This window comes from Acomys russatus, chromosome 23, assembly GCF_903995435.1.
Source record: "Acomys russatus chromosome 23, mAcoRus1.1, whole genome shotgun sequence".
Lineage (NCBI taxonomy): Eukaryota > Metazoa > Chordata > Mammalia > Rodentia > Muridae > Acomys > Acomys russatus.
The window spans coordinates 31,363,227-31,478,356 of NC_067159.1; the positions used below are offsets into that span (position 1 = coordinate 31,363,227).

The 115,130-nt window shown below is 44.0% G+C and overlaps 2 protein-coding genes across 2 annotated transcripts in view; both read right to left on the minus strand.

Moving 5' to 3' along the window:
- Positions 1–1,994: 1,994 nt before the first annotated feature.
- On the minus strand, positions 1,995–77,076 carry Egf (epidermal growth factor). The gene is made up of 24 exons (XM_051165573.1): positions 76,486–77,076; positions 61,967–62,166; positions 59,976–60,157; positions 59,377–59,604; positions 58,134–58,336; positions 46,296–46,421; positions 44,876–44,998; positions 42,622–42,744; positions 41,048–41,173; positions 40,570–40,706; positions 38,681–38,829; positions 35,143–35,247; positions 33,554–33,777; positions 29,567–29,734; positions 28,568–28,717; positions 26,039–26,158; positions 21,321–21,437; positions 20,312–20,437; positions 15,820–15,942; positions 14,510–14,654; positions 9,774–9,941; positions 6,906–7,023; positions 4,719–4,824; positions 1,995–2,664 (listed from the first exon to the last, which is right to left on the minus strand). Exons 1-24 carry the CDS (start codon positions 76,607–76,609, stop codon positions 2,390–2,392), a joined length of 3,666 nt encoding a protein of 1,221 aa, XP_051021530.1. The 5' UTR covers positions 76,610–77,076; the 3' UTR covers positions 1,995–2,389.
- Positions 77,077–100,965: 23,889 nt separating this feature from the next.
- Lrit3 (leucine rich repeat, Ig-like and transmembrane domains 3) overlaps positions 100,966–115,130 on the minus strand; it is a 25,644-nt gene continuing 11,479 nt past the window's right edge. The window contains exons 3-4 of the mRNA XM_051165575.1: positions 103,591–103,896; positions 100,966–102,158 (exon numbers count right to left, since the gene is read on the minus strand). Coding sequence (XP_051021532.1) covers positions 101,002–102,158; positions 103,591–103,896 — 1,463 coding nt within the window. The 3' untranslated portion in view covers positions 100,966–101,001. The remainder of the gene's footprint in view (positions 102,159–103,590; positions 103,897–115,130) is intronic.

The following is a 115,130-nucleotide window of genomic DNA, read 5'->3' on the forward strand; positions in this document are numbered from 1 at the left end:
CGAGTGGGGAGTCACCTGGCACCTGCACACTTCTCAGTGACCAGCGGTGGGCAGAAGCACCCAGGATGACAGCTTCCCCACTTGATCCTGGGTGTGATACTATTGGGAGTGGAAAGCCTGGTGCTTTCCTGGTTGCCAGCATAGGTCCTCCAGCTGTAGAAACCTGTGAGTGTCCCAACAGGAAGATTACCCTGCTTCAGGCAGGTCTGGACTAAATAGCTTAGAACTGTAGAGGAAGACAGCACAGCATAAAGTCTTGCTAAAATGACAGGAGAGTTTTGTGTGTGTGTGTGTGTGTGTGTGTGTGTGTGTGTGTGTGTGTATGTGAAGGATTCTTATTTATTACAGTTAGTGTTGCTATCACATTTTCAAATGACCATACAATGATCATATATATCGCATGAAAGGGCACTTTAGAACCAGTCAGTGGGGAAAACTAAACCCGCATGGATTCAACAGAACAGAGCATGTTAAGCCTTTGCTAGGTGTTGCAGAGGGCGCATTGTTCCTTTCACGTGTAGTAGGTGACAGAGGAGGTTCCCTGCCATGTACTGTGTACATCCACATAGTGAGAGTCAGGGGATTAAACGTAGTCTCAAAGGAGACAAATCAAATATCTTAGAGGAAAATGCATCTTAAATATGTATTTTCAACCAAATGAGCACCTGTCTCCTGGAGACACGGAGATGAAAGAAGGGAAGGCCGACCTCCAGGGTAACGTACTGACTGAAAGAACACACAGCATGCCTGTGCTTCAGTCTGACCACAGGCTGCTGGTGCGGCCTGGATAAACATCACAACGGCCCTGACTTCTAAGGTTTGCTCATCAGTGCAAAGCTCAAAGGAAGTGGAGACTTTCTGATTCAAACATAGTGATGTATTTTGGGGGAGACTGTGGTCTCATAGTCCATTGGCCAGCCTGGGGAGGACAAAATGAAACATCTGGGCAGGTTATGTCTACTGTTTTTCTGGGGTCAGTTCGCTAATCAAAATAAAAGATGGGTCTTGGGAACATCCAGGCTCTCCATCGTCAACTGAGACAAAACTGAATTCAGAAGGAAAAAAGAAAAATCTAAATTGGCCAGATGAAAGTATCATACTAAGCTCCACAGACCTGAAGGCATCCCATCCCTCAGAATGTCTACTCAGATGTCTACATCATGTCCACTTTGGAACCGTGGGTGTTTGTGCCTTTTTATTCTGATTATATAACCCAAATCCAAAGAGTTGAGAAGAAATGAGTGGTAAAGATAAGCAAGTCAGTGTCTGGTCTGAGTAGCCGGACGTTATGTGCACCCTGTATCCTCTGTGTTACCAGCACCATGGCTGCAAGGAAGATGCTCCATTAAAATCAGAGTTAGTTCAATTTTCTTTACAGTAACAAGTTTGGGAATCACGTTGGTTCAGCTCAAACTATAACAACTTCATAAAATTACGATAAAATGCTGATGCTTTAGGGTGATTTTATTTAAATAATTAGAATAAATTCATGTAAATAAATCAAGCAATTTGTTTACAATATTATATCTTAAAATAAAAAAATTCCATGCAAACACCAGAATTTACCATTTTTACTGTGAAACACTGCAAGACGGAAAAGACAGTAATGATCAAGAAACACTGATATCTCTTAGGAAATATTTTTTAAATTAAATATATATATATATTTTTTTTTTCTGGTTTTTCGAGACAGGGTTTCTCTGTGTAGCCTTGGCCATCCTGGACTCACTTTGTAGACCAGGCTGGCCTCGAACTCACAGTGATCCGCCTGCCTCTGCCTCCCGAGTGCTGGGATTAAAGGTGTGCGCCACCACGTCCGGCTTTAAATTAAATATTTTCATTCAAAGATTTTTATAGTATAAAAAATAAATGACCCAATTCTGAGTAAATAAGATTCTAAGAAAATACAATTATTTTCACTCATTTGTCACAATTCAGAAGGCAAAACTACGAACATGGGCCACACGGATCGTGAGCTAAATGGCTGGAGTGCATCTTAGCAATAGTTACAATGTTCCAACCATTTCATGAGATGGAGCTAAGGCTTCTGTGTAGACCATATAATTTAATTTGCAATTGACAAGATAACATGTGATCACCTGCTTTAACCCATTTCTTCTGAGGCAACAAGAAAAAGAACCAGTCTATCGAAGAAGGCACAGCTTAGAACATGTGGATGTCTTGACTTTGGTTTCTACTGATTTCCTTCAGTTCTCTTTTGAAAGTCTTTAATGGGACTGCTTGAAGAAGAAGCAAAAATTACAGCTTTGTAGCTATGCAGCTATCCTCAGGGCACTGAGCACTGACTAGCCATAGAGATTGGAGGGCCAAATCTGCACTACACTATTTTTTAAAAGTAAATATCCCGTCCATCAGCCTGGTTGTTCTTTCACCTTCTGTCTACGTCCAGTTTCGACTGAACTGGCTGCGTTTGGTGTGGTAGATCTGGGGCCCTTTGTTGACACGATCCATTAGCTGACTGGAGAGAGCGCAGCCTCTCAGCCCCCGCAGCTAGGGGCCATTCCCTGTAGGAGGGTAAGTGGGAGTAGTTTCCCTCCACTTCCTGGGGTCCTCTGTCACCTGATGGTGGCATCCAGCAGCTTTGCCCTGTGCCCACTCCGTAGATGTGGGGCTTATGTGTCCATGAAGTCAAATGCACTGACCCTATTCAGAGAAGATGGGGAGAGGACAAGAGAGAAGGATGAAAGGGGGAGGTGGAGGGAGAGGACGAGAGGGATAGATGTTGAGGGGGAGATGGAGGCAGAAGAGGAACAGGAGGAGATGAGAGAGGGGAGGTGAGTTTGTTGTTCACAATGTCTACAGAAAGAGGTCCTTGTAATAGCCAAGGACAGTGACTTAAAACACAAGAAACAAAGGAGCCCATTCCTAATCTGTCTGGTTCCAGTTTTTCAAACTGGCACAGTCTCAGTTGGTTGTGATGCTTCAAAGAGCTGAGAGTGCTTCTCCGTACACCACATCAGGACCATAAATGCCTTGGCTCAAAGTTTAGATCTGAAACACATTTCCTTCCTCCCAGCATGGCACTCTCTACATAGCCCTTGCCTGTTGGTGCTGGCTGAGGACAATGAAGATGTCTCTGTGGTCAGCTACTACTACGACTCCCTCCTAACCATCCTCTGTGAGGCAGAAACATGATGGGAGCTTGGACCACTCACAAGGGAAACAGTCAGTGACTCAAAGAAGATGGACCAACACGTTCATCGTAGAGTGCACAAAAATGGAAATGTTCTAACGCAGCTATTCTCAACCTTCCTAACACTGTGACACTTTCATACAGTTCCTCATGCTGTGGTGACCCCTAACCATAAAAGTATTTTCATTGCTACTTCATAACTGTAATTTTGCTACTGTTATGAATCATAATGTAAATATGTTTTCCAATGGTCTTAGGTGTGCTCGACCTCCAAAGGGGTTGAGACCCACAGTTGAGAACCACTATTCTAATCCATCCTGGAGTACATCCTTTTTTTTTTTCTTTCTTTCTTTTTTTCTTTTTTGGTATAATCATATTTCTGTCAAGTCTTTGAGCTTTGGATTAAGTTGCAAAATCATAGCATATGTTCCTTCCAAGCAGATTTGCTCTGACAGGAACGATGTGCTTTAGCAGCTCAAGGAGAAGAGGTAACTGTACGACATCCTTTTACTGTCTAATAGTGCGGGGCACATGACCTAGACAACTATTGAAAATACTGAGTTTTAAAAGCATAGGGCAACAGTTACCATTCATAAAACATTCATTACAGTTTTTATCCAATTCCATAATGTGCCTTAACATACTGGTTTTGCTCAAATTAAGCAATAAAATTTTTTGTCTGAACGCAGTATTTTAGCTTTCAGAGAGGAACATGTTCAAAGTGAAAATTTAGAGTGAGTTTTCCCACAATAAGACCCCCATGTTTTCTCTGTTAGAAATTGGAAGAGGAGGTGTGATGATATGTGTGCCGGGAACATCAGAAAATGTAAGTGGCACTGGCACTTAGCTGGCTTCTGCCATTAGCAAGGGAACTGTTTTTGTTGGCTCAAAGATTCCCTTTGCCTTCCCGAAGGCTTATGACACAAAAGCATGTTTAGCGCCGCCCTCTGGGTTGTAAAAAGGACAACGATATCTGAGACCCAAACCCAAGAGACATATCAGAATACATGTGCTGGCAAAAGGATTGTATCAAAGGGTATGTGGCTCCGTTGCTACCAGATTAAGTTCTAAGAGAGCTTGAGAATTTGGCTCGATTTTATGGTTCCCTTAGTGGCCTGGCTGGACTTCTCAGCCAAGAGTCTGGCTGAGGACTAGCCCAATAAGACCAACGTACCCTGAAACCCCCAGGACACTGCCCAGAACACCCCCACCAGTACATAGCACCTGGTTTTGGAGAGGTATTTCCACCTCCAGGGGAGCCACATTTACAGCAAGTGGTAAGGGCCAATCCCAGGGGTGGCCTGCTGTCCTATGCAGCTCCCTGGAAGGAGCTGAGTGTTGTGGGCTCACCCAGAGTGATCTAGCAGACTGCAGCGTGCCTGGGGATGGAGTAGACAGGTCTTCGCTTAAGAAGGAAATGTAGTCATGTGTGTTTCTCTAAGCTCCGTGGCATGCCAGGACCACCCAGTGCTCACTCTGCGTAGAGAATGCTAACGGTCTTTTTGTGACCCGATGACACTTCTTATTGGAAAACCCTTGAGACAGAGGTAGAATGACTACTCACCAGGCTGCAGGGAGGAAGGTAGGGCAGCATCCACCGCTGGGCCGTTCGTGCCAACCGCAGGCAGATTCCCATTCTTGGGGTCTTGGTGTTCCTCTAGGACCACAAACTGCAGAGAAGAAAAGGGTTCAGGGGGTACCGAGGTAATTCACGAGCCACCTAGATAAGCATTTACCTGTCGCAGATCACACGCTTTCAATGGAAAGTGAAAGCGGGAAGAAAGGCTATGTCAACTTGTCTTCCGCCATTGGGAGAGTCTGTCTTTTAAAATTCCTTTGTATTACTTTGCTATGTGCATAGTTGTTTTGACTACATGTGTGTCTGTGGATTATGTGCATGCCTGATGCCCATGGGGACTAGAAGAGAGCACCAGATCCCCTGGAACTGGAGTTACAGAGCTGGGCCACCATATGAGTGCTGGAAATCAAATCCTGACCCTCTGGAAGAGTAGTCAGTGATCTTAACTGGTGAGTCATCTCTCCAGCCCGAGAGATTTCAGTTTTAACTGGAAACCTTATTAATTAATTCCTACAAGGGCACAAAACTGTCTTTCCTAGAGAATCTGTTCCGACTCTGGAATCTTGGGTTAAGGATCTTGGATCGCTGGGGGCTACTGTTTTGCTACATGTACAACAAGCACCCACAGACTCACAGGTACTGTCCATCAGGCAGACAAATAGTGTCATGTGTATGCATGTATGGGCTACCACTCTGTGTGTGTGTATGTGTGTACACACATATATATGGTCTACCCCTGGGTGTATGTGTAAAGTTATATATAATCCATTTAAGCACACTATCAAGTCCTTAGTGTCTAAGGTCACTAGTGAGCATGAATAACTACTGGCATAACTACTGTTTTGCAGGGATCTGGCAGCCGTTTCCTCAGGGTTGAGCAGCTTAGGAGCCACAGTGTTAAAAGGGAGGCCCAGATAACCACAACATTTCTCTTTACTCAACAATCATTTTTGTCATTGTTTGCATTGTCCAAACTGACTGCACACTTGCAATGCAGGCTGAGCAGAGCTGACTGGCTTGCACTCAGGCCAGACAGGTTAGACATTAAAAAAAAAAACAAACAAACAGAAAAAGGAAGAATAGAAGTACGCCACGCTCTGGGATACAGAACGCAGGCTGCTGAAGCCCTTCCTCGTCAATAAGTAACCAGGTGGAGGACTGCCCCACGGTTTGGTCTGACCGGTTCAGAACGGAGCCCTCCACAGGAAGGACCCAGAACTCAGAGTAAAAGGGCAGAGAAAAAAAAAAAAATCCCTGCACCTTATCTTTCTCATCAAGAGAAGTGTAGGGAGAGTTAGTGAGTGGAGCCAATTAGGAAATGAGGACATAAATGCTGGTGACGAACGGTGACTCAGGAGCTGTGCTTTTCTCTCTATTTCCCACAGCACTAGTTTCCCTTAGTCGCCTCCTCATTAATATTTTCTCTGTGGCGACATATTGCAGAATCAATACAGTGGCCTGGTGTAAGGGCACAGCCTCATTATTTCTGGCTCCAGTCAAGATGTGCACTGCAAATGTTCCAACCATGGGCCTCTCTGCCAGAAGCACACAGGCTCCGGGACCCTGGCTGCAACGGAAGGCAGCTGATGGGAACAGATTTGTTTCTGCTGCCTCTCCTCTGAGTTTGGGGACTCAGCTCTCCCCAGCTCCCTCTGACGTGTGCATCAGCAGTTGGTGTGGACGGCAGTTATGACAGCTGGCAGGACACAGCTCAGCAGCCACGGCTTCTGAATGCAGCTCGGAGCCAACAAGCTGCTTGCCATCACAGCATGGACTTTTTATCTTTTTTTTTTTAATTTAAAAGAGACACACATGCAGAAACCATTTCTCCTCATCTATGATTTAAATGAGATTAATTAAACTTGCGGTCTAAATCACTACAGCCCATCAAGTACAGGGCAGGTGATTTAGGAGTCCACAAAGGCACAAAGGCATGGGGCCATAGTGGACTCCTAAGTCACATGCTTATGTCACTCATGAAGATCTTCAGACAGCTGTAGGGAAGAGAATGTGAGGTCCAGAAGTTAAATCACTTGTGGAAGATTGGCTGGACGCTAAGGCTAAAAGATAAGTTAAGAGCAGCTAGCAGCTGGAACATCATGAAGAAAGAGGAAAACGAGCAGTGTTTCATATCCAGCCAATTCTCGGCTTCATGAACACTGATAACATTACCCATGGTTGGGGACAAGAAGACATCCCAGCCTCACTGTTCTCAGGCCCGTTATTGGTCCTCTTTCTGCCTGACTCTTCATAGGGGTTCTTTGGGTTTTTCAACAGCTGCTTCTGAGTCCTGAGATAAAGACAAAAAAACACCCAAGACAATCTCAAAACAAATAAAACATTCATCCTCTTCAGCAATAGCCCGGAGCAACTATTTTGTCAAATTATATCTACAGATTGTGCATATGTCATCATCACACAGCTGAACACCTGAGTCCTGTGCCTGAAAACCTGTGTGCAGCTCTAGGGGGGGCAGTACTGTTAAACAGATAGCTATGGAGACAGATGTTCTCAGAGACCCATACAACTCTGGATGCACAGCAATCACAAGAAAGAGTTCTAACCAACATTTTTGTCAAGAAATTGTTCTTATCATTGTGTGTGTGTGTGTACCTGCATGGCAGTGTGCCCTTGTGTGGAGGTCAGAGATAGACCTTGTACTTCTTTCTTAATTGCTGTACATCTTATTTTTTGAAACAGGGTCTCCAGAAAGCCCAAAGTTTGCTAATTCAGCTAGACTGGCTGGTCATGAAGGCCCTGGGATCCTCCTGTTTCTATCTCCCCAGTGCTGTGGTTACAGGGGTACAGCTGTGCCTGCTTTGTTTTGTTTTGTTTTATTTTACATAGTCGTTGATGACTCAACTTGGGTCCTCAGGCTAGTATGGCAAACACTTTCCTGACTGAGCCATTTCCTGGGCCTGCTCATCATTTTTGTTATTAGGAATATGGCAGCCTGAGGCTGAGAAGCACCATAAACCAGCCATTAGCTTTCAGTCCACACACTCCGCTGCTCAGTCAGGCTTACTGATGCATACACAAAGTCACAGCACTTGGGAGGCTGAGGCAAGAGAATCACGTGTTTAAGGCTAGTCTGGGCTACATAGCAACACTATGTCTTAAAAAAAAAAAATCCAGCCGGGTGTGGTGGCGCATGCCTTTAATCCCAGCACTCGGGAGGCAGAGGCAGGTGGATCGCTGTGAGTTCGAGGCCAGCCTGGTCTACAAAGGGAGTCCAGGATGGCCAAGGCTACACAGAGAAACCCTGTCTCGAAAAACCAAAAAAAAAAAAAAAAAAAAAAAAAAAAAAATCCAGACTTTTGTAGACTATTAATTCACATGTGCTAATACATGAAACAAACAGAAATAATTATATTATGCATTAACTTAAATTTTTCTTTTCTTTCTTTCTTTCCTTTCCTTTCTTCTGTCTCCTCTCTCTCTCTCTCTCTCTCTCTCTCTCTCTCTCTCTCTCTCTCTCTCTCTCGTCTCACTATGTAGCTCTAGCTATCCGGGAACTTACTCTGTAGATCGGCCTCAAACTCACAAAGATCTACCTGTCTTTGCCTCCTGAGTGCTAAGATTAAAGGTGTGCACCATTATGCCTGGGGAAGCTTTTGGGTTTCTTTTGTTTTTGTTTTTTTAAATACCTATCTTTTGTTTGACATTCTTTCCAGGGGGATAAACCAGTGATGACTCAACATTCTTTCTATAAGCATACACACATACACACATACACACACACACACACACACACACACACACACACACACACGGAATATATATATATACATACATATTACATACATAATCCAATAATAGGCTAAAAGGAGCAGTTATACTTATGGGCCATCAAATTAAAAGTTGAAGTCTCTCAGGAGGCAATGGGAACAGGTTTCAAGTGAAGATTACTGCCCATATAAAGCCATAATAACTTCAGGTGGTGTTTATTATACCCAATACACCAGGCCAATGGCACACTCTTCACTCAGACTAACTCTCACAAGAACTCTTGAAAGAAATACTATGTCCTCATACCCTAGTAAAGAAAATTACTGCACACAAAAGAGGGGGCGTCCTGAGGCTATCTAGGTACTCAACGTGCATCTGAACATGCACACTGATCCCAGAGCCCACCCTATTTCAGGCTACAGTATGCTAGACCATAGGAGAGCACCTTAGCTGGCTATGCTGAATTTTCCAGGATAGGAAACAGTTGCAACCTGAGTGCTTGCTCAGCTTTGGTGGATGTGGTTGGCTGTTTATCTTCTACAAGTCACCAGGACGCTGACAGCTGGCAGGTAGGTGGCCCACAGCCACAAAGTAAGGCACCCAAGCTGGATGGTTTTGTAAAGCCCCTCCCACCTAAATCTTGGGATCCGCTGATTTCTTTTCTTAACAGCACAGACCATTATAATACTTCCTATGCTGCCTCAACTGATGTCCATGAGGTGTCATTGTTTTACAGGAGATGAACAGGAGCAGTGAGATGCCTGCTCCTGACTCTAAGGTGGTATTTTAAATGAAAGGCATGCTACTGTTTTACAGTTTGAAACTATTAACCTTAAATTATTGAAAACAAAATCCAGTGACCCGAGTTCCCTTCCAAGTTAGGGAAGCTAATGAATTCCTCAACAAAAAGTAGTTTTGTGGGTAATTATCAGCAGGAAGCCATGTAAAACTATAATTATGCTGGCTGATGTGGGCATACGATGCTAAAAGAAGAGACTGGGCTGCAATGATGCATTGTGAGAAATAAGCACATCTGCTGTGAGGCTGTGGCTGATGTGCAAAGTCCTGGATTCGATCCTCACCATCACAAAATGAAGGACCACAAATCTTATGCATGTACAATGACCGGGAAGAAAAAGGAGAAAGAAGCATTGATGTTTTAGAGCAGTAAAGTCCAGGTTTTTTTTTTTTTTTTTTTTTAAGGTTTTTTTATTTCCTTTTATTTCACTTAAGTTCCTCCCATGGAAGTAGGCATTCCCTGGGGAGAGCTGAGAAAAAGGGTGTCAAGCCTCACGGAAAAGAAAGGATTACCTGTAGTAGTGAGCCCCCCAGATCCCCAAGAGGAGCAGCAGGACCAGCGCCACCACACAGACAGCCACCACAGTAATGTCGCGTTCCTGCCCATGGCCAGCATGGCGCAGCTCCCACCATCGCAAGTCTCGGTGCTGACATCGCTCCCCGACATAGCCAACAACACAGCTGTTGATGACACACAAACAGAAGTCAACCAGAGCCCCCTGGCACCTGATATTTACAAATTCAATATGCATTGTCTCTAACCTTTCACCTCTCAGACTCAGCGCTGTGAGCTGGTGATGTCATCTGAAAGTGCTACGCTTCACAGATCAACACACACACTTCTTTTCTCTGCCTGTCCTCAGGGTGATGGGGGTGGGGGTGGGGAGCTGGGGGAGGCACACATGTGGTAATTTGCATACTGTTTTTATAAGGCATCACAGAACGACAACTACAGATAAACTCTCAGTCCTAAGGAGACACCCTTTTTAAAACCAACACAAAGCCATTCTGCCCCAACAGCCAAAAGAGATCTGGAAACAAATGTCTGGCCAGACTGCAGTGCTCAAAAGTCAAAGGAAAGAACTAGAAGGCAGAGACTCTTGCTGAACACCAGGCTGTAATAGAGTGTACTCAGGCGCTGGACAGGAAAGAGAACCTAGTCTATGGAGAGTCCGTTTGTTCTTTGTAAAACTCGCCACCAGCCCAAAGGAAAATGTAAAAACAAAAGAAACAAAACAAAAGTGACACAAGAGCTGGGTAGCTATTTTGAGAGGAAGGGGCCATCTGCCTAAAGGCTCCTTACTGGCCAGCAAAACTGTAGCTATAATCATCAGAGACCAGGTTGTGTGCTCTAAAATAAGCGAGGCAATGCTGCCACCTACTGGAAATGCTTGTTTCTAGAAACCAGCACTCAGAGAAACTGCATTTTCTTCACACAGGAGTTTAAAAACAAAAACAAAAAACCTATTAAACTTCCCTTCTGTTATTCCTGGATCTAGCATCAACCCATCCATGTTGACACTCTATTCTAAGAGGACTGGAGGGAAGAATGCACAGAAAAAACACCAGCAGCCCTGGTGGGACGGCACGGCATGGAAAAACACTGGTGAAAGTTCCAGAAGATCTGAAGTCTCTTCCCAAATTCTACCTGTATCCCACCCTAAGAAACTCAGTTTCTGAGGAGGGACGAAAAGGAACAATAATTAATAATCGCCTATGACTGACACCATACTGCACAGCTTTTACTCGCTATTTTTTAACTCATTTTTTTACAGGCAAAGAAACAGACTCAGCATTAAATAATTTGCATGAGATCACACAGCTAACTACAGGCAGGTCTGACTCACATGGTTCTCAGATGTCAAAACCTACACTGTCTACTACTCTATGTTGCTTTCAACAGGGCTTTCCATTCGAATCACCTCTGAAAGACGAGTCTTCGAGAACTCACCATGTAAGAGATGGTGGGGCTGAAGGGGAGGCATAAAGGTTACTCGGGTTTCCTGGGGTCTATTTTAATCGCAGCTAATTTTGGTTACAGTTATTTATTGGCAATTCCTAACAGCCATGTTTTTGTTTCGTTTGTCTTGTTTTTTAACTGTTGGATGCTCAAGGGCACTACTTGCAAATCAAAGCGATCTGGCTTCTTGCATCGGTCAAATGGCCATTGGTGCTACATAGCCAAACAGGCTGTAACCCAGAGCTGCCAAAGCCCAGCACAGACAGTGATTTACAAGAGGGTGGGGCACAGCCATGAGTCTTTTGGGTTATCTGAATTATTAATTAGTTTGGCTGAACCAAACAAGGGTTTCCCTGGCCAAATATGTTTGAGTTTCCATGGCCAAACAATATGAAACCATTCTAGACCAAGTTAGGGTAAAGCAGCCATTAAAATGAGTTGAAGTCATGACACTATGAGGAATAGCAGAGTCAGGAGCATTCTCCAACCCAACCTGTCCTCAAGAAACCACACAGCCCTGCCGTAGTGGGTGCTGCTTTGAAAAAGGTGTGTCAGGAGGATGCTTGGCCAAAGGTAAACTGGAAAGAATTAAGACCTCTTTTGAGCTCTAGAGTTGGAACATCACATGAGTCCAGGCCAGTGCAGTTATAGGGAACCAGTGGGTGTGGATGCCTCAGGTCTTGCTCCCTGCATCATGCTCCTGGGCTGTGCAGCTGGACCAGTGGGTATGGCTGCTTCAGGCCTCACTCCCTGCATCATGCTCCTGGGCTGTGCATCTGGACCAGTGGGTATGGATGCTTCATGCCCTACTCCCTGCATCGTGCTCCTGGGCTCTGCATCTGGACCAGTGGGTGTGGATGCTTCAGGCCTTGTTCCCTGCATCATGTTCCTGGGCTTTTCATCTTGCTCCATGCCAGGAAGAGCCCTAAGAAGCTGCTCTGCAGAAGGAGAGTGAGGTGTCCCTGATAAAGCTGCACTGACAGGTACTCCCTGGGGTGGTTACTGCAGAATCAATAAGATGTAAGGGGAGTTGGCAAGACAAACAGAGGGGAGCACCAAAAACTTGTTAAGCCACATTTTTATTAAATCAACTCAAAATAAAGCTATCCTCCAATGACTGTGAACACTGGTGATTTTAAACATCGCTTTTGGTTAAAGGTCCTTCAATGTGAGCGACATCTTCAATTTTGAACTATTTATTTAAGACAGGGTCCCCTGTGACCAAGGCTGGCCTTGAATTAACTATGAGGCCAAGAATGACCTAGAACTCCAGATTTTCTTACCTATCACTGCCTCCCAAGTGATGAGATTAGACGTGTGCTCCTATGCCTCTGCCCAGCTCCGGCTTAACTGTCAGTTTGTAGTAACTTGTGTTTAAAGCATAACCAAAGAAAGATGATAAGGCATGTTGATGAATCGGTAGAATCATCAGATTAAAAGGAAAACTGTGCTACTGCAATGCACAATAGCCTTTTAGTATCCTTCATATTGCAGCACTGACCTGGGGACCTAAAGCTAGTGACAATCAATGGGACATTCAGTTTTGTAATGTGGTGGTTGGTAGAAGATGACAAAGTGTGTAGATAAAAACAATTTGATTGCTAACATTAACTATTAATTAAAAGTTAACTATTGTAAGTTAAAAGCATCTTGAGTTAGAAAATCACAGTGGGTAAATATGAACTCGAACACAGAGGTCTACTAGAATTGACTAATATTTCTAAACATTTCCACAATTTTTGTCAGGCTGACATGATTTTTTAATGTAAGATTGTATACTTGGTCAAAGGATATAGTAGCTTCTTTCTTCCTCTAATAATTTAGACTCTTTTCATTATTATGAACAAAAATCACCAAATTGTTTAAGCCCATAACATCTGCCCTGGGCAGTCACAGGTCCAGCCATGGGAGACCTATGGATCTTTGCACATCTATCCATCCCTTTACATTGCTTTGACCATATGAAATTAGTTAAAAGTAGAATACAGTACTGAGTTAAATACTGCTTACTTGGGTTTGTGTGTGCATGGACATATGTGTGTAGACATGCATGCAAATGCACATGGAGACCACAAGTTGGCATCAGGTATCTTCCTCCCTTGTTCTCCACCTCTTAAAAACTTTATTTATTTATTTGTGTGTATACATGTATGAGTGTACAGATGCCACAGTGCATGTGTGCAGGTCAGAGGACAGCTTGCATGAGTGTGTCCTCTCCTCTGCTTCCACCATGTGGGTCTCAGGGACTGAACTCAGGTCCTGAACTTGGTGGGGAGGGTATCTATCCAAGAAGCCTACTGGCCAGACCTTCCATTTTATAGTTAGTGACACAGTCTGCCACTGAACCTGGAGCTCACTGATCTGGCAAGCACAGGGATCTTCCAGTCTCCACCTCTCCAGGGCTGGGGTAACAGCTTTCATTGTCCCACTTGGCGTTTTATATAGGAGCTAGAGATCCGAACGCACGATCTCTCCCTTTGATGTAAGCGCTTTACTGACTCGTGCTAACCCCCCAGCCCGATATGTAGACTTTATACACAGGAAAGGTGCTCTGGGTGAGTTCCATGGGAGTATCTCAGAGTTCTAGGCCTGCAGAATCTTTCCAGGTCAAAATCTTCCCTGCCATATTGCTCAGGGGAGCTAGAAGGGAGCAAACAGCAGCTTCATCCCTCAACCGATGTTGCCAAGACAACAATGAAAAAATGGACCATTAGGAAGAAAAGCAAATTTTGGGGCTGGGGGAAGGAGTTTTAAACATCAGAGAAAAAGTCCAGTGTGAATATTGGTGCAAATTTTGTGTTTTTTTTTGTTTTGTTTTGTTTATAAATCTAGAATCTGACTGAAACTAAGTTGGTTTTAGTAAATTTCCCACAGATCTGCCTTCTTCATGTTGACTTAGGAACTGAGCTTCTAGATTATGTTCATCAAATTATTTAAGTAAAAATAAAATTATCACTTCCTATAGAAAAATCTTTGAGAAAGGCAGTGGTGGCTTATGACCTTAATCCCAGCAGGAGGCAGAAGCAGGCAGATCTCGGTGAGTTTGAGGACAGCCTGGTCTACAGAGCAAGTTCTAGGACAGCCAAGGCTACACAGAGAAATCCTGTCTCAAAAGCAAACACAAAAAGAAGAAAGAAGGAAGAAGAAGAAGAGGAGGAAGAGGAAGAAGAGGAGGAAGAGGAGGAGGAGAAAAGTCTCCTCTGTATCTTATCTGTATTAATTTTACAAGCTTCCTAAAAGGCATGGACCACAGTGTCATCTTGGGCCATCAGAAAGACACATGGCTTACTTGCATGCGTAGCTGTCCACTGCTTCAACATACATGCACACACCACCATGGAGGCAGTATCCATCATGTGACGCTGGGCATCCTGGGTAGCTGTTTCTGACCAAATGGTGGCCATCTTCCCCAAGGATAGAGGGTGAGGTAGAGCCTGGAATAGTCAAAGACATTGCTTTTGTTTTCAGTTTCTGTGAACAACCTGTGATGTGGCCTCTTGACGACAGTGGAGGCATCAGGACTGTAAGTCTCTCCCTCCTGACCGAGCCTGTATCAGCCACCAGGAGCTAACCCCTTCTTTCTCTGGGGCTATCAGATATAAAGCATACTGGAGGCCAAGAGAGAGTAGACGATCTGAAATCTGAGGTGAACAACTGAGGTGTTTGTGTGGCTCATAAGCTACCTAGCAACACAGAGCTCACTGTCCCCCAAATCTAGAGAATCACGAACATTTGTCCCACAAAATGCTTTCTTTGAAGACTGACTTAACTTTTAGGGGGACCCCCCCTCAGGCATGAGACTGTCGCAGTTGATGGGAAGAAAGTGTTAGCACAAAGGAGGCCAGCCAAAGCGCAAAGCCGTCTCGGTTTTGAATAGTTCCCTATTCCTCAAAGGGAAGGCGCTGGGGCTTGCAGCTGACTAAGAGAAGTTTTTCCAGCTGCCCTTCAGACTCATGGTAATCCCTCTGCCTCAGTCTCCCACCTGCTGGGGTTGCAGGCATCAGCCAGGACACCCATCTTCAATACCTTTTAAGCAGAGAAAATTATCTGAGGGGAAAAAAAAAACCACACACAAAACCAACCAATTCACAATAAACCCAATTCACTATAAAACCCAGAGATAAAGCAAGGAAGAACTTCCCTGAAGATATTTTCTGTCTGCAGGGCTGAGAAGACAAGAGCCCCTATCCTGGCTGCCAGGGCCAATATGGTGGATGAAGCAAAAGTCAGTACTTGTGACTGACTGTTTTAAAAGAAACAAAAGCTGGTTGGGTTGCTAATTCACCTCAAGACATGCTAACTTTAAAAAAAAAAAAAATGCGATTTAAAAATCGCTGAAGGTAAGCTGGAAATGGTGATGCACACCATTAATTCCAGCAGCCAGGAGGCAGATGCAGGCTGATTTTTTAATTCAAGGCCAGACTGGTCTACAGAACAATTTCCAGGACAGCCAGGGCTACACTGAGAAACCCTGTCTCAAAGAATCAACAACAACAAAAGTCCTTGAAAGTGACTCCTCTCCCATCATTGCCCCACGCACGCTACAGAACCTGTTCTGGGCAATATGGTGGGGCTGGTCTGGACCACCCATCCACTCACCAGGGCAAGCCAGTCCAGGTGCAGAAGGGCGGCCTGCGCAGGTGCAGTTGTAGCCTCCCTCCGTGTTGGTGCAGGTGGCATTCTCGCCGCAGTTGTGCGCCCCCTGCTGGCACTCATCAATATCTGTCCCAGGAGTAAGTGAGAAGAGCAAGGGGGTGCAGAGAAGGGAACAGGGTTATGGATCCAGGTTACAGAACAGGTGTCTAGAAAGGTTTCTCCACCTGTGTGGTGCTGCCTGTTCAGGGCCCTATGCATGTTAGGGGATACTGTCATAAATGCTAGAAATAAAGATCACTGTGTCCATGGCTGCACACCTACTCAGGGATCCTAGGCTCCTGACAGGATTTCCCTCTGCTTGGAAGGAAAGACTTCAGGATGTCTCCAGGTCAGAGATCAGTAAAGCAACTCCAGCAAACAGCATTTCATATCCTAAAACTCAGACCTCACTTTTGCAACTAGATGGTCACCCTTTGACTTAAATGCCACATCAAGTTAGGCATGGTGACACACGCCTTTAATCCCAGCACTAGGAAGGCAGACAGACCTCTGTGAGTTCAAGGCCAGTCCAGTGTACAGAGTGAGTTCCAGGAGAGCCAGGGCTACGCAGAGAAAAACCTTGCTTCAACCCCCCCCCCCGACACACACACACACACACACACACGAAGGCATATCAAATACAACACTTTCCTAAACATTAAGTATGAACCATATACATAAATAAGTCTTACTTTGGCCCTGCTGCCAGCCTGTGTTCTTCTAAGAGGTTACTGCCCTAATGGTTAGGTCCTCTCATTATCTGCACTAAGTTACCTTAGGCAGAGCTGCCTCACTATAGCCCAGCATCTCTTATCTCCTCCGGGCCACTCCCAAACACCAGAGCGTCACCTGCTCCCTAGACTTGTCCTGTGAGTGTCTGGGGCTCTGTAAATGGATCTCATCTTCTAGTCTATACAGTGTTGTCAGCTCAAAGTACAAGCATGACTTAGTATGTAAGCTAAGATGTAAATATCTAAAACACTGATGGCATAGTAAAATGTTAATATTTTGGCTATATTAGAGCACATGAGATGTACTATTAAATTAATATCAGCTGTTTCCTTTTAATTTTCATAAAATAGCAGCTAGAAAGCTTAAGAGGGCTGATGTAGGAAAGCAAAACAGCAGTAGCCGCCCCGAGACCCCATCTTCCATATCCATAACACAATCCATCTGCTAACAGTAGGGGCTGGAATTCCTCTCTACACAGTCAGACCTTGACAACCTACCTCCCAGCAGAGTGATCTGAGCTGGGCTTGGTAAGGAGCTAACTAAGGTTACAGAGAACAGAAGGAGGGTGCCCTGCTGGAACTGTCTTTAGCAGATGAAGGAGCACTAGGGTTTCTGCCACACCACAGCGGAGACTGTGAGGATGTAATGAGGAAGTGGCTTCCAGAAGCCAGAAGTGGCTCGCTCACCAGACCACGCCAGCACTTGCACGTAGGGCTGAAGGCCTGGAGCTGTGGGAGAGCAAGTTTCTGAGACAGGAGCCACCCTGCCTGTGTACTGCGCTGCTCCGCGGCTCGCACACAACCTGTACTTAGCACCATTCCCCACTCCCCGGGTACATGATTTGCTCACAGCTGGAAACTCCCTGTCCTTTCACACTGCTGCTTAATTGATATTTATTCCTTCTCCACAGTCCCTCCCAGATGACACTTCCTTCAGGGAGGCTTGCCTAAGACCTCAAGCGGATTCTCCTCCCACCCCTCAGCTTCATTGTGTCTCTACTTCTCTTTTGCCGGGCGCCTGTCTCTGTCTCTTGTCAAAGCTGCATTTTGTTTAGACTGTGGTCTATTAGCAAACAAGAACCGCCTGCCTCATCTTTTTTTTTTGGGGTTTTCGAGACAGGGTTTCTCTGTGTAGCCTTGGCCATCCTGGACTCACTTTGTAGACCAGGCTGGCCTCGAACTCACAGAGATCTGCCTGCCTCTGCCTCCCGAGTGCTGGGATTAAAGGCGTGCACCACCACGCCCGGCTCCCGCCTGCCTCATCTTGACATTCCTCACTTCCTAGGGCCTTTGCGCCTCATGGAGACTAAGGGAATTGAACCGCTATCCTGAATGGATCAAAGTAATGTCTGGTCTTTGTGTTCTATGGTTCTCAATTCTTTCTTTTTCTGGAAGCTCTGAGGTTGAGCTTTTGGCCTCACATATGTATGCTACACAAGCACTCTGCCTCTGAGCCACACCTCCAAGCCTGGACACAAACAAAGGAAGCCAGAATTCCTGCTGGAACCTCAAGTTAGACATCCTCTCATGGTTTCGGTCGTGAGCCTCCCCTTTAACAGCTGAACCATCACTCCACTCTGGGTGGTGGTGGTAGTGCATGCCTTTTAGCCCAGCACTCAGAAGGCAGAGGCAGACAGATCTCTGTGAGTTCCAGGCCAGCCTGATCTACAGAGTGATTCCAGGACAGTCAAGGCTACACAAAGAAACCCTGTCTGGAAACAAACAAATAAACAAACAAACAAGAAAAAAAAAAGGAAAAGAAAAAGAAACCCTTGCTCAACTTAAGAGACTTCACTCAATCTAAAGCAAAACAAACAAACAAGCAAAAAAACAAAAAACCCAACAATGTACTGTTGAAACAATTACTTTAATTTTGTGTGTGTGTGTGTGTGTGTGTGTGTGTGTGTATGTGTACTTGTGGAGGTCAAAGGACAACTTACAGAAGTTGCTTCTTTTCTACCTTAACATGGGTCATAGGGATTGAACTCAGGCCACCGGGCTTGGCAGCAAGCATTTTTACCCATCAATCTCTTACAAGCCCAACAACACTTTTCTATAAAATGTATGTGCCGGGCATAGCTTAATGGCAATCACCTCCTGTGCTGGCTTATTTTATGTCAACTTTACACAGGCTAGAGTCATCTGAGAGGAGAGAACCATGATTGGCAACAAAACAAAACAAAACCACCAATCCATAGCTCTGGCTGTAGGCAAGCTTGGAGAGCATTTTCTTAACTGGTGATGGATGTGGGAGACCAGCCCACTGTGGGTGGTGTCAAGTGTGGGCTGGTGGTGCTGAGTTCTAAAGGAAAGCAGGCTGAGCCAGGATGAGAGCAAGGCAGTAAGCTGGACCCTTGCACAGCCTCCACATCAGCTCCTGCCTCCAGGTTCCTGCCCTGACTTCCTCAGTGATGGACTCATCTGCAACTGTAAACTGCAATAAAGCTTTTCCTCCTCAAGTTGCTTTGGTTAAGGTGTTTCATCACAGCACTAGTAACCCGAATTAAGCCACCTATCCTCAAATATGCACTTGCATATTCACATGCGTGCGCGCACACGCGCGGGCGCACACACACACACACACACACGCTCAGAGAAAGACATATACTGAGGTACAAGGGTAGAAACCACTATGGTCCTGAAGACCTCATGGAACCGGGCAGGGTAGGGCTGTGATATCCTCTGGCATATTTGATACTAGGAGGCGGGGTAGAAAGAGTGTAAGTCTCTGAGAAAACATACCTTCTTCTCCCTTCAAAAGAAATGAAATATGAAGCCTGTTGGCTCAAAATATCTGTGAGCCTGCTTAATTAGTGCAGTGACATTTTCCTGACCAACTGCCAAATATGCGCTTACAAGTGTGTTTTCAGATGTCTCTGGCCTACACAGACCTAAATCTGATGAAGTCTGGCTTAAGCCAACCAGATCCGCAAACAGATAGTCATGGCCTTCCCATGTGAGGAAAAACACCGTCGTTTTGAGTTTATTGGGGGCATCTGCCCTTCACTGTTTGTTTTCAGAAGGAAAAGAAAAGCACAGGAGAGGAGCTGGGAAAGCAGCTACATGCTGCACTAGGTGAGGGTGGCCCAGGGCAGGCCTCCACTTGTGCAGTGATACTGGGCCCCCGGGCACCTGGGGCAGCAGAAAACATCCCCAGAGTGCACTCCCAGCCCACGGCCCCACCCAGCCCTTGGTGCAGGAGGACGGTTATGAGAAGGCTTTCAATGACTCTGTGCTCGCTGCGAAATGTCAGTGCTGGGAGTTCTCACCCTCCAATCTGTCAAGCACCCGGCGCCTGCCTCAGAGCCACCCATCGGTTTCTTTATGCACACAATGATCCCCAACACGTTCGCAGCAGCTCTGCAGCTCACCAAAGTCTGGTTGCAGTGACAAAGTGATAAAGAAGTGCTGGCTACATGTCCGCGGGTAGCATCCAACACTGAACATGGATGGGCTTCCACTCCCCAAGCCCCAGAGAATGAACTAAAATGGCCAAGAGGTAGAATTACCTCAGCCCCTTAGCTTGTGCAACTACGGCCGAGAGATGGTTTCCTAAGACCTAAAGTGCATCTGTCTGCACAGATCACACAACTTTTTTATTCTTGACATGTGTTTCACTATGATTACATCCTGCCTTCTCTCGGCCCACAGCCGCCACAACTGATGACTTTTCTTTACCTAGCCCCCTCCTCCTCCCTTGTCCACCGGCACCTGTGCTCTCTCACCAAGACAGTAGATCCCATCTCCTTCGTAGCCTTCTGAGCACCTGCAGACATAGCCACCTTCAGTGTTGACGCACTTGGATGAGGTGGGAGGACAGGTTGAGCTGCCCAGTTCACATTCATCTACATCTGTGGGGGAAAAAAAAAGCATGGACGCATGAAACGTTTCTTAACCTGTGGGTCTCGACCCACACAGGGTCACACATCAGGTATCCTGTATAGTTATATTACGGTTCATAACAGTAGCAAGATTACAGTTAATGAAGTCGCAGCAGAATAACTGTATGGTTGGGGGTCAGCACAACATGAGGAGCTGTGCTGAAGGGGTACAGCATTAGGAAGGTTGAGAACCATTGGTTTAGGCAATCCTGGAAATAAATAACAGGAACAGGAAGGCAGACTAAGCCTTTGTGTAGCCAATCACTCAGCTGCTAAGAGGTATGTTAACCCTACATGGTGGGTTTGAAGTTCATTTCTCAATTAATTTTTATGAGGTTCCCACCTGTCCAAACAGCCAAGTACGTGTAAGTAAACAACTTTCTGCCGGGTTTTCAGAGCACAAGGATGCCATTTTCCAGGTAATCATTAACTTACAGTTGGAAGCTATCAATATAAAATAGAAATCTATCTGTCATAACCTAAATGTTCCACTGAAACATATATACTAGGCTTCTCGAAGGAAAACGTTCTATTTTTGTGACGCTGTAAGTTTGACTTGAGCTCAAATTCATGTTTCTCTTAGTGTCAACTTCTTTTTTGCATAACTTTAATCCAATACTGGTATAAGATGAGGTATGCCATATGGAAATATGCTTAGGTATCTCATTTCCTATGCATACAATTCTATTTTTTCTTTTTTCTTATTTTTTAATTCTATTTTTTCTAACATCAAATATTTTACTTAAATCTACGGATTACTTAAATCCTTGCGAAGGTTTTTAGCCAGTAAAGGTAAAAAGAACGCTCGTGGTTCAGCATCGCTCAAATTTGTGTATTTGGCCTTCACTCTTACCAGAACACAGGTTTTCATCCCCAGAAAATCCTCTCAAACACTGACACACAGCGGTCTCTCCCTCTGAGACACAGCGAGCGTGGCTGCCACACCCCTCGGGGCCACAGTCATCTTGATCTAGAAACAGTGAAAACCACATGCAGTTATTTCCAATCTTCTGAGGAGAAAAGTGGACCTCGTTGTGCTGGACAGAACACCCCAGCACCTCCTTCCTGAAGTCTGTGTGTGGGCTAGCCACCAAACAAAAAGAACTGGTTACATCTGTCCACCGTGTATGCTTTACTGGACGTAGAAGACTCAACGCGCTGCTCGCACGTGCTGCATAGCCTTCAGCTGCATTTCTCTCTCTCTCTCTCTCTCTCTCTCTCTCTCTCTCTCTCTCTCTCTCTCTCTCTCTCTCTCTCTCTCTCTGTGTGTGTGTGTGTGTGTGCTTGCGAGTGTTGCTTTGCTTTGCCTTGCTGATTGTGGTTTTATTCTGCTCTGGCTTTCTGACAAGGTCTTGGTAAGTACCAACTAACACGAGAGCCTCCAGCCTCCTGCTCTCACATGCTGAGGTAAACCTTGATCTTAAAGAACCATTTTCTGTCCAGAGAGCTCTGTGTGGGCTTGTTTACGAGTATTTTAAAACATCCGCGCATGTGAACTCCTCGTAGTGATTTTAAAATAGATTCCAATCTCAAAATGATTTTACTCAAAAGTTCCCAGCCATTGTGACGTTCTTCTACTTCTCGTGAAGCACACAGACTTGTACATAGCAAGCAGAGCTGTTTACGACAAAGAGATTGACTCACCGAGAGATTTATTATCAATTAACTAACATCATGCTTCATATCTAAGAGGATATATGTCACGGCGTGTGCTTATTATCAAGATTTATGCGCTGACTTGTAAGCCTCCTGGCATTTCTGCACAGTCACGAACCATACAAGTCGAACGCTGTAAAGGGATCATTGCATTTCATACTCCATTGACATGCACACGCCCGGGGGGACAGAGCTGCATGTCAACCCACAGACGAGCAAGTTTTTCTTTGTTTCTTGCTTTTCTGCCTTAACTACTTGCGCACATAACCATTCTCCACATGCCACCCACCACCTCCCTTTCTGGGTTGGAGTACCAGACATCCCACAGCAGTCTATACCCTATATGCTTTAACTCTATTTGGTTACCGGTCAGTTTGTCCGCAGTATACGGGAGAGCTGGACGGAGCCTTCAGAGCTTGTTTGTAAATAAGAGATTATACGTTCTAAGCTGGGTTCCAATCCCACATGGTTTTGTTTTGTTGACTTTTCAAGGCAGGGTTTCACTGTGTAGCCCTGACTGTACTGGAACTCACTCGGTAGACCAGGCTGGCCTCGAACTCACAGAGATTCACCTGCCTCTGCCTCTGTGGATGCTGGGATTAAAGGCATGCACCACCACTGCCTGGTGGTAATTGTGATTTTATGATTCATATGCTTAGCTATTTAACCAAGATTTCCTGGGTGAACTGCCTTTCATGCTTGCTTAGTCACCCTCTGTCACTCACAACTCAGGATGGGTACATTCCAGTATTTAGCTCCCAAATCACAGGTTGCTCAGACTAGGGGTGGACGGTACCCCACTCACAGCAAGTGCTGGAAACCGCCACACAATTATCCTATATTAGAATATGAATCGGGCCCTTACCTCTCTCCTCCCTCTACCTGTTCTACCCTCTTACTTTTTCTCTCTCTTCTTCTCTCTCTCTCTGGAGCACCCCTCCCCCCCTTTCCTTCCCCTCCCCCTCCCGCCCATGCTCATTTAATAAACTCCTCTACAACATTAAAAAAAAAACAAAAACTTGAGTCAGCTTTGCATGATGGAAAGCAACAACTACACAGCAGGAGGCACGGGCTACCATCAGGGTTCACCCTGTGGACACGGGAGCAATGCTCACCTTCTCTATATTATGAGCAGGGATTTCTGATAGGGATGCTGCTTTCCCTGAGTGGTGTTGGAATCCAAAGAAAAAGGAACTGTTTAAAAAGTCCTCTGCAGCCGGGCATGGTGGTGTACGCCTTTAATCCCAGCACTCGGGGAGGCAGAGGCAGGTGGATCTCTGTGAGTTTGAGTCCAGCCTCGTCTACAAAGTGAGTCCAGGACAGCCAAGGCTACACAGAGAAACTCTGTCTCAAAACAACAATAAAAAAAATCTCTGCATATTAAAATTTACTACACATATCTAAATAAAGATGATAAGCAAGGGTATACTCAGGGCTGCAGACTTGGCGAAGAGCCCCTGCTGTTCTTTCAGAGGACCACAGTTCAATTCCCAGCACCCACATGACTGCACATCAACATCTGTAACTCCAGACTCAGGAGATCTGACAGTACCAGGCACCCATGTGGTACATAGACATATATGCATGCAAAGCACTCATACACATAAAATAATTATAAAGAATGGCATATTGGTATCTCAATAATTAGGGTTGAGGGTGTAGCCCAGTGGGCCTGACACGGGCTCAGCCTTGGGATTGAGTACCAGCACTTATAAAACAAAGCTTCAAATACCAGAAGAAACTCTGGGAACTAAACTGTAAAAATAAAATTCACTCAGAAGTAGCTAATGTGTACCCAGGTCCTAATGAGTGATAAAAAAAAAAAAAAAATACAGCAATGCAGGATGCAAAGAAAGATTCCGCTGCCTTGCACGGTCTTCGAAGGCCAAGTGAATACAAAGCCAATCACAGACTAGTCCATAAGTCCACACAAATCTTTGGTTGCATCATCACTCCTTGGCCCTGAACAGCCATCCGTGCACTTCTTGTCATGTGTGTTCATCTGGCAACCTCTCTTAAGTGTGGTAGAATATGCTCTGGGCCTGTATAGATCCCCAGTGAGTCTGAGAAGGGGTCTCTAGCTGCTGATTGATAATGGTTTATTTGATTAGACTACTTGTTCTCACAGTTAGCCACGGCAATGTAGGTTAAGGCTGTTTTTAGCATGCTCTGGTATCCCCAGCACTTAGTACAGTGTATGACCAAAAATCAGCCAGATAAATCTATTTTCAATATGACAAGATTTTCTGGGACTTTTTACTTTACCAGGAACTGGTTATATGGTCATACTTTCTTTTTTAAAAGTTCAAATATTTATTTTTGTATGTTTATATATTCGTGTGTGTGCATGTGTAGGTATGTGGAAGCCAGAAGTCAAGGTTGGCCTTCTTCCACAACCATTTCCTACCTGATTACTCTTTCACCAGATGTCTCTCGCTGTACATGAGCTCGCTAATTCAAACTGGCTAGCTAGCAAGCCCCAGGGAGCTTCCTGTATCCATATCCCCGACACTTGGATTACAAGTGCAAGCTACCATGCCTTTTTTACTCTGTGTAACAGCCCTGGCTGTCCTGGAACTTGCTTTGCAGACCAGGCTAGCCTTGAACTCATACTGTGGAGAAGGTGAGTGCTGAGATTAAAGGCGTGTGCCACGGGTTCTGGGGATACCAACTCAGGTCCTTATGTCTGTGTAGCGAGTACTTTACCAACTGAGTCATCTCTCCAGTCCTAAAATGATCACAATTTTCAAACTCCTTAGTCATATCACTAAGAATACTCTCAGTCTAAGTTTTTACATCTATAAAATAATGGGATACAACATGAATCAAAACATGGTAAGTGTGAAAAGTGCATACAGACATTAATGATCATCATTACTAAAAATATGAACTTCTTTATATCATCAAAACGCACACTGGTGGCTCATGAGGTCCTAAGCCCCGAGCATTAGTCTTCAGACCACAGAAGTCAGAGAAAGACTTCCACAATTGTCCTCTCACCGAGTTTTCAAACATTTATAAAGCCACAGACATGTTAATATAAAATGTTACTCGGCGGGGGAGGGGGGCTGAGGAGATAGCTCGGTGGATAAAGTGAGGACCCTCAGCATTCAGGTAAATGGCAGGTGGATGTGGGGGCCTCCCTTCAACCCAAGAACTTGGAAAACAGAGATGGGATACTCTGGCGCAAGCTGTGGGTTCACGTGAGAAATCCTGTCTTAGTATACAAAATGGACATATAAAATATATAATATATACATTATACATACAATATATGAAGTGTGCGTGCGTGCGTGCGTGCGTGCGTGCGTGCGTGCGTGCGTTAGTTAAATGTTTCAAAGTGAGCCACACTAGGTGAAGGGCAGTGAGCTGGGGGAGCACGGTGTGTTTGAAGGGTAGTTAGCTCGGGGAACAGGATGGGTTTACAGTAGTTCTAGGACTCATCTGAAAACTACCTGCCTTATGAATCAACACAGGTCATAATAGACTCAACTTCCCTAAAGTTGTTACATATTGAACAAATCACTTGGCATTCTGCTGATAAATGGACAACACAGACAAAGATTTGTAACACTTTCTGTTTATGGAGTTTCCGCAGTAACTAAAGAAACCAACTAATATCATTCATCAATCACTATCAACTTTTCACAAGTACCCACCATTGTAGGTGTGGATGGGGAAACACATAGATCTCTTCTGTCCTAATTGTCACCTCCAGTTATACTTCAAAGGGTTCAGCCTAGAGGCTCTCAGCATGCACAGCTCATGTCTAATCCAACAGAGCCACACACACTTTTCAGAGAGGAGGACCCGTGTCCGAGGTTGGGCCACAGCACATTTAGGCAATGTTATAGCAGGGAGAGTACAGAGCTTCCTACGGGAAGAACAGATGCTGTTAGGACTCGCAGTCCATACCTGACACCATGATCTCAGCCACTAGTGCGTGCTGGGGCTCTGCACTGTTATCTTCTGGTACTTCAGCCTTAGTGGAGTTGTCCAGCGATGTGATCTCTTTCCTTACATCAGTGTTGTCACCTGTGGGGACAAAATACTCAATTAGGTAAGCCTTTCTACTGTAAGGAAAGTTTGACTTCATTTATGTTGCTGGTTATTCGTTGGCTATGAGTTCAGACTCGTTTCGGTAAGAAGACTGAGGGAAATGGGCAGGGCTTGGTGGAGCCAATTGGTGAGGAAAAGGGGGCTCATTTAGATCAAGAACAATGCTCCAGTTGGGCGTGGTGGCGCAGGCCTTTAATCCCAGCACTTGAGAGGCAGAGGCAGGCGGATCGCTGTGAGTTCGAGGCCAGCCTGGTCTACAAAGCAAGTCCAAGACAGCCAAGGCTACACAGAGAAACTCTGTCTTGAAAAACAAAAACAAAACAAAACAAACAAAAAAACAAAACAATGCTCCCTCTGAATATAACCAGCTCACAGTCACAGACCACAGTAACAAGCAGTTGTGGGGGCCACCCCTCCCCAACTTGCCTTTTATCCTTGCTCCTTCCTTTGTTCTGCTTTTGTATTTCTAATAGCCTGGTTTAACTGTATTTTTGAAGTTGATGTGCATAAAAAGCTATATAGTAGCACCTAGCTCACAGCTCCTAGGGTGGAGGGCGTTGATTCCCAAAGGTAGCACACCGCTCAGCTGTGCGGCACAGACCCCACAGCACCAGGGCTACTTGCCTCACAATCGAAAGCTAGTGTTTGCCTTGTCTCACCATGTTCACATAAATACTGATGCACAAGGCGGTGGTAGGAAAGATTGTGGTGCCATAGCGCAAGCAAAGGGAATGACACCAACGTTCATCAGAAGCTGTACCCTCCACTCCCCACTCTGTGCCCTCACAGTAAATACAAAGATGCACGTTACAGAGAGCCCATGATGATGCGGGAAGCACTGCTAATGTTTAGACTCGTTCGTTGGCTGTTAGCTCTGGAATGTTGTTGAAGTTATAATGGCTGCCTAGAGGAGACAGACGTGTGTGAGTGATTTTTGAGTTGTGAGATGAAATGCCCCTTCCTCCGGCCAGCTGGATTCACCTGAAACAATGATGGACAGGCGAACTGTGCCATTTAGACCTGGGTAATTGGCAAGGCTTTCCTCAACAATGACTGACGTGAGCCCGCCACTTCCAAGAGCGGCAGCTGGCAGCATTTGTTCCTCATTGTGGGTGAGCTCTGAGAAAGCAGTGCCTGGATGGTCTAACAGTCACCAAAGAGCAATATCCCCTCAGAGGCTGTCAAACAGCACTGCCTTTGGTGGGCCATGAAATGACACACACACACACACATACACACACACACACACACACCAAGTCTGTGCCTCTTAGAGGCCATGTGTGCTTCACAACACACAAGTGACATGAAGCTCTGGCTGCTATCTCTTCTGCTAGGCTTAAAGACAGAAACGTAAAGCAATGCTCTCTTCTCATTGTACATTTTCTGCTTTGGAATATATATATATATATATATATAATAAAATATATTATGTTGATCATATTAAATTTGTTATTAATATCATTTGAACTAAAATTAAATTTTTTCAATAACCTAAAAACTGATAAATATAATCCACATATACAAAAAAAAAAAAAAACCCTCTGGGAATCTTATAAGTCTCTTAAGAGCATAAAGGAGTTCTGAGGCTAAGAAGTATTAAACTAATATCCTAAGGCAACAAATTAATCGGGAGAAATATGTCTGAAAACCCAATATCCAACTCCATTCCATTGGACAGAGCAATCCATTCACTGTTATGAAGCTGTCACTTAGCTTATATTTATAACATGCCTACTAAATAATTATGCACTTTTCTAAAAAAAAAAAGGCTTAACAAAATATAAATTATCTTTGGCACATTTTTGGTAGGAAAACACCATAAGATGGCTCCAGGTATGCCTAGTCCGGGCATGCACGGGAGACAGAAAGGTCATACATCAGGCAAGGCTCCCTTCCAGTCTTTCTCAACTATAGCTCGTAAAGAAATGGAACGTGGGCCTTTTCAGCATGCGTTTCCTACATTTGTTGGCTACAGTCAAGTTATTTCAATAAAGAACTCAAGTTTTCCTAGTAGGACCTACACTGTGGGAAGGAGGTTGCCTTTCATGACCCCTAACATTAAAAACATAATATTTCTAAACCAAATGTCTTTAAACGTTGTCATGCTGTGGCACAAGGTAAACATTTATTTCTAAACCCTGGAACACCCCCATTACAAATGGGGGAGAGTGTAAAGTTTAATGCTTTAAGAATTATGTGTCAATTAAATTTAGTCTATAATGAGAAACTAAAAACTTCACTGGGGGAAGGGTGCAGACACCCAGACACGCGTCCCTGAAGGCACAGGAACATTTAATCCTACAAAACACTGCAATCGTCAAGCACGGATGCCCCATTCTATGGGGCCCGGGGGAGATAATTCAGGGGCACCGCCTGCTATGTTACCAGGCAGAATCTGATGATCCTTCTGAGCAAGACACATTTTCCCATTCTGGGCTTTCACGAAACCTTCATGACACAAACACTGAGCAGTCCCGAAGCTCGCTCGGCAGATATGGTGACAGCCTCCGTTCTTGTGTAAGCAGGGTTCTGCACCTAGTAGGGAACGCAGAAGGTGCAGGCGGGTCAGGAGATGCCAAGGATGGTGCGGATGCAAATCCAAGGCGTCTCTGGGTGACAATTCAGCCGTTCTAAACGGAAGGAGCTCTCTCAAAGGAGTTCCTACAAGGAGGCCATGATTCTAAGACAGCTCAGAACGCTCTTAGTTTCTGCCTGTTTGCTGAGCGTGGCCAGTAGTTCAGGATGTAAGGCTCCTTAGTCAGTGTGACTCCTGTTTCCAGCTAAACTCATAGAGATCTCCAGGACGAGGAGCTGCGGGAGGAAGCTGCAGGACTCTTCCTTGGCTTGCTCCTGGCTGCCGCTCACTACCTGGCATATGGGGGTCGTGAGCCTCCATGGGAGACCAAGTGTGGTTAGACGTTCCACTGCAAAAAAACCCTAGGTTTCCTGAGTCAGTAACTGCTAACATATCAAATAATTCCTTCTGGTGCTAAGAATTCCAAAACGGGACCCCTCTCCCCTCCCCTTCCCTTCCTCTTTCCCGCTATCAAAAGAGTCTAAACTGCTTAGCCTTATGTTCTACAACCCAGGAGCCTTTGAAATGCCCCAAGTAAGTACAAGGGAGCAAGAGGAGGAGTGTGGCTGGTGAGATAAAGCCCAGATTATTAAAATCACCATATTAGGGAAAATGCAAATTACCAAACTACCAAGTTTGTCTGGGTTTTGATTCAAACAATATCCAAATCTTGGATGGTCTTTAACATTTATGCAGACAGGTGAAAAAAAAATCACAAAATCCCCTCTGCCCCCCTACCACCTGCTACCATTGGTTAGCACAGCCGCAGTCTCCAGTGCAGGAGGGCCGGTGGGGCGTCTCCAGTGTACCTGGTTTTGCCAATGGATGGACCACAACCAGTGACGAGGGCTTCAGCATGCTGCCTTGGAGACGTACCCTATTTTGACCAGTCCTCTTGTTCACCCTTATTACCGATGGGATAGCCCAATCAGAGACCCACACGTGATCCTCAAACACGGCTATGGCAAATGGGTGACCTGGAAGCAATTAAAAGGTCATTCGATATAGACAGGGTTTTTTTTTTTTTTTTTTTCACAAGGACAAGGCTTAGAACATTACACCACAGGTGGTTGGGGTGGCTGTTGACCTACGTGGGTCTTAAGAGCACCGGGAAGGATGCTAAGGTGAGAGTGTTCTGTGCTCATCTGCCACAGACTGAGATTCTTGGTCTGGCTTCCTTGTCATTTTAACAGCTGTCATAAGCAGTAGCATGAACGCACAGGTAATTACAAGGACCCCCCCCCATCCCCCTTTACTTAAGAGACTGAACAAGTGTTTTTTGAAATCCCCATCTCTATCCCTGTATTCCTGAGTAAGCCTTTCCTGCCTGCTCTCTCTTCTTACACAGTTGTCCAGGGACTGTGCTTGGGCAGCATCGGTCTCTTCATATTCACCCTCCGCACCAAGCTCGGCCTACCAGCCTCGCACCTCCTTACTAACCCTCCTCCTTTACCTTATCCCTTTAGCCTGACTCTTTCCTGCCATGCAGAAGGGGGTTTTCTGAACACATGTTATTTGCCCTATATAGTGGGCTGCCTTCTGAGTCCTCTTGAACCAAAAACACCTCTGCAGGCCTCCGGAGCTGCCACGGGCAGGGATTCAAGTCAGGAAACCGCCACACTGTCTCAAGTGGTTAGGTACCAGAGTGAAGGACACACGCTTTTGGAAGCTGGCACTACGGCCCCTGTCGCCCCCGTATGGTGGAAAACTCAAATGACTTATCATGGCCTCAGCAAGTCTCCTCCACTTTACCACGGCTGGCCAGAGTGTTTAACAATCCTGTCTGCCTCTAGTCTTCTGTCCCAACCTCAAACTATAAACGCATCCTGGAAATTCCTTTTACCTGTCTATTGCTCTTCTTGTTGTGGCTAGAAAACATACAACACAGAATTTACTACCTTTGCTTCTATGTACAATTCAGCAGCGCAGAATACACTTACACACTGCTGGGCAACTCATCTCTAGAATTTCTGCATTTTTGAAAATCTGAACCTCTATGACAACCTCCCCCTATCCCTGAGAAATACTATTCCACCCTGTGCTTGCACGAGGCTGCCCACTCTGGATAACCCGGGCAAGTACGAGTGTCCAGCATCTGTCCTTTTAGTAACTTAACATAATGTCCTCAGGGTTTGTTCATTTGAAGAATATGTTAGAATTAACTAAGTAGGATGTTCCTACAAACACGTTAGACACAATCTTCCTTTAAGGCAAAAAGCCACAATAAATTGTACTTTAATTAAAGATAAATTCATCCAATCTTTTTGTTAAAAATCCCAGACTGTTGGATTTGAGAGATGGTTCAGTGGTTAAGGGGCAAGAATGCTCTTCCAGAGGACTCAAGTTAGAGTCCCAGTGCCAGCATGGTGTCTCACACCTGTCTGTCATTCAAATTCTAGGGGATACAATGCCCTCTTCTGGCCCTCCACGGCACCAGACATACATGCAGGCAAAACAGCCATATACATATAAGAAAAAAAAAAATCCTGAGCTGTCAATTGTGAAAACACCACATGTATTACAGTATGGTGCTCTAGAGGAAGAAGGATGAAACAATTAGATACGTGGAACATGCCTATCATCTCAGCACTCCAGAGGTGAAGGCAGAAGGATCGTAAGTTCAAGGTCATTCTTTGCTATATAGAAAGTTAAAATCTAGCCTAGGATACATGAGACCCTGTCTTAAAAATAAATAAAATAAAATATAATGGTTTTTTTGGATCCAGATGGGATGTTTTCTTCCAGTTGGGACTGTTCATATATCTAACTACCTCTTGTAATGAAGATATGATTTCGTTTACTTGGGCAGCATTTAAAAAATAAAATGTAACTCCTCCACTAGACCCCACGCCTTACAGAAATTGCTTTAGCTGCTATCACATCTCCACTTACTGTGAGAAATCAATGAGTATCTGCTGAGTGGAGATACATAAGGTCCGACTATGTATGCAAACTTATCATTGACCATGAAGAATATACTTATTTGAAAGAATCTTAGAAATATGTCCAATTTAAGTATTTTTCTTGCTCTAATTTATGTTATATTATCTAAAAAGTTATTGTCTCTAGACTAAGAGAATTGGCAAGATAACTAATTTATTAGCTCCTCCCTAAATGAGACTGATTTTTGATCTTCCCAACCAGAGTCTAAATCCCTAAAACACTCCCACACTCTCAGGGTCTCACACTCTCTCATACTAACCTGCTATGAGACCCTCTCCAGTTTTATTCATAATAAGTTTTTTTTTATTCTTTATAAAGTATTCTGCCCACATGTGTGCCTGCCCACCACAAGAAGGCACCAGATCTCATTGCAGGTGGTTGTGAGCCACCATGTGGTTGCTGGGAATTGAACTCAGGACCTCTGAAAGAGCAGATGGTGCTCTTAACCTCTGAGCCATCTTTCCAGACCCTCATAATAAGTTTTAATAGCCTAATCTTCTATTTAACTTTTTAATACCAATACGGTCTGGGGCTCCGTGGACTGAGGTCTGCATCACCACCGCAGCTTGCTCATCATTTCCTTCTCTCAGACTTCAGTCTGACCACAGCACTAGAATCTACGTGCTTACCCTGAAATGCCGACCTTGTCACATAATCTCTTGCTCAAGGACATTTACTGTTTCCTTAGTAAATTCAAAATTAGGCACAGCCACTTTATCTTGGCAGTTCTACTTACCGCATGGCCGAATTCATAAGGGTCCTTGTAGACTCCCTGAGTCCAAAGGAGCCTCCCACGTCATTTGTATTTTTCTTTTATAGGCTACATTGTGTGTGTTACTCACTCTGTGTGTGTGTGTGTATCATTCACTCTTCATGTGTGTTACTCTGTGTGTGTTATTCTCTCTTGCATGTGTGTTACTCACTGTGTATTACTAACTCTGCATGTGTGTGTGTTAGTTACTCTACATGCGTTATTCACTGTGTGTGTGTGTGTGTGTGTGTGTGTGTGTGTGTGTGTGCATCTATCTGTGTATGGATATGTGAGGGTACCTGCGGAGGCCAGAGAAGGATTTCAAAACCCTTGGAGCTAGAGTTACAGGTCAGTCTGTGGTCCTCAAGAATAGCAAGTGCTCTTGACCACTGCACCTTCTCTGCAGCCCCAGGCTCAGTGTTTTGAGGATATTTACACAGCGCATGCTCTCACATGAAGAATCTGAACATGCACCAGGAGAGGAAACTTCCCTGACTAGCCTTTGCCCTTGGTATTAGCTGACATTCATTAGTGCCTGAACATGATATTATCACATTATGGAATGACAGATTAAAAACCAGAAGAAATAAAGCTTCTATTCTTAAATAAGTTTGCAAAAAAATTAAAAATTTTACTTTTATTTGGGGAAATCTTGGGAAAAGGTTATTTATGATACTACTTTTTACTCAATATCCGAGTACTCAGCCAATCTTTCTATTTTATAATTCTTGGAGAGATATCTCTCTCTCTCTAGTCTGGTTAAGTGTGTACAGATGTGTAAGCACACTCTGGATTTAGTACTCATCAACACTCTATCAAGATGAGGAAGTCGGAGGCCAGCGACATGGCCCAGCTGTTACGGGCAAGCCCTGCTCTTGCAGAGCATCTATCTATGTTTGATTTCCAGAACCCACATCTACAGGTTCCCAATCACCTGTGACTCCAGCTCCAGGGGACCTGACGCCCTCTTCTGGCCTTTGTGGTTACCTGCACTCATATGCACACATTCTAAAACACATACCTATGTGCACATAATTTTAAAAAAATAATAGTATGACTAAAATAAAGATTAAAAAATAAATCATCCACCCCAAAGTCTCACCTACATCGTTCTGGACAAGTCTTCGGCGTTTGGAACCATCCAGATTGGCCATTTCAATCACAGACAGCTTGGTGTCACACCAATACAAAGTGTCGGTTAAATAGTCAATCGCAATGCCGCTGGGCTCCAATAGATTAGAGTTGGCTACCAGCGCCCGGCCGGAACCTTGAAGGGAAGAGCTTTCAATCCGTGGATATATCCCTACGTCCGTCCACAACAGTTTCCTTCAATCAAGAAAACTCACAGGTCAGATTTGCATGAAGAAAACTCTTGCATTCTTTCAACACTGAGATACAGATAGAAATCACTGTAGGGTGTAGAGCGTGGTACACTAAGAAATACACAAGGGGAAAATGCAGCACAGAATGTTAAACAATCAAAAGCAAAAACAAAGAAAATCCTTGATTACCAGATCTGTATAAAGCATCTTGGGCAGAAAATGATGTCAGATCATTAGATGGAAAAAGGAACTGAATTTTTAAAGGTATAGAACGTTACTAATCAAATGTGTGCTTGAATGAATGCTGTTAAATTGGCAGCAAAATGGAATCAATTTGGTAGCTCATTCTTATATTATGTATATTACTAAATTACAATAGAAGAAATAGTGTGGTTACCTGCTTCCTGGATTTACGCAAGGTACTGTGCCTACTAAGATCATTTTAACTTCTATGAACCAGACATATTTTCTTAATATACCAATATGGCTTACTATCTAGTTGGCTTGTTTAGAAATGGGTTCTCATTGCTTTAACCATTTAGTTGGCTCCAGGAATTTTCAGTTACTACTCAAACATTGTCCAGAGACCACTATAAAATTTCCACCAAAAATAAAACAGGATTGTGTTTCTCTTTGCTGTCTAACAACTCCGAATAAATGCTTTATTTTCCTTAATTCTCTACCTTCAAAGCAAAACGTGATGCCAACTCACAGTTAGTAGCATAGACTCGACCAAGCTTTCATCACTTCTATTTCTGCATATCTCCTCGTGGTGACCTCTACCATTTGAAGTCACCTCAAGGCTTTTCTAAATAAAGCTGATAAGTCAACACTCCTAATTTCACTTTCTGCTCAAAAAACAACACTGTAGATTTTAAAATAATTTTTTTGTAAATAAAAGATTTAAATTAAAAAAAAAGATTAAATTGTTTTTATGTATATGAGCATTTTGCTTGCCTGTAACGTTTCATGTCTAGTACCTGTAGAGTCAAGAGAGGTTATCAGATCTCCTGGAACTAGAGTTACAGATGGTTGTGAGCTGCCATGTGGGTGCTGGGAACCAAACCCAGGTTCTCTGGAAGAGCAGTCAGTGCTCTTAACCTCTGAGCCATTTCTCTAGTTCCAACATCATAAGATTTTTAAGGAAAGTAGATTCAGGGGCTTAAGACTACTTGGTTAATGAGAACCAAGAGATGAGGAAGGGATGCAAGCTGTCAGTCATACTGCCTCTGAAGATCTGAACAAAATTCACGATGTTCTTGGCTTCTGACTGCACCGGCCACCTGAAGCCTTAGCACAAATTCTGGTCCTGAGCATCTCAGACATGAACAGCTGCATAAGCTCAGCTAAAGTTTTCATAAACATCTACCTGGCCTCCGGATGCACAGCTATTCCTCGTGGCTTCGAGATGCCCTCTTTGATGATTACTTGAAAGTGCTTCCCATTCAACTCACTTCCTCCAATGAGAGACTTCCTAAAAGGAATATGTAAGGAGGGAGCGGTTATGTCTTCGTTTTCAAATAAAACTCTCCCTTTTCTCATCTGGTACATAAACATTATCTTCCTCCCTCCCTCCCCCCACCATACACACACACACATACACACACACTCACACATACACACATGATCATTACATTAGTATGAACAAGGCCCCTACACACAAAAAATTATGTTGATTTAAAATAGAAATTAAAAGGCAGTGGTGGTGCATGCCTATAATCCCAGCACTTGGGAGGCAGAGGCAGGCAGATCCATGAGTTTGCGGCCAGCCTGGTCTACAGAGTGAGTTCCAGGGCAGCCAGCGAGACACAGAGAAACCATATCTTGAAAACCTAAAAACCAAACAAACAAAACAAAAACCAGTTAACTAACACCACATATTGACCCCAGGCACGGGACAGAGTAAAGGGGGACTGCCGGCAACCTGGCAGAAATAAGGCCAAAGTGCAAATGTTCAGTCTTTTCCTTTTCATAGCCATCCAACTCCTGTTGGAAGCCACAGGCTGGGGGCAGGGGACGGGGGCAGAGCAGTGGGTCACAGATCATGGAGAAGAAGGCACAAGGCAACATAGGATAGCGGGGCGGGGGTGGGGTGGGGGGCGGCGGTTACATGGGCTCTCCAGTTTTCTTCCACGCTGCTTTAGGGCAGATGGAGTGGAGCGGTAAGCCCATGTCCAGCACTTCACTTCCCATGGTTCCACATTCTACTCCTCCCTGGTGAGAGGGAATGGATGCTGAACTGTGTGGCCAGGGGTAATAAAACCACCTTCTCTGATCTCAACTGTTACATCACTAATACATTTCAACTGCTTGGAGCAGGAGACATGCAATGAGAATTGAGCTCCCCATGGTACTGTTCAGTTCAGGTCGGAAGCAAGGCCAGACCCCAGGGCTGGTGATGAGAAAGCAAAGACTGAGGGACCACTTACAATGTTGGGGTGCTCCACAGAGAGTCCCCTAAAGAACAAGCACACATGAATCTTTATCTTTATGGTTCAACTAACTTTAGGAGTCAGGAGTCCCTAATATTAATTAATAACTGCACAGACGTATCAATGCACCCTGCTCATATATGAGTGTCTTTTTCTCAACCAATACAGCCACCACCTTCCCTCCTTGGTTTTTCATTGGCTTAGAGTTGCCATGCAATCTAATGCCTAGGATTAAAGTCTCTGTTATTTAAATCAAATTTCTAGCTAATATCAAGGCTTTTAAACTACAAACCTCTCATTTCCAGACAAATGAAAGGTTTTGTTTAGGCAGCTGCCTTTAGAAGGGGAGAGGACTTAAGACGTCACTGGGCTGGGGAGTCTGAGGTCTGGCTCTGCAGGCTCCAGCTGTGCCCATCTCCTTCCTGAAGGCACTGCCTGGGCAGTAGGCACTAATCACACACTGGGCAAATTAGAGGTGCCTCCTGACTGGGAAGGGGGGGGAATGAGGAGAGAGCCACCTCAGAGGAGCAGCGAGCTGTTGGCATCTGTGATCCTGATAAACGTTTACGCTTCTGAAAACAACCACATACTAGCTCTGTCATTACCCCCACCTGACACGGAGACTATCCTTTTAAGTCGAGTCCACACGGAGAAGGCTGTTATTACAACGGGTATCATTGTTTTGGCAGGAGTTGATTTAAATCTGTTGCAGGACTCTGGGTCCCACCCATTCTAACGCTGAGTGAAGGAGACAGGGCCTCTCTCTGAATGTTCTGCAGGACCAAGCCTTGAACCCAAGCCTTCACAGGCTAAAGCGCATGCTTGGGGCCCAAGCAGCACCCCAAGCTCCTTTTTGTGATGACGCAGGGAGCAGCTTCAGGGAATGGCTGACCTTGATTTCACAGCCTAACCCTGGGAAAGCTGTTTTAGCACTTTGCTCATAAATTCTCTTAATCTTTACATTGGAGATCTGAAAGGATACCTGTTAGGGATTTAGTAGTACCCTGGATGGAATGCTCTTGGCGCAGTATCTAGTATACTGTGATTATTTAATAGACAGATGCACAAACCATAAAAAAAGGAAGGCAAAGGCTACACAAGTAAATGAGTAAAAAGCCACGCTCAGCCTGGACACAGGCTCACTGCGAAGAGCCTGTTGGCTTCCTATGGCCAGGGATCTTCTGTACACAGAATGGCTGAGCCTGAGCACATGAGCCTGGTCCCTGAGACTCTGCTCTCTGAGTTGGAACTACCATTCTCCCAGATGTGAAACCTCAATTAATTTTCTTTTCCTTTCACATGGCTGCATGGGCCCCAGACACTCAGAATGGCCACCGTTCACTCTGTGCTTTTCAGCTACTTGGAAGAAATAGTCTAGAGCACAAGACATGGTATCTCTCCTATCATCTGGTGCACGCTTCTCTCCCAGAAGCGAGGAAGTGGGCTCTCTTGAGCACCATGAAGGAGGCAGCCCCCTTGCTCATCTGTCTTCATCCTAACCAGCCCTGTTCATTCTCAGGCTAACACAGCCCACAGCCCACAAGGACAGAGGGGGCCCAGAAGACAGGAACACCCGGACTTTGCTTCTCTTCTTTCCCACAAAGCAAATAAGCCTACCTTACCCTACCTCAGAAAATGTCTCCCACTCTTCCTTCATGCCTGTTCAACAGAAGCCAGCACAGGAATTTTAGTGCAAGACTCGTCACCCAGCTGCTGTGTAAACAACCCAGAAGAACCTCAGACTCTCTGAGCCTTAAGTTCTCCACCCATAAAATGAAGGGCTTGGGCCAGCTGATCTTCGGCAGTCTGGACCTTTCTTTCACTTGGCAACTGTTTACGCATGGCCTGACTCTCCCATGACCTCTAGTTACACCAAGCATTTGTACTCATTTTTTTTTTTTTTTTTGGTTTGTTTTGTTTTTTTTTGTTTATCAAGACAGGGTCTCTCTGTGTAGCCTTGGCTGTCCTGGGCTCCATTTGTAGACCAGGTTGGCCATGAACTCACAGCGATTCACCTGCCTCTGCCTTCCGAGTGCTGGGATTAAAGGCGTGCGCCACCACGCCTGGCTTGTACTCATTTTTTTTTAATGGGAAAATATGCCAGTTCTTCTCAGCTAAACTCAGAACTGACCACGACAGATTCCATGCCCTTCTCTACTGCGTCTTCTGGAAGACACCTAGGAGAGAGTCTTATGCACAGCAAATGTTTCCTGGCGGTGCTCAGTCAGCTCTCAGGCTGGGCTGATGACAATGGTCTGAACGGCAAAAGCACATGCCACGTTCTTAGTCCTTGAAATCCTACCATCACTGTGGTCCCTGTTCCATGCTTGGTGGAAGGGAAGGATGAGGAGGATGGACAGCCACGGAGCCTTCTCTCAAGCTCACCAAGTAGCCAATGTAGAGGATAAAACCAGCAGCATCACCCACTTCCTCCCCTCCATGTCCTGCGACATAAAACTAAAGCAAGAAGCATACCCACTGTCTGTCCAGTAGACTCTCCGGCTTATCCAGTCCACAGCAAGACCTTCTGGTGTGTCTACACCTTCCTTGATAATTCTTTCCCGCTGGGAGCCGTCCATGTTAGCCCTCTCTATCCACTTCAGGGCCGTGTGTGCAAAATATATCTGCAAAAGGGAAGTAGGCATCTCTGACTTTATTTCTAGTATTAATGTAGAATATATATGAAGGGTTAACAGGTCTTCAGGTCAGGCAATGTCATTATTACTGGAGACAGACAGACATCTCTACGATAAGTCTCGATTCTGCTACTCCCAAACATGTGTAACCTCCAGCCACTTAGTCTCTGTGATGATTTGAATAAGAATGGCTGCCACAGGCTCATAGATTTGAATGCTTGGTCCCTAAGGAGTGGCACTATTAGGAGGTGTGGCCTTGTTGGGGTAGGTGTGACCTTGTTGGAGGAAGTGTGTCACTGGGGGGTGGGCTTGGAGATTTCAGGTCTGTTCTCTCTCTCTCTTCCTGCCGATCCAGATGTAGAACTCTCAGCTATCTCTCCAGCACCATGTCTGCCTGATGCTGTCATGCTTTCTGCCATGGTCACAAATGACTAAACCTCTAAGGCAGGCCCAGTGAAATGCCTTCCTTCATAACAGTTGCTATGGTCATGGTGTATAAAACTGAAATATTCACAGCAATAGAAACACTCTGTCTCATTCCCTCTCTCTCTGTCTCTGTCTCTTGGTCTCATTGTCTCTCTGTGTCTCTGTCTCTGTCTCTCTCTTTCTCTCTTTCACACATACACACACACATACACACTTAACTCCTATACTGTTAATTTAGTTTTCTTCGATGACTGGTCAGTGACATAGCATTTGCAGTGATTTGCAGATGAATGAGGGGCACAAGCTGATCTGTATCTAATCAGTTCAGCCCCCAGCACTCTACTTAAGGTTAATTCAGAAAACACGGATGCTCTGTCAGTTTCACCACTTGCTTGCTTACCTGCCTCAGTTCAGTCATGGCGCCTCAATTTCGCAGACTACAGAAATGAGGCCATTAGATCAGGCCATTAGATGCTGCAGTTCCTTTCATCTCGAGGCCTTCATCTTGCCAAGCTCTGCAGCTGCCAAGTGCTTCATAGGACTATGCATGCTACGGGGCCGACTATGCTGCTTCCAAAGGCATGTAACCAACCATAAGCAGCCTAATCTCTCATACAGATCACCTGGGATCTTGTTAAAATGCAGGTTCTTGTTCAGTAGTTGGGGGTGGAGCCTAGAATTTGCAGTTCTAAGAAGCTCCAGATGGGCCAAAGACCACAGCTTGAGTAGTAACAAAGTAAGAACGCTAAGCAGAGAGCGTCAAACAGCCACCTGACTTAAAGTTTGTTCTCTCAACTAAATACTGTAATGTGTTAGGCTGCCATTTTCACATAAGCCATAGAGCTTGTTTCCTGTGTTTTATACTTAAGTCGTCCCTAGGTCTCCTCTCCCAGTGACATACATTTAATGCCAATTACTAACTCACATTTCTCAGGCCCCAACCCCAACCCGCCCTCTTCTCATACTAACGGATAATCAGAAAAACCTACGTCTGGGACAAATTCTGTGGGCGAAGTACCATGCTGGTCTCCCACCTGCACCTCCAGAGAGGAAACCGAAATGAGGTTGCTGCACAATCTGCCCAGTAAGATGGCTAAAAGGGAGCAGGGTATGGCTGTCATAGCTCAAGCATCCTTAACGTCCCTCAAATGCATATATTTAACCTGTTCTGCGTCCAATCATTGTGAGTGTGGCAGAGCATTTTCAAGTAGCCCAGGTCATCAGTGAAGCTAAAATCCTCCAGTCATGTAACAGCAATTTCATATTCTGTTCAAAAACAAAACAAAACAAAACAAAGTGTACCTTGCTTTCCACAGGGTCATAATCCAGGGCGAAAACCATCCCCATCTGCCGGCTGAGCAGAGTTCCATAGTCTGTTCCATCGAAATGCATGTGTCGGATGTCCCGAGAATTGGCAAACAGTAGAAATGGCTGTGGTCCTGTTAACAAAAATTTCAAACATGGCTGAATTCAACGTGCCTAAAACCCCACGGCACTTGTGCCTCTTGCTTCTCACTGCACTGTCTTCTTTGATTCCTGCAATACTAGTGTGCTCAGCTTCCCACCAGCGTGACAAAGACAGGCGGGAAGACTTCCTTCCTCTTCTTGGGAAGCACCACCACATATGTCACCCCTGGTCCTTATTCATAGAAAGGACGACATTAAATAACCCAAACCACAGGAATCAAAAGCAAATTAAGTTTTCATACTTCTAACGTGACACTATTTTTTATATAATCTGTTTTTCAAGGAAAGACTTTCAAACAACCAAGGCACTAACCTGAAGCTGCACAGCTTTTCTGGTCCAATTGTAGGTCATACCCAGGAAAGCAGCCACATTCCCAGGATACTGGGCTGAGAGGAAGGCAGATCTGGCTGCATCCACCATTATCAGGTGATGAACAACCTACAAAAACCAGCCACTGGGTAATGATGTCATATCACACAAAATAGAATGATTTTTCATGAAAGAACTCTGAGGAAGCAACTGTATTTCCTTTTAGACCCTGATGGCATAAGGTTAGTGTGTAATTCAAATAGTTGATTTCTGCACCCCCCCCCCATATCTGGTTGGAAGCCTTACTGCAAGAATTTCCTGTCTAAATGTTGTATGAACGCTGCTCCCCAATTGTCCCCTGATATGTCAATAAAGCAGCTTACAGCCAATAAATGATCAGGGGAGAGAATAGGGCTGGACTTCCTGCCCTCCTCCAGTGGAGGAGGAGTTAGAAGAGGAAGTAAGGGATTCAGCCAAGGGAATCAGCAAGGGAATTCAGCTAGGGGATTCAACCACAGGCTGAGGTGCAGGAGGGATGAAGAAGACTCAGCTGGAGCAAAGAAAGAACTAAAAAGCAAGTAACTTGGGGATTTTGGCAAAGATGGAGTCAGAATAACATAGAGGGTTAAGAACAAACTTAAACTGCTCAAGATTGTGTCGTAAAACCTTATAAATAAATATAAAGGCGTCTCCGATATTTGTGTGATTGCTGGGTTAAAAGACAAACCAAGAGAAACAGAGTTATATAAAAATAACTATAACAAGATCCATCTTCTTAGTCCTTCCTTTGGCTGCCATCAGGGTTATTTTCAGAGTTTAGAGGGAAATGTCACAGTATCTACTTCCCCATAACCCAGCATGTTGGTGTTAACCTTCACATTCCACTGCCCTCATTTTTGTTACACCACTGAGTTCAGAAACACACACACCGGAGCTGTGTGGACAAAGACATGCATTTTGATTATGTTCTAACTGTTCTTGCTGAGTAATACAATTTTTAAATCTCATACATTTTTGGCCTCTTGGCTTTTGCCTTTTTATTTGTTTGTTTGTTTGTTTGTTTGTTTGTTTGTTTTTCAACGACCTTAAACTCACTTTATTTTCAATTCTAGATTTGGGCAAACCTAAGTTCCACCAAATATATGTTTTCATTTTTTGCATATTTTTCTAAACAATTAAAAACTACTTAAAACTCTTCTGCTAATCTTGAGTTCCATCCAGATTTCTGTATGTTTAAGCCTCTAGGGAGAGAAAAGCACAGGGTTATTTATTAGTTTCCTACAACATACTGGGCACTCTGCGTCCCTCTGGCGGCACTAAGATCATATGAGCTGCTTACACCACACTGCTAGGACCTGGTAATGCTAGTCTGGGACTAACAATGTCAAAGAACACTCTAGAAATCACTCCACTCTGATGTTTTAAAAACCTCTCAAATTTACATATTAATCTGTTGCACATGTGTCTTTTGGTATGTGATAATTGGAAAATCTCATCTGTTTATACAATAAGGTTATATTTTTAGTGTCTCTTAGAAGAGTCATATTGTCAAGTCAACAAAAGGCAAATAAACTCACCACTGCACGTTTTCCCATCTGTCTTAAGCACTGAACCTTCAGGGCAGATACACAGGGGACCATCTGATGTCAGAACACAGCCATGGCTGCATTCTGACCCGTTGCTTGGACAGGAAACAAGTTCTAATCAAGGAAGAACAAAGTAAGTTTAATGTTAAGTTGGGTTGTGAAATTCTGTTACACTCCCTTGCTACTCTGAAAAGAGGAAGTTGAATTAAACAAAAATCTAACGTTTATGAGATGCCACAGAATTGAAAAATCTCAAAACAAGGAACAAAATATCAATCGTTTAAAAAGTAAAGATCTAGGAATAATTGCATAGTGATTTAGGCAAACTTAAACCCTACTCTGTACCTTGCATGAAAAATTAATTCCATAAAATTCAAATACAAATTTATAATGTGTTTTTTAGAAATTCTTGAAGTTTGAGAATTAAGTAAAACTGTATTGTTACTGTTGGCATATGATGGGGCCTATAGTCAGCCCATTTACACCCAATCTTTTAGGATATTTATTTACTAATAGGTTGGAAGCAAGTCTCATATGTGCAATGATGGTAGGTAATTTCCAAACAGTTCGTTATTTATCACCCATCCATTTCCATGAGTCTGGCTTCATAAACCCAGATGATATACAGACAGATATTCTCCATCACCTGTGAAACAGGACTGCATGATTTCAGACATGCGTTTGTACACTGGTCATGCTAACAGAGTCAATTAAAAACCAGGACGAGAAATCTGAAATCCTAAATTGGCACTGGGGATATCCATAGGAATTCACAAGGTTTTTTGGTTTTCTCTTTTTCATACGTACACTCTAACATTGATGCCACTAAACCTAGAAATGACTAATTCACTAGCAAACTATGTCCTCTAAATACAAATTTCCACTTAATTTGTCCTACTTTGTAAGATTCATGTCTTGGGAAAGCAAATTGTAAATGAGAGAAAGTTCTCAGGTAGGCATGGTGGTGCGTCTGTAACTCCAGCACTCTGGGAGGCAGAGGAAGGTGGATCTTTGTGAGTTCAAAGCCAGCCTGGTCTACAAAGAGAGTCCAGGACAGCGAGGGCTATTACATAGAGATACCCTGTCTTGAGAAACCAAGCAAAAAGCCTTTTAATGACAGGGCTAGAATATTACTTCAAAACTCTGTGTCTTGGCGGAAGTACAAATTTACTTATGATGTATTCTGGCCAAGAAATGTCAATGTTGAATCTATTCCAGTCTATAGATATAATTACAAGTTTGCAGACCATTGCAGGGACATTTCAAAAGCATAATTAACAAAATCCACAAAATAAGAAGCCTTGGAGTAAATAAAAATAGTAACAAAGAATAATAAGAATCTGAAAGAGATGGATACATCAAGTTAATACATGTTATTCAAACAAATAACTTATGTAGGGGACTTTAAAAAGATAATTTAAACCTAGCCAGTTGTGGTGGTGCATGCCTTTAATCTCAGCACTCAGAAGGCAGAGGCAAGTGGATTGCTGTGAGTTTGAGGCCAGCCTGGACTACAAAGCGAGTCCAGGACATCCAAGGCTACACAGAGAAACTCTGTCCTGAAAAATCCCAAAAAATTAAATAAAAAGATAATTTAAACTTACACCCTCTACAGCACAAACTTATGTGCACTTGAAGGTTTTATTTTTATTAGTTTTTATAGTGTCACATAATAGAAGATAAAAGAAAAAATTGATGCTATTAAAATTATTCTCTCTTTAATCCCAGTACTTGGGAGGCAGAGGCAGGTGGATCGCCGTGACTTCAAGGCCAGCCTGGTCTACAAAGGGAGTCCAGGACAGTCAAGGCTATACAGAGAAACCTGTCTCAAAAAAAACAACAAAAAAAGTTATTGTCAAATTTTAAGAATATAAACGTAGTATTGTGATTATATCTAAACATTAGATAATATACCTTAAAATATAATATGTATGTTTGTTTATTACTATAGTTTTATTTCTCTTACCCTGATGGCTTTATTTCCTTTTTTCCAAAGGCCTTCTGGGTAGGCCAGGCTGGCCTTGAACTTGTGATTCTCCCACCTCAGCCTTCAGAGTGCTGGGGTTACAAGTCTGTACCACAACATCCAGCTTCAGCTAGCCATGTTTTATAAAAGCAAACTGAGACAAAACACCCAGGCGCTCTTGATGCGCACTGCCAACCGAAGACCACCCACTCAGATCACAGCCAGCTTAGGGCCGTCACGGAAAACAAAATAATACAATGACGGCTTGCTACAGCTTACCGTGACATCGCTTCCCATCAGGAAGCAGAACAAATCCAGTAGGGCATGTGCAGTAATAGGACCCAGGGGTGTTTTCACACCCAAGAGTACAGCCATGATTCTGAGAGGCACACTCGTTGACATCTGCACAATGAGAACAGCAACCCACAGTCAGACAGTTATCCCTGAAAATAAACTGCGATACCCCTAATTAGCACAAGGAAGGCCATCTCACACTTGCTTCTGCTGTAACTCACCACGGGCAAGGGTGACGGAAATCAGCTCAGCGCTCACGAAGTCACTCATATTGTGCCACAGTTACTTAGCCCTGTCTCAAATGTCGAGACTGCCATTTACCCTTTAATAAAAGTTGATACGAGACCACCTGCAGAGCTAGGAACTCCTTTTTGTGACTCTGAGGGTTGAACCAAGTGGTCTTGCATCTTAAGCAAGCACTCTGTTACCAAGCTGCATATCTACTTCCCTCATCTTTGTTTGGAGAAAGGATGGCTCCCCCTCCACAGCTGGCTTGAACTCACTAGGAAGCCCAGGGGTAGCCTTGAACTTGAATCCTCTCATAGCCTCCCATGAAGCTGGGATTGGAAATTTTTAGCAAGTTTAGGATATTTCCTGTTGTACTTTTGTTTTTTTCTGTGTACACAACTGCATATTCTTAAAAAAAAAAAAAAAGTAATTTCTCTAGGGATTACTATCTATATTGGACCAGGAATGTCCAAGCAGGAGGAAGCCTAGATAAGGACCCAGCTGGATTCAGTTTCCCAAGGTTCTTTCTAGCTACTGTGTGGGCACACACACATATATATATATATTTATATATATATATATTTTTTTTAAGAAAGGAAATTGCTCATCCTGATAATTTGCACAAAGTCAAGGAAATAAAAAAAGATTTATTTTCTGCCTGCATTCAGGAAACTCTGGCTTAAAGCCGAAGAGGTGGTCCAGAGGTTAAGAGCACTCGCTGCTCTTACAGAGGACCTGGGTTTGGTTCCCAGTACCTACATGTGGTTCACATCGTTAATCCCAGTTCCAGAGGGTCCCACGCCCTCCCTCTTCTAGCCTCCACATGACCAGGCATGCCCTTGGGGCATGCACTTTGTACATGCAGGCTCTCATAAACACAAAATTAAAATGATAAATCTTTTAAAAGAAAATCCTGGCCTTTTATCAGCCCCCCCCCCCCAGTAACTTCCTAGTGGGCGGCGTCTAGCAACAGAAGTATATAAAAAGACCTGAGAGTGTAATAGAAATTAAAATATAAGAAACAGTTCTCTCCTGGGGAAAGAAGAAAGGGAGGGAGGGAAACGACTGAAGTTTGTTTCCCTTGGAGGCCGTGGGCAACGTCTGCCTCTCACGAAAACGACCCACAAACAGCCAGCCAGGCGCACTCCATCTGCGGCGAGCTTTCACCTGTCATTACCTTCGCAGTACTTCCGGTCTCGGCTTAATGCATAGCCCTCAGCGCATGCGCACGCGTGGGACTTGGGGCCTCGCTCACACAGGCTGTAACGGCACTGTCTTCTCTTCTGTTCGCAAAGTTCCGAGTCTAAAACGGAAGATGGTTTATTTCAGAGTTAGTGAAGATGCGGTTTTTTGTTTTTCTGTTTTGTTTGTTTGTTTTTTGTTTTTTTGACAGAAGGCCTTGCTGGAACTCCTACTGATTTCAAGGGGGGGTGGGGGATGGGAGAAAGAGAGCTAAACTCCCCGTGACGTCACAGCGGCGCCGCCTCCTGCGCAGCTCCGCTCCAATCAGCGCGCAAACAGGCTCCCCCTCCCACTCACCGCCAGTGCCCAAGCCTCTTTATTCGCCTAATCACAAGGCTCCTGCCAGGACTCTGGGTCAAGGCAGGGCGTCCTAATTAGCAGGAGCTGGCCTTTCTTAGTTTGCAAATGAGCATAACTTACCAGCGCTTTCCTTTTATTTGGCATTTATATATGGAAACCATACATACTATGCCTTTAAGAATTTAAAATGCCTTCTTGACTGAAATATGCTTCAGGTCTGATACTAGGTTATTTAAAGAAGCGAGTTTCATACTTAATATATACCACTGACATATGCCTTACTCCTGATATTCCGTTTTACTTCTGCTAGCATCCCGTGTGTTATGAAATATCCCAGGGGAAACTATAAAGTATGCTCAGTGAAACGGATGCTTGGGGGGGGGGGGGGGATTGGCTAGAGTTGGGTTAATCATGGTATAACTGAGTGATAGCGTTACATTTGTGGTTATTAAACGTAAACTGAGGCTAAATGCACTGTGACGAGTAAGTGGATTAACATAAGTTCTTTTACTTTTTAGACCCAAATGTCAAGAATTAATGACGACAACATGTATCCTTTTTCAAAAAGGTAACAAGAACTCTGCCCATTTTGCTCCTCTCCTCCATTTTACCAATTTTAATTGTTGGTATTTTGTACAGTGCTTTAGAAATACAGAAGAAAGCTTGAGGGTAAGCGCAAAATTTCAGAATGCCAGAAATACGGAGACCTGGGAAGGGTCAAGAAAGACGATTGGAGATGGGAGCGGGGGCACGAGCCTTTAACCCCAGCTCCCTGGAGGCAGAGGCAGAGGCAAGAACAAGTCTAGTGAGACCCTATCTTAAAAGATGAGAGAGAGAGAGAGAGAGAGAGAGAGAGAGAGAGAGAGAGAGAGAGAGAGAGAGAGAGCGCACAAGCGAGAAAGAAAAAAAAAGTCAAAACAGGGTCAAAAGATAAATTTTGAATGAACTTAGTTAAATGACTTCTTTGGCTTTTATTTGCAATCCATAAATCGAGCTATATTTCATCTAAATATGGGGAGGTGCTGTGCTGCCAGCAGTGGAGCAGCTGACCTGAGTAGGAAAGAGGAAATGGCATCATGCAAAGATCAGATCGGTTGGCTTCCATTACTTGCCTTGTCAGGGCTAAGACAGAACAGCATTTTCCTGCTTGGGAAACCAAACTGCATGGTGACTTGCTAGCATCGCTCTCCTGATTGCTCAGGTCACATAACCAATCGGTGATGTGAGACATGTCTGTGGTTCTGTCTGTCCAGGACCTGCTTGCAGGACCTCAGTCAGCGTAACCCGGTGACCTGCCATGCGTTTTTATTCAACATCAGTGAGAAACATAGACTAGGGGACCCCCAGGAGTGAGAAACATAGACTAGGGGACCCCCAGGAGTGAGAAATATAGACTAGGGGACCCCCAGGAGTGAGAAACATAGACTAGGGGACCCCCAGGAGCCTACATAGTACAGACGCTAGAGCGATCCTGATGCCAGGGCATTCAAAATACACTTTTAATAAGTCTAGCCTAGGCTACTGCATGTTAGTTGCAGGTAACTACTTTTAGCTAATCTATCTTATTAAAAACTATTTGAATTACTTTTTTCAAAGGTCTTGGCAGAGTTAAATGCACATTCTTGACAGCTTACAAGTTCAACACTGTCTACTGGGTATGCTGAGTTCCATCGGATAGTCTTTTGGGGATTAATTCTAAAATCTTGTTTGCTTTCTGTAGTTTTATGTCAGTCATGCACTTACAGCGTTCGTATTTCTGTGCTTCCCTTATGCTACCAAAGATGTAAGCAAAATCAGGGCCTGGGGACGTAGTTCAGTTGGTGATGTTCCTGCCTAACTTTCAGGAGGCCCTGTGTTCAGCTCCATCACAGCACCGTGCACACGGCGTGGAGCTGTGTTCACCTGTCATTGCTGCACTCAGAAGGTGGAGGCAAGGAGAGCTGTTGAAGGTCACCTTCAGCTATGTAGCAAGTTCAAAGCCAGTCTGCTCTACAAGTCCTTGTCAAAAAGAAATGGATGGGAGAGAGGAGGACAAGGAAGAGGAGAAGAGAATTAACTGTTAACATTGAGAATAAAAACATTAAAAATAAAATACCTCAAATAATAAAAGTGAACAAATAAAACTAGAACTGTATAGTTATTGGAAACAAGATCATCAAAAAATCAAAGCGTAAAGCATGTTTAAGTTTTCTAACTTTCCAAGTGAACATTACAACACCAATCCAGAAGAGTCCAAGTTAGGCTTTTAATGACACCAAAATGCCACCACTTCCCTAAGATAGAAAAAAGGAGGTTACACTTCCTATAAATACCCCTTACAAATGACTTCCCACGCTCAGCATGCTAGACAATTATAATGAAAACCAAGTCCTGTTTCTGTTGTTTACAACAAATCACTTCATCTCTTTGACCTTCGCTTCCTAATCCATGAAATAGAAGATACTCCTTGACACCTCGCTCTCCTTTTATTAAAAACAAACAAACAAACTTTTTGCAGTGCTAAGGATCAGACTCGGGGCTTTGTACAGCCTAGGTAAGAGCTCTACCACTGAACTACATTGGCAGGTCATATTTCCTCCTTCCCAAACAAGCTCTTGCTCTGTAGTCCACCTGGACCTCAGATGTTCCATCCTCATACTCCGTCTCCTGAATGCTGGGGTCATTGGTATGAACCACGGCACCCAGCTTCCCTTTTAGAGAAACTTGTATGATTCTAAACAGAATTGTTTATAGTAATTCCTCTAAATTTGCATCTTCAAGACCTCAAACCTGATACCTGGTAATAGAAAACCCAAACTGATTGACCTAGAACACATTCGCTGTGAGGCTCGGGGAGGTATGCTGGGTTTTATTCTTATTGTCTATCTTACTTTTTGTTTCTATTTCATTTTTCATCTGGACTGCCATCACCCTCATTATAGCTATGTGTCTTAGTTCCATGTTTTTAATTGATGAGTGGCTGGGAGTAAGTCATATACTCCACTGATGTTTATTGTCTCACTAGAACCTAGAGCAGTGTCTTTCACGGTACCCCTGTTCGGTTTGCCCTCTAAATCCCAGTCAACTTTACAGACAGACCTGAGACCCTGCTAGCTCGACACTGCCCCCTGCTGGTGGCTTCAAATGATATTCATTCTATAAGCCACACCTCAATGCTGAACACAGGTGGAAAATGGTCGCTGTTTTGTGCCTGTGCTGATTGCATGACCTGAGTTCAGCCGCTAAACACTTGAAAGGTCATCTTAGGAAGTTGCCCAACACAGGATTGTGAGTTATATTTTTGTTTAATCTGCTTAATCTGCCTTTCTTTGGCTTCAAAATCGGCCAAAGCTAACACTCAGAATGCCGTCCTCAGATAACACCCTTCGCAGACCCCGGCAGAGGACTTAGGCTGCCCTCTGAGATCAATTAAAGCTCCCAATGACGGAGTTTGATGCTCACAGCCCGCTGTGCTCATGGTCACCACTAACTGAGTACACAGGCCATCATAAGCCGTCCCCCAGCTCTGTAAGTCACAGTTGTCCCCGGCCCAGTTCTCAAGCAGTGCAGGAGGATCCCCTAGCCTGCTGCCTCCCACAACCTTCATGCTTTTTTCTATCTTAAGTTCTGTGTAACATTCGCCCTGTCAACAAGGCTTTTCTAGTCTTTTTCATTCAGGCATTCATCCTAATGATTATGTTTGTTTGTTTGGTTGGTTGGTTTTGGAGACAGGGTTTCTCTTGTGTAGCCTTGGCTGTTCTGAAACTCATTCTGTGGCCAGGTGGACTCGGCTGGGCTCAAACTCACAGAGATCCGCCTGCCTCTGCCTCCTGAGTGCTGGGATTAAAGGCGTGAGCCACCACCACCCAACCCCTAATGACTCTCATAACTAAATATTTGGCACTCCTTAAATATTTAGCACATATCAACAAAAATTAAACTACCATTTTATCAAGTACATTATGGCACTTAATTTTCAGAACAAACCCTTGGAATATTTACAGCAAATTTCACTTTCCGTTTTACAGATTAAGAATTGGAATGTTGTCAAGGATCAAGTAAGCACAGAACTATGATGCAACTTTAGGCCTTCTAAATGCAGACTGCACTTTTTATCATGTATATATGGAGAGCGTGTGTGTACATACATATTTAAAATGCAACAGTGTGTTTAAGTCTCTGTAAAACCTATTATTACATTTTGATTCACTTGTTCATATCCTTTCTTACTGGTGAGTTCTCATAAACGATCACCTGAACCTCCTCAGAGATTTCCCAAAGTATCTACTATAGGTTGGGGGAGGGAGGGTCTCTGTGAATAGACACACAAAGAAAAAAGTACAAGAATTGCCATTTTGAGCTACTGGAATTTTTTTTTCTTTTTTTTTTTAATCGCTGAACAGGATTTGGCTGCTTGCTATTTTTATTCTTCAGGATTCCTGTAAGAATCGGAACATGAAGCAACCAACGGCTTTGAAGAGGTTGAAAACAAGTGCTTTGGGGCTAGGCTGTAGCGAGTGTTTCCCTGGCATGCACTAGCCCCTGTGTTCATTCCCAGTACTGGGGGGGGGGGCAGGAATAGCATTATATTCTTATTTTATGCCCATTTCTGAAAAGCCTGGCCACCCCATAGAATGGAGGTGGGAAATACCAGGTGTGCAGGACTCTACTCTTGCTGTCACTACTTTCACTTTACCTGTGTCCCCAGTGACACAGTCGCCGGATGCCACTAATGGTCACTGTACACTCAGCCTTAGCCTTGCTTTCCAGACCTCTAGCATCAGCACCATTTCAGCGAGAGGAATGTAGAATTCATCTTTCCATGTGGGCAAGCCTCACATGAGCTCCTCTGGGGAAAGACATTGCAGAGTGAGTACCAAGAGGCTAATAACAACCAATAGAATTGTGCCAACCACTCAAGAAAAACATGAGTTTATAAAAGCTGTGTTGGGTGATAATAGGAAATTAACTCTTTATTCTGAAACCATGTATGTCAAGGGAAAGGATCAAGCTTTGACTTTGCATTTTCTATAATAGCTCCTTGGAGCAATAATATATTTGACATGCAAAGATTCCTCTCTGCATAAGAGTGGCTTCACTTTGAACTCTAAATTTAAAAAAAAAAAAATGGCACTAATGAAATAGGCACTAATCAGTAGCTTCTAAAGCCATTGGGCAAAGGACTGATGGGGAAATTTTACAGATGATAGACCAATCTGACTTCTGACCTGCTGGTTAGCCAAAAACAGAGTGGGAACTGGCCCCTGTATGTCCATAGATTGGTACAATAGGAGGTGGGCAGCGCCACCTACAGTCTTATTCGTAAAGTATTGTGGGGGAAAAAAAAGTTGATTCTCACCAGGCTTCTGGGGCTAAAGTGCCAATGCTGGGAACAACAAGGAGAAGCAACTTGTTAAATGACACCATAGAGACAAGATATGGAAAATTCAGAAAGTGCACAGCTCTCCGGGACAAGTGAACTGATTTCTTGAACAAACACACGACAAAAAAAAAAAAAAAAAAAAAAAAGCCACAGGTTAAAGAATAAACAGAGGCCCCACCGTCAGGCATGTGGGAACCAGCAGGTATGAGCCCTCACAGCAGACAAGGAGACATGAAACGACAAGGAACAGTTTCAAGTATTTAAAAGGCATTTCAAACAGCAAGCATCTGGTGGCAGAGAAACCTGTACCATGAAGCCAGCTTTGCTCACACCTCCCGCTGGCATGGATCTCTGACACTCGCTAAGACAGGGCAGTGTCTGTGAATGATAGAGCAGCAGTTCATATTTTAGTAAAAATTTCTACAGAAAGTAGCTTAAGAAAATTTGGTGGTATTTCTCACATGAAACGTACATGAAAAATCTTTTGTGGATATGCTTTTGAAACTCACTTTTAATCTCAAAACTGGATTCTATGTCTAAGGAAAACAGAAGAAAGCAAAATATGAACAAAAATAATAAAACCAGACCTTTTGCAAGATGCACCTGTGAGCAGTCAAAGCATAAAACCTTCAGGAGTTCAGTGTGCAGCCCTAGCACCAATAGTATGTACGCAGAAGTGCCCAGACTGCGTTGTGCAATAGCACAAGATCAGGGCAGCAGGAGAGCTTAACTGGGCCAATGCAAATGGGAGTTACAGTCTTCGTTTGGAGTCAGCTAGAGGGAAGGACCTCAGCAAGGGGGTGAAGGTATGAGAAGGATTTTCTGGGCTTAAGAAGAGGCCTTAACCCCATGATCTCTTTAACCAACAGAAGGGATGGATAGATGATGATATGGCAGATAACCGGTTTCTCCAAAACAGTTCACAGAAATGTACACTATGAAATGAACACTAGAGTGAACCTCCAGCATGGGGCAGGGAAGCACAGAGTCAGTCGGCCCAAGTTCAAATCCCAAGCCCCACCACAGTGGATATCACTGCGATGTGTCTGAACTTGAGGTTTTCAGTCTATGAAACAGTACTCAGATCACACCCTCATCCATAAAGTTCTCCTGGAGTCAGATGACCCAGTCTAGGCAAACTCAGGGCTGCTGCTCTGGCATGGAGGCGATGCTCTCACACGCTGCCTATCTTGAAAACCGGCTCCTTTTAATATAGGGGAGAGCATGCCAATGGTGGTGACGTAGGGGTATTCACATTTGTTTTTCCAACAAATCCTCTTGGCTTTGGAGTACAATGGAGGCCTGTATTCCCTGTCTCAGGTGCTAAGGAAGTTTAGAGAGATTGACAACGACAGCTGGGCTTGCTGGGTGCCATGTGATTGGAGACATTCTCCAAGACTGCATTCTCTGGAAATATATTCTCAGATCTCTGGGGTGCAACTAATAAGTTGGCCAGGAAAGGTGTTCTGGAAGGCAACAGTGTAGGAGCTGTTTCTCAGAGGATAAGAGGGCCAAGGAAGAGAAGGGGAGGGGAAGGGAGGGGAGGAGAGGAAGGAGGGGGGAGGAGAGGGCAGGGGAGAGAAAGGAATAGAAGAGAAGAGGAGGGGAGAGGAGGGATGAAGAGGGGAGAGGAGGATGGGGAGGGGAGGGATAAGGATAGGGACGGGAGGGGGGATGGGGACGGGAGGGGGATGGGGACGGGAGGGAGGATGGGGAGGGGAGAGGAGGGATAGGGAGGGGAGAGGAGGGATGAAGAGGGGAGAGGAGGATGGGGAGGGGAGGGATAAGGATAGGGACGGGAGGGGGATGGGGAGGGGAGAGGAGGGATAGGGAGGGGAGAGGAGGGATGAAGAGGGGAGAGGAGGATGGGGAGGGGAGGGATAAGGATAGGGATGGGAGGGGTGATGGGGAGGGGAGAGGAGGAATGAGGAGTGAAGAGGAGGGGTGAAGAGGGGAGAGGAGGGATGAAGAGGGGAGAGGAGGGATGAAGAGGGAGAGGAGGGGTGAAGAAGGGGAGGAGGGATGAGGAGGGAAGAGAAGGGATGGGGAGGGGAGAGGAGAGATAAAGAGGGAGACGGAGGATGGGGAGGGGAAAGAAGGGATGGGGAGGGGAGAGAAGGTATAGGGAGGGGAAAGGAGGGTTCCTGAGTATACTGACTAGCCTGGCAGAAAGGAAGCCCTCCTCAGGAAGAATGTCAAATCTTTGAGGCTGGCCAGGACAGAGAATGGAATTCATCATGGTAGAAAATGAAGTACAGACCCTTGTGAGATACAGAGTGGGGAAATGAACAGAGGGGCCAGTGAGGAGACTGTGCATTCATTTCTGGGAGTTGTCAAAGGTTTTACCTGAAGTGGGACAATGTTGGGTGGACAATGTCACTAGTGGAGTTGTTGGTCCCTGCAGCCTAGAAAATGGAGGTAGAATATCTACCTTCATGGGGGGCGAGCAGTAGGGAAGGTGAGCTGTGGGAGGGGCCACAAGAAGTTTTGCTTATAGGTTCAGGATTGTTAGAATCTGGAGGTTGGGGCATCAAACAGGGAGGAAGGGGCAACTTGTGGGTTTCCAGTCTGGAAGACAGGTAGGTACTGATGCCTTTCACTGAGATGGGGAGACTGGAGAGGCTGGAGATAGGGAGGTGGTGGTCAAAGTTCACAGGTCAGTTATTTCCTTTGGAGCAAAGGCATTCAGGTAGGATGTGAAGGCAGAAGTGATGGCCTTGGTGAAGATGTTGTACAACCAAAGGCATCTGCTGCCCGCGTGGCAGAATCCTGACCTTGCAGAATGCACGGAGCAAGTGAGGAAAGAGCCCAGAAACTCTCCAGCCAGGTCAACAGAAGCTGCAGCTTTCCTCCCTCCCACCCAGGTGAGAAGGCAGCAGCAGGAAGCTCCTATAACTAAAGTCCGCCTGTCTTAGCTTAGGGACAAAAAATGCACATGGACCAGCACATAAATTCTTCTTGAAGAACTTTATGGCTTTGCTTCTGAGTGCATCTCTGCCTGGGTCAGGCAGAGTCTTTAAAGGGTTGCTCCCTTTGGGATATTAGCTGTAAGTCTCAAGTGTTTTGAATCAGTCTGCCCTACAACTTTCCCCTGCAAAACATCTTTGCAACTAAACAATTGTCTAGAGCCCAAAATTAGGTCTGTACTAGAAAGAATAGTTAAGCCATGGGCTAGTACACAAGAATTAAGTGGGAAAATGCCACAGGCTAAATGGTCCTTAGAGAGTAGCAGTGCATCTAACCATGTGACGTCCCACTCGAGAAAATTAGCCAGCTTAAACAACTTGTTGACCCTAGCATCTCAGAGTTATCTGACCTTGGAAGGACCTCTCCAGAGCACACATACAAATAGCCTGTTTGAGTCCACAGAACTACACTCTTATAGTGCATCCTTGATAAGCAATGGCTTGGCCATTTTACAAGAATAAATAGGTTCACGGGTGCTCTTGTTTGCATCATGTACTTGAGTTTCATACAACAATTATGGCAGCGAGGATACAGGATTTTCCCCAAGTATCTCATTGAAGTAGCTTTACAGCTGCCTCCTAAACCAGATGGCACTGACTGCCTCCCAGAAGAATTCTAATTATAGGCATACCTGAAGAAGGAATACAGCAGTCTCTAGAGAAGTGTGTTGAAAAGTATCTGGCACATCGAGGGCCTGATAAAAATTATATGGTTATTTGTCTCCTAGGAAAGACAGCGACATAGTTCATATGTTTCATCTAACATAAAAAAAAATCAGAGAGGGCATTGCCTCCCCCATCCCCTCCCCGACCCCAAGTCCCAGGTGAAGTATCCCTGTTCTCTAATGCATTGAAAACAATGCAAACCAAATTAATGATGGCCAATGTAGCAATGCTCTTGAAATCCAAAGATGCCTTGGACATGGACTATGTATGAAGAGCATACCGAGGCCAATGACTGGAGCCAATTCGCAGTGCCAGATACGCCGCAGACACCAGGTTTTTCTGGTTCTGCACTGGCCTTGGCTTCCCAACCAAGTTCTCTTTGTTATCATGTGGTTTGAGGCTGCGCTTCAGTAAACCCTAGATTTTTCCTCTGAAATTCATGCTTTCAATGATCTTACGTAAATTCTTATCCAAGGAGCTGGCCAAGGCTGAGGGATTCTGGAGACAGAGTAGGGCTTACGGTGGAAAGAACAGGATCTGAAATATTGATCAGGAGTCATAGCCCCTCCCCCCCTCCCCAATCCATATCTCATAAGCTAAGAACTGAGGAAAGGCCTGTAGTCACTAACTAGCTCCCTAGCCACAGAAAAGTCATGCCACGTCTTCAACTTATGAATTATGAAATACATGCAGTTATTCCATCTGCCCTGCCCCACAACACTGCTTGATGGACCACTACAAAAACATATATGAAAGCATGCTGGGAACTGCAAGGCTCCATGTAAAATATGGAAGAAGGAGGTTGTCTAACAAACAAGGCGAGTCGTCCCTCCCCCCCCCCCCCGCCTTGTGGCAATAAATATAAGGAAGAAAACTTGTACTTGAGTCTGAGATGCCAGTGTACCATCTTTTATGTGGCAGATTCCACAATCTCACACACACACACACACACACACACACACACACACTCACACTTTGAAAAATGAAACCCCAGCAACTAGACACTGAAATGTTCAGGTAGAGACCACATTTAGAAGTAGAAATCTGAGTCTATCTCGATTTAGTCAATTATTCACTCATTTGGCTAGCCGTATTTAAAATGTATGATTATATGTCGCATTTACAGTGGTCAAAAATACAGAAGTTCCTGCACGTCGCACAGAAACAAGTGGGAAGGAAAGTGGAAAAGAAAAGCAAGCTACCACATAGCTACATGTTATAATAAACGCAATGGAGGGTGAGGTGGAGGGCAAGCAGGAGGCGGAGGAGCACTAACTCGGATGGCAATCTGAATACATGTACTCCACCTTCAGAACAGGCAGAGAGAGGCTGACTAAACCCTAAACGCAAGAGCACTACAGGCAGTCTGAGGACCTGAAGGGCAGCTTCCCTCAGCCCTCAGGTAGGCAGAGGACACTGAAGCACGTGAGTTAAACAGCAGAGCCCGAGCCAGGGTGAGCTTCTATCTGCATGCCAGGGGAGTGGTGAATCAGGTTTGTCATTTAAAGGGAAGAAGGGCAAACAGTTCAGTTAGTGACCACTGACGTGGATCGGGCAGGATAGGCTGTTGATGAATACGGTGTAGGTAACAGCACTGAACATTGGAGATGCACCAAGGAGGTAGAATGGAAGGACTTCGGTGGGAAAAATTGATATTACCAGATTATGCACCCCAAAATATTGAGACACTCAAGCTGAAAGCTATTAAGCCTCTTCAGGGCCAGGCAAGCTCTCAGTGCTCTCTCTACCAAAGTCAGCTTCACCCTCCTGGCATGGAGACAGTCCCAGAGGGCTGGCTGGATATTACCAGTTCCAACCAGCCTTCCTCTGCCATTGATTTTCCTATCTACAGAGGCCGTTAGTAGGGACTCAAAGAACTTCTCCTGTCATGTCGACTTCTTTAAAAATGTACTATTCTTCCTTGAAGATGTTCTCTAAATGGCCATGTGCTCAGATAGATCTTTTCTGAGCAGCCAGTCAAAAAGCACCACACACCTCGCCATTGCTCTTGTTGTGCCTTTCGTTGAACTCAATTCGTGGTATAATTATATATTAACTTGCTTTAAAAAAAAAAATCCTGTCTCCCATCTGTTACTAAATAACGTGCTAGTACTTCAAGTCAAAGCATTTTATTTTGCGTTTTTAACCACCGTGTATACAATGGTTATTCATAAGTAAGCAAATCGTAGCCAGTAAATGTTAGCCAAATAAACGACAATTGACTAAATCTACTGACTTCCCAGGTTTAATTTCCTTAGGGACGCTGTATGTCTCCCTCATATAGATGAAGACAAATGCTAATAAATGCGCTTTCCTCTTTTAAATCTGCCTTTTGCTACAGGGTTATGTTTTAACTAAGAACCGATGAGGGTTGAATAAAAACATCACCTTCCTACACACCGTAAATCCTGTGTCCAGCTTGAGCAGTAGATAAATGGTCCCTTTGTGCCAGGCCCTTCTGAGGTAACGAGGGACTCACCAGAAGCCTGAGCACCGCCCGCGGTCCGGGGCTGTAGGCGTGGGTGCGCGACTTTCAGGTCTCCGGGCACCATGAAAGATGAATTGAAGTTGAGTCTCAGCATGTCCTTCCCGGTGTGTTTGTTGGCTATCCAAATTGCCTTCTTTGTCAACACTGAATAGAAGATACGGTCACCAAAAAGGGCCATTGCAAACAAACGGTGCCTGAAAACAACCAGGAAAAGGGAGAGGGAGGAGGAGAGGCTTAAATGGCGGAGCATGTATTTACTTGAGTTTTTAAAAAGCCGAACCCCCCCACCTGAAATTTTTTTCTTGTTCGAATTTTCGTCACTTAATCTTCATTTCTCACTTGGGTTTAGAAAAACAGATTAGGTTTAAATTTCGGCTTACGTCATCATACTCAGAACTAATAGGATGCACTTTTTAGTTCCACCCCCCCTTCTCGCTCTTCTGTCACGCTGTCCACTGTCCGTGTGAAGAAAGTGGAGTAGGGGGTGGGTAAGGTGCTGGCTTTGACAGCTTCACTCCAGGATAAGTGTTGCTCCTTCCACAAGCTGGCTCTGTATCGAGTCTCACGAGAGACAACACTTCACAAAACAAATTGCAAAATGGCGGAGAAGTATGGCCAACAGGTAGGAGCTTATCATAGGCTGCACACGTCGCTAATTATTATTCACATATATTTAGTTAATCTTCATAATGACACCAAGAAAAACAGGTACTGTTACCAAATGTACACTAAAGAAAGTTGAGAACAAGAAACAGTAAGTGACCCGCTCAGAGTCACTCGCCTGTAAGTAATTGGTGACTCTGTGTGTAAGCTAATGTACCCCGTTAATTGACAAAAGTAAAACTAACTTAGCGCAGCAGCTTCAAAAGGCGGCAACTGCAGATCTTCCCAACAGACAGGACATGTCTGTCCCCTGTGGAGAGCGGGGACTGACTCTGACATGAACTCTGGTGCCCCATATTTGACCACCTCCCCTTGGTGGGGAAGACCTGATGGCACTCAAAGAAAGAATAAGCAGGCTACCAAGATGAGACTTGATAGCCTATGACCACATGGTGGGGGAGGAGGTTCCCCTCGATCTTAGACCTAGGGGAGGGGAATGGGGTAAAAGCGGGAGGGAGGAACGGGAGGATACAAGTGATGAGATAACAATTGAGTTGTAATCTGAATAAATCAATACAATTTTTTAAAAAGGTGGCAACTGTTTTTGCTGTGTTTCAAAAGCAAAACCTACTGTATTTGATGTCTGGTAAGATGGATGGAACCGTCATCATAGTCACAGGAATAGACGTAAGCCTGTCTTCCCTCTTCACTGTCCTGAACCCAAAAGAGCCGCTTGTCAAGGACATCCAGGGTCAGTATCGATACCCGCTCTTGCGTCTCCAGCAGTGTTTTCACATTCACGCCGCTGAGATCTGCTCTGTAAAGGTGGCCGGCCACCTCTGAAGACCAAAATATCAACCTGGGGGTGAGCACATCACACACAGCCATAACTGAATGAACAGTCACTGAAGTGGCAGCCCTCAGAGCTCCCCCGTCTGGTGCCTGCCCAGGAGGAGTCCGCCTGTTTTGAATGAGAATTCCAATATGTGTATATATTTCCTATTGGAAGCACCATGTGATTTCAAGAGGGAAAGAAAACTAAGCTTTTACAGGAGAGCATTGGGCAGGGAGGCGTGTCTACAGAAAATGGCACCTGTGCACGGTCAAGGACGACTGGCATCTCACTAAAGAAGAAGTCCTTCTGCCTTTCAAGCAATACAATTTAGGAATCTAGGGGAGGTTTGAAGCTCATTTCAATTTCCTTTCAGACAAAACAAAGCAGGGTTTTACCTCTCTATTGGATCCACTGCTATATTTGCCGGATGTTTCAGGGAACTCAGAAGAACGCGGGAATTGTTCCCTTTCATATTTGTTACGGTGATGACTCCCTCCTGTTGATCTGCCCAGAGAATCTCTTCATCGACCCAGTTTATGGCCATCCCAGAAACATTCTTCCTTACACTGCACACTGTCTGCAAAACCAAATTCCACTATTATAAATATTTACAATTCACGCTGACATTACTTCTTTATTGCACATAGGAAGTCTGTCACTTAGTGTTTGCCTCTTTAGTGCATTTTCTGCATCTTTTAAATGATGAACTAGTCTCAGAGTGAGTTTGTTTTGATTCAGCAACAGAATGTCTCTCCCTGTGGATAGCTTCCTTGCCACAGTCTCTAGAAGCAGTTTTGTTATGGAACCTCATTTTCTTTTTGCCTCATCCTTCTACCGTCAAGCCCCTTCCTTCTTGCGGATCTCAATGATACCAGAGAAGCAGGGGTCTTTTTATATGTCTTGGGCTGTCCCTTGCATTTTCTCCAAAGAACCAACCAACAGAATCTGTGTCCTTTGAGTCTAGCCTGGGCAAGTCAACTAGTCCTCTCGGGGATTGGGTATTTACCACACAGGTTCCTGTGGTGCCATAACCCTCCCATTGTGGTTCTAACTCCCTGCAGGGCAAGGCTGAGCTTAGGGCTGGGTAAAGAGCGCCTAGTCTCCTATAAACGGGGCGGAGCATTCAGCCAAACCCTTAAACTGCTGCATTCTCACATTAGCGCTCCGGTTTAAATGGCTTTCACGTTCAGTGTGTGCTGTTGTCTGTATTGTTTTAAGCACAGGAGCCAGAACAGTGGTAAGCTTTAGGCACCAGGCCATTTCCTAAGGACTTGACAGAAACCCACAACTGCTTATCCTCTTTTCCTCGTTTGGTGACAGGGGAGCCTCCAAATTCTCAGATCTCCATGCTGTTAGGGCAGATGGCTGGAGAACACGGAACAGCCAGACCTGTTAAAGTGACGCTAGCCAGTATTAGAGAAGCACTAAGACAGATTTGCACCTAACTGAAGCTCTCAGGAATATTTGGAAGGAGAGAGGTTTGGTTAGAAAGAAAAAAAAAAAAAAAAAAAAAAAAAAAAAAAAAAAAAGCAAAACCCAAACAATGAGCACGTTGTGTTGGGATAAGTGCTTGAGGGTCTGTTAATCGCCTGCTCGCTGTAATCGTCTCCTGCACACATTCCTCCTGGGACTCACTGCTGGGTTCTCCCAGTTGAAGAGAGAAGATTAAGGGTCTTTTGTATGGACTAGAAATACAACACTTTTTATCTGTCCTTGGCTTCACACTGCACACACCCCCCTCCACCCCAAGTACAAATACTCTGAGAATGCAAAGGCATTTTTTTTTCCTCCCAAAATGTCAGGTAATTTTTTTACCCTAAAAATGCGTAGAGATGAAAACAGACTTTCTTGACCTCAGACCCATTGACACTTGAAGTTAGACAGGGCCTCACTCTAGCGGGGCTGTCCCACACAGTGCAGCATGCTGATCAGCATCCTTGCCCTGGCCCCACCACACGCCTGTAGCGTCTTCACCCTCCCGTCTCAGTTACATGTGGCAACCAAAAAAGGATGCCCATCAAATATTCACCGAGGGACAAAACTGTCTGAGGTGCAAAAATGCAAACAATGCCTTCAAGGTAACCAACTTAACAAAATGAGATGTTTTCAAAACTACATTTAAGAACTACATGTTCTTTTGGAGGCTCGCAAATATGAGTTTGTGAGCTTTAGTCACTAGTCTAGCACCACTGATACAGATTAAACGCCTCCATTTAACACATGCACATTTGAACTGCAATGCATTTTCATTTATCTCCCCATCTAGAGACTGTTTAGCTTCTGAGATCAGGCCCGTAAATTATCTGTACATTTAAAATTCAGTTTGTCGCACTTGTCAGCTTTTGTATAAATTCCTCACATACCACGGGTGATAATGGTTCTTTACCTCTTGCCTTGACCCGTTAAGGAAAACTCTTTGCAAAAGTTGTCTCTCTAAATCCACCCAATAGAGTCTCTCCTCCTTGTAATGAAAATCCATGACTATGGAGGTGCCAGCATCCACCACCAACTGCTGCTGATTTGTTCCTTCTGGGTCAATCCGAGAGATACTCTTTCCATATGAGAAAATTAGGAAGGGTGCAGGCCCTGAGTGGGGAGAAAGAAACCAATTTATTGATTTTCAGTGATATTTAATCTGATCCACATACAATCCTTCCCATGATGATTAAAAATGCAGAATTAACTTAAATTTCTAGTCTTGTATTTTAAATAAAAGCTATTCTGTACAGAATACAGGACTCCTGTCAATTTCTACAAACCATGGCCTTTATGACTGGATTATAAGAAATGTGCATTGTCAACTATGAAAAAAATGAATTTTTTACAGAGAAATATATGTTCTACTAATGTACATGTAATACACATTAAAAAGAAACAAGGTAAGGTTTTCTATCATAGAAAGAAAGTCTGTACGAATGTTGGATTTAGCTGTATAGACTGGGAATAAAATGACTGCATTAATTACTTTGTGCTGTTATGACCAAAATGCCTGATAGGTTGGCTTTGGACCACTGTTTCAGAGTGCTTGAACCCACTGTGGTAGGGAAGGAAGGCTAAGACATCTCAGCTCACTGCAGCAAGAGTGTGGAGAAGGATGTTCACATCATAGTGGACCAGAGAGCAGAAACTGTGACAAGAACAAGAAGCTGACTCTACCCCTGGTTCCCTACTGTGGCCAGCCAGGCCATACCTCCTAAACGTTCAGCAGCTCCTCCAAACACCACAGCCCTTGAGGACCAAGCACTCAAAGCCTATGGGAAACCTTTCAGAGTCAAACAATTACAAATGCTCCTTGTGGAAATAGACTCTTCTTTCCACCTTTGCCTTGTGGCTGGAGCTATCAAGTAATGACACAGAATATGGCAGAGGTCAGAGGGGCGTCTTAAGTCACAAGTGGAAAATGTCATGCCTGATCACATAGGTAAACTAAACATGTTGAATAAAGTCATCCTTAGGTTATGTGTATAAGTGAGGTCTGCCTGCAGACTCCGATGCTATTCTCAATACAGCTCATTATGCATACGCAAATATTTCAAAATCCAAACCCAAAAGAATCCAAAACGTTTCTGCCGCGCTCACCACCCTCCTCCCCCTCAGCCAGGCACATCTGAGTATCAAACCAATCTAAATGTTACAACTCACACTCAAAGACTATTCTCTATCTGGAACGAATTTCAGCGGGCACCTTGAAGTTTCATTTACTAAACCTTAGCGGAAGACCTCCCTGGTCCCAGCAACGGCTTGCTCTGAGCTCTAAGCCCACACCTGGTGCCCTTTCCTATTTAGATACCGCCACCTTCTACTCTGACTTGCCACATCTCAGTATCTGAATGGGAGCCCATCCCTTCTTCAGTGAATTGGGGAGAGTCTCATTTCCTGGAAGGAGGCTGCATTCCTTAGTCTCTCATGACCAGAAGGGAATAGGATGCTACCGCCCTGTATTTAGAAAATGGTGGAACTGGCCGGGCATGGTGGCGCACGCCTTTAATCCCAGCACTCGGGAGGCAGAAGCAGGCGGATTGCTGTGAGTTTGAGGCCAGCCTGGTCTACAAAGGGAGTTCAGGACAGCCAAGGCTACACAGAGAAATCCTGTCTTGAAAAACCAAAAAAAAAAAAAAAAAAAAAGAAACAAAGAAAAGAAAATGAGGTGAGGGAAAGCTCAGAGGACAAGGGTCTAGCTACCTTTCTTGTTGTCCTTATCTTATTCTCTTTGAATAAAATAAGCCTTTATCCTGTAATGGAATTTAGTAAATGACTTATGGTCCTAAAGATTAAACATGATGGCTCAGCAGGCTCTAACTCTGGGTCAGGGTCTAAATCTGGAAAGCATTAACTACATTTCAGTGGATAAACACTAATAGAGGAGATGCAGGAGGAAGGAAGAGGTATCAGGCCAGGGGAAACTTTAATAGATGCCATGACCAATGCCTCTTCCCCTATCTCTGTGTCAACACCAGCCCACGGGACAGCAGGGAAGGGTTCATGCTTGGTTACCACCTAAGCTGTAAAGGCCCCGAGACACCATCAAAGACATGGAAAGGGCACAGACTGAGAGACAAGTGGCTTTGTATAATGGTGAGGTTTAGGTGGTCGTTTTTCATTGGGTTACGAAATACCTCTGAGGTAAGTGACGGCATACTTCTTGCTGAGTGTGTGAGCCCACTTCCTGAGACAGTTAGGTCAGCTGTCTCCAACAGTCCATGGGTTAGATGCTCGACTGACAATCCGTTCTTAGGAGGCAGACAAAGCAGAGAGTAGGGCCTGCTTGGCAGAAGTGGTTCACTAAGGGTACACTATGGTGCCCTGGCCTCTTCCACTACTGCCATGTGTGCTTCCTGTCAGCAGAGGTGTGGAGAACAGCCTCTGTTATATGCTCCTGCTGCCGTGACGTCCTGTCTCACAGTGGATCCTAAAACACACAGCCAAGCAAGCACAGACCGAGAACTCTGAGCCTCTGGCCCAAATAAAATCCTTTCTACTGAACAGGAAGGCGTTCTGGACACAGCAACACAAAACCTCACTGGCATACCTGTCTTCTCGTGCTGGCTGGCAAGGCTGTCTGAAGATCTCACAGACTTTCTCCTGCCCATGGGATTATTAGAGTGATGAAAATGAAGCCACACAGGAGTACGTGTCAGGATCTTTCTACCATGCATTCCCGGCAGCCCAGGCTTTGCTACGTAGGCTTGTGCCACTGTTTCAATGGGAAGGCAAGGACTAGAATGTGGGCATGACTTGTTTCATAGAGGAAAGACAGGCTAAGCTTAGAGCTACTAACTTGTGGACCACAAACGGATATAGAATCATTGACAAGGATCTTCTCCTGTATGTGTGGCAAGCCTTTTCTAGAAATAACACTTTCATCTGACCGACTTTTAGTGCATTGATGTATTGATGTGATCGAAGCGACGTTGTGTTTATTTATGTTACTACATGGATAGTTTATGTGTCAGAAAGAGGGGGCATGACATTCTAACCATTTTACTATTCATCACCCCAGATTATAGTCCAATTCTTTGTAACATAGTAGGCACTCAAAAAATTCTTTGAGTTATCTATTTATTTGTTTGTTTATCTATCTACTTAATCAAGAAATAGTGGTTGGAGAAATAGCTCGGTGGTTAAGAGTACTGGGTACTGTCCCAGAGGTTCAGTTCTAAGCACCCACATGCCAGCTTACAGTTGTCTGTAATTCTAGTTTTGGGGCTGGGGATACAGTGCCCTCTTCTGGCCTCTGTGGACACAGCATGCATGTGATGCACAGACATACATGTAGGCAACACACACACGCACCACTCACACATAAAATAAAATACATTTTAAAATAAAAAATAATTGTATTTTATTAATTTGCCTGGAGTTTTACCAACAGAGACTAATAAATTCATATAAGCATGTTCATCCCATGGCAGTTATTTAAATGATAACACAATAATAGCAAATATTCACATTATGGTCTTATTTATTCTTTTATGATACCCTGAACTAGACACATAAGATATTGTGCAGTTAGTTTTTGTCAACTTGAGACCAACTAGAGTCACCTGGAAAGAGAGAACCTCAATTGAGGTTTTGCTTCTATCAGTTTGACCTTTGGGCTTGACTGTGGGGAATTTTCTTAATTGATATTCAATATGGGAGGGCTTACTCTACTGTAGGCAGTGCTACCCCAGGCAGGTGGAACTTCATTATATAAGAAAGATACCTGAAAGCTGGGCTTTGTAGTGTTTGTAGTGGCAAACACCTTTAACCCTAGTACTCAGGAGGCAGAGACAGGCAGATCTTTGTTTGTTCCAGGACAGTCTGGTTTATAAAGCAAGTTCCAAGACTGCCAGAGCTGTTACACAGAAAAACTCTGCCTTGAAAACAAAAAGAAGAAGAAAGGAGGAGGAAGAGGAGGAGGAAGAAGAGGAGGAGAAAGGAAGAAAGAAGAAAGTGGGAGGGAGGGAAAGAGAGAGAGGGAGAGAGAGAGAGAGAGAGAGAGAGAGAGAGAGAGAGAGAGAGAGAGAGAGGTCTAAGCAAGCCACGAGGAGCAAGCCAGTAAGCAGCCCTCCTCTATGGTCTCTGCTTCAGTTCCTGCCTCCAGGTTCCTGCTCTGACTTCCTGCCTCAGCTTCCCTCAGTGATGAACTATGATGTGGAAATTATAAGCCAAATAAACCCTTCCCTCCCCCAAGTTACTTTTGGTCATAGTGTTTGTCACAATAGAAACCAACCAGAGCAGAAATTAATTAACAAATCAAAAAGCAAAGGAAAATCTCACAAATATAACTCATAAAACACAAATTATTGCATTAATGTATATAATATTTTGAAACACAAAAAAATGTTAAAAACACTACATTGAAATTTGGATAGCTAATATTTTATCATCTTATTTTTCCCATCAAAATGACAATCCAGAGATTATTGTGTCTTAGAACCAGCCAGGCCTGGTGACACAAGCCTGTAAACCCAGCTACTCTGCCCAAAGCAGGGGGATCACAGGATCAAGGCCTGTCTGGGCTACATAGTGAGTTAGGACCAGCCTGAGAACTTAGTGAGACCTTTTGTTCAGAATAAAAAGTGAAAAAGAAGCCTGGGCTCTATCGCTGGGAGGGTGCTTGCCTCATGTGCAAAGCCCTGGGTTCAATTCCCAATACCAAGGAGAAACATTCACCTGGGAGACTCTTCACCTCTAGATAGTGCCTAACCTTCTCCAATGTCTGTTCAACCCAGTCTCCTCCCTCCCTCCTTTCACCCTCTCCCTCCCCCTGTCCCATCCCCTCCTGCCACCTGTCACCTGTCACCATCACGGGTAAGGGCACCACTGTCCTCATTACTTGTGTGGTTGACTTTAATTCCATTTCCCTGAAGACTGTGTTTGCGTCCTTGCACCATCAGCCCTGTTTTATGTAAACGAGTGCTGCGGTTGGGTGTTTGTAGACCTGGGATGTAATATGACTTTCTGAAGTACAGTGAAACTATTTGGAGATCAGAATTAGCGCAAATGTCAGTTTCCTCCACTCTAGAGACACTGCAGTCATTTGTGGTTTTGCACACCTGTCAAGGGGGATGGAAACACCAGAGCATGAGACAACGTGTGAATGTGTATTTCAGCACAGGGTGCACTTTGGAAAAACAAAAGCTTCCCCACATCAAAGTGTACTGGACTAATTTTTGGTGCAATAAGAAGGAAGTGCATAAAAGCATCAAACTGCTTCTCTAAAGAGCAAGTCCAAGGACCACAACCAACGAGAACCCCTGATTTCTTAGCCTTCGGGGTGATAGAGTAACTTCCAGGACCAGAGAGGAGTCCAAGAAGCATGGAGCAAATGGAAGATTTCTATTAGTGACTACAAAGAACAGAGGCCCCATAGTATGGGAGAGAGACAAAAGGCAAACTAGGATCGAAGTGGGCAACAGACCAAACATCTCCATCCTCTCTGTCTGTGGGATTGACGCATGAGTAAGTGAGAGAAGGCCTCGACAGTTTTCTGCTCACCTTGGACGCTTTAGAACCTTACTGGAGCAAGGAGCTACCTAAACTACCTCGCTAGATTAACAAGAAAAGTAACTGATGCTGCCCCCCGCCGCCCCCCCCCCATCACCACCAAGGAGTTCCTGGGACAAAGATGGTGAACTAACTTCTGGACTTTCAGGATTCAGCCACAACATGAAAAGAGAACTCGCCTCTGAATTGTGGGTGACAGTAAGAAAGCCTGCCACCACCCGGGGCTGTACCACCTGGCAACCTCCTAAACCCTTGCAGCAGTCGCTCATGACCACTTGAAGGGGAGCATAGCTTGGCTTGTATGAAGTGCAGCGCTCTCTCTCTCTCTCTCTCTCTCTCTCTCTCCTCCTCTCTCTCTCTCTCTCTCTCTCTCTCTCTCTCTCTCTCTCTCTCTCTCCCTCCTCCTCCTCTCTCTCTTCTCTCTGTCCTCCCTCGCTCTCTCTCTCTTCTCTCTCCTCTCTCCTTCCTCCTCTTCTCTCCTCCTCTCTCTCTTTCTCTCTCTCTCCTCTCTTTCTCTCTCTCTCTCTCTCTCTGTCTCTGTCTCTCTGTCTCTCTGTCTCCCTCTCCCCTCTCTGTCTCTGCCCTTCTCTCTACCTCCCTCCCTCCCCCTCTCTCAGTCTCTGTCTCTCCCTCCCTCCCCTTCTCCCTCTCTCTGTCTCTGTCTCCCTCCCTCCCCACCCCCCAGTTACAACCATGGTAGTTAAAAGGGCACCAAGTGCCCTTTTGATAATCAAAGCTTTCCTCTCAGCTTAGTCGTGAGAAACAGAATCAAGGCATGTTGGATATAGAATCCAGGTAACTCAGATGTAGTACAGAGGCCAGGAGGTTCCAGTCTGAGTCTTAGCTCTGTAAAGAATTCTCTTGCTTCCTGAAAATGAATAGGGCTACCACTTGAGACCTGAGGAGCAACAAAATATTATCACCCCCTCCAAGCCAGCCACAACCAGTTCCTGCTAACTCCTAACCATGTCCACAGTCAAGGTAACACAAGTTTGCCTTAGGTCCTCGGAGCCATAAAGGAGACAGTAGTCTCTGCAATGATCATCTTCATTTTCAGCAGCATTTCTCAGTCTTTAAGGGTATTACATGTGTTAATGTCACAAGGAGGTGGTGATAAATGGCTGGAGAAGAACAAGGCAGAATGTTTATTATTTGGGGAGTGGCACTTTGCATTGCTTCATCAATTCAGTAGTACTATTTACGTGGCCATTGCCCCTGTTCAGATGTCACTGACATTTGGAGCAGGTGCCTAGTCACAGATCCCAGGACCAAGGCCAAGTTGATTCAGGATACTAAGGTAAGTCTTTCTTATTATAGATCTTAGCTTCTACGTATCAGGCTGCATTGCTGACCCCAAACTGAATGCACCAGGAACTGTTTGTGTTTGGCATGCTGTAGTTCAGATGGATCAAGAACTCACTGCAGAAAATGCTGTTCAAGTCTTATCCCTGGCAAGGCTATGTTCTTCATCTCCATGTTGTGGGAGCTAATTAGAAAGGAGGACCCTTTAAGTCAATGTCTGTGATTGCATCACTTGGAAACTCTCTACTTAATTCTAGGATAGATTGCAGCTCACGTGGAATGCATTCTTTGCACCCCTTGGCTCTCCCCTCTTTTCCCCGCCTGGAAGCTGCAATGAAGCACCTTCAGATCCCTACTTCTCTTGTCTGACTTCCTCCTCCGCTGTCCTTTGGACCCAGGATTGTCCTCTTACCTCAAGATCACATCTAGAAAGGCCCTTTTGCAGCTGCGAATGGTAGTGCATACCTGTAATCCAAGCATTCATGAGGCTAAGGCAGAGAGGTTGGCCAAGCGTTCAAGGCCAGCCTGGGTTGCAAAGCAAAGAGGAAGGAAGGGAAGGAAGTAAACAGAGATGGAGGGGGAAGAGAGGAAGGAAGGAAATAAGGGAAGAAGAGATAGAAGGGAGAGAGGAAGAAAGAAAGAAGGAAGAAAGGAAAGGAAAAAGGAAGGGAAGGAGGTAAGTAAGCCAACTCTTTTTCTATGTGAAGGTAAAATTCAAAGACTCTAGGAATTAAAGCATAGGCTGGTTTAGAACTCAACGGGAGGCCAATGTTTTAGACTGATCTCTTGAACTCCCAAAGTGACCACTAGTTGGGGACCACCAGACTCCTCCTAGAGACAAGACCAACTTGCACTTGATCCTCCTGATACAACCAATATGCATTTTTTAAAAACTCCAATAATAATCAATAACTTAAAAAACAGGCAAAGGACTTAGACAAGATGCAAGGGTGGTTTATGAACAGGTGATTACCTTCATGCCAAAGAGGGAATTATACAGTCCCCATTTACCTTAGTAAAATGAAGATTCCCACCAGGGAGTGGTGGAGAGTGGGTTTATAGGACAGGGATAAGGAAGCAAGAATAAACAACTGCTGAACAGGATTGCTTTATACCACATTAAGATTTCTTTTTAAAGGGCTGAGGATGTGGCTCAGTTCATAGAGCACTTGCCTAGCATGTTCAGGGCCCTGAGTTCAATCCCCAGCACCATATTGACCAGGCATGGTGGTCCACTGAGAGTCTGGCTCCTACCTGCCCTTCTTTTAAAAAAATATTTCTTTTTAAGCCTTAAATGAGTGTGTCCACCTGTTTAAAATCGGTCACCTGTTCATAGATTAACAGACCACTCTCGCATCTTTTCTAAGTTCTTTGCCTGGTTTTGAGTTGATTATTATTAGAGTTTTTAAAAAATCTGTTCCTAATAGCATTCTCAGTACTCCTCCTTTAGCACTGGGGCAAAGATGTCTGCTTTTTAAAGTTTTGTAGTTTTATACTTGACTTCAGGTCTACAATACCTTCTGAGCTCAATTTTGTGGAGACTGTGCAGTTAGGATCCAGGTTCAATGTGCCGTTTACAGATGTTCAAGCATCCAGACACCTGGATGTCTAACTACTGCAACACCATTTGGTTAAAAAAAAAAAAAAAAAAAAAAAAAAAAAAAAAAGATGAATTTTCTTCAATGTTGCTTTTGTGCCTTTGTGAAAGATCAAATGACTTGTTTGTGAATCCATATCTGGATTTTACTGTCTGCTCCCTTAAGTCACGTGCCTGTCTCTTGGCCAGTTCCACAATCAAGATAACTGGGGGAAAAGGCTTTTTCAAAAAAAAATGCAGCTTTGAGAAACAGTGGACTCTATTGTAGTGTTCATTTGCTATAAGGAATTATTTATTTTTCAGTGAGCGGTTTAAATACCTCTCGGCTTCTTGACATAAATTAGGCTCAACTTTCTTTAAAAAGCACTATGGCGAGACTCAAATGGACTTATCAACATGAAGAATTAGAAACGTTTTTCAGACCTAGGGAAGTGGTTTAGTGGGTAACATGTTTGCCTGGCAAGCAAGCGTGAGGAACTTAGTTCAAATTCACAGATCCCACACAGTCAGAAGCAGTAGTACACATTTGTAATTCCAAGCCTGCTGCAGTGAGATGACAGGTAAAGGTGAGGCCAGCAACATCCCAGTCTGTCCTCTGACATGAGATCTATGTCACATGTGTGTGCCCCCACCCCCAACACACACACACACACACACACACACACACACACACACACACACACAGAGACAAATTTTCCCAGATACTTTACTGCACATTTTGCCCACTAAGCCATCATCTCCCATGCCCCAAGAAAGTTTTCTTAATCCAAGTTAGAATTTGGGAAAACTTTTTGGCAAGGAGAACCAACAGTCATCACATGGGTGGGCTTTTAACAGTCTACTTTGGGAAGTGCCAATGTGCCTTATAACTTTGCAGGACATGAACCCAGGTGGGTCCTGCAAGGTGGCAAGAGAGGTCCCTCATGAGCTGCTGCCTCTGTGTGGACCTCCACCTCTGCCTGCCTGAGAGAAGTCAGATATGCGACTTTGTAACATCCAGGCATTCCAAAGTTTAGCACAGGCTTAGGCTTCTTCACAAAAAACGTCATCAGTCACGAAAATCCGTGCTTTCTACAACCCAGGCTGCTAGAAGTTGACGTGGGTCTTACTTATAACTAACATAATTGCTTTTCTTCTTGTTACTTTTAAGTAGCAATTAAAAAAAAAAAGTAATGCTTCTCAAATAACACAGCTAGACATATAAATGCTTGCCACTGGATACTTGTTATGTAAGTGGTCCTTAGACAAAAAGACTTTTCTGGTTTTGAGGCAGGGTCTCACTGTGTAAATGGAACTGGTCTCGAACGCACAGAGATCCACCTGCCTATGCCTCTTGAGGGCCAAGATTAAAGGTGTGTGCAACTATGTTCTAACCCAACAAAAAAGACTTTTAATACGGAGGAGGAAAAGTATTCAAAGGCGTCAAGCCTATTCCTCAACCCTAATTTCTTCGTTCTCTGTCCCAATCTGGCTATAACTGAGGTCTGGATCACAGCTATATATACAGCTACTAAAATACACAGAAAAATACTTTAAATAAGCATTTTATTTGAAACTTTGGAGGCAAATGTGATTGCAGTAAGAATAAAAATATAGAAATGCTTTGCCATCAAGGATGGTAAAAAAAAAAAAAAAAAGACAAAAAACACCCTAGCTTTGGCTCGTCCCAGGGACCTAGCTGCCATATCTTATTAGAGTAAGTAACACAAAGCAGAAGCACTTCTGACATGCGAATGAAATGAAGCACTGCTTCTTAACTGATGTACCACACGAAAGAGCAAGGCAGCTGCCCTGATGCTCTTCTCAATCTCTGTATCCTAGCAACCGTCTACCTACAGAAAGAGCTACCTCCCATAGAGGTATGTGCAGAGAAGGGAGCTGGAGTACAGGAAGTCTGTGCTTTTCTATGAAAGGCCCTTCATAGTGTATCCTGGGGCTTTGTAAATAAAATCAGTGGTTATCATGAATCTTTACTAGAGGAACAATTAGGTCTGAGATGCCTGCACATCCACACAATTCCAGGACACGGAGTATCCTGGGAAACATTTGGGAAATCCAAACACTGACGGACATGAGCATGCTCAGCCTGCTTGGGAGAATCAGAAAAACCAAGGTCAGAAATGAAAAGAGATGTGCAAATTCAAACTCCAGGCTTGGAAGGGTCAGGGGATGATGGGAATCGAGGTGCCCAGCCTGTGTTGGCCTAAGAGAATTGAGTTTCTGCACCTTCCCTAACTCCCATGACTGAAAGAAAAAGCTCTGAAAGACAATGTCAAGGGGCAAGCCTGCTAAAGGAGATGTGTTTGCCTGCGCCATCCCATAATCGCCCTGGGAAGCTTGTAGTATGGGCACAGAAGAAAGTGCATTTTCAGAGCGCATGAGGCTTGTCAGGAAATAGGGAAATCCCTTCTGTCCTTTTTTTTTTTTTCTTCTTCTTCTTCTTCTTCTTCTTCTTCTTCTTCTTCTTCTTCTTCTTCTTCTTCTTCTTCCACACTTGGCAGAATTGCAATCATCTGCAGAGGCCTGACTCTGAGCAATCTTTTTGTCCCAGTGCCTAGCAAATGGGACAGCTGGGAAATACATGGAATTCACAGTGTGAAAAAGCTACCTCAGTTCCAAGAATAATCTAGAAAAGAAATTTGAATTCTTAGTGCACCTAAAATCCAGATAATACTTGTGTCACATGAGGAGTAGACACATTCTGGATGGCAGTGTGAGCACATGGTTAATCCCACGGCCCTTCGTCGGGGCTCTTGTAACCATGGTTACTGCTTTTCCTCCAGTTTCTAGTGTTAGAAACTACATGTCTCTAGCTTCAGGATTGTTCGGGTTGGCAGTAATAATAAAAGCTAAAGTAAACACCAGCAGAAAAGTTCTTGCAAGTCTTTAGGAATTCCTTGGAAGAAAGTGTACTGTTCCACAGCGACTCTGAGGGACTTAGGAACACAACCACGTTAACACGGTGCTGACAATGCCAAGAAGAGGGCACCGCCAGCTTTCTTTTACCGTGAAGAAAACAAGACACATTTTCCCACATGTAGCAAGACTGAGACGTGAGCCAGGCAGGTTGCCTGTCTCAAGGGCTTATATTTACAGACCAAAAAAAAAAAAAGTACATAAAACACCATCCTGCCGTTTCTCCGTAGTTAGATATCAACAGAAACTTTTCTAAAACTGGGTGAAAGCAGGACAAGATTTGGATCTGAAAAACCGCTCTGCTTCGCACACGTCAGGGACGCCAAGCAAACTTCAACCCTTTCGGAAACCAGTGACCTCATTGCCTACTCCTAAAAGCAGTCTCCCCGGTGAGTTGACTCCGTGCCATGTCCAGATCCCTCCCACAGCCGGTTCTCCAAGGCTGGGCTTCTTCCGTGATCGTCATTTACCAAGAACAAACAGCATAGGGTCAGACGCCTGGCCAGGCAGGAACAGTTCCCTGTCCAACTGACATTTGTCCTCCAGGGCAAAGAGGTTTAAAAGTTCAGAAATCACCTCCCTTAACAGTCTTCTTTGTTGCTGTCCTCGTCTGCTTTTGCTTAAATAAAAGCCAAGAAATTGTTTGATTTCAATCCTCGTGAATGGAGGGAAAAGAAATTTTCTTTTTATCTCTTGGGTTGGCTGACTGGCATATGTGAGAACAGCAAGCTTGAGACGGTTTACCTGGATCTTGTTAGGCCTCAAAACATTCTTCTTTCTGGGTCAAGTTGACCACGTAGGTGAACGGTCTCAATGCCAAAGGCAAGAAGTCCAAGTAGAATTTAAGTGGGGGGAAAAATAGACCATGTCACCATTATCTATTTACAGAGGGGAAAGAAATGCTATCCTCTGGAATTCAAGGGCGACAGGGTGTGACCTAGGCAGTTTTCAACCAACCTAAGAAGCAGAGTGAAGTAGAAGGTTTAAAACAGTGACTCGCAAGCAATGTGGAGCCAAGGGGCAGAGGGCCACTCTCTGAAGTCTGTACCATGCCACTGCAGCATTCAAAATAAGGCAATGCTGACCAAAGAACTATAGTCAAGACACGGAGCCTAAGAGGTCATTTATTGGGTCAGTCGTTGGGTGAAGGATATTTCACACGTTCCCTCTGGCCACCACCTCCCACCACCACCATCCCCCGCCCCCAACAATCATCCCAAGAAACAGGTGTCACTTCCAAGGGATATGGTAAAATAACCCAACTCTTAAGAAAGCAACGCAAACTCAAAATCAAGTTTGCTTCTAAATTCTGTTTCTTCCACACTGTGACACAGTCTCCCCAAGTCATTATTTCTGTCTGAGTTTCCTGTCAACCTGGTGCAAACTATTTCAGAAAAGTACCCCAGTCTCCAGCATGAGTGGGCAGGAACACCAGGCAGAGGAACCACACACTATTCCCAAGGACCAAGGGCCATGCATACAGAATCATTTTTTCCCTTTCTTCCCCTTCTTAAGGTCTGCTCAGGGGCTCAGCTCTTTCTGCCACCAGCTGCAGGACTGGCTCCCACCTCTCCCTAACCAGCAGGTAGCAGGACCTGACTCTGATCGCTTCCCAGCTACTGCAGGGAATCCCCTCAACCCTGTGACATTCCAGTCCACACAGCAAAACTGTGGCCAAGTGGCCAAGACTTTCCTCCTCTGTCTCCACTAGCTACTGGCTCACTGGGGTGCGGGGGTGGGGCAGAAGGGGGTTCAGCTCAGTCTTTTGTCTCCCCCTTTCTGATGCTATTATTCATGTGATTAGAGGAGCAAGAATTTACTGAGTATGTGCAAAGTAGCAGTGCCCTAGGTCCTGGGAATGCAGGCATAATTAGCAAGCACTCCCCGCCCCTTCAAAACCCAGAGATCTGCTCTGCAATTGCGATGAATGATGAACGCTCTCTGGTAACACTCTGGGATTGGGAGCAATAACACCTGATTTCCATATGTGCAGTTTCTCTGAGCTATCCAGTTTGGAGGTCCACACAGCAGCAGCGTGGCTTTTAGTCTCACGATTCGCAGCTATCTATCTTCCAGAGCTTTCTCTTCTGAAAACACTATGTTTTCTTCCATCTACGTTGTTGTTTGTTTGTTTGTTTGTTTGTTTAGGAAGACAGACCCAATCTTAAAAGAACAAGATGGTGGCACACACCTGTAATCCCAGCACTTGGGAAGCGCAGTAAGTTCCCGGACAGTCTGAGCTAGAGAGTGAGACTCTGTCTCAAAAGAACGCAAAAAAGAAAGATGACAAGGAAGGACTTCCAGGACAGTGTGGACTCTAGGGGAAATGAAGTATCTTCCTGTCCTCCACTGCAGGTTAGGGACTCAGCCTTGGAGCAAAGAATCAACAGTGAGGAAATGTTTCTAACTGGAATGTTAGGCTCCATAGTGTGCAATCAGGAAAAGCCCCAATTCCCCTTGGAGTTCACAAGAGTTTAAGGAAAGGAACTGGGACTCAGCTACTCCTTGTCATTTCTCCGCAGTTTGCAAAGTCACAGTGCACCTGTCACTGAGAACCCAAGAGCAGTATCAGAGCTTCCAAGAGGCTGAACTTGAGACTGGTTTTTGGTTTTGTTGAAACAACAACAGCAACAACAAAACGCAAACGTCCCTTTAATTAACTCAGGGTGCTTTATGACATACGCTCATCAGAAGGAAGGCCTTTCAAAACCTACAGGGCCCATTGCTACCATATGTTTCCTCCAGTTTCAAATACAGCGCTGATCAGCTGGCTGTTACCAGCTCCCCGAGAATAAGGACTGAGATTTACATGAAAAGAAATATTCAGCTGGTTTTAAATGAGGCATTTTCACTCCTGCACAGGAGGCATTTTATAATTGACAGCTTCTGACCTCTACCAGGACACACAGAAACACAGACACACACACACACACACACACACACACACACACACACACACACACTTCAGAATACACAACTTAAGCAAACATACACACCCAAAGACAGACGAAGCGGGGCGCGGGGGTGGGGGGCAGGGGAGGCACAGGTGCTCGAGGCAGATGCCTCCGAGGGTGGGCTCCTGTACTTGGGTTACTGACCTGCACAAATGGAGGTCCCGCTTCTCTCCGGAGGACCTAGCTGACAGTTCCCGTGCTGCTGTGCTGTGACGGTGACTACACCAATCTTTAAAACCACCAGCAGGAAAGCCAGTGAGAGCTGCATGGTCTCTGTGGTTCTAAGGTCAACAGATGGTGGCTTTTAAGTTGCTAAAGCACAGAGCAGGCGAGGTCCGAGCGCTGGACCCCCAGAGCTTCTAGCCAGGTCAGCCTTCGGCCCCGGGGCATCTTTTATTTAGCTGCTTTAAGGCTGGCTACTTTTCAGCTCCTTCACCTCTGAGTGCAGGCTCAAATGCTCCGGGAGAGTTCTTTATCTCACTTTTTTTTGGACAGCAATAAGAAATACCTGACACCCGTATGACAAATTTCACAGAGTCTCAGAGCGCTGGAGGCCCGCGGGTGACTGATTTCTCCCCGTGACAGGCACAGCCAGGCAAGGGCTCAGAGAGATACGAGGAAGGAAAAGAATTGCTGGAAAGTTCCAAGCCCCACCGGGATGAGGGATGAAGCTAAAGAAGAAATAAGCAGATAGGATTCCTTGCAGGGCGAGCTTCTCTTTTGGAACCCAGAGAGACTCCCCTCTCCCTTTTAAAGCTCTTCTGGCCCCACCCCCTCTCCTTCGGTGACACTTGAGCAAGCTGAGCAGCCTCTCTGCAAACGTCCGTGCGGGCAGTTCCGAGGAGCGGGAAGGCAGGGCTGGGGGCCAGAGAGGAGATAGCTGCTACTCACTAAGAATATTCAGGGCAGAGAAGGTGAAAGAGCGATGAAGGGGTGTGGAGCAGCAGCTAATGGTTCGAGGGGCCTGTGGGGTACCGCTTACTCTGAGTATCTAGAAGAAAGGAGGCAAAATTAAACCATGCATTTTAAGTGAAAGGTGAGTAGCACTGTTGACAATTCAGATTCATCATAATTGGTCATTGACATGAGTAATGTCAAGGAGAGCTCACCCTCAGCTCATTTGCAGGAGGAAATCTAGGTGGCAGCTCACATGCCTGGAGCTTAATCGTATTTCTTTCTCCTGTATATTTTACAGTGGAACTTGTGAGATTACTCTTTCTGTATCAAAGGAAAGTCCATAAGGCTTGGAGAAAAAAAACAACGTGCTTGCGCAGACACTTTTCTTTCCTCATGAGTGTAACAAAACATCACTAGGGGCTGCAGGGAGTGCAGGGAAAGGCGCGGATTCTTATGGTTGAGCTGTGTTAGAAAAAGAAAATAGAAGTGAATCGTGTAAAAGCTGGGGGGGGGGGGGGCACTGGGAGCACAGCAATGCAGAGGGCAACTCCTCCTCAGGTGACTCTGGCCCTCTCCTCACATCTCAGTGACAGAACACAAGACTTTGGCTCTCCACTGGCCAGCTCCTCAAGCTCCTCCACGTGGACCAAACCCTGTACCCCAAAAACACCCAGTTCTGGTTAGCCATTTACGTTCCACCTGATGGACAATGGCAATTCTGCTAGTTTGCTTCATCCTGGACTTGCTTTTAAGACGGCCCCAGGTAGGCTCCAAAGTCAAGTCTCAACGAAGCTACAGAATCATCTCCAAAGCGACAGGCGCATTGGTGTATGTACCCGTCATGGAAAGCACAACAGCTCCGAGCGCTTTCTTTGCCCATGCTCAATTGGGTTCTGACTATTTTTCAAAGACGAAAGGTTAAAACGTGTTCCCCAAATTCCAGCAGCCCTATGCCAGGAGGCTCTGACCCTGCATGAGGACAAACAGACCCTGAAGGGGCAACAGAGGTCATGTGGCCGAGAGTACAAGTGTTTCATTGCTTTCTAGACTCCTGGAGACTCAAGGCTAAGAATGAATGTCCTACAAGTAACCTGTGCCACATACTCACAACTAACTTGGTCAGTGAGCTTTCCCCTTCAGCAAAAGCACATTTACTGGTATTGATGATGACAATCAAGGAGATTGAGACCACACTCTAGCATGAAAGCAAATTATTGCATTAATAGGAGCACAAACAGGACATAACCATTTGTTTCTAGGCTGGTGACGTGGCTCAGTGGGTAAAACAGTTGCTGCCAAGCCTAATGATCCAAGTCCCACATAGGACCCACATGGTAGAAGGAGAGGAGTGAGTCCTGCAAGGTGTCCTTTGGCTCCCATTCATGCACATGGCACACTCAACCCACGCGTGTGTATATACACAAATGTAAGTAATTGTATGTAAAAGTAATTGTGCATAGGTCGTTGTAATAAAAGTTTTAAAAAGTGTTTTACAGGCCCCCTATTACATGCCACCTGAGCTAATGTCATCAGTACTGGACACAATAGTGTCACCTTAGGAGATAAGGAATCATCAGGGATAGAGTGGACGCTTCAGTTGACGGCTGATGGTAAGACTCAAGTCAGATCTATAATGAAGAAGAGCAAGGGAGGCAGGGAAAAAAATAGCGAATGCATGGTTTGGAGAGAACCGGGGCCCCTAGGAAGCTCAGTGTTCCAGCCAAGGCATGTGCTGGAAGGGAGGCTGTACCGGTTGGGACTAGTACCACTAAGGAAGATGCTCTTTTGCCACAGAGGTAAAGGAGTGAGGCTCTCAAGGCAAGACACCTTCCACAGAAGCTTCCAAGGTGTGAAAGTGAGCCTGCTCCTAGAAAGAATCTGAGAAGCCACTCTGGCTGCTGATGCAATGCAAGGAGACCAAGATCCATCCCAAACTGGCAGCTGAAATTGGTCATGTTGTTCATACAGTGGCTTTAGAGGCATGAAGTTTTCCTCCCCAGTTTCAGAGAGCCACTGAGGCCAGGCAGAATATGGTGGAGGTGCCTGTGTGAAGCCCCTGAGGTGTCAAGAGACTGGGAGAGGCCATCACTTGAAGATGTGAAAGGGAAGCCTGTGTTGCTATGGAGACCCCCAAGATGGTGGACATCCTAGGGTTGTGACACATCTGCCAAGGAGAGCTGCAGGCAAGGAGAAGAAGCATCCCCAAGAGAGAGGTATGTCCGAGGAAGAAAATCTGGAAGGACAGAGTCATGAGCGCTGGATCGTTCATGTCAACTTGACACAGCTGGAGTCGTCCGAAAGGAGGGAACTTCACTTGAGAAAATGCTTCCATAAGACTGAGCTGTCAGGCAAGCCTGTGGGGCATTTTTAAAATTAGTGATTGGTGCAGGAGGGCCCAGATCATTGTGGGTGGTGCCACCGTTGGGCTAGTGGTGCTGGATGCCATAAGAGCAGGCTGAGCAAGCATTCCTCCATGGCCTCTGCATCAGCTCCTGGGGTTTCAGGTTTCCACTGGGTTTTAGTTCCTATCTTAGCCTCCCTCAATAGATGTGATTCAGGATATGTAAGGCAAATAAACTCTTTTCTCCCCAAGCTGCTTTTGGTTATGGTGTTTCATCACGGCAATGGTATCCCTTGAAATTAAAGTCCCAATATGGGGCTACATACGGGACTCAGTGTTCATCCTGATGGCCATCTTTGAGTGCCATTCCTCAGGTGCCGTGGACTTTTGAGGCAGTCTCTAACTGGGACCGCCCAGCTTGCCAATTAGACTAGGCTGGCCAGCCATCAAGCCATAGGGGCCATTTTTTCTCCACTTCCCCCATTCTGGGATTTCAAACTCATACCACTACACCAGCTTTTTCTGTAAGTTTTAGGGGGTAAATTCAGGTCCTATGCCTCCATGGCAATATATTACCAAGTGTCCATTTCCCATCCCTGCTTGTCCATTATCTTCATGCTGGACCTCTGGGCTGTTCTAGGTTTGGCTCAGTGTAGTTAATATCTAATAGCTGTTTCGTAGGGTAGGTGTATGTTCAACTTCATGGGAACATGCAACTATTTCTTCAGAGTGACTGCCTGTATCATGCTCTCACCAGTAATATGTGTAAGCCCCTATCGTTCCTGGCCTTCACCCTCACCCACATTGTTTATTAGTCTTTTTAACTTTAATCATAATTGTGTGAATGGCATAATACTGGTGATTTTAATGTGTTTTCTCTGATAACCGTAGTATTGATCATCTTTGTACAAGTTAGCTACTCCTTCGTGTACCCTCCTTTGTGTCATTTTTATCCCCTTTTAGAGTGCTTGACTATTATGTTATTGTTTGTCAAATATACATACATCTGCCATCTATCTCTATCTATACACACATACATAGTATATATACATATATGTGTATATATATAGTATTCAAATGTTAAGATGAATTACAAACCCAAATATAAACACTCATGGAATGGAAATGTACATGTCCCAAATGCTGCCCACAACAGAAAGAAATGAATCAACTGGGCTTCATCAAAGCAGAGACAAGTAAACCCCGTGGCTCCATGCCTGGCCAGCCTAGCCTAACTGGCAAGTTGAGGGTCCTGGTGAGAGACCATCTCAAAAACCAAGGCACCTGAAGATGACACTCAAGGTTGACCTCTGGCGGTCACATGTGAGCACATACAGATACATGAACACATACATACATGTGAGATATTGGATAAACAACTTGTATTGTGCTCTTACAGACGGACACAATCCAATTCAGGATTGAACAAAGTATATACACTGGGTTTTAGAGAAAGGGTCTCACTATGTCTGGCTGGTCTAGAACTCACTATTCATGTCAGGCTGGTGTTTCCCTCAGAGCAACCTCCCTGCCTCTGCCTCCCAGGGGCTGGAATTAAAGACCTTCCCCAAATCTGGCTTATGTCACAAGTATTTCTTCCTGGTTGATAGTTTGTCTGCTAATATTTGTAATAGCATCTTTTCATGAACAAAGATGTGAACTTTGATGAAATCCGTCCAGCTCATCCATTTCTTTCTGCTGTGATTGGCATGTTGGGGACACACATTTCCGTTCTATGAAGTCATTGACTGTTCTCAAATTTCAAAGGTTTTCTTTTTTTTTCTGGGAACTTTTAGAGTGAGTTTGCTTGGGTTCATAATTTATCTCAATTAACACTTGAATACGAAATAAAATTGACATTTAATTTTCTTCACATCCCGTTGTTCCAGTGTCCTTAATGGAGAGTGCTCTTTTAGTTGTGTGGATGATATTCCTGTAAAATTACAACCAGGCTTGTGTGAGTCTATTTCTAGACTTACTATATATTGCAAATACTTACTTCTTGGGTTATTACTGTATTGGTTTGCAGGTCGCTGTGCTAGGATAGCCTCTCCAACTTGGCGTATTTTTCAATATTATTTTTAGCTATCCTCGCTTCTTTGCATTCACATGTGAATCTTGGAATTTAACACAGCAGTTTCAAAATAACTTTTTTTTTGGAACTTTTACTGGGATACCATCTAATCCTGCAGGCCAATGTGGAAAGGATTAATAATACTGAGTCTCCTCATCTATAGACATAGTGTTTCTCTGCTTATATCGATCTTAAAACTTTCTCACTAATATTTTTGATGAGTTTACAGCCTTAATCTTCTGTCAAATTATGCTTTTGAATCTCTTATAAATGGGTTGCTTCTATTTATTTCCCAGTTTTCTTACGGTCCTTTATAGAAATTGATATAATATTAAGTTTCATATAAAGAGCTTTTAGCTTTCCCCTTGCTGCATACTTCATTGCATCTAAAGTTTGGTGGGTCTGGAGCCTAATTTATCTTCCATGATATCAGAGGTAAACTCGGGTAAGGGATTCTACTATGTTTTCCCAAGCATCAGCCACCTCAGCTTACCCTTGTTCAGGACCCACTATCAGGAAGACTAAGGAAGGAGTGGTTTTGCCTAGGCTCTGTGGAAATAGTCATTAAGCCACCTAATAGAATATACGCTTGGAGAAAGAAACACCAAACTTCTTGTCCCAAACATTTATCATTAATAAGCAATGATATGGTTTTTTTTTTTTTTTTTTAAGCCCAAGCCTGTCACTAGAATATCTACTTTGTACTTAAATCTGACTCTTCTGCCCTGAGTTTTTTCATTTGCTTGCTTGTTTAGGCACAGGGATGTTGCTAGGTAACCCATGTTGAGCTTTAGCAACAATCCTCCTGCCTCTGCTGTCTTAGGGTCAAGGATGGGTAGTTTCATGTATGCTGGGTGTGGTTTCTTTTAGCAATGTTAGAATGACCCTCTACGTCTAGAGAGGACGTATCCCTCTACGTCCGCTTGTGAGACTGAGACAGCAGCAGGATTATATGGGTCTCCCACACCCCAACATAGACAAGCCCTTCTTCTTGTTTCTGCCAACTTCTTTTATGTCTTCTCGACAATCAAAATTCCACCTCTAATGCTTTCCTGGCTGCTGGTGAATGCCATAATTTGCCCTGTTGGCGAAATGAGGCAGTTATTCTTTTCAGTGATCCATAAAGATGCGTCTACAAATAAGAGGAGGCAGCATTAAATTTGATGGATATGAACATACGAAAACAACTCCAAGGATGAATGCGAGTGAATGTCCTGTTTGTGACATCACCAATAAATGGTGAGACTCCAACTTCTACACAAAGAATTTAAGTGTACTGAGAAGGAAGGGAGGAAGGAATGGAGCCATTTTAGCTGGGACTAAAAGACTAACTCAGCCAATTAAAAAAAAAAAAAACAGGATCTAAGATCATATGATAGCTTACATTATTTAAATCCTCATCACTGAAAGAGGCGACTCTCTTAGGCTTACCCGGGCTCTAATTTCCCATGGTGCACTTGCACATTCACCTTGGAACTTTTAGAACATGAATTCTGAGTGCACTAAACCAAGAATACAAATCCAGGCAACTCAGAAACTGTACAGGCGAAGCTGCTTGGGCTTGGTAGCTGTCTAAACTTGGGACATATTCTGTTTATGCTATAAAAGGAAATTTTTGCTGATTTAACAGAATAAGCCAGTGCTAACCTATATTGCTAGTCCTTCCAGTATAGGAGAACTGAGATAAAATGAGGTAATACGTGACTACATGAACACAGTTATAACCTCCACCCTACTGTGTGTGCTGTGGCAAAAAAAAAAAAAAAATATATATATATATATATATATATATGGGTTATTTTACCTGAGGCTTAGTCCATAGCTTGTCCAAAGTATTATTTACAGAAGAGACAATTTACTCCACTGTTATGTCCAAAATGAACAGGACAGAGGGTTGGGACTGTCTGGCCTGTTGACATGAGAAACATCACTAGCCCTAGGTTGTATTCTTATTATGGATGCTAACAAGTGATGTATTTAGTGTCTCATCAGTTGATAAATGATTATTTAATATAAGTCCTCCATTTTTCTGAAAAATGACAGAATTTTACTCTCTGCTGCTGAATAATTTTCCATTACACACACAGGAGCAAACAATTTTCATCACAGGAGCAAACATAATTTTCATCTCCCTTATTTACTTTGATGATTATAAAGAGCAAAAAAATAAAAATTAAGCATTAGAGTTTAAAATTGCATTCTTGCTAATTCACGTTTGCTACCTACAGAGTCTTCTTTATTGGAGGAACGTCTAGAATAGCATCAGCATCACCTGGAAGCTTTGGCATAGTTTGCACTGCTTTGCAAACTCCTTCATTTTGAGGAAAATAATAACTATACTTATTGACTCCTGATCATATAACTCAAAAGGCTGTGCTAGAGATTATAATCTTCACTCTGCTCCTTTCTTGAGGTCCCTAAGATATCTTACTGCCTGGCAGATAGCTTCTTTTTATTTTAAGGTTAATTATCTCAGTCAGTGGAGGTTCCAAAATGCTCCTGCCAGCCTCTGAAGTCAAATGACCAACCATGCCCCTTGTCCACACAAACAGTGCTTAGAGCAGAGGAGGCCCTCAGTATATGTGTGTTTGTGTGTGTATATATATATTTAAAGTGAATGAATGAATGAATGAATGAATGACTATTGGGTTAAAGTGGAAAAAAAACCAGAAAAATATTTTAAGTGTGTGCATGTGTGCATGTTCAGACATAAGTACAAAGATTCTCAAAAGACAGATCCACAAACTCTCCATGATGTTGCCCGTTATATAAATGCCATTCTCTTGTAGAGGTCATCCCCAAATACAGCATCAGTCTCCAGGAAGACCCTGCTGACAATTTGGGAATGTTTGAAGGGTCCCCTAGGAGAATGTGCCATTTCTACCATAGAAGGAAATAAAACCACTTGGGAAGGGAAGTGAGAAGCCCTGTAAACCTCACGCAACCTCTCAGCTGCCCAGGGAGCAAAGCCAAGGCGTGGTTCTCAACCCCAAATGCCACAACGAGAGAGAGAGAGAGAGATTCTGGAGTGTGGCATCTGAGTCCCGCAGCTAGTGACACGCCCTGTTTTTTTGATCACAGCTGTCCATGCTGTTCTTGGATGGCAAGGACAAGCAAAAAGCCAACTGGGCACAAAGTTAGAGCACTTTGGTTAAGGTCATGGGAGTGAAGTTGGCAGCCGGACTCACTAGCTGGACAAAACTGACCTTTGCTAGAATGAATCCATTTTAACCTACAGCTTCAGCTGGTGGCTCCCTGTTTCCATTTTCTCTAGCAGACTAGAGCAGGGTAGCTTGCAGCAGTTCACACTTACTGACTCTGCATTAACATTCACCTGGAAATACTGATTATGAAGCCCAGCAGTGGACCTTTCACCTAATTGGCTGTAACCAGCTATGCTTTCTGAAGAGAATAGTGTTTTCAATTTATATTCCCAAACGCCATTTAATTGCATTCCTGAAAAGGGTGACTTTTCTGGGGACAGAAAGAACAGGACTCGCAGCTATTTTCCTAGTCACATTTACTCTCTGGTGCCAAGAATGCCCAGGTGATGTTCCAGGGAACGTGTCTCCCCTGAGGTCCCCTTGGGTTACCTGCGCTGACTTTAAGCTCATTGAGCTAAAGGAAATTCTATTGCACACTTTATCCCTAAATTTCCTTGCTGTCCTGGTGTAACTTGGCACCAAGAAATTCACCTGCACGAAACTGGCAAGCCTATGCGTCCACAGAGGCACCAGTGTCTACAACTGATGTACTTTCTCGCGGTCCTGTGAGAAGGGAAGGATTTGAAGGGAGTGCATCTGTGTTAAAAAAATTTTTCTTTTATAAAGCCTTTACATCAAGGTCTCCATTTTTAATTTGCAGAGAACTCATAGTTTAAAGCAGTGGTTCTTAACCGGTAGGTCACGACCCCTTTGGTGAACAAAGGACCCTTTCACCGGGGTTGCCTAAAACCCACAGAAAACATAGATATTTACATTATAGTTGATAACAGCAGGAAAATTACAGTTTATACAGTAGCAGTGGAAATAATGTTATGGTTGGGGTGACCACAATTCAAGGAACCATATTAAAGGGTCACAGCATTGGAGAGGTTGAGAACTGCTGGTTTAAAGGCTCCGGTCTAGTTTATTCACAGGTGAAATCACTTTGAAACATTAGTTACATCTGTGTTTTCAGTTCTCTTAAATGCATTTATATACATTCCAATGTATCTAGAAGGTTGTGCAGGTTTTTCCAACCCAAGACCAAGGTCCTAATGGCTCTTAAAGGAAAAATGCTGATGTCCCAGGGTTAGGAGCTTTGAACCAAAGTTTAAGGAACTATTCCTTGAACCATGTCTACATTCATAGTGTGTAGCATGGGATACACTTTCTTAGGAAACGTGCACACACAGAACAGCAGCTCTCAGCATCAGCCAGGTGCTGTGCAATCACCAGGAATTTCTGTAACCCGACTTACCTAGGGCACATCCAACAAAAGCAGAAGGTCTGGCAGCTGACTGGATTGGCATCTTTAAAGGGTCCAGTGGGGCAGTCATGTTTGAGAACTTGGAGAAGAATCTTCTCACTTCTTCTCTCCATAGTCCTTAAAATAGGCAGAATGTCCCACTGGTGACCATATCCCTCCATGACACAGATTGCCTGGGTGAACTGGTTACCCTCCTTACGGTGTAGGCCCCAATTCATAAAGAATAATTCATCATCAGTTCACCCCAGAGACAACTGAGATACCCAGAGAAATGAGTTTTCCCGTCGTTATTTTGCCTCCTTTAAAAAAAATCATAAATGCATGACAGTCAAATGTAAATACTGTAATCTGTTATATAGTTACAAGAACTATTTATAAATTAAAAAATAATATGTTCATTTATATTTTACTCAAATCTGATATTGTGTCTGCCCTTTATTTCACATCATATGTACATAGGAAGTGCCTGTAGACTTTACTTTCAAAGTAAAATGCAACTATAAAAAAGCAAAAAGGCTTTAGAGAATATGTTCCTCTTCTCATAGTGCGCACGCGCCGCACACACACACACACACACACACACACACACATATATGCACTATGAGAGGAGAAGGCCTTGTGGACATAGTAAAGCCCAAAACTGTCTCCTGATTTGATGACACAAGGAGGCAAACCACTAGAAATGATGCTAGAACATAAAACAGGGCAAGAATAACTCACACACACACACACACACACACACACACACACACACACACGATGAGTAACTGATATATTTTTTTCTTTCTTTCTTTCTTTTTTCATTTTTTGAGAGAGGGTTTCTCTGAGTAGCCTTGGCTGTCCTGGACTCACTTTGTAAACCAGGCTGGCCTCGAACTCATGACGATCCACCTGCCTCTGCCTCCCAAGTGCTGGGATTAAAGGCGTGCGCCACCACCACCCAGCGTAACTGATATTCTTAATAATGAAATGTTCTTATAACTTACAGATGAAAAGATCTTCAACCCAATCAAAAAATGTGTGGGATTCAAGCTGTTGACAAAAACAAACAAACCCAAACAAAACAGACAAACAAAACCAACCAGTTTGAATCTCAGCAAAGAGAACACAAATTTAAGTTGGAATTAAAAAAAAGAACTATTTGGCCAACCAATGACTAGGCAATTATTTGGATAATGCCTAGTACTTTCAATGGTGTATGGAAAACAACCACTCAAGACAGAGGGCGCCTACTATCCCAGGTGAGGGTAATTTGGAAATACACTTCACAGTGCTGGGAGGTCATTTGTCTCAATGCTTCTTCGGGGAAGCTAACTTCCGAGAACAGTTGGACATATTGGCAAGGATGTACAAATGCACTTTGTACAGCACAGCAGCTTTACTTTGCTTCACTAAGAGTGTGTGGTTAGGGGAACAGCCTAATTGCTTTCTAATTGGATTCATGGCCCACAACCCAGAGGCACATACCTAGTGCCATCGGTAAGAGCCTATGGTTCGGGAGCTCACAGGTCCCAGAGGTAAACCTATTCCTGTTACGCTCGGAAATGAACATCGCACTAAAGTTCCTCTGAGTTCTATTTCTCTATGCATAGCTCAGTGCACTTCTCAGCCTCATCAGAGAAGTTTCTTTGTGTGGTGACTGGTGGTTAATGTAGAACAGATCAAAGTGTAAACAGTTAAGGGTCAGTGGGTTGCTCTGCCACAAATGGGACACCTATATCTCAGCCCTGTTCAAGGTTCAGGAACCATCTCCGAAGAAGGTGTGGAAAGACTGTGAGGTGGGGAGGACCGAAGCAAAGCTGCCTTGTGGACATGACACAAACTCACAGAAGCTGTGGCGGAAGTAGAAACAGCTGATGAGCAGGTAAGAAAGAGTGGTTCATACACGACAGAATACTGTTCAGTTTAGTCATAACAAATGATGATGGCCTGTCACGTGCAGCAACATGCATGGTCCTGGAGATTGCTGTGCTAGATGGGATGAGCCAGGCACAGAAAGACAAGCGTCATGTGATTTATCTCACGCTTGTGTGGTACCCGGAAACATCTCACAGATGTTGAACATAGAATGAGAGTTTCCGGAGACAAGGGGAATAAGGCAGAAGGCAGCTGAAGAAAGAATGCTACAGTTAGCTAGGACCATAAAGTTCTGAGGTTCTATAAATACAGAGGGACAAATGTAGATGGTAGCACGGAACTTCGCACTTCAGAATGCTGGACAGATTTGGAAAGTTTCCACCGTAATGAGATAAGTGTTCGAGGAGGCAAGTGGTTCAGTTCAGTTAAGCACTTCTCAGTGTTTAGAAACACTGCATGGCACTCCGTCAGTACGTACAACATATAATTTTATATGTTAAAATTTTAAAATATTTGTATCATAAAAACTAGTTTCTGCAAATAATGTGTATAATTTATTCTCATTGGTAAAACATTTACACGTAAACTAAAACTCTGAAGAACTACACACTATAGACAAACTGCTGCTTCTTTTTGGAACACCATCTCTCTATGAAGACCATGGGGGCTGGCTTTGAGCTTACTGTGCAATCCAGGATGGTCCCAAAGACATCAACCGCCTGCCTCTGCCTTCCAAGTACTAGATTACAGGCACACATGAAGCCAGTACACTGACTCTTAACCGCTGTCATCTTTAAACACTTTTTTATATTTGTTTATTTTATATGTGGGTGAACGAGTGCTTTGCCTGCATGTAAGTCTGTACCTGGTCCCAGAGAAGGTTAGAAGAAGGCGTCAGATCCCCTAAAATTGGAGCTGTGGATGACTGTCAGTCAACATGTGGGTCCTGGGAACTGAACCTGGGTCATCCACAAGAGCATTCAGTGCTCTTAACCACTGAGCAACCTCTTCAGCCCCAACAGCCGTTATCTTTGAAGGTGGATAGAACAAATATGACCTTTTATTATTTTCTTACTGTAATATGTGCATTTCTAAGCTGCTTTAAAAATACATTACTTTTATAACAACCAAACATAGTAAAGCTGTTTCCATTTTAGAAAAAAACAATATCTCTCTCTCTCTCTCTCTCTCTCTATCTATCTATCTATCTATCTATCTATCTACCTATCTATCTCTCCCTCTCCCTCCCTTCCCCCTTCTTCCCTCCCTCCCTCCATGAATCTCTAGTCCATGTTTTTGAACACTGCCAAAAATGCTGCACCTGCTGTAAAAGGACAATGACGTTGCCATCAGCCTCCTGTGCAGCTCCCAACCTCAATGGCTGATAAAAAAAACTGACAGATTTTATAGAATTAAGTTTATTGGTTATTAGAGTTAAGTTTTTTGAGCTCCTTCTCTGTGGTCAACAGTGAATTAATCTATAAAATGTATGACTCTCAAGACTTCTATTAGGAAGCAGAAACAGTTCAAGAGATTAGCTTTAAATCCATCCAGTGGAAGCTTTTCCCTTTATCCCACAGTGGTACATGAGTGAATAAGTGAATGAACTGATGGATAACTGAAGCAAGGGATACAATCTATCCTATAGCCAGACCCGACTCTTCCGGTAGGAAGTAGCTTATCCATTTGAATCTTTTATTATCCATTGTAAAGATCTTGTTTCTTGAAAGTGAATTTAAGAGTAACAATTAAATTAAGCATATTAGTCACTATGGGAACCATAGGGTTCTATTTTCCATAACAGTTTCTGTGCTCACCACTATCATACATGTTAAACAACCATATCTAGTTTCAGCAGACTGACAGATGTGGTCAATGCTTCTGCAAGTATGGCCCCTGAAATATGGCCACAGTCAGTTCACATAGCCATAGGTCAAGAAGTCTATGTGAACTTGGACAGCATCCTCAAAGACCAGTTTATGAAGGAGGAGACTGCCTAGTGCGTGCAAGAATGCACACACATGCACATCTAAAGAAGCCAAGAAGCTGGGAACACGCCCTTAAAAAATCCTGGGTGTCCAATTTTGCAAATGTGCAAATTGCTGGGGATGGAAGTAAGATAGTGCTGAGAGTGAAGGGATATGGGGATTGGAAGGGGTGTGTGGGACAGAGGCTGAAGGGAGTCCCCAGGAAAGGGCATCCACTGAATGTTCCACTTGTAAGTATTTCCCGGAGCAAAGGAAACCACTCCATCACTACAGAGCAAAGAGAAACAGCTGCCGTTTGAACATTGGCTGGTAAATGGCATAGATCATGTTGACACAAATACCAAAAATGCCAGCCGCACACAGTCATGTTCTGATAGCGCATGTGCAGCTCTTTATCCTCTCTAAAACAGTCAATGCTTTTATTGCATCAGCAAAACTGTGCAGCTTCCGAATTTTCACTACAGCTTCAGCATCAGTCTATCTTATAGAAGCTTTGGAACCAGGTCAGTTATGCTCATAGAGGGGCTGCGTTTCCTGCACCATATGCTAAACGTACACATTCACATATACATACATGCATAGATACATGCATACATACACACATGCATGCATACACGCATACATATACATACATATGTACATACATGATGCATAGACTCCAAACCCCAATCCAATCCGCAAGGCATGCATACATACATATGTACATACATGATGCATAGACTCCAAACCCCAATCCAATCCGCAAGGCATGCATACATACACATGTACATACATGATGCATAGACTCCAAACCCCAATCCAATCCGCAAGGCTTCTCTTTGCTTTTCTCTGTCTCCCATCTGTATATTCCTCTACCCCAGGAATACCCTGTTTCCAAGATATTTGGCGGAACACAGGAACACACTGGGAATAGCTTCAGAATCACAGCACTAGGAATATTCCACAAAACAAACCTACCAAAGATGCCCAAGATATGTTCTTTTGGTTCCTTCAAATCAAGGGACAAGGGTAGTGGCTTTTAGGTTTTTTTGTTTGTTTGTTTTTTAGTTTAGTTTTTTAAAAAATTATTCTTAAAACATGTTTGAGGAAGCTTCTAGAGAAGTGGAGTAGACATACTCATTCCCAGTCTCTAAGCTGGATTAATAGGAATTTCCTTTTACAATTTTAGTTTAACTAGACACAATGGACTTTAAGAGTCTCAGACAGCCAAGGCTACACAGAAAAGGCTTGTCTCCAAACAAACAAACAAACAAAACACTGGCCTTCAAATATAAAACACAGAGTTATAGAAAGAAGAGAAGGTGGAATAGCTGGGGGCCTCGAGACCCGAGAAAAGCTCACTCCTAAAATTCCCCTCCTCATTTGTTGATGCTGTTTGGTTTTGGGCCTCATATGTTCCAGCATTAAACTAAACCTGCCAATCCAGCCGTGGCGACACAACAGATGACAACAATGACAGCCATCTTGCTCTCTAGACCAGCAGGGCTTGGAGAGAAGCATTTTGATAATAACCAACTCAACTTCAGTCAGATATCTCAGGGAAAAGAGGGGTCCAACAGACCTGTGCAAAAGCCAAGGAAGAAGCCAAGGTTTTGTTTTGTTTGGATTTTTTTTTTTTGCTTGTTTGTTTCGTGTTTGTCTTGTTTTGCTTGCTTATTATTATTTTTGTTAACCTCTACTAGGCTTTAAGAAGCCATCCTAACCCCTCCTCAATTGCAACTCCATGTAAAATCCCAATTAGCTCAAAATAAAAATTATAATTTAAAAACAAAAGCAAGGGCTAGGGAGATATCTTAGTAAATAGACCACTTGCTGTGCAAGGGTGGGGACTAGAATTAAGGTCCCTAGCCCCCATGTAAGAGGGAAGGGGAGGATGGTGGCCCACGCATAACCTTAACGTTCAGGTGATGGAGACGGATACCCCCCTGCCAACCCCCACACTGGTACACTGGTAGGATTGGCAACCTCTGCGTTCACCCCCAGTTAATACAATGTGGAAAGCTATCAAGGAAGACACACAATGTCAATCTCTCTGCCAACCCCATAGCATGCACATGCACAAACACACACACACACACACACACACACACACACACACACACACACACCCCTCACAATTCCAGCACTAGCAAAAGACAAGGTAGGAGACTTGTAAGTTTCAGGCCAGCACAGACTGCATATAGTGAGATCCTGCCTCAAAACACTAAAACCAAACAAAGAAGTTACCTTTTCTTCCTTTTTTCTTCCTTACTCCCCTTCTAAGTATTATGTCTTGGAAATACAGCTGAGGTTCGTGTCTGTTTATACTTAGTAGTAGTTTTCATTTGCCCATACTAGTGGATTGGGTTTTGAGTTTTGAATGTGTACAGCATTAATATGCTACTAAAGAAGAAAAATGGCAGGACAGACCCTCAGAGGCGCAGTGGTCTCCCCCTGCTCCTTTCTCCCCATCGTGCCCTCCCCTCAGCTCACCCATCTCTAGACACAGTGTTCCCTGTCGGTAACTTGTTTTTCCGCATTCTGTTGTACCTTCCCATGGGTTCTTTTACAAGGGCAAGCAGACCCACACACCACACTTGATTATTTCCCTGTCTCTATGCAGCAAGGGCACTCCTACAGACAGCTACGCTGGCGATAGCCATTTCGCTCTACAGCTTCTTTTCATTTGGCGATACAGCCTGAATGCCTCTGCGTATCGGTTTATGGACACCTTTCAGCTTTAGAGTAGAAGAGAGTTCCATTGTGTTGATGTTCCAGGTTTTATTTTCAACTAATTTTCAATACTGGGAATTTAGGTAATTTATTTGTGTGTGTGTGTGTTTTTTACAATGAAAAATAATACTGGAAAGAATTAATTTTGTGTGCTCTACTTTGTTCAAGGAATACTTTTAGAATAAATTTCAAGGAAATCGATTGCTACACGGTCAGGGTCTCCAGCATCGTGTGGCACATTGTGTTCTTCCCAGCTGCTGATTGTCATGTAGACCGTGTGAGTAAGCAATGCACAGTTCAGCTGAGATCTTTCCAAACTCCTCTCCTGTAAAATCATGTGCAAAATGTAATGCTGTTCCATTAAGACTTTGTATTTAAACCTTGTAGGAAAAAGAAGAAAATCTGTTCTCTGTTGCGTTGTAAAGGGTGGCTTCTCTGTCTAGAACTTCCTGGCTTGAAGAATACATGGTTGGGCAGCTCACAGGCCCAGGGCTGAAGTCACTACTATTATTTTGCTAAACGAACATAGTATGAAACTGCCCTTTAGTTATAGATTAGTGGACACTCCGACCTTGTCAGAGAAGCATCTCTGCAGTAGAGGTTAACGCAGAAGCTCAAAGTTGGCCAAAGTGCAGAGAAAAATATCAGTGGAGTGTTCGCCCACAAATGGGACATGGGTGTTACTCAGGGACTATCATCACACAAGAAGGGATGGGAAAAAAAATTCAAGAGCTAAGGGTCAAAGAGGACTTGGCTGAAACCGCGACTTCTAGACATGATGACACAATTCACTCACCAGCGCAGAGCGGCTCCAGTTGCCTGCACACGACCCATACATGAGCAAGCCGGTTAAGATTCGAGCATAGAGGGGGCAGGGGTTCATGGTCCCCATCTCTAAGTGAGAAGCTGTAGACACGTAATGACTTATGGGGGAGGGAGAGTCAGTTTTCTGTGAGGGTGTGACTCCTGGAAGGTTGACCATGGCTCTGAAGGATGACTCCACATCCAGAAGTATGACAGCACAAATGGAATCTGGGAGGAGTTTTGGAGAAGAATGGGAGTGGTGACTGTGATCAAAATGCCTTGTATGAAATTCTTAAGAATTCATTAAAATATTTTTAGAGGAAATCTTGACTTGAGTACAGCAGGTCATATGCATCTATTATGGTATATGAAAATGCCTCAGTGAGACCTATTATTCCACCAAATTAATATACATATATTTTATTTATTTATTTTGAAGGTTTTCTTTTAAATGTATACATATGTACATGAGTTTGTATGCACTACACATGCAAGTACCCATAGAGACCAGAAGAGGGTGGTGGGTTCCTGGAAACTGAGGTTTCAAATGGCTTTGAGTTGTCAAATGTGGGTTCTAGAAACTGAACCCAGTCCTCTGCAAAAGCAGTAAGCACTCTTGACTGCTGAGTCATCTGTCCAGCTTTTGTAGGTTAATGCTAAGAAGAAAATCTTACCTTGCATTTCCTTTCCTCAATTTTCTTGCAAATGAAGCTTCTCCTCCCTCCTCTTTTAAGTGTCATTTGAAAGAATTCTGGTAGAAGCCTAAATTTTTTAACTTCCCAACTAATTTAATCTTTTTTTTGTCTGGTGGCCCTGAAAATATTTTGTCTTTAAAGTTTAATCGTTTTAATTTTTTAAACCATTTTAACTTTTATACCTTGCTTTTTCATCTTGATTTTTTTTTTTTTTTCATTTAGGTGTTAGGAAGGTATCTATTTTGTTCTTGTTTTAAATTGCCTTAATTTTAAAAAACATTTACATTTTACTCCCTGGTCCATAATTTGTGCATAATATCCTTTGGCTTACACACAGCATTTTGAATAGCAAGCAGTTAGCTTTTTACTCTTCTCCTCCAATATTTAGTTTATTCTTGCTTCCCTGCCAGTATATATAACCTTTACATGTTCTTCTTTTAGTCTTGATCTATAATTAAATGTCTTGAGTGTTCCATGTCAGTATCTTACTTTAATTCCTTCCCGTATGAGTTCTTTCTCTTATAGTCACACCTTGGAAGAGCACCAGGTCTTTTTGTCAGACATTCTCTGTCACAGAAGCAGGCTCCCATCTCCTGTCTCACTTGCGTCAAGTCTTTCCTTGAGCGTGTGCTTGCAGCACCAAGCCTCAGAACTTTGTCTACTCCGCAGCGCTTGTTTGATTTCAGTTTCTGGGTGTGATTTCATCTGTGCTCAGCATTTGCTGTGTGCGCCTCTCTCCTCCATCTTGCAGTCTCTGAAGGCTTCTTTCTCTTGCTCTCTACAAGCATTTACCTGGTAGCAGATGCGGGGTAAAGTTTGTTGCTTTGTTTATTTGTTTGTTTGTTTGTTTGTTTATGATCTTTCCGAGACAGGGTTTCTCTGAGTAGCAGAGCCCTGGCTGTCCTGGACTCACTTTAAAGGCGTGCACCACCATGCTAGGCTATTCCTTTCTTTTAAAAGCATTAAAACAACAACAAGAACAACAACTTTTTATTGGTTCTTTGTGAATTATGCACCCAAATTGTACTCATCTCCTTGGAGGCACTTTGTATCTGCCTTCTGCCCTTGCAACTCCCCCCAACACACAAATAAAATGAAAAAAATAAACAAACAAACAAACTAAACAAAACATATAAAAAAAAAAAGCCTCATGTGGAAGCTGCAGCGTGTCCCAGTGTGTCCCACAGCATACCCTTTTATCCACACATCTTTACTTGCAAATGTTATTGCACTGAGGCATTGGTCTGGCTCCAGGCCTCTGCTTTCTGCTACACTGTCAATACTGGATCCTCACCGGGACTCCTGGATATCCTATTGTTGCCCTGTGTCATGGAGAGCTTGTAGTTTTGGATCTGTAGGACACGCCCTTTCACACAACCTGGAAGTTCATCAATGGACCAACTCAAAGCCCTGGGTCTGGCCTTGGATGGTAGCTGAGCTGCTTAGCCTGCCAGCACTCCTGCACCCGCACCACCAGGGCAAGCTCTCCAGCACTGCCCTGGCTAATGCACCCAAGACTGAAGCCATCAAGGGGCAGGGACTTAAGGTGCAGACTTGGACAAGATGGCTGAACATTGGCCGTATGGCCTATTGTCCCCAACACAAACTAACTTTATATTCGTTTGGGATTAAAGGCATGTACCACCATGCCTGAGTCTAAGCTTTTCTTTACCTGATACTTGTTCTATACCAGGCTGGCCTTGAACCCAGATCTGTTTGTCTCTGTCTTCTGGAGTAAAGGGGTGTTTGTATCCAATTGGATCACACACACTTACAAGATCTTTGGATGTGATCGTTTGCCAGAACAGCCATGTTCTAAATTAACATTCTTCTACAAGAGATTTTTTAGCAATTAAGAGCACTGGCAGCTCTTCTAGGCACCAAGGCTCCCTTCCCAGCACAGATGCCGCAGCTCACAACAGTCTGTAACCAGTCCGGGAATCCGACGCCCTCTTCTGGCCTCCACAGGCACTGCATACACATTACACACATACATCAGAGGCACTGCATAGGCATCACACACACATACATTCAGGTAAAAGACATATGCATAATATAAAAATAAATAAAATCTCAAAAAAGAAATCTAGATAATTCAATATGTTTCATTTTATAGCACATGATAACAAAATAAAATGTTTTTCATAAATGTAAAATATTAGAATCATTGGGAGGAACATAATTTTAGTGTGTGGTGTGTGTGAGTGAGAGAGAGAGAGAGAGAGATAGAGAGAGAGAGAGAGAGAGAGAGAGAGAGAGAGAGAGAGAGAGAGAGAGAGAGAGAGAGAGAGATGTGCTATGAAGAATCTCTGGTGGTCAGAGGGCAAGTGTAAGTCAGTTCCCTCCTTCTGTCTTTACATGGGGTGCAGGGATCAAATCCATCCAGACTATCATCATCAGGCACCATCAGGTTTACTTCCTGAACCATCTTACTGAACCTCCTCGTCATTTTTGGTTGGCACACCCATTGGCTATATGCCTTCTAGGGCTGCTCACCACAGTGTGTCCATTAATGCCATTAGACTATTAATTGTATGCATTTCATGTTGCCCAATCTGATTTCAGCTTTTCTTCCCTACCTGAGAAGTCATACTTAAAATAACAGGGTAATAATTACACCAGCGGGACTCCTTGACTGCGTCTCCAGTGTGTGTGCTTTTAAGGTAGACAACTTAGTGCTACAACTTTCATTATCTCACGAGTTACCTGCAACACACCTCATGTGTGCATTGTACTGGGCGGAGGAATAACACAGGGCTTTCTCCCAGCCTCTTGACTCCACGACGCCAATCAGCATTTCCTTGATGGTCAAAATCAACTCTGGGCTGAACTTGATTTTGATTTTGAAGGAAATCAGTAACTTATCACATCTGATGGCCCAGGCCTCCTGGCTCAACAAATTTCCTTTGTATAATTTGGGCAGCTTTACATATCCACTGGCGGGCTCAGAAGTCTGTAACCTTCTCCCACAATTACAGAATTGCTAATACACTGTGAGTAAGTTAGTATTTATCTGAACCATTTAAATACATGATAACAAAATTGAATGACACCTATAGCATAGTAAATAAATAAAAGTTTATTGCCTTCTTAATTTAAAATAAGTTAATCTAACATAAGTCAAAGTTAAAATTGTTTATAAAAATTATTTTTAAAATTCTAACAACGACCACTAAACTAAAAGCTTTACATTATCAGACAATGCACTCAGTGGTGAGAGCACCAAGGATACAAAAGAGGGAAGGGGAAGGGAGGGGAGGAGAGGGGAGGGGAGAAGGAAACAGAAAAGGGAGGGGAAAGGCAAAGAAGAGGGAAAGAAAATGGGGAGAAATTATAGACATAGGGACGTTTTAGTCTCTAAACAAGCTATCCAACCACAGTTGTTCTTCTAACATGCAGATCATACCTAAACTAAAATTCTCTTTAATCTTTAACAAGGGGATGTTTAGAATAAGTCTTAATTCTCCTGCTACTTATTATTTCTATGATGTAGAACATTAGAAGCCAACGTGTCTCACACAAAATATATTTCATCAGAACTCGCTTCCCAGAGTATTTCAGAACTCCCAACACAACCTTAGAAATCTATGCATCACTATACAGGGGACAATGGTTTAATGGATTCTTTGCACAGTGGCCCTCACTGAGTACCTGCAGTTCAGAACACTAGCAGCATATCCAGCCACACCAAGGGATGTCAAGGGACCCAAAGGGTGGGTGAGATTGCAGATAGGAGTAAAAGTCAGCGGCCGAGACAGAGCACTCATACTCCTCCAGGCACAGTCACGTGAGAGGTACCCAACCAGCCAGGCCAGGTGCCATGCAGGACAATGTGGCAGTGGCATTTGCTTTTTAGCTGTGAGCTAGCCTGTGATGCGCAATGCCTGCCCTGCCTGTAGTGACTGAACAACTTGAGATTATTTTAAAGCCATCAATCTACTTGGCAGAAGCACTTGAGCATGTTGCTTATGAACTCCTGCCATTTGACCCCATCAGGTGCCACAGGGGGTTAACATGCCCTTAAGAGGCCATGCTGTCTCATTGAGATAGTATCTGGAAGGGCAGAGGGCTTCAGTCCCACCCTCACTAGCGCCTAAGAACCTCTAGGCAAGATGCTCCTCTACACATCTAGGACGGGAGACGTATCAAGTGGCACTCAGTGCTTCCAGCCAGGATGTGTTCCTGACCTTTCCTCTTCACCAGAGCCTGTGTCCTTCTTCCCGAGACGTGAGACAAACTCAAGAGTAATTTTGGCAGGGTTAGCCTGGTAGAAGCCTCCACAACAGAGACACACACACAAGCGCAGAAGGTAGGAAAGAGTGGAAAGCAGAACAATCCCTCCAGGGCCCCTGTGGAGCAGTTCTCAGGCCAGCACTACAGTCCTTGACCACATCTGGTCACCAGTCATGCTCTCAACGCTCCCTTAGAAACACAGTTCATAATTCATTTAAGTCACAAATCCCATCTTCTCCCCAGTTTCAGGTCTAAGCATTGGCCAGCTGCCTAAGGGCCAGCTTCTCTCCTCTGGACAAATCATCAAAGATTAGTCTCGCTTAGCAGGTCATAACGGAAGTGCGGTATAAGACAGACAGGGACCACATGCTGGTGGCATGGCACCAGATATTCCACCGGAGTCTGATGACCCAGACAAGGACATCTCAGCCCAGAGAACATCTCAGGGTTTGGAGGATGCTTCTGTTCCTCCCATCTGTTTGCAGCCACACCACGTAGCAGGTGTTTCTTTCATAAATGGAATAGAACTACTTGTAAATGCTACCTCTTTTCCACGGTTCTCTGGACTGAGGTAGCTTGGTCTCCCAGGTGTCCCCAGGCCAAATGACAATGTCAGTCCCCTCAAAATCTTGGCTGCACATGATGCCCTTCATTAATCTCTGTGGCCACACTACCTCTTATAATGTGTATAATCCTTGTGAAAAGTAAATATATTTATGAAGTCTTTCATGTGCTCATGGACCTATTCCAATTTCCCTGATGTTTTTAAGGAAAAAAAAAAAAAAAAAAAAAAAGACCAAGTAAATCCACTGACACTTTCTTTCAAAACCCTAAAATATTCTTTTAGGACCTTGTCTTTCAGCCCATTTGTGTGGTTCATTACTGTGCTGGCTGGTGTGTGTCAACTTGACACAAACTAGAGTCATCAGAAAGGAAGAAGCCTCAATTCAGGAAAAGCCTCTATAAGGTCCCCACCTTGCTTGCTGTAGGCAAGCAAGTGGGGCATCTTCTTAATTAGTTGTGGGAGGGCCATGTACCATCCCTGGGCCGGTGGTCTTGGTTACTATAAGAAAGCAGGCTGAGCAAGCCATGAGGAGTAAGCCAGGAGGCAGCACCTCTCCGTGGCCTCTGCATCAGCTCCTGCCTCCAGGTTCCTGCCCGGTTTGAGTTCCTGTCCAGACTTCATTTGATAATAAGCTGTGATGTTGAAGCTTACACAAATAAACCTTTTCCTCTCCAAGTTGGTTTGTTCATGGCGCTCTAGCACAGCAGTAAAAACCCTGACTAAGAACACTCCTACAGTTATTCGCTTGCACGTGTTGAAAGGCCCTGCATCTCCAGGATAAAACCAACTCAGCGTGGTTAATAATCTTTTGATGTACGTCTGCACTAGGTTTGTGAGTATTTTACTGAGTACTTTTGGCTCTATATTCACCTGAGCTATTGACCTCTTTCTCTTTCTTTCTGCCTCACATGATTGCTTGCTAGCTTTCTTGCTTTCCAACAGTCTTTCTTTTTTGTGGCTGTATCTTTCCCTGGTTTGGTGTTAGCTGGTGGTATAGAGGGAGGCTGAAAGTGCGCCTCCTGTTTGCGGACTTTTTCTTTCTTTCTTGATTTCCTTTTGACCCAGCCATCATATAGCAATGAATGAGTTGCCTAATCCTCAGTTGGAGAGAACCAGATGGCCACTTCTACCCTCTGAGGGTGTTGGGCACACCTGTGGGTCACAGGTGTATGTTCAGGGAAAACACTAGCCCCTATAAAAATGAAAAAAATAAAAATAAAAGGGAAAGCCACTATACCTCAAAAACAACAACAACAACAACAACGAAGAAGAACAGCCTTCTCTTCACCCAAAGAAAAATACAGTGAGGCCAAAGACAGCTTGAGCTTAAAGTCCTTTGGCTGCTGTGCATCTTCTGACTCTTAAAAGAGAAGCTTTAAAAGATGAAGAAGGGAAAGTGAAGGAAGACATTGAGATTAAGAGGAGAAAATGAAAGAACTTACAGAGACCGTTTTTAAATTAACACACCACAAGACCCACACAGACAGTCTATCAGCTGTGTTAAAGTACCAGCCACTAATTCTTTAGAAGCACATTTGTTATGATTTTCTTTTTGTACTTAATTTCACTGATACTTGACTTAAAAAAAAAAAAACTATTTCTTGACACAAAATTCATTTTTAGGCTCTCACGCTCTCACACCAGGCAACAGCGGCAAATGCCCCACAGCAAGCACCTCCGAACAGCACTTTGAGCATTCAGGCCATCAGGCTCAGCTGCTCTTGCTAGCATTTCTTTACTGTTCAAAATATGCTCTCTTTCAATGCAGAGTTTACCCATTGTAAATATTGCCTTGTCAATTTCCCTAAAATTATTACAAGCTTCTGTTACATGCCACTCAAAACTGATGTATACAAATGTCATTTGTGTAATAAAAATCAAGATCATTTGTTGTCTTAGTTGAGACCCCATTTGTGATTCTTACTGATCACATGACGATCTGCCCCAAAGCCACCCAACAGAGAGGTCCGCGGTAGCCATAGCTCTCTCACTTCTTTGCCCACCTTCACCTTGCCCGCCAAACTTCAGCAATAATACCCTGATCTACAGCCATCACTTTTAAGATTCATCTGAGAGTCCACACTTGACTGAGAGCATAGCAGCAACTTTTCCCCGTCATCTTTGTACCTTCGTGTCCAGAGCTCTCCTAAACTTTGTGACCTGGGCGATAGAGTCTCAAACCGGATATATGTCTCTTTTGCCAAATCATCTTCCCAGAAAGGGTCTGGTGCACACTGCAGTTTGCAGACTTTATATAATAAAAAACAAATTAAGGGCACAGCTATAACACAGGCAATGCTGGTCACCATGATAAGGAATGGCCACTGTGAGTCAGGTCCTTCTACGCTGAGGGTAGAGAAGGTGATACACTGGTCCTTCCGAGGAGCTACTCCTTTTGGACAGACACATGCCACATACTGACTGCCAGGCTCTAGGCCGTTTAGGGTTGCCTGGTTCCCACCATAGTCTGCATTTGCTAGCAGCAGGTCCTTCTCGCCATACTTAGAGTACAACACGGTCACGGGAGACTTCTGTGTGGTGCTGCTGATGTTCCAGGCCAACGTCACACTCACTCCAGTTCCACTGGCCACCCTGACGTCTTCTATAGTGACATTTGTTTCCATAGGCATTGCCTGATCCAACAACGCCAACTCCTCTTTCTTACTCGCGCTGAGTGGAGGGAACTTACCCCCGTTCTTCTCTGACTCTGCATTGCTTTTCCCGACGGGGTGGAGCAGGAGCGGCTGGTGGCTGCTCCTGCTGGTGCTTTCTGAGACGCTGGTTTTCACACTTGTGGTTGCAGATGCAGCAGAGAAGACAGGAGGTAAAGAGAAGGAAGGGGGAGGAGGCGGCGGTGATGTGGATGTGGCTCCAGCAGCTGAGCGAGTGGAGTGGGAAGAGGTGGAAGAGACATCGGGCGATAACCATGACTTAGATAGAGGTGTAGATCTTCCTAATCCCGCCTGGGGGTCCTGTCCAGCGTGCTCTCCAGGGCTTCTTCCGGAAGTATCTGGTGATAGGGTGGTCATAACACCACCAACTACTGCCACAGTAACCGTGGCTTCTGACATCCCTGCCAGGTTTTTGGCTCTACATCTGTAAGCCCCAGCATCCTTGTAGGAGATGCCTGTCAAGCTTATGATGGACCATCTGATGCCTTCTCCTGGAGACTCCTGAATTACTAGAAGAAAACAAACGTATGCTCTATGAGGGGAAAAAAAAAAAAAAAAAGGACACCTCGGAGCAATCACCAAGTGGGAGGGAAAGAGCTGCCTGTTCTGTATACATCTCTCTCACACAGCTGGGGGAAAGGGCACTTTGTTTGCTCTTGCCGGCAGGTGACGATGCCTCGTACTGTTCACATGAAGTCTAGGACCTGCCAAGTGCTGTGGAGTCTGTCTGTTGGGAAAATAATCATGTAAAAGTGGGGCGGGAGGAGCAGGGCGGCGGGAAAGAAGTCAGGAGATCCAGGTCATAGCAAACATTTGTCTCCAGAGCAGTATGCGGTTGCATACAAGGTGACTGGTATGTCAGTCCCGAGCCCCTGCATGTGTCAAACAAGAGGAGGAGACGAATCTTCAAAGCCCCTCCCCCAGCTTTGATTGGGGCTTGTCCTAACACTTAATTCTTTCTCACTGTAATTAGATGCATCTTTGCCTATACCTAGAAGGCACAAGTGGTCATTTTCTGGCATAGAGGAATTATGACTTTTATTCTAAATCATTCATCCCATATTAAACTCAGATAAACTAGAGAATTATAAACGCTCTTGTCAATAGAGCAACATATAAGAATATGCAGAAAATCGCACTACTTCTTTGCTAAACATTGGAATTTTTATCTGAAGTCAAGACAGAAGCTTCCTAAAGAATTGTGTTACAGACAGTGGGGTGCCAATAGTCCAGACTTGAACTTAAACTGTTTTCATTTTATTTTGAAGAGTCCCAAGACTATATCCTTCTAATTATAAGAACATCTTTGTTTAACTGGGCCAAAACCCAAACTTGATCTTCACAAAGTTTGAAAAGTCTAATAATTAATATTCCTAAAAATTATATTTTTGCTCCACAGTAAGCTCTCTGTGTAAACAGCTGTTTTAAAAATTTGTATGACAGTCTTTAAATGTTTCCTAGGTTTTTCACTTTAAAATGAATGTATCCAAGACAGCAGAAGAAGACAAAAGCCTTGGTGATAATCATGTATTTACTTCATATGAAATTTCTACATAAGGAAAGAAACTGATTGTCAAATTATTTTATAAGTATTTGTACAAAGTGAAAATCTATTAATCAATAAAATGCACTCTTGAGATCCCATGAGTCCAGTGTAGGGATATAGTACAGTGAGTTTGGGTTTTATTCCAAGCATTGAAACAAAATTGCATTTGCATTTGTGGGCTAAAAGTGTAGCTTGGTGGCAGAGCACTTGCCTAGAAAAATATAGCCCTGGACTCAGTTATCACCACTAAAAAAAACAAAAAACCACAGCCCTGTTCTTGTATCCAACAATCTAGGTGTCATAAGAATTAACCGGCCATTTAAAATTTGCACAAAAAACATGAGATGCAGTCCAGATTTTTATAAACTTGTTTCATGCCCAAATACTAATCATACCTGTGTGGTTAACTGGTGAGCTGTCGGATCTGGTCCACATCAGCCATGGGGTGGGGTAGCCAGTGGCATCACACCTCAGCAGGACATTACTACCCACAGCAGACGTGATTTTGGTAGCCGAGGTCATTACTGATGGCTTCAGGCACCGGTCCAGCTCTGCCCTCTGAAACAAGATTCCCTGGAGGCGCTCGGGTTCACTGCAGACCATCAGAGGGTCGAGAAGCACAAGAGCATGGTCAGCAACTTTTGACAACTCAATCACTTTGGAAATGTGACAGTCACAGAACCAAGGGTTGTCTTGTAAACCTAAAACACAGAGAAAAGAGGCAGTAAGGGTGACCCTGATGGATCAAGTCTGCAGCCCAGCTTGTCCCATGACCAAAGGTTACCACATGATCGCTCTCACAGATAAAGTTATGGGTGGGTGGGTGGGGGGCACAAAGTACAGTCACCTGCATGTCAGCCTTGCCCCAAAAGCTAGCAACCTCCGAAAGCATATCCTCTTCTAGTCATCCAAACTCATAGCTAGTGTTTCCTGACCTCCACTCTATACACTGACCTTTACTTTCATTTAATGCCAACAATCCTGTGAGGAAGGCTATATCATCATCATCCTCTCCATCTTAAAGGTGAAGAAGCTGAGGCACAGAGGGCCTAACATCTTGACCAACATCACATAGCTCATCCGTATCGGAGCCAAGATTTGAACCCAGGTACCAAAGAATGCCGCAAGTAAGGGACAGAGATGCAGAGTCCCAGAGTACTCAGAGAGCATCTTGCAGATCAGCACGCGGTGCAAAGAGCTGCCTAGCTCAGCCTGGAATGAGTCGTGGTTTGTGTGACTTGAAGATATAGTGAGATAAAATGAGGCTAGTGGAAGCCGAACCAGCAGACGGAGGAGATAAGACCAGAAAGTGACTTTGCACGGGTGTCATGTGTGGTGGTCACCAAGGTGATGTGCCCAAGTCTCAGCGTAAGAGGGACCAGCTGCAAGGGACAGAGAGGCTGAAGGTTTCTGGCTGTAAGCACCCTCGGTATTTACCTCAGCTTTGGGAACCGTGAGCTGACGTCGTGTGGCCCTCAGGGAACCTGCCACTGAGAGCTTAAAGGAAGGTGAGTTTATAGTTTCCCAAAAGGAGAAGAAAGATCCTAATGGAGTGGCAGAAAAGTTAGTGGCATTGTCATCTTCGGTAAGCGTGGAGAGTAGGAAGCATGCTTATGTGACAGAATGCTTTCTCCGTAAGGGAAAGGCCCGAGCAGACCACAGAAGCTGAGACGCCCGGGAGGGGGCTTCTTAATAGTAAAGGGCGCCGCAGTTGAAGAAGTGGGCTCGTTCGCAGCCTCTCCAAAGTCACCAAGTGAAGAAAGGCATTCTTTAGAACATGCACTAGGGCAACTGTCTCTCCAGAGGTGCTACCCTGCAGCCAACGGCCTCGCCGCAAGCTGGAGACCAGGGCTGGCCTTGGAGACTTGCTTGGGGTTATGGCTTTGGTTGATGGCCTGAGAGCTGAGCGAAGAAGAAGACGGAGAAGTGTGGTTTAAGAACGTCTAACAGACTCTGGTGCCTCACATTTGACCACGCCCCCTGGAGGGGAGACCTGGTGGCACTCAGAGGAAGGACAGCAGGTTACCAAGAAGAGACTTGATACCTTATGAGCATATACAGGGGGAGGTAATCCCCCTCAGGAACAGTCATAGGGGAGGGGGAAAATGGGGGGGAGGGAAGAATGGGTGGATACAAGGGATGGGATAAACATTGAGATGTAACAAGAATAAATTAAAAAAAAAAAAAAAAAAAAAAGAACGTCTAACAGCACTGGACACAGAACTGCCCTTCGTAGGGCCAATATTTTCTTTCTTTTTTTTTTTTTTAACCTTTTCTTATAATTAACTGAGCCTATGTGCAATTACAGTTACAGACATACATTTTATTACCTAACACAACACACGTATATTTTATTTTATTTTTTATTAATTTATTCATATTACATCTCGATTGTTAGCCCTTCCCCTGTTTCCTCCCATTCTTCCCTCCCTCCCACTTCTCCCCTTCTCTCCTCCCCTATGTCTGTGATTGAGGGAGACCTCCTCCCCCTATATATGCTCTTAGAATATCAAATCTCTTCTTGGTAACTTGCTATTCTTCCTCTGAGTGCCACCAGGTTTCCCCATCCAGGAGACGTGGTCAGAAAAGGGGCACCAGAGTTCGTGTGAGTCAGATCTCACTCTCCACTCAATGGTGCAGAGGGTCCTGGAAACCTACAAGAATAACTTTATGACAGGCAGATCTGGGTCCTGGGGTCCTCCTCAAACTAAGGCACCAGCCAAGGAAAATATAGGCAGTAAGCTTCGAACCCCTACCAAGACCTAGTGGACAAACAGGGCTGATATTTTCAACTTCTGCTTCCCAGTACTGTGGCGGCGGCGGGTCAGGAGTGCTTATTTCGGGCCAGGTCTGGTTACTTTTTAATCTCCTACTTGAGAGGTTTGTTTTTTTCCTGTGGGTAAATAACCTTGAAACTCTTTCCTCTTACATTAAATCCTTGTGAACCTGTGACTAGTCCTCTAATTAATGCTAATTTGTACTATTTTCTTTTGAATACTGGTTCCTTCACCTGGTTGCATGCATGCCACAAACAGACTTCTTGGTGGTTTTTTCCCCCTTATATTGAATAACTGAGTGTGGCAATGAAAGCTAATACCTAGGCTGAAATTCCAATTCTAGGACACTCCACAACATTAGACAGACGCAGCTACCTCTCCCACAGTGTGTATAATGGCAATTCTTCTGCCACAGCTTTACACAAATGCTCACTTGCTGCTTCATGTAAACTACCTGACAAAGGGTGACCCATGATAAAAAATGTCAGCCTTAACCATCCTTCCTATGCGTAATACTTAAAGCCTACTGTACTTAAAGTCAGCATTTCAAATTATGAATAAGCAATAAATAATACAGAAATAGGGTTGCTATACACAGCTTCTCTCTAATCCACACTTTCTGGCTGTTGGCAGAGGTTAAACACATCAACACGTCTCTAACAGCAAATGGGTACAGTGAGTCTCAACCTTACGTCATCCCCAGACGGCTGGATATCCGGCACTGTTAGGAACCCAGCCGGCTCAGCATGCTTAGGGCAGGTTTAGCTATGGTGTGGCAGGTGAGTGGACAGGAGAGGAAATGGCGTCTTCACCAAGCATGCCATGCATGGTTCTAAACTGGGCTGGGAAGCCTGCTGTGGCTGCCTTCGGAGCCCCTACTTCTTCATCTGTAAGAGGAGAAAACCCCAGAGCTTGCTCTCACCCCAGCAGTAATATTTTGTTGGTTTATAAAATAAAAAATAATGATCATGAAGTAGAGGAAAGTTAAAGTTGATTATCAAATTAACACTACAATCCATCACCACCAGTCAAAAGCAGATGAGTACGGTGGAATGCCTGATCTGTAACATTTTTAACCTATCAATTTGAGGTATGGAAGTGCCTATTTATAAAAACAAGTTGGGCCAGGTGTGGAGGCATACACCTTTAATCCCAGAACTCAGGAGGGGGAAAGAGACAAAGCTCTATGAGTTCAAGACCAGCCTACACTACATAGGAAGTTCCAGGCCAGCCAGGGCTACATAGTGAGACTCTGCCTCTGATTATCTTATTCATTTTAACAAATATTGGTTAGGTAATTATTTATTTAGATTTAAGGTAAAAAAAAAAAAAAAAAAAAAAAAAAAAAAAAAAAAAAGTTGCCCTGGCTTCATAAAACATCCTGACCAAAAGCAACCCAGGGAAAGGAGATATGAGTCCATTACTGTAGAGAAGTAAGGTGGGTTCTTAAAACATCACATCCACTGTCATGAGCAAAGAGGAGAAATACATGGACCAGTGTTTGTTTGCACTCTTAGAGCTCACCTGGGCTTCCTCCACTCCCTTCTACACACTCAGTTGTGTGCTGAGAAACACAACGGAGCGGGAAGCATCTCTCACAGTGGGATCTTCAGCAAATGAGAGACGAAGAAAAAGCTCCGAGAGCTTCCTGACAGAGCATCGTTGCCTCCAGGACTCTGTACCCAGGTAGTTAGAAAACCAGACCCACTCTTCTAAGGCTCTTATTTTTTTCTGCTATAATTAAATGCATCCTCTGTTTCTGTGTCATTGCTGTTGTTACTGCAGTCTGATGTGATCTGAATGAACATGACCTCCATAGACTCATGTATCTGAGGGCGTGGCCTCTTGTTGGTGGAACTCTCTGGGAAGGACTAGGAGGTGTGGTCTTGTTGGAGCAGCTGTGTCAATGAGGCTGGGCCTTGAGCCACACGCTTATGGAACAGATGTAAGCACTCAGCTACCTCTCCAGGGCTGTGCATGTCTGCCTGCCACATGCTTCTCGCCGTGACGAGCATGCACTAAGCCCCTGAAGCTGAGAGGAAGTCCCCAATTAAATGATTGCTTTATAAGTTTCCTTGCATAGTGTCTCTTCAAAGTAATCGAAAAGTAACCGAGACATCTGCTTTCTCCTCTGCCTGTAAATGAGAATTGAAACATCAAGAGAAGGTTGTTCACTAAAAATACCCTATATATATTACAGGCAATAATATAAACTGGTACAGCCACTATGAAAGTTACCGTGGAGGGTCCTGATAGCAAGCAAACAAAAACGAAAATCCCTCAGTCATACCACTACAGTGAATACACCCAAAGGACTATAAGTCAACGTAATGCTCGCGCGTGTGTGCACACATGCACACACACACACACACACACACACACACAAAATCATGTTTACTGTCACACTATCACAAGAGCTAAGAAATGAAACCAGCATGGATGTCCACCAACCCATGACAGGATAAACAAAATATGGTACATATACACAATGAATGCTTTTCCAACTGTAAAGAAAAATGAAATTGTGACATTTTTCAGGAAATTGGATGAAACTGGAAATCACTATGTTAATGAAATGAGCCAGGCTCAGGAAGACAAACTCTACATGTTTTCATTCCGAATGTATGTATAGATGATGAACCAGAAAAGGGAGCGTGAGAGGGAAGGAGAGATTGCGGGTGGGGGTGGGGTGAAGACAGGGCAATGACATATGACATGAAAGCCGAGGACAACTAATTTGGGTGGAGGAAGGGGATAAGCAAGAGAGCAGCCAGGGTATGGGAGAGAGGCCAGTGGAGGGAGAGTAAAGGAACAAGGCATAATCACACAGGTGAAAATCCGATATGCTGACTTCAAAACCTAGGTGGCACTCAGAGGAAGGACAGCAGGTTACCAAGAAGAGACTTGATACCCAATGAGCATATACAGGGGGAGGTAATCCCCTTCAGGAACAGTCATAGGGGAGGGGAATAATGTGAAAATGGGAGGGAGGGAAGAATGGGAGGATACTAGGGATGGGATAACCATTGAGATGTAACAAGAATAAATTAATAAAAAAATTTTTTAAAAAGATGCCCATAGAAAGCTAGAAGATACAGTCTTCACAATACCACACACGACAATACATAAGGAAACACAAGAAATGTGCAAAGAGCAACATGATGCCCCAAAGATCAACAGTATCAAAATGACAAAACTGCTAGACAAAGAATTCAAAACTCGTGGGCTGGAGAGATGGCTTACAGGTTAAGAGCACTAACTGCTCCTCCAGAGGTCCTAAGTTCAATTCCCAGCAACCACATGGTGGCTCACAACCATCTGTAATGTGATCCGATGCCCTCTTCTGACCTGCAGGTGTATAGGCAGACAGAGCACTGTATGTATAATAATAAGTAAACCTTTAAAAAAAAGAATTCAAAACTTTAATGTAGTGGATGTAAACATGTTTTTGTTTTGTTTTTGTTTGATATATGCCTCCCCACAAAAGGCAGGTCTTGGCTGTTCATCACTCCACTTCAAGATGCTCCTAGAGAGAACCGCTCCAACGAAAGTTTCAAGACTCTGGGCCCTGGCTGCTGCTCCAGGTCCCAATGACTGTGGGTACAGTCACCTTCACTGAATTGCTAATTTACTGTTTAACTGGTCTACTGGAATCCTGCCAACTAAGTCAATGGAATCACTTCAAGGAACTGATTTAAAGAAAAAAAGGTCTATCTCTTCTGTTCCTACTAACCTCTTTTCTCTCCTGTCTAGGGTAGGTGGGTTGGAAGGGAGGTGTGAGCATTAAAGATCCCCAAATAAAGTAGGTGTGAAAAACTTCAAAGCCTATGCTTTAATTTTGAAAATAATAACCTCACTGAAAATACAAAAACTCAAAAACGCAAGTGACACCACATGCTGGTGAAGATGTGGAGAAAGAGGAGCACCCCTTCATTGCTGATGGGAATGCAAACTAGTACAACAACTTTGGAAGTATATCTGGCACTATCTCAGAAAACTGGGAATAAGGCTTCCTCAAGACCCAGCTATTTCATTCCTTGACATATACCCAGAAGATGCTCTAGCACACAACAGCTCTACCATGTTAATAGCAGCCTTATTCATAATAGCTAGAACATGGAAACAGCCTAAGTGTCCCTCAGTAGAAGAGTGGATAAAGAAACTGTGGTACATATACACTATGGAATACTACTCAGCTATTACAAACAAGGAATTTCCGAAATTTGTGGACAAATGGATTGACCTAGAAATGATCATAATGAGTGAGTTAACCCAGAAACAGAAAGAGTCAAATGGTATATACTCACTTATATCTGGACACTAGCCCAAGGGGCATGTCCCATGAAAGTTTTCACTTACCAGGAAAGTAGGACAGAGGAGAGGAAATCCTATTGGGACTCTAGGTGGGAGAAGCATGGGAGAATGGGGAAATAGAATAATCCAGAGGGTCCTAGAAACCTACAAGAAGAACATTATGATGGGCAGATCTAGGTCCACAGGTCCTGCTCAAACTATGGCACCAGCCAAGAACAATACATGCAGTAAACTTCAAACCCCTACCCAGATCTAGCCAATGGACAGGACATTCTCCACAGTTGGGTGGAGAGTGGGGACTGACTTTTACACGAACTCTGATGCCCCATATTTGACCACATCTCCTGCATGGGGAGGCCTGGTGGCACTCAAAGGAAAGATAGGCTACCAAGAAGAGACTTGATACCCTATGAACATATACAAGGGGAGGAGGTCACCCTCAGTCACAGTCATAGGGGAGGGGACTAAGGGGAAAAGTGGGAGGAAGGGAGGAATGGGAGGATACAAGGGATGGGATAACAATTGAGGTATAATATGAATAAATTAATAAAATATATAGTAATAAAAATTATAAATAAACAGATGAATGAAGAAGTCAATTCAAGTCCCATATGAGAAATTTACCAACAAAGTGAAGATTGGAAAAGGGACCAAACAGAAATCTTGGCATTTCAAATACAAAACAAAATGAAAAGTTAGCAGAATGTATCACCAAAAGAATTAATCAAGCATAAGAAGGAATATCAGGCATTGAAGAAAAGATTGATGAAACATCACATTTGGACAGCAACACACATACACACACTTGCATGCACACACACAGAGAGAGAGGGAGAGAGAGAGAGAAGGAGGAGGAGGAGGAGAAGGAGAGAAGAAAGAGACAATGGCCACAATATTTAAGCCCTCTGAGACACATCTAAGAAACCAAACTTACAAATCTTTGATATGGAGAGAGCAGAGATCCATCTTAAAAGAAATCTAGGTTAGCATAACACTTCCCAAATACAGGGGGAAATCTGTGCATTCAAGTACAAGAGGCATTTAAAACCTCAACTGTCTAGTCAAAAAAAAAAAAAAAAACTGTTCTTGAAAAATAAAAGGTTTCACTGACATAAAAATGAAATAAATAAAACCCCAACTAGATGTGACCAGAAAAAAACCTCTCTGTGTTATAATATGATGGTCAAAATATCAAGAACACAGAACAAAAAGAGCATTGAAAGCTGCAAGACAGAAGCACCAGGCTGTCAATCATGAAATTACCCATGAAGTCACCTATGATAACAACAGCAGGAGAGAGCTAGGCGATCGTGGAGTAATATAGTCCACACTCTAAGAGCAGACAGCTGTCATCCTAGTCATGATACCCAACAAAGCTGTCTCTTAAAACCTACGGATGAATAGACCTTCCAAGGTAAACACTTACCAGTCAATACTGCAGAAGACATCCAAGGGAAGCCTACCCACGATTCCCCTCCTACCCACAGGAGAAAAGAAATTCATACTCGTGGGAGATAAGAAAGAATACACTTAGCTAGAAAAGAGGAGATTTAGGAAAGGAAACCTCTAAAACAGCGGTTCTCAACATGTGGGTCACCACCCCTTTGACAAGCTCTATCTCCAAAAATACTTACAGTTATGAAGTAGCAGCCAAAAATAGTTGTATGGTTGGGGTCATCACAACATGAGGAGCTGTATTAAAGTGTCACAGCATGAGGGAGATTGAGAACCACTGCTCTAAAACGATCCTCCTGCCTCTGCCTGTACAAAAACCACTTCAAAACAAATCCAAGACCTGAAACTATGAAGCTGCTAGAGGAAATGTGTTGAGATATCAGCATGAACAATTAATTTCTGAATAAAATGTCAATACCTCAAAAAGTAGAAGCAAGAACTGGTGAATGGAATGCATCAAATTGAAAGGTTCTGCTCAGCACAGCAAAGAGAAAACCAATGGACAGAATGAGAAAAAAAAAAAAATCTATCCAGCCACTCACTCATCCAACGTGGAATTAAAAAACAAAAACAAAACAAAACAAAAAAAAACAAAATTCATGACAAACTGAAATAATTAAATGGCACAAGCACAAATAATCTGATAAATAAATTGGCAAGTGATTTGAACAGATACTTCTTAAACAAAAAAGTATAAATGGTCAATAAACACAAAAAAAAATAGTTAATAGCCTTAGTCATCATGGAAATGCAAACTAGAATTGATATCCCATATCACTGCAGTCAGAATGATTAACATTAAGAGATCAAAGAGCTTAAGAGCTAGCCTGGTGATGGAAGCCTTGCCTAGCTTTCCGGCCATGTGTGCCACCCTAAGTTCAATTCCCAGTGTGAGGAATGATGGAAGGGAAGAAGTGAGGGAGAGAGAAAGGGAGATGAGATGTGGTGGTTTGAATGGAAATGACCCCCATAAACTTATGTTTAAATGATCCGTAAGGAGTGGCACTATTAGCAGGTGTGGCCTTGTTGGAGTAGGTGTGGCCTTGTTGGAGTAGGTGTGGCCATGTGGAAGTAAATGTGTCATTGTGGAGGCTATGCTAAAGCTATGCCCAGTGTGGACACGGTCTCTTCTTGTTGCCTGCAAGATCAAGATATAGACCTCTCAGCTCCATTTTCAGCACCATGCTGGCCTGTATGCTGCCATGCTTCCTGCCAGGTACTATGAAAATCAGTATGTATAGTGCCAGCACTTGGGAGGCCGAGGCCTGCTGAGGTTGCACAATGAGACTTTGTCACAAAAAATAAATAAAAAGTAGAACTAAGATATTATACCACCTCTGAATACCCGGAAAAATCAAAGTCAGCTTGTTATGGATTTCTACGTTCCATGTTTGTCATGCTACCATCCATGCAGGCGAATTAAGAAGTCGGTCTAGCTTTGACCATAAAGTGGGGGAGGAGGTCCCCCTCCGTCATAGACCTAGGGGAGGGGAATAGGGTGAAAATGGGAGGGAGGGAGGAACAGGAGGATACAAGCGACGGGATAACAATTTAGTTGTAATCTGAATAAATTAATTAAATAAAAATTAAAAAAAAAAGAAGTCAGCCTAGGTGTCCAGCCAGAGATGAAAGGATAAAGAAAGTGTGGCATGTACACACTATAGAGTTTTATGCAGCATGCTATTTAGTTTTACATCAACTTGGCACAATTTAGGGTTGTTTGGAAAGAAGAAATCTTAAGAAAATGCCTCCTTATAAAATGCCTGTAGGCAAGTCTATAGGACATTTTTTTGATTGGTGATTGATGCAGGAGAATCCAACCCACAGGGGGCAGCGCCACCTCTCAGCAAGGGTCCTGGGTGCTATAAGAAAGCAGGCTGAATGAGCAAGTCAGTAAGCAGCATTCTTCCATGGCCTCAGCTTGAGTTCCTGCCAAGGAGTGTTACTGGGAAAAATAAAATAAAATAAACCCTTCCCTCCCTAAGTTGCTTTTGGTTGTGTTGTTTTATCACAGTGATAGAAGAGTAAAAATGCCATTTGCAGAAAAATGGGCGAAACTTGAGCTCATTGTATTCATTTAAATAAGGCAGACTCAGGAAAACAAGCAAGACATGTTATATTGTAGAAGGGGAAAAAGATATGAAAGTTTAAAAAAGGAAGAATGTTCGGGACATAGAAGGGAAAATGAGGGAGTGGTAGGCTTAGCATAAGAAATGATCATACCAGGGGTAAATTTGATCAAAACATATTGTATGTATGTTTGAAAATGTCCTAGTTAATATATGATCATTTAAAATAGAACTAGCCTGGAGATGTGGCTTTGTGGTAGAACACTTGTCTAGCATGTACAAGGCCCTGGGTTCAGTCCCCTGGGCCCCTCCCTCTTTTGACAAGGAATATTTGGATCTTTTTTCAGTGTGATCTACACAAATGAACAAATTAATTGCATCAATTGGTACATACAATGCCAGGAACATGTAGAAGGTTAGAAGTCAACTTAGATTCCAGAAACCCTGTCTCCAAAAACCAAAAAGAAAAAAAAAAGATTCCAGACAGCACATGTGTACACCGGCCTTAGTGTAGAAAAACGATACAGATATAATATACTAAAGTATTTGTATTGAAATAAAGTATGGATAGCTTCATATTTCAGATCTACCAATTTTGATGAACATTCAATGTATACAATTCTATGTTCATCACAGTCAGTATATATTTGAAATTTTTATGAGTGTGTGCCTGTGTGAGCTTATGTGCATCATATGTGTGCAGGTGTGCAAAGAGGCCAGAGAGCATCTGGCCCCTGGAACTGGAGTTACAGGCAGTTGTGAGCTTCACATTATGGCCTCTGGGAACTGGACTCAGGTCCTCTGCAAGTGCTTTTGACTGCTGAGCTACCTCTCCAGCCCTAGCTATTTCACCATCACCAACTTTAGGATGGGTTTCTAATCTGCCCAAGAGATCAAAGCCACCATTTTCTCTAATAGTTAATGTGTGCAGAACACTTTTCTTTGAAAATTCTTTGACTGGTAATGCTGGATGTTTTTCTTCACTAAAACTTTCCCACGTGGCAAGTATTGCACTTGTCAATCACTGTAAAAGCACCAAGATTTTACTCCAACTCAGGATGAGTTTGCCAAGGATTTGATCCACCCCAGTTCACCCAACGTTTTGCTGTTTTTCGCACTATGAACCAAACCTTGAGAAACCTCTCAATCCTGGACGAGGCAGCTGCCAGTGTTTTATAGATCTTTGGCCAGAACTGAAGGACTGAAAATCACAGCTGTGGAGGAAATAATTATTATTGTTACACTGGCAGGGAACCTGCTCTCCTTTTGCTCTGAGAGGAGTCTTTTTTTTATATAATATATTTTATTAATTTATTCATA

Coding starts and splice junctions, on each gene's coding strand:
- Egf (XM_051165573.1), bottom strand. CDS start 76,609: ATGCAGCTCTCACTGGCTTTCCTGCTGGTGGTTTTAAAGATTGGTGTA. Junction 62,167..76,485: donor CGGGACCTCCATTTGTGCAG/GTCAGTAACCCA, acceptor CTCCCCACTCAG/GGCCTGCACCCTTCCTAATT. Junction 21,438..26,038: donor GGCTGAGATCATGGTGTCAG/GTATGGACTGCG, acceptor CACTGTTTCTAG/ATCAAGATGACTGTGGCCCC.